Source organism: Saccopteryx bilineata, chromosome 3, assembly GCF_036850765.1.
Source record: "Saccopteryx bilineata isolate mSacBil1 chromosome 3, mSacBil1_pri_phased_curated, whole genome shotgun sequence".
Classification (NCBI taxonomy): domain Eukaryota; kingdom Metazoa; phylum Chordata; class Mammalia; order Chiroptera; family Emballonuridae; genus Saccopteryx; species Saccopteryx bilineata.
The window spans coordinates 146,599,008-146,743,186 of record NC_089492.1 but is presented as its reverse complement, the minus strand read 5'-3'; the positions used below and the strand labels follow the sequence as shown (position 1 = coordinate 146,743,186).

Genomic DNA, 144,179 nt, shown 5'->3' with positions numbered 1-144,179 from the left:
GACATCTTTAAAAAAAAACAAAAAAACTAAGCTAAATGTACTTGATCTTAGCCAAAAGTCTGAGAAGCAATGAGTTAATGCAATGATAAGAATGAAATTAGTGTTGAAGTCAGGGGAAGTGATAATTTCACTGTATTCTACAGTAATCATGATCTGGGTTCTTCAAACTAGAATGCTACAGCCTTTGTAATGAGTAAATATTCACTATGCAAAATAATATAAAAATTTTTTAAAATAGAAGTAGAATCAAAATTTTCTGAGGGGCCTGACCAGGTGGTGGCGCAGTGGATAGAGCGTCGGACTGGGATGCGGAAGGACCCAGGTTCGAGACCCCAAGGTCGCCAGCTTGAGCGCCGGCTCATCTGGCTTGAGCAAAGAGCTCACCAGCTTGGACCCAAGGTCCCTGGCTCCAGCAGGGGGTTACTCGGTCTGCTGAAGGCCCACGGTCAAGGCACATGTGAGAAAGCAATCAATGAACAACTAAGAAGTCGCAACGCGCAACGAGAAACTGATGATTGATGCTTCTCATCTCTTTCTGTTCCTGTCTGTCTGTCCCTGTCTATCTCTGCCTATGTAAAAAAAAAAAAAAAAAAAATTTCTGAGGGAAGATTTCTAGAATTTACTACCATACCTTCTAATGGTTCCTGTTGCCCACCATGTTCATAGAAGTTCAGTACATATACAAATTAGATCAAGTGCCCAACTATGTTAATTTGTAATCTTAATTTGTAAGGAATTACAAGGTACATAGACTACCTGCAAGTTATTTAAACCCAGTTTCACAGAGGAACACATGGAGGAATGGGACATAGGAAAGGGAAGGACAGGTATGAAAGATCTTGATAAAATCTGAATCATTCCAAAATCAGGTTTTTTCCTTTTTTTTAGCAAGAGAGGGACAACAAACGGGGAGAGCGATAAATATCAACTCATAATTGCGGCACCTTAGTTCATTGATTGCTTTCTCATGTGTGCCTGGGGGCAGCAGGCTGGGGGTGCTCCAGCCAAGGCAGTGTAACCCCCTAAGCAAGCCAGTGACCTTTGTACTCAAGCCAGAAACCGTGGAGTCATGTCTATGATCCCATGCTCAAGCCAACAACCTCAAGGTTTTGAACCCGAATCCTCAGCATCCCAAGCCAACACTTGACCCACTGTGCCACCACCTGGGGGGGGGCTCTTTTTTTTTTTTTTTAATACTGCTTCACTCCCCACTTCCCTCCTGGGGGATAATTACAACAGCAATAGTAACTTCTCCCCCTTCATTATTCCCTCTGACTTTACTGGGATGAAAGCCTTAGAATTATCCGTGCTTCCATAGTCTTCTAGATGCTCTCTCCACAGCTATCAGAAATTCCTTTGATTTTTTTATTCTACCTGTAAAGTATCTCTTAAACTCATCTGTTCTCACTACCACAATTCTGGTTCAGCCCAATCCCTTTTCTGCCAACACCCTCATTTTGAATCTTCCCCTATTGACTGTAGAATTCAAATGCCAAAGACTTATCATCTGGCCCCATTCTCTCTTTATACCACTGTCTTTTACCACTTTCATGAATATCTTGTTTTATCTAAAGCAGGTATGCTTTTTCTAATGTCCTTCCCTCATCCCAAATAACGCTTTCTTTACTTATTTTTTCTTTAAATTTTACCCATCTCCTAAGGATCAACTCAGGTCCATTCTCTGCAAAGCCTTTTCCCAAACTCAGCAAGAAGACATTGTACATTCCTGTCTTAAAACATTTAACACATATTTGTCCTGCATCATAATTCTTTTTGTATCATTTTTACAAAATTGTAAATTCTTTGATATAATGAATTGTCTTGTTCCCTTATTGATAAGTCCCAGTGTGTGGAACAGCAATGTATATATAATGGTAGAGCTGAGATAAACCAAGGTTTAAGATCCAGCTCTATTAACACATGTGGAAGCTATTTAAATTTCTTTGAAACCTGGTTTTTTAATCTTCAAAATGTGGGAAATTCCAGTTATCCTGCAGGTGTAAAAAAAAAGTGGAAAGAATAATCTATTTTGTTTGGCATACAGTAGTCAGTAAATATCTTTTTTTCCTCTCCTGTCCCACAGGCCAACCATGGTACCTTGAAGATAAAATTCAATAGTAATAATGTTTAATAAAGCCTAAAGGCATGGAGAACTAGAGTTTTGTGGGAATTGAAAAATGAGAGAACTGAAAAAAATATTATGAAGCTAAAATTGAAATATCAGGACTTTTTTTTTTTTAAGTTTCCTTAGAGGTAGAAAAGGTGAGCCCCTTGGGCTATGTGGGCTCAGGAAGGAAATAAGTTACAGAGGCAAAAGAAGGGGCCCTTGGGTCTTAGGAGAAAGAAAGCAAGGGTTTATATGCCTAGGGAAGGAGAGGGAATGACGGGCATGCAAGCTCCAGAGAGTTTACGTTGAGGGAAAGTAGGGGGTAGGGGAAGGCACCTAGGTGTGAGAGCCAGGGAGAGCATGGTACATTCTTGAATCAGAACTTAATAGGGGAAAATATGGCTGAGATTTTGAATTTGGGAATATGATACTTTTTAATAGAGATAAAGACAGAGTAAAGAGCTTGGTAAATGAAGACATTAAAGGTGATTACAGATTTCAGTGTCAGCTGTCGATGTAAGAACATCCAAACCTGTAGAGAACTTTTATAAGAGTTTGAGCCAAACTGAACACATGACAGGAAGCAAAAATCTCAAATGCTCCAGAAAATAAGTTTTGCAGTTTCTTTTTTTTTTTAATTTTTATTTATTTTTAAAATTTATTTATTCATTTTTAGAGAGGAGAGAGAGAGGGAGAAAGAGACAGAGAGGGAGAGAGAGAGAAGGGGGGAGGAGCTGGAAGCATCAACTCCCATATGTGCCTTGACCAGGCAAGCCCAGGGTTTTGAACCAGCGACCTCAGCATTTCCAGGTCAATGCTTTATCCACTGCGCCACCACAGGTCAGCCTGCAGTTTCTTTTTATACATTTGAAATTGAGCAGAGAACCAAGGAAGATTACATGGAGGTGGGGGGAAGTAAAGCAGAAAGTGAGGATTGAATTACAAGATAGACAAGATTATGTGCTCTCTTGAGCAGGGGTCCCCAAACTGCGGCCCCCTGAGGCCATTTATCCGGCCCCCACCGCACTTCCAGAAGGGGCACCTCTTTCATTGGTGGTCAGTGAGAGGAGCATAGTTCCCATTGAAATACTGGTCAGTTTGTTGATTTAAATTTACTCGTTCTTTATTTTAAATATTGTATTTGTTCTCATTTTGTTTTTTTTTACTTTAAGATATGTGCAATGTGCACAGGGGTTTGTTCATATTTTTTTTATAGTCTGGCCCTCCAACAGTCTGAGGAACAGTGAACTGGCCCCCTGTGTAAAAAGTTTGGGGACCCTTGCTCTTGAGGTTGGTTATTGCAAAGATGTGTTGGCTGACGGCAATTTTCAACCTTTTTCATCTTTGCGCACATAAACTTACTACTAAAATTCTGCAGCTCACCAAAACTATATTTTGTCAACCTGATAAACATATTTTTGATTGATTTACAGGAAAAAATAAAGTATTTATTGATTTTAGAGGGAGAGGAAGGGAGGGGGAGAGATAGAAACATTAGTCTGTTCCTGTATGTGCCCTGACCAGGAATCAAACCCGCAACCTCCTGCATATTGGAACAATGCTCTAACCAGTTGAGCTATCCAGGTAGGTAATTATCTACTTTTTAGTTCTAAAGTGACATTTTAAAACCAGGTGCCACTGTAGCCAGGTAGCTCAGGTAGAGCATCATCCCAATACACCAAGATTGTGGGTTTAATCCCCAGTCAGGGCACATACTAGAATCAAAAAGTAAAATTATAAATGCAACACCATCAACATTTCTCTTTCTCCTTATCGTTCTCTCTAATTTTTTTTTTTTAACAGAGAGGGATAGATAGGGACAGAGAGATGAGAAGCATCAATCATTAGTTTTTCTTTGCAAGACCTTAGTAGTTCATTGATTGCTCTCATATGTGCCTTGACTGGAGGCTAAAGCAGACCAAGTATCCCCTTGCTCAAGCCAGCGACCTTGGGTCAAAGCTGGTGAACTCTGCTCAAACCAGATGAGCCTGCGCTCAAGCTGACGACCTTGGGGTCTTGAACCTGGGTGCTCCACATCCCAGTCCGACGCTCTATCCACTGTGCCACCGCCTGGTCAGGCTAAAATCTAATTTTTTTAAATTTAATCAGTGCCTAAATGTACCTGAGATCTCTAAATGTATTTGAGATCTTGCTTAGTGCCAATGTCATCAATTTGGCTCTAATAAACTTATAAAACTTCAAAAGACAGCCTGACCAGATGTGGTGGTGCAGAGCACTGGACTGGGACGCAGAGGACCCAGGTTCAAAACCCCGAGGTCACAGGCTTGAACTTGGGCTCATCTGGTTTGAGCACAGCTCACCAGCTTGAACCCAAGGTTGCCAGCTTGAGCAAGGAGTCACTTGATCTGCTGAAGCCCCTGGGTCAAGGCACTAATGAGAAAGCAATCAATGAACAACTAAGGTGCCGCAACGAAGAATTGATGATTCTCGTTTCCCTGTCTGTCCTTCTCTCTGTCACACACACACACACACACACACACACACACACACAAAACTTCAAAAAACAAAAATCAATAAAAAAGGTGCCTATACTTGTATATAAGGATTTCTGTTACAAAGAATTAACCAATCAGATGCTATCTTCTGCGATGTGACCAAGAAGATAAAACCATTTTGACATTTACTGTTCAAGACGGCATTCACTCTGGATAGCTATTGTGTTGACTTGTCATTTTTTTTAAAGATTTTTATTTATTGTGTTTTTGGGGATAGGGACAGAGCAAGAAGTATTAACTCATAGTTGCTTCACTTTCATTGTCCATTGCTTTCTTGTTTGTTGTATGTGCCTTGACTGGGCAAGGCCAAGGTTTTGAACTGGTGACCTCAGCATTCTAGGTTAATGCTCTATCCAGTTCACCACCACAGGCCAGGTGACTTGTCATTTTTTAATTGGACAACCTAAGGGAAAAGAGGTTAGTAAATAATCTGGTATCGCATGTTTTAAAACTTCAATTTTTTTTTTTTTTCTGAAGCTGAAAACAGGGAGAGACAGACAGACTCCCGCATGCGCCCGACTGGGATCCACCCGGCACGCCCACCAGGGGCGATGCTCTGCCCACCAGGGGGTGATGCTCTGCCCCTCCGGGGCGTAGCTCTGCCGTGACCAGAGCCACTCTAGCGCCTGGGGCAGAGGCCAAGGAGCCATCCCCAGCGCCCGGGCCATCTTTGCTCCAATGGATCCTTGGCTGCGGGAGGGGAAGAGAGAGACAGAGAGGGGGGGGGGGAGAAGCAAATGGGCGCTTCTCCTATGTGCCCTGGCCGGGAATCGAACCCGGATCCCCTGCACGCCAGGCCGACGCTCTACCGCTGAGCCAACGGGCCAGGGCCAAAACTTCAAAATTTTTCATAAAAATATTCTCACAGCACACCAGTTGAAAATTGCTGACCTAGATGCATAGAAGCAATGGACAGGGCTTACTTAAAGCAAAGATAAACCATTTATTAAAAATATACTGCTCACAAAAATTAGGGGATATTTTTAAGCTCCATTTTCATTTTGAAATTTTCCCTAATTTTTGTGAGCAGTATGTATATGCCTGGGGCATGACAACCTACTATGACCTGCCTCATTAGAAAATTTATGTCATATCACCCTGTGAGATTCCTTTCCATAGAACCCCTTTTTATTCCATCAATACAGCTTAGAATGTTGACTTTCAGAAATGAACCCTGGTAGTAAGGGTTGAATGGAGAGGGAAATTATTGTTCTATTTTAAAGTATCTTTTTTAATTTATTTTTTATTGACTTTACAGAGAGGGGAAGAGAGAGACAGACAGACAAACACTGATCTGTTTCTGTATGTGCCCTGACTGGGGATCTAATCCAAAACCTTTTTGTGCCTTACCTATGGTGGTGCAGTGGATAAAGCATTCACCTGAAATGCTGAGGTCACTGGTTCAAAACCCTGGGCTTGAATGGTCAAGGGACATATGGGAGTTGATGTGTCCTGCTCCAACTCCCCTTCTCTCAAATGAATAAATCTTTTTTTTTTTTTTTTTTTTTTGTTAACCTTTTTGGTATCTAGATGATGCTCTAACCAAATGAGCTATCTGGCCAAAGCTGTTTTTGGGTACCTTTGAAACCAGAAATACCAGAGTTAGTGCTGCCTGTCACCAATTTAACCAAATAAGTAGAGACAGGGATTGAATCTTTAGGGGTGCTTTATGGCTAGCAGTCTGGGGAGATGGGGTTGCATTCCCATATCTGAACCCCCTATGCCAGCCACCCTTTTTTAAAAATTAATTTTATTCATTTTAGAGCAGAGAGATAGAAGGGGAGAGGAGCAGGAAGCATCAACTCCTATATGTGCCTTGACCAGGCAAACCCAGGGTTTTGAACTGGTGACTTCAGCATTCCAGGTCATCACTTGATCCACTGTACCACCACAGGTCAGGCCAGCCACCCTTTTTATAAGGGGAATAGTAGGTAGGGTAGGTGTTTTGAAATTTCAAGGGGGAGTTAATCAGTGCATAGTCAAAGGTATTTGGATCATAGCAGTGTTTGGTCCTTGGACTTCAAAGTTTTTGCTTGCAGTCCCCTGGCGAACAAAAGTAAAATCACTTGCAGATCTCATTAAGTCACATAGGCCTGTTCAGGTATCCTAGTTCCTGGAACAAAGTTTTTAGTTGCATTATCCATTATGCCCACTGACCATAAAGCTGCCATTATTCAAGCTAAAATTTTAACTTGAGTTTCTCCTATCATCTTGAGGTTCTAAATGATTGGTCTTCACTAAACTTTCCATCTGTAATGTTTTAGTTGTTATAATATTTACCTGGGCTTAAGATTTTTAATAGAAAAATCAGTGTCATGTAGTCATGGTCAAGTTGTATAAATTAATTCTGAATCAAAAGTTCTGAAGGCCATTTTAGTTTTTTATCTTGCCTGACTTAAAAGTCAAATGTAATTTAGATTATGTACTTTAAAACAACTAAAAAATAATTTAGAAACATACATATAATGGAGAAATAATTTAAAATATTAACTCCTTTATAAAATGTTTCTGATACACAGTTTTGAGGTTTTTGTTTGTGAAAGAGACAGAGGGACAGTTAGGGACAGACAGGAAGAGAGATGAGAAGCATCAATTCTTCATTGCGGCACCTTAGTTCACTGATTGCTTTCTCATGTGCCTTGACCTGGGGGCTCCAGCAGACCAATTGATGGTCTGGCTCAAGCCGGTGACCTTGGGTTCAAGCTGGTGAGCTGTGCTCAAGCTGGCGACCTCACTCAAACCAGATGAGGCCGTGCTCAAGTTGGCGACCTCTCCATTGCAAACAGTCCTCCATGTACCAGTCCGACGCTCAATTCACTGCGCCACCACGTGGTCAGGCTCTGATACACAGTTTTTAAACACTTCTTTTATGTGTGTGTGACAGAGCCAGAGAGAGGAACAGACAGACAAGGAAAGAGATAAGCATCAATTCTTCGTTGTGGCACCTTAGTTGTTCATTGATTGCTTTCTTATATGTACCTTGACCAGGGAGCTACAGCAGACTGAGTGATCCCTTGCTCAAGCCAGCGACCTTGGATTCAAGCTGGTGAGCTTTGCTCAAACCAGATGAGCCCGCGCTCAAGCTGGCGACCTCGGGGTTTTGAACCTGGGTCCCCCACGTCCCAGTCCGACTGCGCCACTGCCTGGTCAGGCTAAACAATATTTTTAAGCAAACCATTTAATTTAAACACTGATACTGAAAACGAAGCTTAGTTTGAAGATTTCTCTTAGAACCTTTAAATTAAACTTTTAGGAGTTTTTAATTACAAACTAATACATTCTTCACAAAATTTAAAACAATACAGACTTGTGGAGAGCAAAATGTTAAACATTCTCTACTCCTTTTCTAACTCGTTTTCCTAACCCAATTAAGTTTAGTGTTTTATTAAGATTTTTTTTTCCCCTATGGATGTTGAGATGAGACCATCAAATCAGACTCACAAAAGTCAGTAATACTACCTAGTATCAAGATTTACTAAAATCAAGGATACAAGCATTGAAGAGGCTCTAATAAAACAGATGAAAGATGGCTTCTCATATCATGTTTTCCCACATTGGTCATGCATGTCTGACCTGGAATAATTGATGAGGTTTCTATGTGAGAGTTACCTCACACAGTATTAAGTGTTTAAATTATTAATCTGGCCCTGGTCAGTTAGCTTCATTGGTTAGAACATTGTCCTGAAGCACAGAGGTTGCTTTTTGATTCCCAGTCAGGGCACATGAAGGAACAACAGATCGATGTTCTGTTTTTTCTCATTCCCTTCTCTCTAAAATCAATAAATATTTTTTTAAAAATTATGAATCTGCATTTTACATCCCAGAGAGTTGTTAGCTTATGTGACATTCTTCAGGGAATTATGCCTCAGAGATCCTGAATTTATCTACTATAAATAATTTTTAGTCAAGGACATCTTGCTAAGAGCATTTCAGGGATAAGTTTTCTTCCTCCTAACAAATGTTAGGCTCTTTACTCAAAGTCCAGAATTCACCTGCCTTCTTCTCTCTTCTTCCTCCCAGGCAAGGGAGTGAATGGATTACAGTCCAGCTCCTTTAACTACTTCCAGTCAATACATATACTGTATATATATCTTAGTTTTGATTCTGTATGTTGTTTTTATACTAAAATTGGATTTTAGTTCAATGGGTAGGTAGGTAGATACAGTTTTACATCTATAAATTAATATATCATGGGCATTTCTCTATGTTCTAACTCATTTAAATTGCATAAAAAATATGTTGATGTTCCATGATTGTCATTGTATTTATTAACTGGTAAACTTCTATAAATAATTTCAACTATTAGGAACTTTAGGTATGTAATACTGTAGACCTCGAGTATAAATGTAGTAATTTGACATAGATTATTTATTGTGGTGAGAAACACTTTTAGTAAATGTTCTAGAAGTTAATATGTGACCATGACTATAGCTTTGAGTGGCTTGTATAATCCTTGTCCAATGAGTCTTGCTTTTATGATCGTGTGTCTGCCAAATGTGATGGATGGTTGCCTACCATAGGTAATGATAGTTTGTGGTTTCTCAATGGGATTCTCAGATGACACTAGTGCTATAAGTAGAATTAGTGACTATCTTAAAATATACTACTCTTCTTTTCCTGACCAGATAACTTTTGGTTACAGCATCATCCCGAAGCACAGAGGATGCCAGTTCAGTCCCAGGTCAGGACAATTAGTAACAGATTAATGTTCCAGTCTCCCTCTCTCCCTACCACTCTCTTGCTAAAATCAATCAATAAATTAAAAAATAAATAAATGATAGTTATATCACTACAGATTCTCTACAGATATTAAAAAATAAGGGAATATTTTAAAAATAAATAGACTACATTTTTTGAGATGGTCTTCTATAAAAAACTAACAAAAAAACAAAGTTCCAAGACTGGATTTTTTAGCCCAGCCTTTCAATACCAATACTCCAAATAATTTCCATAAACTCCAGACTCCGACTGGTACCCCAAAAACTTCCTTTTCAAAATAGTATTTTCTGGACTAAGTAAAAATATATTTGATATAGACTCACAAAATGTCCTCATAATAAAATTCTAATGAGGAAAAAGCTAGTATTATGGTCTTCCAAGCACTCAGGAAATTAAGATTTGAGATAGTATATGAAATTGTTACAGGAACAAGTCAGGGTTTGAGTTGCTTATTGCTGCCAATCAATCACAGAGATGGATCTGAGTCATATAAGAGTGTCTTTTATTCAGATTGCCAGCAGCCTGAGAAGGCAGGAGATTAATGTTCAAAAGAATTGCCTTAATTTAACAGTCTTGGCTGACTGGCCAGTTTATATATCTTTCGGGAGGTTAGTAATTCATTATAGAGTGTGCAGTTAGTCATGTAGTAGTGTGCGGGAGGTGGGAGCCCAGTTTGCAGGGATGCCTTTTCAAAATGTCCTGACACTGGCACAAATCTAGCTGGCATCCTTGATGTTGCTCCGCAACAGCCAGGTCTGACAGCACCCCTGGGAATTATCCACAAGAGAGACTGCTGCAAGAGGGACTGTATTCTTTAGGAAACAAAGTAAAAATTAGGATTTGTGAACTAAGCTTCTAGTGTACTGCCTTACTCCTTACAAAAAATTCTGTAATGTAGCCCTATTGTGATTTAACCCCTAACAAAATGGTACCTAGTTGAAGATTAAAAGTTTAATATGATCTATCTTACCTTTATTTTATTCATAGATACCACATAAATGAACAAAGATAACTTTTTACAGATAGCTTTTGTAAAAGGCATATGTGGAGTATTAATAGTTTGAATCATAAAGGATTTCACATTACACAGTGGATTGAAAATAAAGGACTTTTAAATCAAGATTATTTCTACTTAAGCTAATACTTTGAAAGCAAGTAAAACTCAGTTCAGACTTAAATATGTTAAAAATTATGAAGTATAAATTTTGGATCACTTTATTCTAAAATAAAATATTCTTCCAGAGTAAAATACATGCTCAAAAATGAGCTTTACTTTCTTATCTACAGGAACCAAAATGGTGAGAAATTGAAGATGGATTTTGTGAAGTTTCAGGTGGTTGATATATGTTGATAATGTATTTCTAAACTTTGAATGATTTCATCTTTATAACAAGATTGTGGTTTTCAGGTAACTGGGAATGTTGGACAAAAATAAATTTTGTAATCTTTGTATCATGTTTTTTAGCTTCCCAGTTGTTTGCACAATCTCATTATTTCGGGGAAGTTTATGCTTGGAAACGGAAACAATTAATAGGTGAATATGATCAGACTTCAACAAGTTTTCAACCTGATAAGGGTAAGATTTCATTGACCTCTTTATTGGTTTCTGTACTATCTGTGGTCTTTTGGGATGGGTTTCTTTTACTTAGCATATCTTTAAGGTTGATACATATACCATGTATCAGTATTTCACTCCTTTTTATTGCTGAATAATATTCCATTGTATGGATATACCATATTTTATCCATTCATCAGTTGATGTACATTGAGTTGTTTCTACTTTTTAGCTGTTATGAATAATACTGCTATGAACATTTGTATACAAGTTTTTAGGTGGACATAGGTTTTCATTTCTCTTGAGTATGCAGTATACCTAAGAGTGAAATTGCCAAGTCCTATGATAACTCTATATTTAACATTTTGAGGAATACCCAAACTGTTTTCCAGAGTAGCTATAACATTTTACATTCCCACCAACAATGAATGAAGTTTCCATTCTTTTTTTTTTAAGTGAGAGGAGGGGAGATAGACAGACTTCTGCATACACCCTGACCAGGATCCACCCGGCAACCCCCGTCTGGGGCTGATGCTCTAATCCCCCAAGCTGTGCTCAGCGCCTACGGCCAACACTCAAACCAGTCGAGCCACTGGGTGTGAGAAGAGGAGAGAGAGAAAAAGGGGAGAAGGACAGGAAGAGAAATAGATGGTTGCTTCTCATATGTGCCCTGACCGAGAATTGAACCTAGGACATCTGCATGCTTAGGCCAATGTACTATCAACTTAACCAACTGGCCAGGGCCCCATTCTTACACTTAATATCATTTGTCATTTTGATGATCTGTCATTTTGATGATCTGTCATTTTGATTAGCTATCCTAGTGAGTGTGAATTAAAATTTCTTTTTCCTTTTATTATTGAATTTATTGGGGTGGCATTGGTTAATAAAATTATATAGGTTTCAGATGTACAATTTTATAATACATCATCTATACATAATAATGTGTGTAAAGTCTTTTTATTAAAATATTTCAAACACAAAAGTAGAGAAAATTAATATGAACTCTCATCTACCCATCATTCAGTTTCAACAGTTAACAGCTTTTTAATCTTGTTAGTAATTTTTTTTTAAAAAAACAGCTTTATTAAGATATAATTGATATACAGTAAACTGTACATATGTAAAGTATACAATTTGATGGTTTTTGACAGATGTATTTGCTCATAAAATTACCAACACAGTCAAAGTAGCAAACATATCTCTACCCCAAAACATGCACTTTAAAATTGCTTCCTCCCACCTCTTCCTGTCTCATCCCGAAGCAGTTAATATAACTACAGATTAATTTGCATTTTCTAGTGTTTTATGTAAATGGTATCATATATTATGTACTCTTTTGAGAGACTTCTTTCACTCAGCATAATTATTTTGAGATTCATTCATATTGTTGAGAGTATCAATAGTATTTCTTTTTATCACTGATAGTATTCCATTGTATGAATATTCTACTATTTATTTGATTTACCATTCACCTATTGACCAACATTTGGGTATTTTCCTTTCTGGGGCTATTACATATAGAATTGCTATGAACATTCATGAGTAAGTCTTTGTGTGGACATTAATTTCCTTTTCTTTTGAGTAAATATAGTTGTGGGATTCAGCTAGTTCGCACCGGTTCAGCAGAACAGATACCTAATTTTTTGTTGAGTTTGGCGAATTGGCTGTTAAAATGGCACTTGTAATCAGGGTTCTCTAAGGTGGGCACCTGGGTAGCCACCCAATGTGGAAATCACAGATTTACATTCCTTACTGTCTTATAATGTTCATCTGTGCAACAGCATATTCTCAGCGCCCGTAGTAATGTTCATTCTACCCATAGGTGAAAAAAATTGCAAGTGGGGATGCCCATCAAGAAACAATATGGAAATATCTTAAATAACAGTTTTATTGTTTTTTTGTCAGGTATTATTAAATATTTTTTCATTAATATTTTGAAACTCTTATAACAATCTCATTTTGTGTACCTCTTTTAGTGTTCTTATTTAAGTATTAAGTGCATGGAATAATAAACTACCTTTTGATATATCGGTTTTTTATCCTTAAAATGGTCTTTAGGGCAGAGAACCGATTGTTAAATTATTTGAATCCCACCACTGGGTAAATACCTAGGAGTAGAATAACCAGTCCCTGTGGTAAGTGTATGTTTAACTTCCTCAGAAACTGCCAAACTGTTTTCAACTGATTGTACTGTTTTACATCCTACCAACAATGTCTGCAAACTACAGTTGTTCTGTATACTCATCAACACTGGTATTGTCAGTCTTTTTCACTTCAGTCATTCTAATAAGTGCATGGTAGTATCTCATTATGGGTTTTTTTTTTAAACATTAGACTATTTTATTTTTTCAGAGACAGAGAGAGAGTCAGAGAGGGATAGATAGGAACAGACAGACAAGAATGGAGAGAGATGAGAAGCATCAATCATCAATTTTTCATTGCAACACTTTAGTTGTTCATTGATTGCTTTCTCATATGTGCCTTGACTGTGGGCCTTCAGCAGACTGAGTAACCTCTTGCTCGAGCCAGCGACCTTGGGTCCAAGCTGGTGAGCTTTGCTCAAACCAGATGAGCCGGCGCTCAAGCTGGTGACCTTGGGTCTCGAACCTGGGTCCTCTGCATCCCAGTCCGACGCTCTATCCACTGCGCCACCGCCTGGTCAGGCTCATTATGGTTTTATTTCAAATTGATTTGATAACTAATGATATCCTTCTTTGTGTTTATGGGCCATTTGTGTACTTTTCTGACGTGTCTGTTCAAATCTTTTGTATATATTTAACCCTTTGAATGGTGAGTTTTTTTTTAAAATATGAAATTTGGCCTGACCAGGCAGAGGCACAGTGGATAGAGCATCGGACTGGATGCAGAGGACCCAGGTTCAAAACTCCGAGGTCGCCGGCTTGAGCGTGAGCTCATCTGGTCTAAGCACAGCTCACCAGCTTGGACCCAAGGTCACTGGCTTGAGCAACGGGTTACTTGGTCTGCTGTAGTCCCCCGGTCAAGGCACATATAAGAAAGCAATCAATGAACAACTAAGGTGCCGCAACAAAGAATTGATGCTTCTAATCTCTCCCTGTCTGTCTGTCCCTATTTGTCCCTCTCTGTGTCTCTGTCACACACAAAAAAAATAAAAATCCTTAAAATAATGAAATTAGTTATAGTTACAGTTTTATTAACTTACATTATGTTTGTTTGATAATTTATGGAAACAAGAAGAATATACATTTGCCTTTTTTTAATGTTGCCTTACACATCTTTAAAATAAATCAATCATACTCTGGATGGTCAGGAGGCACAAGGACGTACATGAACATTCGTACTACACAAAGGGTTAATCAAATACTAGTTATATTATTCAGAATTTTTATACTAGTTAAGTTGAATAAGAGCTAAATTTTCTTGACTCACCAAATTAGGTTTCATGTAGACTTTCTTTTTAATCTCAAATTTCCAGATGAGATAGTTGATCATTAGTGACTGTGTTATGTTAGGGTTTTTTTTCTTTTAGAGCGAAATGTTCAATTCTGCATGGGTTATGCTACCTCCTAAATTTTGGAGATAAAAATGTATCACCAAAAATATCTAGGGCACTATCATCTCATAATAAGTACATTTTCTGCTATATTTGTACTTAATGCAGGACTTTAGGTAAGGGAAAGGAAGAGAAGCAGGAATACTGCTGCACCCCCTCCCACACACACACCCAAAAGGAATCAAACAAGCAAACAAAAACTAGTGTATGTACTCTAAATTTTTTCTGAAACTTTTTCTACATTAATTCAACTCCCCTCTCAGCTTTCACCTCCATTTCTTCCTTTAACCCTCCCACCAGTAGTTTAATATAGAATAAACCAGAAGGAATCCTAGAATGCTTTTTTCACCAATCAGTAGTAGCAGAATGAAATCCAAGCCCTATATAGAAGAGATGGAACTCTGTTCTGTCATTTTCTTTCATGCTCTATACCTAAGAGTTTCTTCCATAACTGAATTTCTAATTTCCAGCATTCCCAAACCACTTGATCATCATCCTTTTATTTTTAAGTCCTACAGTACTCTAGTCAGGTGAGCATGTGTGTTTATTTAATTTTGTTTGAACTGAAGATTTGAAGATCGAATTATTCTTTCATGGTTCTATTCTCTTAGAAAACAATATAAGAATAAAAGATATATATAAGAAATGAATTAATCAAACTTTAGAAAATATATGAACATTTAGATCAGGCTACCTGTGGGTGTGTAGTCCTTATCTATTGTACATATCTCTATAGCCCTCCAACAAAATCTTATGTGTCAGCTGCTTTCTGCCCACTTATCCCTCTTCTGAGAAGGATAAAGTTCCTTGTGATTAACCTGGTAGATATTTGACTGTCTTGATATTCCTTTTTGGCATTAATGTTATAATATTTAAATTTTATACTGAATTAGGTTTTAATTTGTTTGGGTTTCTATGCTTTGGTTTGTTCTGAAGCTCTCTTCAAGGGTAACATATATTCAGAATAAAATACTCTATTAAGAAGAATTTTCTTTTATCTTCTCTACAGAGAATCCATGGTTGTCAACCTAATGACGCATTCAGAGAAGACATATGACTCTTTTCAAGATGAACTTCAACATTATATCAAAGTGCAGAAAGCCAGGGGCTTAGAACCAAAGACTTGTTTCCGAGAGATGAGAGAAGACTATCTGGAAACCTGTAGGTACAAAGAAGAGGTTGATTTCAGACCTAGGGACAGAATGTTTGATCAAAGACTCCCATCTGAAACCATCCAGACCTACCCAAGATCATGCAGTATTTCACAAACGGTGGAAAACCAGTTATCTCCGTGGCTGCTGGCTCATAACAGCAGGCTGAAACTACATTCCCTGAGCTACTGTCAATTCAGCAGGGACTGTTTCTCAGAAAATCCAGTACCCCTGAACCTTAGTCAGCAAGAGCATAATTATAGCTCATACAGTGTACAATCTAGAGTTTACAAGCACCTCCCAGAAAGCAGTACCATTGCCCATAAAGCCAGTCATAAACAGATACAACAGAAGAGAAAAAGGCACCCAGAAGGCAGCCAAGAAAAATCAGAGGAAAAGCAGCCCAAGCATAAGAGGAAAAAAGGTTTTGAAGAAATAGATTTAGAAAAACACAAGAGAATCCAAAATAACAAATCAGATGTGGAAACAGTCAGGATCAGTACAGAAAATCATAAGAATCAAAAGGAGAAAAAAAGGCGAGATGTGTCTAAGAAGGAGGGTCGTAAGCATAGAAAAGAAAAAAAGGAAAAAGGCAAAGAAAGGACAGAAGAAGAAATGCTTTGGGACCAGTCTATCCTTGGATTTTGAAGCTCTTGAGTTGATTCTCCTAGGTCAAACTGGAAGTCACTGAGGAGCTTGGTTTCATGATGTTCATGTTCATAGCACTTTTCTCCTGTAAACATGTACTTTAACTTCTAACAAAGGCCAAGTGAACAGAAAGTATTTAGTATGCTTGATCTCCAACATGGAAATTACTTTTCCTCATTTTGTAAAAGTGGCTTTGCTTTTATTCATCAAATTGCTATGGTGATGGAAGTATTTTTCTCTTGGAAAGTCATTTATTTTAAATTGGAGGATTAATAGGCTTTGCAGAATCTATTTCTTGATTAGGTTTGTTTTAGTTTGGGGTGTGGTATTTTTATATTCATTAGTTTTTTCGAAGCAATTTTGATTTTTTCTTCTTTGTTAGATATATGTATTGTTTCTTTGAAGCTCTTTGTATTTTCTAGATAGAAAAGTGGAAAATGACATACATTAAGATAATAAGTTTAGGTTACATATATTTAAAAACTTCAGAGAATCTTGATACAAAATCAGTTTATAATAAATGTTTATAATGAAGTGTTCTAATTTCCACATTTGTTGTTTTTTATCAATGATCTGTTCCCATTCAATGACAATTTTCTTCTGGAAGAGTAATAACTGAGTAGTCTGTACTTAAGAAGCAAGCTCTTTTGGGTAGGTGTCACAATTTACAGTTATAAAAATTCCTTATCTGCCTGACCAGGCGGTGGCGCAGTGGATAGAGCATTGGACTGGGATGCAGAGGACCCAGGTTCGAGACCCCAAGGTCGCCAGCTTGAACGCGGGCACATCTGGTTTGAGCAAAGCTCACCAGCTTGGACCTAAGGTCGCTGGCTTGAGCAAGGGGTCACTTGGTCTGCTGGAGCCCCACAGTCAAAGCACATATGAGAAAGCAATCAATGAACAATGAAAGTGCCACAACGAAAAACTGATGATTGATGTTTCTCATCTCTCTCCATTCCTGTCTGTCTGTCCCTATCTATCCTTCTCTCTGACTCTCTCTCTCTGTAAAAAAACAAAACAAATAAAAAAACTGCTATACCTTGCTCATTCATATTTAAACCCACTTTCCACCCCCTCCTCTTCCCCTTAGTCCTCTTCCATGTAGCTAGTCTCTCTACTTTTGCTGGGCTCTGCCTTACTCAGCCCTGACTCCTCTCTGGGTCATCACCTTACCTAGTGTTCTACCTCACTGGGTCCCAAACCCAAATAGCAAAGAAGAAATAAAGGAAGGGGAGGAGGAAGAGAGAAGGGGTGGGTGACCCATTTCATTTTAAACTATGACCACACACCTTCAATCCATCAAGATTTCCCTGTATCTCACTCAGATGTCTTTTTTTCTTAAATTGACTTTAGAGAGAGGAAGAGAGAGAGAAACATCAATTTGTTGTTCCATTTATTTATGCTTTAATTGGTTGATTCTTCTATGTGCCCTGGCTGGAGATCGAACCTGCAAACTTGGTATATTGGGACAACACTAACCAGTGGAGCTACTAGGCCATGGTAGAGGTGTCTTTTCTATTCTCCCCTCTCTCCCCAGACCTTCCCTCCCTACTTCAACCCATATAGGCTCCCTTTCTGTCTGCTGATGACTTCATCTCTCACTTCAGTGAGAAAATAGAGAAGCCTTAATAGGGTGACTTATTGATCATTCTACCACCAGATCTATGAACTTACCTCAAGTAGTCTGTTTTCTGATTTCCCTCCTGTTACCAAGAAAGGTGTTTCTGCTCTTTTTAAAGACAAATCCCCCACTCCCCCACTGGATCCTACACCCTCCACCTTCCCCAGGATTTCTCTTGCCCCACAAATCCTCTACTGGACCATTCCATTAGTACACAAGCATGCTTCTGCTTCCCCTCTTCAAAAACCAAATGACAAGCCAAAACTCCCTTGACCCCATTCTTTTTCAGCTATCCCCTCTTTCACACCAAAGCATGACTATACTTCTCACCTCCTTCTCTCCATTACCTGTTCTAATCTGGTTTCTGTCTCTACTATTCCTCTGAGGCTGCTCTTGTCAAGGTCTCCAGTGACCTCCATATTGTCAAATCCAGTGGATAATTTTTATTTATAAATTCAGTCTTTCAGCAACTTCCATCTGGGGTTGGTCAGTCTCTCTTCCTGAAATGTTCTCAGCTTCCACAGCACCACTCTCTCCTGATTTTCCCTACCTCCATAGCACCTCTTCATGGTCTCCTTCACTGGGTCCTGCTCCACCCACCTATAAATGCATCATTTATATTGCATTGGGAGCCAGTCCTAGACCACCACTCCTATCTAACTGCACATTATAAGTGCATCCAGACTCATGGCTTTAAATTGATCAGTATGCTGTTGTGGACTGAATGTTCCTCACCTCCAAATTCATATGTTGAAATCAAACTCCCAGTGTTAGTGGGAGTTAGTAACTGAGGTGGGGTCTTTGAGATATAATTGTCATGAAGGTAGAGCCCTCATGAATGGGGTTAGTGCCATTATAAGAGGCTAGAATACTAGCTGAGCCTCCTAGTCTATAGAAATTTGTTATAGCAGCCCAAGCTAAGACAGTTGAAGACCTCTATCAATTTTTCTCTTTTTTTAATTGAGAGGCTGGGAGGCAGAAACAGACTCCCACATGCACCTGACCAGGATCCATCTGGCAAGTCCCCTACCAGGCAATGCTCTGCCTGTCTAGACCACTGCTCTGTTGCTCGGCAACTGAGCTATTTTAGTGCCTGAGGCAAGGCCATGGAGTCATCCTCAGCACCTGGGGCCAACTTGCTCAAGCCAATTGAGTCAGGCTGCAGGAGAGGAAAGAGATTAAAAAGGGAGGGGGCCCTGGCCGGTTGGCTCAGTGGTAGAGCATCGGCCTGGTGTGCAGGAGTTCTGGGTTCAATTTCCGGCCAGGGCACACAGGAGAAGCACCCATCTGCTTCTCTACCCCTCCCCCTCTCCTTCCTCTCTATCTCTCTCTTCCCCTCCCGCAGCGGAGGTTCCATTGGATCAAAGTTGGCCCCAGGCCCTGAGGATGGCTCTGTGGCCTCTGCCTCAGGCTCTAGAATGGCTCTGATTGCAACAGAGCAACGGCCCAGATGGGCAGAGCATCGCCCCCTGGTGGGCATGCCGGGTGGATCCCCTTGGGGTGCATGCGGGAGTCTGTCTGACTGCATCCCCGTTTCCAACTTCAGAAAAATACACACACAAAAAAAGGGGGTGGTGGAGGGGGGTAGAGAAGCAGATGGGCGCTTCTCCTGTGTGCCCTGACTGGAAATTGAACCCGGGACTTCTACATGCTGGGCCAATGCTCTACTGCTGAGCCAACCAGCCAGGGCCTACTCCTGTACTTTTAACTTTTAAAAATCTTCGTTTTTTCCTGTTTTATCTCAGCCTTTTAGTGTGAAAAGTTGTCAGCTTATGTCGTTGGGCTCACTTGTTTTTCTTTTATCTTAGTAATAAACTTTATTCCCAAAAAATCCATGGGTCTGAGTATGAAGGTAGCATCTCTCACACTGACATATAAGGACCCATCGTCCAGAGTTTCAATTCCTGTTTTTGAAGCTCTTGATCTGCTGACTTAAGGTACCTACCCAGAGAAGAGATAATTCCACCAGAAAACACAACAATGATTCCCCTCAATTAGAAGCAAAGATTGCTACCAGGCTATTTCAAAGTCTCATGCTACTGGGAAAATAGGTTGGTTGGTTGGTTGGTTTTTAAATATGTATCAGGTTTGGCAATGTCACAGACTTAGTCTTCCAAAAGCTGACACTGAGATGGAATTTACAGAGTATTTATAAAAGACCAATATCGGCCCTGGCCAGTTGGCTCAGCGGTAGAGCGTCGGCCTGGCGTGAGGGGGATCCGGGTTCGATTCCCGGCCAGGGCACACAGGAGAAGCGCCCATTTGCTTCTCCACCCCCCCTCCTTCCTCTCTGTCTCTCTCTTCCCCTCCCACAGCCAAGGCTCCATTGGAGCAAAGATGGCCCGGGCGCTGGGGATGGCTCCTTGGCCTCTACCCCAGGCGCTAGAGTGGCTCTGGTCGTGGCAGAGCGTCGCCCCTGGTGGGCGTGCCGGGTGGATCCCGGTCGGGCACATGCAGGAGTCTGTCTGGCTGTCTCTCCCCGTTTCCAGCTTCAGAAAAATACAAAAAAAAAAAAAAAAAGACCAATATCTGGAGGGGGTGGGAAGAGTAGGAGGAGACAGGGTTGGTCAGAGAGAGAAGCTGAACTGTTGAACTGTAGTGCAGGCCCAACGAACCTCAATCAGCCCCATGGGGAAGTCTGGAGCATATATGACCCACCAAACTTGTCCTATGTTGGGCCCAAATGTTTAGAATCAGGGAAAGACATGCCCTTGGATGAGGGGAGTCTGTAACTGAGGCTCCCTGAAGGAGTTGTCAGCTGGAGGCCATCTGCTCACAACCCTCCCAACAGCTGGAGCAATAGGTTCCTTTTTGAAGAGGAATCTGGGAAGTATAATCTTTATCTACACCACACAGGATGATTGATCCTGACAATTAAGGGAAGAGGGTTTGCTGACACACAAATGGGGTATAGTAGCTAGCTTCTAAAATGCTGCCAACTCCCAGTAATCTTTGCTTCCTGGTTATTCATGCCCTTGTGAGCTTGGCAGTATAACTCCCTCCCACTATTTGATTCTTCAGATGAAACCACAACCCCAGCCATCAGCTTGACAGCAACCTTGTGAGAGACCTTGAGTCAGCGGTGCTCAGCTGAGCCATATCTGGATTCCCGATCCACAAAAACTGGCTGACCATAAATGTTCGTTGTTAAAGCCATTCTATATTGAGGTAATTTGTTACACAGAAATATATGACTAATACAGGAACAGGGAAGATTATGACTGGAACCCAAGAATAGATGCTTGGGTATCTTCTGGTTCAAAATTTGGACATCTTCTGGAACTCTTGACAAACAGGATGGCCAATAGACTAAATATATAATTTTTTGTAGGGCAGATCTACTAGTAATGAACCTCCTTAGCTTTTGTTCATCAGGGAATATTTTAATTCTTCATTCTTGAAGGATAGGTTTGCTGTATATAAAATTTGACAGTTTTTCTTTTAGCATCTTAAATATGTCATCACACTACCTATAGCTTCTGTGTTTTCTGATGAGAAAATGGCTGTTAATCTTAAGGATATCTTGTACATGAGGAGTTGCCTCTCTTCTGCTGCTTTTCAGATTTTCACTTTGACTCTATTTTCGACAATTTAAGTATACTTGGGTTTTTTTATTTTAATATTTTTAATAAGTGAGAGGCAGGGAGGCAGAGGCTGACTTCCTGTGTGCCCTGACTGGGGATTGAACTCGGGACTTCCACATGCCAGGCTGATGCTCTACCACTAAGCCAACTGGCCAGGGCCCAATTTGACTATACTTGTATACTTGTATTCTTAATTGCCAAACTTCACACCCTGCAGTGACACCTTTTCTTTACCTAAACAGAAAAGGTTAAGAAGGTGAGTTCTTTCCACATGACAGAGCTCAGGCGATGAACCCACTTACAGCACAGTGTGTTGTTGCTCCCCTGGCCCAGAACCACTGCAGCTTTCAGTGGTACCATTATGAGTTAATCAGTAGTTCCTATTTCTTCTTCATTTACAAACCCATGTCATCATTATCAGAATATTCCATTGTTTTTAATAAAGTCACCTTCTCAAGTTGTTCTTTGTTTTGGTTTATATACTGGGAGGCGCCACACAACTGGGGAAGTGCCCTGGGCTAAAGGGGGCAGGTGTGACCACCTCTTCACTCAAGTGGCCTAGATGGAACCCTGTGATAAGGGGGAGAGCTAAGAAGACAACATAAGCCTTTGTGTTGCCTGTGGATTTCTTTGATTTTATCCTGCTCGGAATTTATTGAGTTTCTTGGACTTGTAGATTCACATCTTTCAGATATGAGAGGTTTTTCAGTCATTATATCTTTAAGTACTATTTCTGCTCCTTTCTCTCTCTTCTCCTTCTGGACCTCCCATAATGCATATATTGGTAAGCTTTATGATCTCTAATAAGTCCTTTAGGCTATATTCACTTTTCTTCATTTTTCTTTCTGCTCCTCAGCCTGGGTCATTTAAATTGTTCTACCATCAAGTTCACTAATTCTTTCTTCTGCCTACCCAAATCTGATGTTGAACTCCTCTGGTGCATTTTCCCATTTCAGTTATTGTACTTTTTAGTGCTAAATTTCTATGGTTCCTTTTAAAAATTCTCTTCATTGCTATTCTCACTTTTTTCATACATTGATTTCTTTTACCTCTTGAACATATTTAAAACAGATGGTTTAAAGTCTTAGTTTAGGGAGTACAATGTCTGGGATTCCTCAGGCATGGTTTCTGTAATTTTTTTCCTTTGAATAAACCATATTTTCTTGTTTCTTTTTGTAATTTGTGACTTTTCTTGTTGAAAGTTAGACAAATATTCCAGAATTCAGAATCTCCCCCCTCCCCAGGGTCTGCTCTTCTTAATTGTTAAAGGCCTAGCTGTGCTCAGCCAGTGTTGAGAAAATTCCTTGAATGCAAGATTTAAAAAAACAAACAATACCACCTGTCCCAGGCTTTATGTATTGACTCTGTACTGGGGCACTGTTTAACACTTAATCAGACCATTTATGATTCTACCTCATGTCTATAGACCAACTATGGTGAATGTTTAAAGACTTCTTGGGTCTTTTTAAACTATATTTCCTGTCCTGGGCATACATGTGGCTTTCCAAATTCCTTAAGTATTCACAGATGCTTTTGAATGCCTTAGTATTCCAAAGAACACTCTCCCTGGCCTTTTCTCCTAGCTTTTAAGCAATCTATTGTATGTCTTAACTATAATCTTTTGCCCCAGGTGCTTGCAAATATTTTAAAATTTCTTTAACATGTTTTCAAGTAATGACTACTATTTTCCCTCCCCAAGTTCCAAGACAGGCAAACCAAAGATGAACACCTTGTGTTAGGTGTTCAGGATACCCCCTACACAGATTAGAGCAGACAACATAGTTGGTGGATAAGGTCTGCTCTGTTCCTCTGGAACTATGAATCAGGGTCCCATGCTGCTAATGTGAGCTATTTACAAGACTACCTCCAAGCCTGGAAATGAGTGGGGCAAGAGTAAGCAAAGATGCCACAAGCTGTTTAAGCTTCTTTTTCTCAATACATTCACATGGTGTAAACCTTTAGTTTCCTAGAATTCTGACAAAGTTGGTTCTGACAGTTGCTGGTTTTTTCAATGTTTCTTCAGAGGGGTGGGAGTTTGAGGCTGTCTAGTTCACCATTTTGCTGATATCACTCTATATAAATATATATTTTTAAACTATAATTAATTATGTATAGAAATTTCTTAGCTGAAAAAAAGGTATTTTTCAGACTTGCATTTCTGAAGTGTTTCAGGAGCTATAAAAATGTTAACTGTTTTTGCAAAATAAACTGTTTTGGGCAAATTATTTTGGAGAAAGTATAGAAAAAGCTCTGAAAATTTGTAAAGAAACCTGCTTTATGTTTATTTTAACTAAATATTTCCCAAGTTCATTTCACTTAAGAGCCTTTCTATTAGTAATACATATTAGCATTTGAAAAACATCAGCCACTAGGGCAGGACAAGAAAAATGGTCCAAGATCTTCAAAGCTTTGAAAGCTTTATTTTTTAGTTGTTAATTGGGCTGGGTATCAGGGAGGGGTAAAAAGGAAGGCATGGTGCCTGACCTGTGGTGGCGCAGTGGATGAAGCCTCGACCTGGAATGCTAAGGTGGCCGGTTTGAAACACTGGGCTTGCCTGGTCAAGGCATATATGGGAATTGATGCTTCCTGCTCCTCCTCCCCTTCTGTCTCTATTCTCTCTCTAAAAAATGAATAAATAAAATCTAAAAAAAAAAAAAAAAAGGAAGGCATGACTAGTACTAACTGAGAATATGAGTCACAACCCCATCTTTCTAGGAATTCTGAGACACACCTGGGAATATGCAAGACAGGGGTCAAAGGCCATGTGAGCTGTGCATGTTCAGGAAGGAATCTTTTCACAGATGACATGGAGAGAGGGGGGTGAGAAAAGGAAAGTGAGATTATAATCTACCTGGAGTGAACTGCTAGGTGATTACCACAAGCTAATGGTTTCTTATAAGTAAGCTGTGTTTAAAAACAAAACAAATGAGTTGGTGGTGTGGAATACTATTCTGAGCACCCTTGAAATTTATGTTTTTTTCTTAGGGCACCAAATAGATTCCATCTGTAATTAATGAGGGAAGAGCAGAAGCTGGTACACCTAGTACTGGACCTGAGTCAAGGGCCTGTGTATAGAGGAGAACTTTATTAAAGTTTATACATTATTTCCCTTCCCAGACTGTGGACCCTCCCAGGGCCAGGAAAGTATCTGACTTGCCTTTGTTTTCAATGATGCCCAATAGAGAATATAAGCATAATAATGAGCCAATAATGTTTCTGCCTTCGCCTTAAAGCAGGAATGAAGAATACAGAACCTTTTTAAACAATTAAAACAAGCTTTACCACTGGTGGCGCAGTGGATCGAGCATCAACCCAGAATGATGAAGTCCCCAGCTGAAAACCCCTAGGTCGCCAGCCTGAGCACGGGATCATCGACACGATCCCCAGGTCACTGGCTTGAGTCTGAAGGTCACTGAGGCCAAGGTTGCTGGCTTGAGCAAGGGGTCACTGGCTTAGCTTGAGGCCCCTAGGAAAGGCACATACGAGAAGCAATCAATGAACAACTAAATTGAAACAACTGTGAGTTGATACTTCTCATCTCTCTTCCCTCTCTCTCCCTTCCTGTCTCTCTCTCCAAACAAACAAACAAAACAAAACAAACAAAAACTATTAAAACAAGTCCTGCATTCAGACCATTTTACTAGAATGGCTGAAACAGCTGTTGTCATTATTCTGACAGTCCATCCATCCACCTTGGTAAATTTTGATTATCTTCATAAGGACAACAATGCCCAGCCTAGCTGGGCAGCTCAGTTAGTTAGTGTTGACCTAATATGCCAAGGTTGTGGGTTCAACAGTCAGGGTACATAAAAGCATCAATCAATTAATGCATAAATAACTAGAAAAACAAATCTGTTTCTTTCTCAAATAAAAAAAATTGCCCAGGAATTATGAACATCCTTTAATTCGAATATCATGTTGTGAAGTCAGATAAATGCAATCATAAAACTATATCCTGTCAATATGTCAGTTCTTCTCAACTTGATTTATAGATTCAAGACAATCCCAATCAAAACCCCAACAAGTTAACTTGCAGATATTGAGAAATGAGAAATCAATTCTAATGTTTATATAGAGATAAAAGAATAGCTGATACAATATTGAAGAAGAAAAACAAAGCTTGGGGACTGACTCTGACTTCAGCCTTTATAGAAGAGCTACAATAATCAGCAGTGTGGAAAAAAAACCCAAAAAACAATATGGTCCTGGCAAAAAAAATAGGCAAATACATCAACAAAACAAAATAGAGAGCCCTTCACTCAGGCCACATAAATATAGTAACTCGTCTTCGACAAAGGAGCAAAGATGATACACTGCAGCCCAGATAGTCTTTTCTATAAACGGTACTAGACCAACTAGACATCCACATGCAAAAATAAAAACCCAGACAAAATTCACAAAAATTAAATCAAAATAGATCACAGACCTAAATGAAAAATATAAAACTATAAACCTCCTAGAATATAACACAGGAGAAAAGCTAGGTGACTGAGTATGGTGATGACTTTTAAGATCCAACACCAAAGGCACAATCATGAAAGAAATAATTTGTAAAGTGGACTTCATTAAAATGAAAAACTTCTGCTCTGTGAAAGACACTGTGAAGAGAATGAGAAGACAAGCCACGGATTGGGGGAAAATACTGGCAAAAGAGGCATCTGATGAAGAACTATTATCCTAAGTACACAAAGAACTCTTGAAACTCAGTAATGAGGAAACAAACAACCCAATTTAAAAAAATGGGCAAGAGACCTAAAAACTCACCTCTCCAGAGATACAGATGGCAATAAAGTACATGAAAAGATATTCAACATCATGTCATTAGGGAAGTTCAAATTAAAACAATGAAATATCACTACACACCTATTAGAATGGTGAAAATCCAAAATACCACTAAAGTGGGTAAAATGTAGAGCAGCCAGAGCTGACACATTGCAGGTAGGAATACAAAATGGTACAGCAACTTTGGAAGACAAATTTGGCAGTTTCTTATAAAACTAAACATACTCTTTCCATATGACTAGCAGTTGTGCTCCTTGGTATTTACCCAAATGAGTTTAAAGGTATATCCACACAGAAATCTGAACATGGATGTTTACAGCTTTATTCAGAATTGCTAAAAACTGAAAGCAGCCAAGATGTCTTTCAATAGGTGAATAGAAAGTGCAGTACAACCAAACAATGAAATATTACTCAGGAGTAAAAATAAATGAGTTACCAAGTCATCAAAAGACATAAAGGGAACTTATATGCATAGCAGTAATTGAAAGAAGCCAGTCTGAAAGGCTACATACTGTATGGTTTCAGCAACAAATGTAGTTCTGTGGCGTGGGGTGTCCACACACAAAGTGGGGAAGTCTGTACATGTGTTGAGGCAGGAAGTATATAGGAACTGTGTATTTTCCAGTCAGTTGTGCTATGAACCTAAAACTGCTCTAAAACATGTTTACTGCCCTGGCCAATTGGCTCAGTAGATAAGAGCGTTGGCCCAGCATGCATCTGTCCCAGATTCAATCCCCAATCGGGGCACACAAGAGAAGTAACCATCTCTTTCTCTCCCACTCTCTCTCCCCCTTCTCTCTCTCTTCACCTCTTGCAGCCAGTGACTCAATTAGTCTGAGTGTCAGCCGCAGGTGCTGAGGACAGCTTGGATGGTCCAAGCATGGGCCCCACAGATGGGGTTTCTGGGTGGATTCCAATTAGGGCACATGCAGGAGTCTTATCTCCCCTCTCACTTCAAAAAAAATATTTCCTTGAGAATACAAAGTATACTCTGAAGATAAAATGAAGAGTAATAGGATGATGGTCCCTAGATTCAAGATTTTCATTTTGCATGAGACTAGAAGGCCTCACTGCAGCAACATCTGAGACATCAGGATTCTCTAACTAGTTTACAAAGTCCACCTGTGACAGAGTGGTAGGGTTTTTTTTCCTGCCTGGTTTACCTTACACAGGACTTGGACCAGAGGGATCTGGGTTGAATCCCAGCTATGTAAGGTGAGCTGTTTTCCTTATTTGTGAAAACTGAATGAGATCATGTATGTCAAAGAGCTTTATAAATTGTCAAATATAAATTGCCACTGCTAAATTATTTATAAATGTAATTGGAAAATATTTCAGATGTGTGCGAGTTGTTTATAATGCATGGCCACCCCATGACTCACTGGTCAGCCCCTGGCTTTGAGAAAGCACTGACATATAGGCCCATATCCCACGCATCCAAGACAACCAGCTCAAAGCAGGGACAGGAAACCAGGGAAAGGGACCTAATCTCAGAGCTGTCTGCTCTGGGTGTAACTTGAAATAGGAAGAAAGGGAAGAAAAGTCCCCCTGCACTCCCCTCCACACACCCCTCAGGACAAAATACAGCCATCCAACAGGACTAAGGGACACAATTCCCAAGCAACTTTTTGGTTGAACAGATGACAAAAAGCACAGACGGGCTTCCACACTGTATCTGTGAAGCTGGGGAGAAGCCCTTTACTCAGAGCTCCAAGTCCCATGCCTCTCTTGTCCAAGGCCACATAGGAAATATTTGGAATAGCAAACATCTTGAACGTTCATTGCACATGACAACCTAACATGCGACCAAGTGTTAAAGCAGAAATTTATTGAAATCCATTTATATAGTGTTTTACAGACCACAAAAATGTACAGAATCCTCAACATTCTGGCAATGAACTCTATTCTCAGAAGTGTTTTGCGAGAAGACCAAATTCTTTGCCTTCCCTCCAAAAAGATACTTCTGTTTATACTCCGGAAAATGATGCATTTATTACACCATCTCAGGAACAATCCTGTTGAGATCCCCAAAGTTCTGCCAAGAGTAAAGAAACCCTTCTCCAGGATGCAAAGCCTCATCACAGAGGTATAGTGCAAGAGATACACGACGGAGTGCCATTGAGCGGAGTAGGCGCACAGCAGGTAGACAGGCCGTGGAAGAGCTGGAGGGCCTGGCTGGTGGCCTCTAGCTGCGGAGCGTGGCCAGCCGGGACTGCATGGCTTCCAGGGCCTCCTCCTCCTCTTCCTCCTCCTCCTCCTCTGAGGCGGCCATGGCCCCTGGAGGTTCAGGCTCTGGAAGGGCATCAGTCACTTTACTAGGTGCTTTGCCCAAGGCCCCTGAAAAGAAACAGAGTGAACAGATTAACAAAATACTGGGTTAAGAACTTGGTCCATTATCCTCCCTGCCTTTCACACCTGGACAGTCTGACCGAGAAGGGGCAATAAAATAAGCTGTTTTGTCTACCTGAATCATTACCAGCTAGAAGCAGCTGTCATTGGGACTTGGACATGAACTGCAAAGTATAGAATGGTGACAACAATTCCAGTGCCATGCGGACTTTTCCTGGTCTCCTGCTCCCTGTGACAGCTCCTAACAGACTGAACTGTGGTTGGGTTGCATTTCTCAGGGATTTGGTATGGTGATGGGGCCAACTTGGACTTGGTGAACATGTTAAGGACACTACTCTTTTATGGATTCTTGCTGTATTGGCCAAGAGTTTGCTTAAAGGCTTTTAATCACTGTAAATAAAAAATAAAATAAAATAGAAGACTGGATAAAGAAGATGGGGCACATATACACCATGGTATACTATTCAGCCAGAAGAAATGATGACATCGGATCACTTACAGCAGAATGGTGGAATCTTGATAACATTATGTGGAGTGAAATAAGCGAATCAGAAAAAAACAAGAACTGCAGGATTCCATACATTGGTGGGACATAAAAGCGAGACTAAGAGACATGGACAGGAGTGTGGTGGTTACGGGGGGAGGGGAGAGGGAAGGAGGGAGAGAGGGAAGAGGAGGGGGAGGGGTACAAAATAAAAACTGGATAGAGGGTGACGGAGGATGATCTCTCTTTTGGTGATGGGTATGCAGCAGAACTGAATGACAAGATAACCTGGAAATGTTTTCTTTGAATATATGTACCCTGATTTATTGATGTCACCCCATTAAAGTAAAAATTTATTTATAAAAAAAATAAAAATTAAAAAAAAATAAAATGGAAGGAGAAATAAAAACCTTTCCAGACAAAAAAAAACCCCAAAAAACAAAAAAAAAACAAGCTGTTTTGGTGAGCTTGTAATCAGTTTAACAAATGTGCAAACATTGCATGACCAGGCAGTGGTGCAGTGAATAAAATGTCGGACTGGGATGCTGAGGACCCAGGTTCAAGACTCCGAGGTTGCCAGCTTGAGAGTGCAGGCTCATCTGGTTTGAGCAAAGCTCACCAGCTTGGACCCAAGGTCGCTGGCTCAAGCAAGGGGTTACTCGGTCTGCTGAAGGCCCGCAGTCAAGGCACATATGAGAAAGCAATCAATGAACAACTAAGGTGTCACAACGAAAAACTAATGATTGATGCTTCTCATCTCTATTTGTTCCTGTCTGTCTGTTCCTATCTATCCTTCTCTCTGAATCTGTCTCTGTAAAAAACAAAACAAAACAAAACAAAAATGTGCAAACATCAACTTGTAATGATGCCAAAATCAAAGTAAAGATTTCGATTTTAATAATTTTGGTTCTAAAACTCTTGATCTAATTTCCTAAACACTATTGAATACATAATTTTCAAGATTCATGAATGTTTTTCTGGACTATGGAGAAATTAGTCTTCTTTCTCCCAACAAATTAAAACAAATAAACAAACAAAAATTAAATCTCATTGATTACATTTTTTTTTTTTAACCAAACTTAAAACTCAGAAAATCCAGAAGTAAAAATAAATATTAAAAACTCCACTTCAGGCCCTGGCCGGTTGGCTCAGTGGTAGAGCATCGGCCTGGCGTGCAGAAGTCCTGGGTTCGATTCCCAGCCAGGGCACACAGGAGAAGCACCCATCTGCTTCTCCATCCCTCCCCCTCTCCTTCCTCTCTGTCTCTCTCTTCCCCTCCCGCAGCCCAGGCTCCACTGGAGCAGAGATGGCCCGGGCGCTGGGGATGGCTCCTCAGCCTCTGCCCCAGGCGCTGGAGTGGCTCTGGTCGCAACAGAGCGATGCCCCCCGCTCCCTGTGGGCGTGCCGGGTGGATCCCGGTCCGGCGCATGCGGGAGTCTGTCTGACTGTGTCTCCCCGTTTCCGGCTTCAGAAAAATACAGGAAAAAAAAAACACAAAACAAAAAACTCCACTTCAATCCAGATGGCAGAGTAGATAAATGCTGTACAGGCCTCCTCCCGTGACCACATCAAAACTACACCTGAACTACGGAACTGTCACTGAGAGCCACCTAAAGACTAGCTGAACAGGATTCCTGCAGGAGGGGCAGAGATGAGAAGTGGGCAGACCTCACAACCTCAGTGTGGCGATTAGAAATGGGACGGATATTGACCCCTGAGGAGTGAGGGGTCTCAGCCCCAAACCAGGCTGGGAAGAGGAGTCCCTATATCTGGCTGTGAAAATCAGCAGGAATCGCTTCTAAGAAAAACAAAGGGCTGTCGGGGACCAAGGTGCTGATCCTAAAAGGCCCACACACAGACTCACTTGCTCACAGACATATTTGCTCCAAGCTCCAGCACAGGAGCAGGAGCTTGAAAAACATTAGGAACATACAGAAGGAACTAAATTGACTAACTTCAGGATGAAGGCTGGAGGGGCCGGGAGGTGGTAGCTCCCTCCAGGGGGCAGAAGTGCTAGAATGCCACAAAATATTCAAGGTGACGAAAGGTACAATCTATAAATACCATTACTCTACCCAGCATGGCTATCATTTAGAATCGAAGGAAGATAGTTTCCCAGACAAAAAAACGGTAAAGACATGAATCACCACTAAACCATTATTACAAGAAACATTAAAGAGACTTCTTTCAGCAGAAAAGATAAAAAATATAAAGAAGAAAATACAAGAAAGAGCCCTGGTTGGATAGATTGGTTGGTTAGAGCATTGTTCTGATACGCAAGGTTGCTGATTTAATCTCCAGTCAGGGCACATAGAGAAAGAGATCAATGTTTCTGTCTCTCTCTTTCTCTCTCTTCCTCTCTCTCTAAAATCAAGTAATAACAAAATTTTAAAAATATATAAGAAAAAAATCTCAATGAAAACAGCAAGCAGCAGGCCCTGGCCGGTTGGCTCAGTGGTAGAGCGTCGGCCTGGCGTGCAGAAGTCCGGGGTTTGATTCCCGGCCTGGGCACACAGGAGAAGCGCCCATCTGCTTCTCCACCCCTCCCCCTCTCCTTCCTCTGTCTCTCTCTTCCCTCCCGCAGCTGAGGCTCCATTGGAGCAAAGATGGCCCGGGCACTGGGGATGGCTCCTTGGCCTCTGCCCCAGGCACTAGAGTGGCTCCGGTCAAGGCAGAGCAACGCCCCAGAGGGGCAGAGCATCGCTTCCTGGTGGGCGTGCCGGGTGGATCCCGGTCGGGCGCATGCGGGAGCCTGTCTGACTGTCTCTCCCCGTTTCCAGCTTCAGAAAAATACAAAAAAAACCCCCAAAAAAACAGTAAGCAGTAAAAGAGACCAATTATAAGCCAGTACAAAGATTTAAAAACAAAAAGAGGAATATGATGTATAATTACAACAACAAACTAAGGGTAACACACACACACACACACACACACAAATGAGAGAGAAGTAAAAAATAATGACAAAAACAGAAGTGTGGAGAGGGTGAGTAAAACAATAGTGGTTTTAGAAGATGCTCAAACTTAAGCAACCATCGCCTTAAAATAGACTGCTGTAGCAATAGCCTGGTATTTATGAAGCACATGGTAACCACAAACCAAAGATCTATACGAGATGCACAAGAAATCAAGAGTCATCCAATTATAATAGTACAGAAACTCATCAAAACACAGAGAAGAGCCTGACCTGTGGTGGCGCAGTGGATAAAAGCGTCGACCTGGAATGCTGAGGTTGCCGGTTCAAAACCCTGGGCTTGCCCGGTCAAGGCACATATGGGAGTTGAAGCTTCCTGCTCCTCCCCCCTTCTCTCTCTCTCTCTTTCTCTCTCTCTCTCTCTCTCCTCTAAAATGAATACATAAAAAATAATAATTTAAAAAAAAAAAAAGAAAAATAGCTTTGTCATGCTCTTGTCTTTAAAAAAAAAAACAAAAAAACACACAGAGAAGAGAACAAGACAATAAGAAAGGACCAGAGAACAACTACAAAAACAATCAGAAAACAATAAAATGGCAATAACTACATATTATCAATAACTAATTAAATACTAATGAACTGAATTCTTCAATAAGGGCAGCAGAATGAATAAAGAAACAAGACCTATACATATGTTTCCTACAAGAGACCAACTTCAGATGGAAAGACACACATAGACTGAAAAGAGAAGAATGAAAAAAGATAATTCAAGCAAATGAAAATTTAAAAATAAAGCTGGGGCAACAATACTTGTATCAGAAAAACTAAGACTTTAAAACAGAGGCGATAACAAAAAAAAATACAAAGGACATTTCATACAATAGCCAACATATGGAAACAACTTAAGTGTCCATTGGTAATGACCAGATAAAGAAGGTGTGGTACATGTATACAACAGAATATTACTTGGCCATAGAAAGGAATGAAATCTTACCATTCATAACAACATGGATGGACCTGGAGGGTATTATGCTAAGTGAAGTTAAGTCAGACAGAGAAAGACAAATACCACATGCTTCACTTATATGTGGAATGTGAAAAACCAAGTATGTGAACAAACAAACTCATAGATACACATGGGAGGAGGGTTGGACAGATGGATGAAAAAAGGTGAAAGCCATTATGAAGTACTAATTACCAGTTATAAAAATAGTCACAGGATACTCAGTGGGACACTTGAATCCATGTAAACATAATAAATTAAAAATTAATAAAAATTTAAAATAAATAAATAAAAATAGTCACAGGAATATAAAATACAGCATAGAGTATACAGTTAATAATATATATGGATGGTGTCAGATGGGTATTAGACTTACTGGGGTAATCACATTCATAAGGCCTATAATTGTCTAATCACTATGCTGTATACCTGGAACTAATATAGTACTGTATACATCAACTGTAACTGAAAACTAAATTTAAAAACAGTAAAGAAAACCAATAACATTCATTAACCATCACTCAGAGATAACTATTATTTTTCTATAGATGTGGTTTTTACATAAAAGTGTGTATTTTCTCTTTTTCTTTTTCCATGTGAAAGGAGAGGAGATGGGGAGATAGAGAAACAGACTCCCACATGCGCCCTGACCAGGAGCCACCCAGCAACCCCTGTCTGGGGTGATGCTCTGCCCATCTGGGACCATGCTCACACCGAGCTATTTTTAGTGCCTGAGGAGAAGGCTTGATGGAGCCATCCTCAGCGTCTGAGCCCATACGAGCCATTGCTGTGGGATGGGGGGGAGGAGAAGAGAAAGAGAGAGAGAGAGAGAAGGGGAAAGGGGAAGGGGTGGAGAAGCAGATGGTTGTTTCTCCTGTGTGCCTTGACTGGGAATTGAACCAGGACATCCACATGCCGGGCCAATGCTCTACCACTGAGCCAACCAGCCAGAGCCTAAATCAATTCATTTTCTTTATCTGTGCTTTAAAAAATATGATTAGAGACATTGTGTTTCTTTTTCAAAAAATAACTTGGCATAATCTAAAATTAAAAATGTAGACGTAAGGGAGACATAACCTGAAATAAAGGCAACTAATCAGTTTAGTGAATGCAGAAAGAATGGCCATGGAAGGAGGCGAGAGAGGAGGAATGTCAGGGTCGTACCTGCTGTAATTTCAAACAGAATTTTGTCTATTTCCATTTCTGCTGCTTCTTCCATTTCTTCCTGGTCATCCATGCTTTCAAAAGTATCCTCTAACATCTCTTCTATGATCCCAGCCTAAATACAGAATAAAGCGTGTCACTTCCAACTGTTAATCTGTTCCCAAAGACACTTTTAAGGGCCAGAGCCAAGTGAATTTTTTAGTGTCTCCCAGGCCCGCCCACCCTGGTAAGGGCTACCACACAAGACTGCTGCCACTGGAAACACTGGATGCTGTCCTCTCTGCAGAAAGGCAAAGGCCAAAGGGAAATTGCTCTCTCCAATTTAGCACCAAAACAGCACCATCCAATGTCAAAAGATGGGGCAAGTGACGTCCCTGGCAGAAGAGGTAGGAAGGGGCTGAGTGGCCGTGGTGCAGGGCAGAAGGAAAGTATGGTCAGGCTTCTGGGAAGTGGACGGAAGAGAAAGGTCTGACTGCTCTTAACAAGAACTGAGCCTCTTCCTTTGTACCTTGACATCCCAATGATTCGAGAAGCAGCAGGTCACATGGCAGCGCCAGCTCTCGTTCCTTGCACTCAGCCAGGGCACAGCTCTCACTGAGCATGCTCATGGGATCAAATTTAAAGCAAGCCCTCTCTCCTGCCCAACCTTTTGCTCCACTCACATGAATTAATGACACGAAGAAGCTCGTGCCATATTGTCCACTCACAGACCCTTTCCTTCCAACAAAAATGAACAAACTCATTCACATTCAAGGTCACAAAGATGGAGTCCCCTGTAGTCATCTTAGTGCAAGAGGTTATTGTAAAAGAGGTTCAATACACATGTACTGTTTAAAACAGAGGTCGGGAACCTATGGCTCATGAGCCAGATGTGGCTCTTTTGATGGCTGCATCTGGCTCACAGACAAATCTTTAATTAAAAAAAAAAATAATATTAAAAATATAAAACATTCTCATGTATTACAATCCATTCATTTCCTACCACTCATGTTCATGGTTGTGGGTGGCTGGAGCCAATCACAGCTGTCCTCCGGGACAACACTAAATTTTTATTGGATAATATGTAACGTACATGGATCATTGTATGACTCTCACGGAATTACATTTTAAAATATGTGGTGTTCATGGCTCTCTCAGCCAAAAAGGTTCCCGACCCCTGGTTTAAAAGAACTTACTAGAATCCTGACTATAATAGCCCTTGACATCCTGGAAGTAGAAGCTGTCCTTCATTAACTCCATTAGCAACCAATGCCTGCTCTGTGCCACATGACACATCAAATGAAATGACTAAGAGCGTGTCCCTGGCCTTGATGAGCTGGACCCCCATCGGAGGTTTTGGTTTGCACCTGGGGATGCATCACTGGATGAATTCCATAAATATTATCTACCACATGCAAACCTTCTTTCAAATCCATATTCCTTCAGTATTCAGAAACCATTGTGGACAAGATGCCAGATCTAAAAAATGGATTCTGCTCAGAACCTGATGGCTACACGAGATAGAATGAACAGGCACAGTCACTCCCAATCAGGGGATGAGACACCGGCAAACCATTGTTAAAAGACAGGCCCTCCTGCTCCCTTTCCTCCTACTGGTACTATGCAAGTTCTCCTGCCAAAGCCCTGGCCTCTGGGCTTTTTATGTTGCTTCTCTTGTCATTAGTTTTCTTCTCCAGTTCCTCTCTCCTATGATTAGTTTTCTTCTCCAGTTCCTCTCTCCTATGCCCTAGAGTCCCATATATAATTCAAGTTCATGAGTGAAATTCCCTAGGAGAAAAAAAGTATTTCTTGCTTTACAAACCACATACAAGAATTTGAGGTGTACAATCTTGTCTCATAGGCCACACGTCTGAAGCATGAATCAGCCCCTGGACCAGGCACTTCCTGCCACCATTTACTCTGAGGCAGCTCTGGCAGTAAGGTCAGACATCAGTGCTCCAACCTCAGAACTGTCACTTGCTACCAATGTTACTTAGAAGTTACCTGACAACTTCAAGATTCAGTTTCTTCCTGTGTAAAATGGGGATAACAATACCTACCTCACAAGGTCGCTGTGTGGACCTGACAGGACAGGATGTGTGATGCACCACTGGCCGGCAGGGGGCTCAGTAACACACACTCCTGAGTCAGGACAGGTCCTTGCCAGGCCCCAGCGTTGGGGACGGCAGGTAGTTACTATTTTCTATTTGGTTCTTAGTCTATCCTTTTCTAGTCTACAACAGACATCAGCAAATTATACCCACGGGATCAAATGTCTACTTCCTGCTTTTGTAAATAAAGTTTTATCGGAACAGTCACTCTCATTTGTTTACATATTATCTATAGTTGCTTTTACACTACAAAGCAGTGTCAAGAAGTTAGAACAAAAATGAATGGCCTACAAAGTAGAAGTTACATTTAATATTTAGTCCTTTATAGAAAAAATTCTGCCCAGTATTGGCTGGCAAGGGAAGCAGAACGACCTTCCGTGCCAGTCTAACATTCCCCTAGAACAGACGGCGGACCCTGGGCTTTGTTCTGTCTCCTTACGTCAGAACCTGTAAACTCTAGCTTCCTGAACCCTAAACACTTCTCCTTTTATCTCCTATGTCCCCTAAGGCCATGGGTATAATTTCACTTCTTTTAAGGGGTACTCCAGCGATCTGACCCCGCCTCCACCATGCTCAGCTCAGGCACTTTCAACCAACGTGAGCAGCTGCTCCTCCGTCCTCAGTGTCTGGCAAGTGTAGTCTGTCTGTTCCCACCCGACATAGCCCCTGCCACCTGCCGAGGGTGACACTGAGTGACTTAGAATGGGATGCAGGGTTAGCCAGGGTCACGACCTTCATCATCTCTTTGGACAGCTCCCGCATGGTGGCCTGGATTTCTGGGATCTTCACAAGACTCTGCATGGCCTTCATCACTTCGGTGCTCTTCTGTAGGGAACCAGCCACTCGCAAAACCGCTGGAAGAGAAAGGGAACAGTCAGGATTGCTCAACAGATGTGATGCAAGATAGAAAAAAGCATGAGGCAAACCGTGAGCCCTTCGAATAAAAGGGAAGAGTAGTATGTGTATTCCCAAAGCTATTTATGTATCTGTGGAATACATTACTGCACTAATTGACCAAGAAACTAACTTTTCCAAACTGTGTGCTACTTTGCTAACACTGGTACAAATTTTTCTGAGCATGAACAACTGGACAATCTGGAGAGTGACCTTAAGGGTTGCAGCTGACCTTAGGGAAGAAAACTAGCCAGGAATGACTATGACACCCAGACTAAGTCACACATGAAAGGTACAGCTCTAGACCCTGCCAAGGCCACACTAGAAAACAGAAGGATTTATGCTACCCAAGTAGTGGTCTTTACAAAACCAGCCTATGGACTACAGCTGCTCTGTGTTAGTTCTCAGGAAAATGAGAGAAACCAGAATAACATACGCTGAGGATATGCGTGTGTCAGTGTAGACTGTTACAGTTCCTTGCTAGGGAAAGACTGTATTCTGAGATCATACGCGCATATACATATATATTTTTTACCCATTCATCTATTGATAAATACCTAGGATATATTTTCCTATCCTGGTTATTATAAAAAGTACTGCAATGAACATAATAGTATACACATCTTTTCAAATTAGTGTTTTTGTTTTCTTTGAATAAATACCCAGGAGTAGAATCGCTGGGTCATATGGCAGCTCTATTTTTAATTTTTTGAGGAAACTCCACACTGGTTACCATAGGGGCTGCACAAATTTACACAAGGGTTCCCTTTTCTCCACATCCACTTGTTATTTGTTGATTTTTTTGATAGTCATTCTGGCAGGTGTGAGGTGGTAGCTCGTTGATTTTTGTTTCCCTTATATCTTTTCATATGTCTGTTGACCATTTATATGTCCTCTATGCAGAAATTCAGGTCATTTGCCCATTTTTAAGTTGGACTTTTTGTTTTATGTTGTATGAGTTCCTTACAAATACTGGATATTAACCCTTCACTGGATATATCATTTGTGAATATCTTCTCACATTCAGTTGACTTTTTGTTTTGTTAATGATTTCTTTTGCTGTGCAAAAACCTTTTTAGTTTGATGTAGTTTCATCTGTTTTTTCTTTTGTTGCCCATGCCTGAGGAGAGAAAAAAGATATTGCTAAGACTGACGTCACAGATTTTACTGTCTGCGTTTTCTTCTAGGGGTTTTATAGATTCAGGTTTCACATTTTATCTATTTTGAGTTTAATATTCGTATGGTGTAAAAAATGGTCCAATTTCATATTTTGCATGTATCTAACACCGCTTATAGAACAGACTGTTTTTACTCCATTGTACATCCTTGACTCCTTTTTCATACATTAGTTGACTGTAAGCCAGGATTTCTGAGCTCTATTCAATTCCACTCATCTATACTCATCTTGTTTTTGTTTATTTTATTATTATTTTTATTGACTGATTGATTTTAGAGAGAGAGGAAGGCAAAGAGAGATGAGGCGAGAGGGAGAGACAGAGAAACACTCTTGTACGTGCCCCATCCAGGGATTAAACCCACAACCACGGCGCATGAAGATGACACTAACCAACTGAGCTACCTGGCAGGGCCTATATATCTGTTTTTATGTCAGTACCATACTGTTTTAATTACTTTGCCTTTATAAACATAGTTTGAAATCAGGGAATGTATTATCTCCTATCTTATTCTTTTTCAAAATTCTTTGGCTATCTGAGGTCTTTTGTGGGTCCATATGAATTTTAAGATTAGTTGTTCTAGTTCTGAGAAGAATGGCACTGATATTTTCATAAGGGTTGTATGGAATCCATATATTGCTTTAGGTAGTAAGGACATTTTGACAATATTAATCCTTCGAACCCAGGAGCATGGTAAATCCTCCCATTTATTTGTATACTCTTCAATGTCTTACAGTTTTCAGAGCATAGTTCTTTTACCTCTCTGATTAAATTTATCCCTAGTATTTTTGGGGGATGAAACTGTAAGTGGGACTGTTTCTAATTGTTTGTTATTGGTATATAAAAACAACCATTTCTGTATATTAATTTTGCATTCTGCAACTTTACTGAATTCATTTCTTAGTTTTAATAAGTCCTTAGAGTTTTCTAAATTTGGTATCAGGTGATCTGTAAATAGTGAACTTTACCATATTTGCCCATGTATAAGATGCACCTTTTTAAAAAAAATATGGGGCCTAAAAACTGGGTGCATTTTATACAGTGGTTGTGGCACTTCAAATGCCATAGATCAGTGGTCCCCAACCTATTATGGGCCACGAACCGGTTTAATGTCAGAAAATATTTTCACGGACCGGCCTTTAGGGTGGAACAGATAAATGCACAAAATAAAATTATGCGACCGGCATAAAAACTGTGGTATTTTTAAATATAATTGTTGAACTTACGAGACAAGTGTCAAGAGTGAGTCTTAGATGGGTGTAACAGAGAAGATCTGGTCATTAAAAAAAAATAAAACATCGTTCAGACTTAAATATAAATAAAACGGAAATAATGTAAGTTATTTATTCTTTCTCTGAGGACCGGTACCAAATGGCCCACGGACCGGTATCACTCCACGGCCCGGGGGTTGGGGACCACTGCCATAGATGGAACTAAGGACGAGGCAATATATGAAGACAGTGATTCGTCATCAGACACAGATGAGGACAAGCTAATGGATGGGAGTTTTGACAGTGACGAGGAGTTGGATGAATTTTATAATGAATAAACTTGAGTTCAATAACTTTATATAATACATATTTTTTCAAATTTCAGGCCTCAAAATTAAGGTGTGTCTTATACATGGGAGCATCTTATACATGGGGAAATACTGTAATTCTTCCTTTCTGATCTGATGCCTTTTATTTCTTTTTCTTTGACTGCTGAGGCTAGGACTTCCAGTACTAAGGTGAATGGGCATTCAGGTCTTGTTCCTGATCTTAGAGAAAAAGCTTTCAGCTTTTCACTATTACGTATAATATTAACTGTGCGTTTGTGACATAGAACCTTTATTATGTTGAAGTATGTTCCTTCTATAGCCACTTTGAGAGTTATCAAAAAAATTCTTAAATTTTATCAAGTGCTTTTTCACCATCTGTAGAAATGATCGTATGATTTTTATCACTCATTTTGTTGACTTCATGTATCACATTAATTGATTCATGAATACTTGACCCTCCTTGCATTCCTGGGAGATTCCACTTGATCTTGGTGTATAATCCTTATAATGTATTGGTGAATCCAGTTTGTTATTTTGTTGAGAACTTTTTTAAGTTTGAGGCATGAGGAAATGTCACCATTTCCACAGTATTGGGTTCATGGTTCTTGTCTTCTCAAGAGAAGGATTTCAGACGAGAGATGCAAATAGCAAAGCAGGCAGAGGTTTATTACCAAAGACAAAGTACACTTGAAAGATTTCCAAGTGGGCACCTCAGACCAATCTGTGTGCCTTGAGAATTTTTGCATCTATATTCATCAAGCATACTGGACTGTAATTTTATTTTTCTTTCTTTCTTTCTTTGTAGTGTCCTTCTCTGATTTTAGTTATCACAGTAATGCTTGCTTCATAGACAAAGTTTGAAGTATTCCTTCCTCTTAAATATTTTGAAAAACAGGTATCAATTCTTCTTTAAATATTTGGTAGAATTCACCTGTGAAAGAGTCTGGTCCTTTTATTTGTTGGAAGTTTTACGATTACTCTTTCGATTTCATTACTAGCAATCACTCTGTTCAGATTCATTTTTTCTGGTTCAGTCATGGAAGTTTATACATTTCTAGATATTTATCCATTTCTTCTAGGCTGTCAAATGTATTGCCAGTAATTGTTCATAGTATTCTCTAGTAATTCATTATGTACCATAGCATTGGTTGGAAATTCTCTTCCATTTATGATTTTATTTATTTGAGCTCTTTTGTTCTTTGAGTTTAGCTAAAGTTTTGTCAATTTTGCTTATCTTTTCAAAGAATAGGCTTTTAGCTTCATAGTTCTACTTTTAAATTTTGTTAACTTTGGCTCTGATTTTAATTATTTACTTCTTTCTACTTGCTTTGGGTTTTACTTGTTCTTCTTTTTCTAGCTCCCTTAGGTGTAACATTAGGTCATGTATTTGCGGATTTTCTTATTTCTTGCGGTAAGCCTGTATAGCTATGAACTTCCCTCTTTGATCTGCTTTTACTGTATCCCATAAATTTTTAAAAGTTGTGTTTTCATTTTCATTTGTCTCAGGCAGTTTATTTTGTCTGATTTCCACTTTGATTAATTGTTTAGTAGCATGTTGTTTAGTCTCTGTGTACCTGTGTTTTCCCCAGTTTTCTTCCTGTACTAGATTTTTAGTTTCATGCCATTATAGTCAGAAAATAGGCTTGATATGATTTCAGTCTTCCTGGATTTATTAAGGCTTGTTCTGTAGCCTAATATAGGATCTATCCTGAAGAATGTTCCACAGGCACTTGAAAAGAATGTGTATTATACAGGTTTTGGATGACATATTCTACAAATGACCACTAAAACAATCTGGTCGAATGTGATATTTAAAGTCTGGATGAGGAGTCACATCAGAGAAATGACGGCGTGAGAGATACTCCTCATCTTTCCCCTTGAAATTTCAACAAATTCTACAACTATATTCAGAGAAAAAACCCCAGATGAACCTGAAATATACACACAACAGATAGACAAAGGTATGATCGCACAAGAAGGCAGGCCAAAGCACAGAAGAAAAAATAATACCAGAGGACTGAGTCTTTCTCCTTCCTCACAGACCTGAGGGAGGGAGGCATTGTTTGCGCAGGCTTTGTCTCACACCCGTAGGAGCCGGGTAGAGAGCCTGGGGGTAAGGAGCAGAGCAAGGGGCAACGACCAAGAATGGGGAGCAGGACCAATTCCCAGCGTCAGCTGCACTCGTGATTGCAGGGCTGAGCTATTACTGGCACGGGGTACACACAAAGCCAGTGGCAAGCTCCCAAGAACTGGAGGTGAACAGCTTGTGGAGATCGGCCCACAGGACACTGGGGCGTGCTTTATCTGCCCGCCCAACTGGCACAATTTAACCCTGTGGCGCCAGACATGCTAGATCTGGGGTCTGCACACCACCAGCTCTGAAGCTTGGGCACCGGCTTGCCGAAAGGAGTTTAGCATATGTGGACGGGAAGCCCCTGATCTGAGATCTCTGCCGCAGCTGCTCCTGAAACTTGAGGATACCAGCTTGTGGCATGAACCCGTGGCCCAGCCCAGGGCTGTGCTTGGAAAGCTTAGAGTGATATCAGAGGAGGGACTGGAGTCCGTCACCCCAGCCTTCCAGTTCCTCATTGCTCTCCTTCCTGTGAAAACAGCAGTGGAGGCAGACTCCCCTCCACTAGGTCTCCAGGCTACTCTCTCCTGTGAAAGCACCCAGAAACTAGATCCCCTGCTCTGTTGAGATGTGGGGGAGGGCCCTGGAGGACTCCTCGTCAGCCAGTGCCAGTATCATAAAGTTGCAAAGCCCTAGCAATGAGCCCCTCCTACCAATGCCACAACCATGCCTTCATCATTACAAACAGATCACTCAAGAATGTCGCAGAGGTAAATCTTATAGTGCAGTGCCCCCTGCCAGAAAAAGAAATTATTATCTCTTATTGGGGTTATTAACAATATCACCCATAAATGCTATTAAGGTAAATAAACTCAAATATGGATATGCAAGACAGAGACATAGCTCAGATAGATGATGAAAACTCTCTAGAAAAAAATCTCAATTACATGGAAACCTTGGAGCTTAATGACAGAGAATTCAAAATCGAAGCTCTAAAAATACTCAATAAGACATAAGAAAACACTTAAAGGCAATTTAGTGAGCGCAAAAAAACCTTAATAAAAAGAGTACTTCACCAAGAAAACTGAAACTATAAAAAAAAACAAAACAAAGATGAAAAACTCAATACAGGAACTGAAAAATGAGGTAACAAGCTTAGCCAATAGAACAAGCCAGAAAGAGGAGAGAATCAGTGACATTGAAGACAGGCAACTAGGGATACTACAGAGAGAAGAAAAGAAAGGCTCCCAAATTTAAAAAAACAAGAAAGCCTTACAAGAATTGTCTGATTCCATCAGGAAGAGCAATATAAGAATAATGGGTATATTAGAAGAGGAAGAGAGGGGAAAAAGGAATGAAGAACATATTGAAACAAATAATCGATGAGAACTTCCCAAGCCAGTAGAAAGAGTTAAAGCCTCAAATCCAAGAAACAAACAGAACCTCGAGTTATCTCAACCCAAACAGACCTACTCCAAGGCACACTGTGATGAAATTATCACAAATCAATGACAAATAAAGAATCCTCAAGGCAGCTAGGGAGAAGGATATAATATATGAAGGAAGGCCCATTAGGCTATCATCAGATTTCTCAGCAGAAACTCTAGAAGGCAGAAGGGAGTGGACCCCAACATTTAAAGTACTGAAAGAGAGGAACTACCAACCAAGAACACTATATCCATCAAAGCTATCCTTCAAATATGAAGGGAAAATGAAAACATTTACAGACATACAGAAGCTGAGGAAATTATCACCAGAAAACCTCCACTAAAGGAGGTTATCCAACCAAATATAAAGAACAAAACAAGACAAAATTACAAGTACAGTTGGCTTGTACTTGAGATACAAACAGACCAACATACGAATTTTTTAAGATACGAGCTGCGACTCGGTCCATATTTTTGTTCAAGATATGAGCAAAATTCTGATATGAGTTGTGTCAGAAGCTGCCGCTAGTTGGCAAGTTGGTGCATGGGTCCAGTATCGGCAGTTTGATATACGAGTTGACTGACTTACAAGCTCGGTTACATAATGAGTTAAATTCGTATCTCAAGGTACCACTGTAAAAATTTTTTAACAAAACCACAATAGAAACAAGGATAATCTGTGACAACAAGATAAAAGGGGAGAGGATAAAGGTCAGCAGTAACAAAGGAGGATGGAGTGCAGAAGCACTCATGAGATAATAGACTCTAATAAATATTGTAAATGGACTGAATTCACCAATAAAGAGGCAGAGTAGCAGACTGGATCAAGGATCAAGACCAAACAATATGCTGCCTTCAAGAGACACATCTAAAGCTACAAGGATAAAAACAGATTCAAAGTGAAACGTTGGAAAACGATACTCCAAACAATTAATATCCAAAGAAAAGCAGGAGTAGCTATACTCATATCTGACAATGCTAACTACAAGACAACAAAGGTAACCATACACAAGGATGGACATTTTGCAATGATAAAGCGGACAGCATATCAAGAAGACATAACATTCCTTAATATATATGCACCAAACCAAGGAGCACCAAAATATATAAGACAACTACTAACTGATCTAAAAGTGCAAACCGAAAGAAATTATACTCATACTTGGAGACCTCAATAGATCACTGACGGCTTTAGATTGTTCATCCAAAAGAAGTATCAGCCTTCATTGTACTCAAAACAGCCTGTTACTAGCATAAGAACAGACATATAGATCAATGGAACATAACTGAGAACTGAGAACCCAAAAATAAACCCACAGTTCTATGGACAACTGATATTTGACAAAGGAGGTAAGGAAATACAATGGAGTAAAGATAGCCTCTTCAACAAATGGTGTTGGGAAAATTGGACAGCTACCTGCAAAAAAATGAAAGTAGACCACCAACTTACACCAATCACAAAAATAAACTCAAAATGGATAAAAGACTTAAATGTAAGCCGGAAAACCATAAGCATCTTAGAAGAAAACATAGGCAGTAAGCTCTCTGACATCTCTTGCAGCAATATATTAGCCGATTTATCTCCACGAGCAAGTGAAATAAAAGACAGGATAAACAAATGGGACTACATCAAACTAAAAAGACAATATGAACAGAATAAAAAGACAAACTACACAACGGGAGAATATATTTGACAATACGTCTGATAAGGGGTTTATAACCAAAATTTATAAAGAACTTGTAAAACTCAATACCAGGAAGACAAACAATCCAATCAAAAAATGGGCCAAAGAAATGAATAAACACTTCTCCAAAGAGGACATACAGATGACAAATAGGCATATGAAAAAATGCTCAACATCACTAATCATTAGAGAAATGCTAATTAAAACCACAATGAGATATCACCTCACACCAGTCAGAATGGCGCTCATCAACAAAACAACACAGAATAAGTGCTGGCGAAGATGTGGAGAAAAGGGAACCCTCCCGCAATGCTGGTGGGAATGCAGACTGGTGCATCCACTGTGGAAAACAGTATGGAGATTCCTCAAGAAATTAAAAATTGAACTGCCTTTTGACCCAGCTATACCACTTTTAGGAATATACCCTAAGAACACCCTAGCACTGTTTGAAAAGAAGAAATGCACCCCCATGTTTATGGCAGCATTGTTCACAATAGTGAAGATCTGGAAATAGCCCAAGTGTCCATCAGTGGACGAGTGGATTAAAAAGCTTTGGTACCTATATACTATGGAATACTACTCAGCCATAAAAATGATGACATTGGATCATTTACAACAACATGGATGGACCTTGATAACATTATACTGAGTGAAATAAGTAAATCAGAAAAAACTAAGAACTATATGATTCCATACATAGGTGGGACATAAAAATGAGACTCAGAGACATGGACAAGAGTGTGGGGGTTACGGGATAGGGAGGAGGAGAGGGAGAGGGTTGGGGGAGGGGAGGGGCACAAAGAAAACCAGTTAGAAGGTGATGGAAGACAATTGGACTTTGGGTGATGAGAGTGCAGCATAATCAAATGTCAAAATAACCTAGAGAGCCTGACCAGTGGTGGCGCAGTGGATAGAACATCGAACTGGGATGCGGAAGGACCCAGGTTTGAGACCCCGAGGTCGCCAGCTTGAGCGCGGGCACATCTGGTTTGAGCAAAAAGCTCACCAGCTTGGACCCAAGGTCGCTGGCTCAAGCAAGGGGTTACTCGGTCTGCCGAAGGCCCATGGTTAAGGCACATATGAGAAAGCAATCGATGAACAACTAAGGTGTCACAACAAAAAACTGATGATTGATGCTTCTCATCTCTCTCTGTTCCTGTCTGTCTGTCCCTGTCTATCCCTCTCTCTGACTCTCTCTGTCCCTGTAAAAAGAAAAAAAGAAAAAATATATAACTTAGAGATGTTTTCTCTGAACATATGTACCCTGATTTATCAATGTCACCCCATTAAAATTAATAATAAAAAAAAAAGCAACTGAGCAGTGGCCCCAGATAGGCAGAGCATCACCTTGTAGGGGGCTTGCCAGAGGGATCCCAGTAGGGGTGCATGCAGAAGTCTATCTCTTTGCCTCCTTGCCTCTCAATTAAAAAATAAAAAAGTGCTCTCCAATTCTTAATGTCAAGCCCAAATGAATGCTTAAAAAATTTTAAATATATTACTTCTATAAATAGCTATTTTTTATAAAATAAAAAAATAAACAAGGGAAAAAAAAATATTGGCCTTAAATGAAACACTAGAACAAATGGACATAGAGACATCTATAGTACATTTCATCCCCAAACATCAGAGTGTACATTTTTCTCCAGTGTACATGGAATATTCTCAAGAATAAACCATATGCTGGGCCACAAAACCAACACCAACAAATTTAGAAAGCTTGAAATTATACCAACCATATTCTCTGACCATAAGGCTTTGAAACTAGAATTCAACTGCAAAAAAGAAGTAAACACACCCACAAAAAATGTGGAAATTAAACAACATACTTCTAAACAATGAATGGGTCAAAGAAGAAATAAAAGAAGAGATCAAAAGATATATACAGACAAATGAAAATGACAACACAACATATCAGAATCTCTGGGATGCAGCAAAAGCAGTAATAAGAGGGAAGTTCATATCATTACATGCTTATATGAAAAAGCAAGAGAGAGCCCAAGTAAAGCACCTAACATCACATCTTAAGGAACTAGAAAAAGAACAAAGGCAAACAAAAACCAGGAGAAGAAAGGAAATAATAAAAATTAGAGAAGAAATAAAATAAAGAATGGAAAAACTACAGAAAAATTAATACAACAAAGAGCTGGTTCTTTGAAAAGATCAATAAAATTGACAAACCCCTGGCAAGATGCGCTAAGGAAAAAAGAGAAAAGACTCATATAAACAAAATCCAAAATGAAAGAGGAGAAATTACCACAGATATCATAGCTTTACAAGGGATTATTGCAGAATACTATGAAAAAATATATGCCACCAAATTCAACAATCTAGAAGAAATGGATAAACTCCTATAACAATACAATCTTCCTAGACTGAATCACGAAGAAGTAGAAAGCCTAAATAGACCAATAAGCAGGGAGGAAATAGAAACAACTATCAAAAACCTCCCTAAAAATAAAAGTCCAGGGCCAGATGGATATACTAGTAAATTCTACCAAACATTCAAAGAAGAATTGGTTCCTATTCTTCTCAAAGTCTTCCAAAAAAATAAAGAAGAAGCAATACTTCCAAACACATTTTATAAGGCCAACATAACCCTCATACCAAAACCTGGCAAGGACAACACAAAATAGAAAACTACAGACCAATATCTCTAATGAATACAGATGTAAAAATCCTAAACAAAATACTAGCAAATTGAATACAACAACACATCAAAAAAATAATTCACCTTGATCAAGTGAGATTCATTCCAGAAATACAAGGATGGTTCAACATATGTAAAACAGTTAACATAATACACCATATCAACAAAGCAAAGAACAAAAACCATATGATCCTATCAATAGATGCAGAAAAGGTATTTGATAAAATACAACATCCTTTCATGTTTAAAACACTCAACAAAATGGGTATAGAAGTAAAATATCTCAACATAATAAAGGCCATTTATGACAAACCATCAGCTAACATCATACTAAATGGTAAAAAACTGAAAACTTTTCCTCTAAAATCAGGAACAAGACAAGGCTGCCCATTCTGTCCACTTCTATTCAACACAGTGCTGGAATTTCTAGCCAGAGCAATCAGACAAGAGAAAAAAATAAAAGGCATCCATATAGGGAAAGAAGAAGTAAAGATTACACTTTTTGCAGATGACATGATCCTGTACATAGAAATCCCCAAAGACTCCACAGAAAAGCTATTAGAAACAATAAACCAATACTGTCAGATTGCAGGATACAAAATTAATATTGCTTTTTTATATGCCAACAATGAAACCTCAGAAAAAGAACTCAAAAAAATAATCCCTTTTACAATAGCAACAACAACAAAAATACCTAGGAATAAACATAACAGAATGTAAAGGGGCCCTGGCTGGATGGCTCAGAGGTAGAGCACTGGCCTGGCGTGCAGGAGTCCCAGGTTCGATTCCTGGCCAGGGCACACAGGAGAAACGCCCATCTGCTTCTCCACCCCTCCCCCTCTCCTTCCTCTGTCTCTCTCTTCCCCTCCCGCAGCCAAGGCTCCATTGGAGCAAAGTTGGCCTGGGTGCTGAGGATGGCTCCATGGCCTCTGCCTCAGGTGCTAGAATGGCTCTGGTTGCAACAGAGCAACGCCCCAGATGGGCAGAGCATCGCCCCCTGGTGGGCATGCTGGGTGGATCCCAATTGGGCGCATGCGGGAATCTGTCTGACTGCCTCCCCGTTTTCAACTTCAGAAAAATACAAAAGGAAAAAAAGAAGAATGTAAAGGACTTATATACTGAAAACTACACAAAGCATTATAAAAGGAAATTGAAAAAGATACAATGAAATGGAATAATATTCCTTGTTCATGAATAGGAAGAATAAATATAGTTAAAATGGACATATTACCCAAAGCAACATACAAATTTAATTCAATTCCCATCAAAATTCCAATGTCATTTTTTTTAAAGAAATGGAACAAAAAATCATCAGGTTTATATGGAACCATAAAAAACCTTGACTAACCAAAGTAATCCTAAGGGAAAAAAAAACAAACAATGAAGCTGGAGGCATTACAATACTTGACTTCAAACTATACTACAGAGCCATGATAATCAAAATAGCATGGTACTGGTAGAAAATCACACACAGACCAATGGAACAGAATAGAGAGCCCAGAAATAAAACCACATACATATGGTCAAATCATCTTTGATAAAGGAGCCAAAAACACACAATGGAGAAAAGAAAGCCTCTTCAATAAATGATGCTGGGAAAATTGGAGAGCCACATTCAAAAGAATGAAACTTGACTACAGTTTATCTCGTACAAAAATTCAAAATGAATCAAAGAGCTAAATATAAGATCTGAAACAATAAATTACATAGAAGAAAACATAGGTACTAAACTCATGGACCTTGGCCAAAAAGAACATTTTATGAATTTGACCCCAAAGGCAAGGGAAGTAAAGGCAAAGATAAATGAATGGGACTACATCAGACTAAGAAGCGTCTGCACAGCAAAAGAAACTGTCACCAAAACAAACAGGCAACCAACTAAATGGGAGATGGTATTTTCAAACAACAGCTCAGAAAAGGGCCTAATATCCAAAATATATAAAGAACTCACAAAACTCAGCAACAAACAAGCAAACAATCCAATAAAAAAAACGGGAAGAGGACATGAACAGACACTTCTCCCAAGAAGAAATACAAATGGCCAACAGATATATGAAAAATGCTCATCATCACTATTCAAGAAATGCAAATCAAAGCTACAACCAGATACCACCTCACAACTGTTAGATTAGCTATTATCAACAAGACAGGTAATAACAAATGCTGCAGAGGCTGTGGAGAAAAAGGAACCCTCATTCACTGTTGGTGGGAATGTAAATTAATGCAACTATTATGGAAGAAAGTATGCTGGTTCCTCAAAAAATTAAGAATAGAACTACCATATGACCCAGCAATCCCTCTACTGGGTATATACCTCCAAAACTCGAAAACATTGGTACATAAAGACACATGCGCCCCCCCCCCCCATTCATCACAGCATTGTTCACAGTGGCCAAGACATGGAAACAATCAAAATGCCCTTAAATAGAGAACTGAATAAAGAAGATGTGGTACATATATACTATGTAATACTACTCAGCCATAAGAAATGATGAGATAGTATCATTTACGACGACACGGATGGAACTTGATAACATTATACTGAGTGAAATAAGTAAATAAGAAAAAGCTAAGAACTATATGATTCCATTCTTAGGTGGGACACAAAATTGAGACTCATGGGCAAAGACAGGGGTGTAGTGGTCACCACGGGAAAGGAAGGGTAGAGAGGCAGGAGGATGGGGGAAAGAAAGGGGCTTAAAGAGAAACAAATATAGAGTGACAGAAGATGATTTGACTTTGAGTGATGGGTATACAACAATCGACTGTCCAAAGGATGTGGAGATGTTTTCTCTAAATCTATGTACTGTGATTGACTAATATCACCCTGTTAAATTTGTCTAAATAAAAGAAAAAAAAGCATGACCCATAAAAAAAAAAGTGGTTAACTGGATATTAACACAATGTTAAACTATCACTTCAAAGACACCATTAAATTTTAAAAATAATTTTAAAGCCACCAACTACAATAAAATATTTATATATCTTTAAAAAAAGTCTGGATGACCTATCCATTGATGAGAGTGGGGTATTAAAAGTCCATGCTATTATTGTATTATGAAATTTCTCCCTTTATGTCTATTAATATTTGTTTTATATATTTCGGTGGTCTTATGTTGGGTGTGTAGATATTTACAATTTATATCCTTTTTTTAGATTGACCACTTTATAATTGTGTAATATCCTTTTTTATATATTCTTTGATTGAAAGTCTATTTGGTCTGATATAAGTATTGTTACCCCAGCTTTCTTTTTGCTGCTATTTGCATGAAATATCTTTTTCCATCCCTTCACTTTCAGTTTGTTGTTGGTCTTGTAATTTGAAGTGAGTCTATTGTAAACAACATGTAGATGAATCATGTTTTTTAATCCACTCAGTTGCCCTATCTTCTTAATCCATTCAGTTGCCTTATCTTCTTATTGGGAGCCCTGAGTCCATTTACATTTGATGTAATCTATATAAATAAAAATGTAAATGTTCATTTGTTCAAAATTTTAAATCTCCGAAAGTTCTTCACCGATTGCTTTGAAATTTTGACACAATGTTGCATTTGAATACGCGCGTTTTTATATACCTACTATTATATAGATGTCACACCTGTGACAGGTAAAAACATGCTTTTTTTTGAAAACAGCACCATCTGTTGGACGTAAAAGCAACACACGCTATACTAAATATTTTACGATTCCATTTCAATGTTATAGGAGAAATATATAAATCGCACATGGCTGAAGATATTTTCTGTAGAATATGCAAGGAAAATTCAAATATAAACATGGATTTCACAGCAGAAATCTACAACAAAGCATTGATAATGATTGAAAATTTGTGCTTAAAAATCGTGAACAAAGTTCTCAATCAATTGGGAATGCCATCACCAAATCAATCTGCTTCTGCTTCGTTCGATGTAGAATTGTGTCATGAACAAAATTACAACATAGGTGATCTTTTGTCATATGTGCAAATATTCCTAAGCTAACACTTGAACAAAAAGGCATTTACAATGAAATAATGCAAACTGTCAATAATGGAGTTGGAGAAATCTTCTTAGATGCGCCAGGAGGAACTGGTAAAACATTCCTAATTAGATTGATTCTGGCAGCAATTAGATCCCAAAATGACATAGCCTTAGTTCTTGCATTGTCCAGAATAGCTGTGACATTGCTACCAGGTGGAAGAACTGCTCATTCCGCTTTGAAATTGCCATTGAACATGCAATTCATTGAAACTCCCACATGCAACATTTCCAAAGCATCTGGCATGGGAAAAGTATTGCAGAAATGCAAACTTATTGTTTGGGATGAATGCACAATGGTGCACAAAAAAAAAATCGCTTGAGGCTCTTGATCTATCATTGCAAGATTTGTGTGGAAACATCAGATGATTTGAAAATGCATTAATATTGTTTGCAGGAGATTTCAGGCAAACATAACTGTAATTCCTCCACTGACGCCAGAAGATGAAATAAATGCTTGCCTGAAATACTCTACTTTGTGGCGACACATAAAGACGTTAAAATTAACTACAAATATGCAAGTCTAGTTGCAAAACTAAGATATTCTCACATAAATTGCTGAAAATTGGAAACAGAAAGGTGCTGGTTGATCTGACCTCAGGACGAATTTCATTGCCTCATAACTTCTGCAATTTAGTGACGTCAAGAGAAGAATTGGTTGGAAAAGTATATCCCAATATTTAAACCAATTATAAGAATCACGATTGGCTGAGTGAACGAGCTATTCTTGTGACCAAGAACAAAGATATCTACAAACTTAACAATATTATTCAGCCTAATATTCAAAGCGAGGCAGTCAAATACAAGTTTGTCAACACTGTTGTGGAAGAAGATGAAGCAGTTAATTACCCAACAGAATTTTTGAATTCACTTGATCTGCCAGGGATGCCACCACACATACTGCAATTAAAAATTGGATGTGCCGCGTCGGCCTAGCGTGCGGAGGACCCGGGTTCGATTCCCGGCCAGGGCACACAAAAGAAGCGCCCATTTGCTTCTCCACCCCTCCGCCGCGCTTTCGTCTCTGTCTCTCTCTTCCCCTCCCGCAGCCAAGGCTCCATTGGAGCAAAGATGGCCCGGGCGCTGGGGATGGCTCTGTGGCCTCTGCCTCAGGCGCTAGAATGGCTCTGGTCGCAACATGGCGACGCCCAGGATGGGCAGAGCATCGTCCCCTGGTGGGCAGAGCGTCGCCCCTGGTGGGCGTGCCGGGTGGATCCCGGTCGGGCGCATGCGGGAGTCTCTCGGACTGTCTCTCCCTGTTTCCAGCTTCAGAAAAATGCAAAAAAAAAAAAAAAAAAAAAAAATGGATGTGCCGAGAGTAATGGCGGGATAGGAAGCGATATCGATAAATCTCCCCCATAACTCAACAAGATCTTCAACCAGAAACAGAAAAACCTATATTTGGAGCCTCCAGATGCTTCGCAATACACCCGAAGGTATGGTAGAGTGAAAAACTGGCTAAATATATAACCAAACCCCGAAGGAAATAGGGAGTAAGAAATGCTCCGCCTTCCTCACTAACCTAAACAGGGCGGCTTTCTCTGGTAACTGTGAATATAGAAACTGAGGCGGGCAAAGGGGGTGAATAGATCCAGGCCGTGGCACAAACGGCCGAACCAGGCTGTGGCACGGAGATCCAAGCCGAGGAAAAACTGATCCTGTGGCAACCCGGGTAATACAAGCTAACACTCGCGCCAAACCCAAACAAAGAAAGACAAGCGGGGCAGCCATTTTACCCGATCTCCTGGTTGGTGCGCAGTTAGTGGGCAAGAGATTTCTTCCTAAGCCCCAGGAGTGGGTGCCCGTGTTACCCCACAGAGAGGCAGAGTAAGAGGCCTTTCTGTGGGCCGAAAGCAGAATCTCTGGGCAGCCCCAGCGCCCTGGGAAAGCCGCGCACGGGAGGGAGCGAGAACTAATTCCAACGGTGAAAATTTTCCATGCTGGTGGGGGTTTCACTCAGAGGGAAACGCGGCCGGCCTCATATCCTGGTCTGCGCGCACAGATAGGGAGTGAGAGATTCCTCCGAGTTCCTCGGCAGTGATCGCCTGTGTTATCGCACAAAGGGGCAGAGTCAGGGGCCTTTGTGTGGGCCAAAGCGAAATCTCGGGCTGCCCCAGTGCCTTGCAAAAGCCGCGCACGGGGACGGAGCGAGAGCCAATTCCAACGCTGCAACTTTTCCATGCGGTTGGGGGTTTCACTCAGAGCATGAGACTGCTGGCCGGATATCCTGGTCTGCGCGCGCAGACAGTGAGTGTTTCCTCCAAGCGCCCCGGAAGTGGGCGCCCGCCTGTGTTACCGGACAGAGTGGCAGAGCCAGAGGTCTTTGAGTGGGCGGAAACCCCGCCTGATTATGCTAGCAGCTCTGACTGACTGAGCCTTACCCAGAGCCCTGTGCTGAGTGGAAATAGAGTGGGGAGTTGCCAGCTCTTTTAGCCTCTTACTATCCAGGCAGAGGCAGCAGCAACCCCATAGCTGGATTATCAGGCTACTAATTGAGGAAGGAAAGACTAGGAGAAAGGCTCCAGGAACACGGACTCTCTCACTGTCGGAACCTATAAATGCTAATGAGCCTTGACTGCCAACGAGACTAAAGCACAATACATGACATTGCCATAGAGACTTATCAACTGCAAACCTCTACCTGAGCGTGCCAAAGGGGCAGAACCCGGGGTACAGAGTCACCAACCAGGAAGGGGGACAGAAAAGAAAAAGCAAGAAGATAACCTCTCAAAATCAAGAATAATCTGCAGACTTTATAACCTATCCCATTTTATTATATTTGTTCATTTGTTTCTCTTATCTTCATTCTTGATACTTTTTTTCTTCCTCCAATTTGGCCGATTAACTCTCTGCCGGTCTTACTCTCTCCTCTCCTTGAACTACACTACCCATAAGTGTTACATCTCCCATTATCTTTTCTCTCCTCTTCCTTTCTCTCTATGAGGGTTGCACTCCAAAACGCTTAACTCTCTCTCTCTTTTTTCTTCTTTTAGTGGTTCCCTCTTTTTCTCTCTCTCTCTCTTTCTTTTCTCTTTCTATATTAGTTTCTTCCTTTCTCCTTTACATCTCTTCTCATTCAAACCTCAATAACAAACAAATTATCTTATCTGGGACTCAAACTTATGTTTGTGGCATTTTGGGGTTTTTTTACTTCACCTTTTTAATTCACTAGCAGTGCTCCCATCCCTGGCTCTCAATTTTATCTAGTTCTTGTTCCACTAAATACAATAGTAATTTTTTAATTTGTCCCCCCATTTTCCTGTTTCCCTCTTATTCCTCTCATCATAACTCTTAGAAAACCAACACCTAAAAGCAAATCATTTTATTCTTGACCCAAATTTTTTCCTTATTTGCTTTTTGTGGGTCCATACCCCCTTTTTTTCTTCTTCTTTTTTTTTTTCTTTTTTCTTTTTTTTGCCCCTTTATTACTTTTCCCCAATTCAGGCCCTCCATCACAGGCATTGTTTGTTATAATTCACAGTTCACCACAAGATTTTCTCAAGAAAGAGGGGAGAGGAGAGGAGAGGAAAAAAGGAGGAAGGGAATAATTTCCTTTATTTTAAATTTTTATTTATTTTATTTTTCTTTATTTCATTATTAATTTTTTTAAAAAAAAACTCTTTTTGATTTTTTATTTTTTTAACTTTTTATTCTTTATTAAATCTCATTAATACTATCAACAAAACCACCCTCAGATGCCATTAAGGAAGAGAAAATCAAATATCATGGATACAAAAGAAAGAGAGGTAACACAGCTAGATGAGGAAAAATCTATGGAGAAAAAATTTAATATATTGGAAACCTTGGAGCTAAATGACAGAGAATTCAAGATAGAAATCCTAAAAATACTCAGAGATATCTAAGAAAACACAGAAAGGCAATTTAGGGAGCTCAGAAAACAACTTAATGAACACAAAGAATATATGTCCAAGGAAATTGAAACTATAAAAACAAATCAAACAGAGATGAAAAACTCAATTCACGAGCTGAAAAATGAAGTAACAAGCTTAGCTAATAGAACAGGTCAGATAGAAGAGAGGATTAGTGAAATAGAAGACAAGCAACTTGAGGCACAACAGAGAGAAGAAGAAAGAGACTCAAAAATTAAAAAAAATGAGATAGCCCTACAAGAATTATCTGACTCCATCAAAAAGAATAACATAAGAATAATAGGTATATCAGAGGGAGAAGAGAGAGAAAATGGAATGGAGAACATACTCAAACAAATAATAGATGAGAACTTCCCAAGCCTATGGAAAGAACTAAAGCCTCAAGTTCAAGAAGCAAACAGAACTCCAAGTTTTCTTAACCCCAACAAACCTACTCCAAGGCATATCATAATGAAATTGGCACAAACCAACAGCAAAGAAAAAATTCTCAAGGCAGCCAGGGAAAAGAAGAATACAACATATAAAGGAAGGCCCATTAGATTATCATCAGATTTCTCAGCAGAAACTCTACAAGCTAGAAGAGAGTGGACCCCAATATTTAAAGTCCTGAAAGAGAGGAACTTTCAGCCACGAATACTATACCCATCAAAGCTATCCTTCAAATATGAAGGAGAAATAAAAACATTCACAGATACAGAAAAGATGAGGGAATTTATCATCAGAAAACCCCCACTCCAGGAATTACTAAAGGGGGTTCTCCAATCAGATACAAAGAACAAAAAAAAAACAGAGCCACAAGTAAAAGCTCCAAGAAGAACACAATAAAACCAAATTTAAACTGTGACAACAACAAAAAGAAAGGGGGGGGGAGAAGATGGAGATTAACAGTAGCAAAGGACAATGGAGTGCAAAAGTACTCACAAAATAGTTCGCTACAATGAACAGGGTAGGGACCCTTTTCATTACTTAAAGGCAACCACCATTGAAAAAACCACCACAGAAGCACATGAGATAAAAGAGATAGCAACAGAGGAAAGATGTATGGAATACAACCAAATAAAAACAAAAGATAGAAAAGCGAAACAGAAGGATCAAACAAGACACAAAACTAACAGAAAGCAAGATATAAAATGGCAATACGGAACTCACAAGTGTCAATAATTACACTAAATGTAAATGGATTAAACTCACCAATAAAAAGGTACAGAGTAGCAGAATGGATTAAAAAAGAAAATCCAACTGTATGCTGACTACAGGAAACTCATCTAAGTAACAAGGATAAAAACAAATTCAAAGTGAAAGGCTGGAAAACAATACTCCAAGCAAATAACATCCAAAAAAAAGCAGGTGTAGCAATACTCATATCGGATAATGCTGACTACAAGACAGGAAAAGTACTCAGAGACAAAAATGGCCATTTCATAATGGCTAAGGGGACACTGAATCAAGAAGACATAACAATTCTTAATATATATGCACCAAACCAAGGAGCACCAAAATATTAAGACAGCTACTTATTGATCTTAAAACAAAAACTGACAAAAATACAATCATACTTGGAGACCTCAATACACCGCTGATGGCTCTAGATCGGTCATCCAAACAGAGAATCAACAAAGACATAGTGGCCTTAAACAAAGCACTAGAGCACCTGATATGATAGACATCTACAGGACATTTCATCCCAAAGTGACTGAGTATACATTTTTCTCCAGTGTACATGGATCATTCTCAAGAATTGACCATATGTTGGGCCACAAAAACAACATCAGCAAATTCAGAAAAATTGAAGTTGTACCAAGCATATTTTCTGGTCATAAAGCCTTGAAACTAGAATTCAACTGCAAAAAAGAGGAAAAAAAATCCCACAAAAATGTGGAAACTAAACAACATACTTTTAAAAAATGAATGGGTCAAAGAAGAAATAAGTGCAGAGATCAAAAGATATATACAGACTAATGAAAATGACAATACAACATATCAGAATCTATGGGATGCAGCAAAAGCAGTGATAAGAGGGAAGTTCATATCACTTCAGGTATATATGAACAAACAAGAGAGAGCCCAAGTGAACCACTTAACTTCCCACCTTAAGGAACTAGAAAAAGAAGAACAAAGAAAACCCAAAACCAGCCGAAGAAAGGAGATAATAAAAATCAGAGCAGAAATAAATAAATTAGAGAACAGAAAAACTATAGACAAAATTAATAGAACAAGGAGCTGGTTCTTTGAAAAGATCAACAAAATTGACAAACCCTTGGCAAGACTTACCAAGGAAAAAAGAGAAAGAACTCATATAAACAAAATCCAAAATGAAAGAGGAGAAATTCACCACGGACACCTGTAGATATACAAAGAATTATTGTAGAATACTATGAAAAACTTTATGCCACTAAATTCAACAACCTAGAAGAAATGGATAAATTCCTAGAACAATACAACCTTCCTAGACTGAGTCAAGAAGAAGCAGAAAGCCTAAACAGACCTATGAGTAGAGAAGAAATAGAAAAAACCATTAAAAACCTCCCCAAAAATAAAAGTCCAGGCCCTGACGGCTATACCAGCGAATTTTATCAAACATTCAAAGAAGACTTGGTTCCTATTCTACTCAAAGTCTTCCAAAAAATTGAAGAAGAAGCAATACTTCCAAACACATTTTATGAGGCCAACATAACCCTCATACCAAAACCAGGCAAGGATGGCACAAAAAAAGAAAACTACAGACCAATATCTCTAATGAATACAGATGCTAAAATACTAAACAAAATACTAGCAAATCGAATACAACAACATATTAAAAAAATAATACATCATGATCGAGTGGGATTCATCCCAGAATCTCAAGGATGGTTCAACATACGGAAAACGGTTAACGTAATACACCATATCAACAAAACAAAGAACAAAAACCACATGATCTTATCAATAGACGCAGAAAAGGCTTTCGATAAAATACAACACAATTTTATGTTTAAGACTCTCAACAAAATGGGTATAGAAGGAAAATATCTCAACATGATAAAGGCCATATATGATAAACCATCAGCTAACATCATATTAAATGGCACTGAACTGAACGCTTTCCCCCTTAAATCAGGAACAAGACAGGGTTGTCCACTCTCTCCACTCTTATTTAATGTGGTACAAGAGGTTCTAGCCAGAGCAATCAGACAAGACAAAGAAATAAAAGGCATCCATATCGGAAAAGAAAAAGTAAAGGTATCACTTTTTGCAGATGATATGATCCTATACATCGAAAACCCCAAAGAATCCACAAAAAGACTTCTAGAAACAATAAGCCAATACAGTAAGGTCGCAGGATACAAAATTAACCTACAGAAGTCAATAGCCTTTCTATATGCCAACAATGAAACAATTGAGAACGAACTCAAAAGAATAATCCCCTTCACGATTGCAAGAAAAAAAATAAAATACTTAGGAATAAACATAACAAAGAATGTAAAGGACTTATATAATGAAAACTATAAACCATTGTTAAGGGAAATCGAAAAAGATATAATGAGATGGAAGAATATACCTTGTTCTTGGCTAGGAAGAATAAATATAATCAAGATGGCTATATTACCCAAAGCAATATACAAATTTCATGCAATTCCCATCAAACTTCCAATGACGTTTTTTAAAGAAATAGAGCAAAAAATCATCAGATTTATATGGAACTATAAAAAACCCCGAATGGCCAAAGCAATCCTAAAGAAAAAGAATGAAGCTGGGGGCATTACAATACCTGACTTCAAACTCTATTATAGGGCCACGACAATCAAAACAGCATGGTATTGGCAGAAAAATAGACACTCAGACCAATGGAACAGAATAGAAAGTCCAGAAATAAAACCACATATATATAGTCAAATAATTTTTGATAAAGGGGCCAACAACACACAATGGAGAAAAGAAAGCCTCTTCAATAAATGGTGCTGGGAAAACTGGAAAGCCACATGCAAAAGAATGAAACTGGACTACAGTCTCTCCCCCTGTACAAAAATTAACTCAAAATGGATCAAAGATCGAAACATAAGACCTGAAACAATTAAGTACATAGAAGACGACATAGGTACTCAACTCTTGGACCTGGGTTTTAAAGAGCATTTTATGAATTTGACTCCACTGGCAAGAGAAGTGAAGGCAAAAATTAATGAATGGGACTACATCAGACTAAGAAGTTTTTGCTCAGCAAGAGAAACTGATAGCAAAATAAACAGAAAGCCAACTAAATGGGAAATGATATTTTCAAACAACAGCTCAGATAAGAGCCTAATATCCAAAATATACAAAGAACTCATAAAACTCAACAACAAACAAACAAACAATCCAATAAAAAAATGGGAAGAGGATATGAACAGACACTTCTCCCAGGAAGAAATACAAATGGCCAACAGATATATGAAAAGATGCTCATCTTCTTTAGCTATTAGAGAAATGCAAATCAAAACTGCAATGAGATACCACCTCACACCTGTTCGATTGGCTATTATTAGCAAGACAGGTAATAGCAAATGTTGGAGAGGCTGTGGTGAAAAAGGAACCCTCATACACTGTTGGTGGGAATGTAAAGTAGTACAACCATTATGGAAGAAAGTATGGTGGTTCCTCAAAAAACTGAAAATAGAACTACCTTATGACCCAGCAATCCCTCTACTGGGTATATACCCCAAAAACTCAGAAACATTGATACGTAAAGACACATGCAGCCCCATGTTCATTGCAGCATTGTTCACAGTGGCCAGGACATGGAAACAACCAAAAAGCCCGTCAATAGATAACTGGATAAAGAAGATGTAGCACATATACACTATGGAATACTACTCAGCCATAAGAAATGATGACATCGGAATATTTACAGCAAAATGGTGGGATCTTGATAACATGATACGAAGCGAAATAAGTAAATTAGAAAAAACCAGGAACTGCATTATTCCATACGTAGGTGGGACATAAAAGTGAAACTAAGAGACATTGATAAGAGTGTGGTGGTTACAGGGGGTAGGGGGGAATGGGAGAGGGAAAGGGGGAGGGGGAGGGGCACAAAGAAAACAAGATAGAAGGTGACAGAGGACAATGTGACTTTGGGTGATGGGTATGCAACATAATTGAACGACAAGATAACCTGGACTTGTTATCTTTTAATATATGTATCCTGATTTATTGATGTCACCCCATTAAAAAAATAAAATTAAAAAAGGAAAAAAAAATCGGATGTGCCAATTATCATGTTGCAAAATATCAACCAGTCAAAGCTTTTTGATCAACAGCAGGCGGCTTGCAGTAAAAAAAAATTAATGAGCAACGTTGTAGAAGCAACAATCTTGATAGGACCTTTCAAAGGTGAAGATGTCCTCATTCCTTGCATTCCTATAATTCCAATGGATATGCCATTTCAATTTAAGAGACTGCAATTCCCAATTTGATAGGCGTTTGCAATCACCATCAACAAAGCTCTGGGCCTAACAAAACAAACAAAAACAAACAAACAAAAAAACAAAGCTCTGGGCCAATCTTTAGAATTGTGCAGTTTAGATCTAGACAAGGATTGCTTCTCACATGGACTATATATTGCGCGTTCTAGAGTCAGCAAACTAGACAATCTCTATATCTGCACAGACAATGGAACAACAAAAAATATTGTATACCCACAAGCATTGTGAAATTAAACATATTATAGAAACATGCACTTTCTCTTTTCTTTCTTTTCCATTTAACCAGACTGAGCCACAGCAACGCGTGGCCGAGTACAGCTAGTTATTGATAAATATATACTTATTGCCACTGTTAAATTTTTTTTGTAGTTCTTCTCTGTTCCTTTCTTTTTCTCTTGATCTTTCCCCTGTGGTATGCCGGTTTACTTTAGTGTTTTTTGTTTGTTTTGTTCCTTTCTCTTTATTCTTTTTTCCCCTCATTTTTAAATCATTTGTGTTTCTCATGCTGGTTGGGTGGCTCAGTAGATGAAGCGTCATCCCAGCACACCGAGGTCGTGGGTTCAATCCCAGCCAGGCCACATACGAGAAGCAATCAATGAGTGCATAACTGAATGGAAAAACTAAGTGGAACAATGAGTTGCTGCTTTTCTCTCTCTCTCCAAAAATGTTAAAAGTAATAATTTTTGTTTCTCAACTACAGCTGACATATATTATTTTATTAGTTTCAGAGGTACACTCCAATGACTAGACATTATATAACTTACTAACTGATCATCCTAATAAATCTTACATCCATTTGACACCATACACAGTCATTAGAATATTATTGATTATATTCTTTACATCCTCATGACTGTTCTGTAACAACCAATTTGTACTAGTTAATCCCTACTAGATGCAGAGTTAAAAATACTGGTTTAAAGATGCTCAATGAACTTAGTAAGACCTTAACAGCATAGAAAAGGACCAATGAAGGATACACTAACTGAAATGAGTAATTTACAGAAAATCAACATTAGAGAAGATGAAACTGAGAATCACATCAGTGATTTGGAATATAAAGAAGCAAAAAACACCCAATCAGAAAAGAAAAAAGAAAAAAAAAAAGGGAGCTTCTGGGACAAAGTCAAGTGTACCAACCTTTTCACCCCAGGGTGCCAGAAAGAGGAGAGCAAGAAATGGAAAACATATTTGAAAAAAATAAAGATGGAAAACTTAGGAAATTAACATACAAGTTCAAGAAGCACAGAGTCCCAAATGAAGTGACCCCAAAAAGGCCCACACCAAGACACATTATAATTAAAATGCAAAAGGTTATAGACAAAGAGAATCTTAAAAGCAGCAAGAGAAAAGCAGTTAGTTATTTACATGGAAGCTCCCATAAGACTTTCAGGCCAGAAAAGATTGGCAAGAAATATTCAAAGTGATGAGAAAAGTAAAGAACTACAACCAAAATTACTCTACCCAGCAAAGATATTATTTAGAATCTAAGGAAAGATAAAGAGCTTCCCAGATAAGAAAAAGCTAAAGGAATTAGTTCACCACCACCAAATCAGTATAACATGAAATGCTAAAAAGCCTGACCAGACAGACAGTGGTACAGTGGATTGAGCATCAAACTGGGATGCAGAGGACCCAGGTTTGAAACCCCGACGTTGCCAACTTGAGTGCGGGCTCATCTGGCCTGAGCACAGACTCACCAGCTTGAGCATGGTGTTGCTGGCTGGAGTGTGGGATCATAGACACGACCCCATGGTCACTGGCTTGAGCCCAAAGGTCACTGGCTTGAAGCCCAAGATTGCTGGCTTGAGCCCAAAGTCGCAGGTTTGAGCAAGGGGTCACTTGCTCTGCTGTAGACCCCCCTCCCATCAAGGCACATATGAGAAAGCAATCAATGAACAACTAAGGTGCTGCAACAAAGAACTGATGTTTCTCATCTCTCTCCCTTCCTGTCTTTCCCTATCTGTCTCTCTCTCTCTCTCTCTCTCTCTCTCTCACACACACACACACACATACACACACAAAATGCTAAAGAATTCTTTAAGAAGAAAAAAAATGATCAAAATTATGCAATAAAATGGTAATAAATACATATCTACCAACAGTTGAATCTACAAAACAGAGTAAATGAACAAGCAGAACAGAAACAGATTCATAGATAGAGCAACTTTAAACCAGTATTTTGAACTCTACATCTAGTAGATCGTCTCCACTTTGTTTAGTTCTTTTTCTGGAGATTTGTTTTGTTCTTTCATTTGGAAAGTTTCTCTGCCTCCTCATTTAGGCAGCCTCCCTGTGTTTGCTTGTATTAGGTAGAGCTGCTTGGTAAGGTGGCCTAATGTAAAAGGTGTTCTGTAAGGTACAGCAGCCCAGCCTCCCTGTTCACCCAAGTTGGGCACTTGAGGTGTGGCCCTTTGTGGGATGTATACATGTCTGTTGTCATTGAGCCTTAATTGCCCTTGGGCACATCAATGGGAAACATTTACCCCCAGGCTGATCAGCTGCAAGGACTGGCTTCGACCTCCAACCACCATGGCGGATCAGCTGGACAGGGGCCTACACCACAGAGCAGTACTTACTTCATTGAGGCTCTGGTGCCTGCTAAGTCTGTCCCATGAGTGTGTTGTTTGTGGAGGTGGTTAAGTAGTGATGCCTTGAAGTGGCCTGAAGCTGTCCATTGGGTGCAGTGGCCCTGGGGCCTCCTGGGAGCTACAGGTCAAGGTCAGCTACCACCTGTGTTCTAAACAGACCCACCTGGCATGAGCTACAAAACGATGTGCAGATGGTTACTACTGTGCTATTTGGAGATGCCTGGGAGAGGCCAAGCTGTGCACCAAGGCGCACCAAGGCTGGTGCCACTTAATGAGAAGTAGAGGGCATGCTGGTTGAGAGACTTCAGGGAAATCTTGATCATAAGACCTACCTGGTCATTCATACGGAAAAGCCTCAGAAATAACTTGGGTGGACCTGAAAGTTGGGTGGAGCAGGATATCAGGAAATCACCAGGGAGGGGCAAAGAGTGAGTCAAGCTAGTTAGGTCTCTGATATGATGCCTGCCTGCTAACTCTATGTGTGGGGCTCATCAAAGGAAAAATGGCCTCTGCCAACACTTCTGCTTGGGAGAAAGTTGTCCATCCATCCCTCGCTCTGATGTCGGACAATTCAGTTCTTCCCTGTATGTCCTCCTTTTACAATTTCTTGTAAAGTTGGTTTAATGGTAACAAACTTCTTTAGTTTTTGTTTGTCTGGGAACTTCATCTCTCCTTTAATTCTGAATGATAACTTTGCAGGGTAAACTATTTTAGGCTATAGGTTCCTTTTTTTTTTTTAGCACTTTAAATATATCCTGCCAATCCCTATGGCACATAATACTGTTGCTGAGAAATATGTTAATACCTGTATGGGGTTTCTATTATATGTAACTCATTTTCCTCTTACTGCCTTCAAAATTGTTTACAAATTTTGATCGACTTACGACCTACGCAACTTATGACCATTCAACTTTACAATCACAATCGCTAGCCATGACTGCTCCACGTCTGGGCACTACAACTGGGCCTACGACAGTGCAGACCAGCTTCCGGCAGCACTACCACCTCCGCATGCACCATTTCAACTGTTATCCCAGACTCAGTACAGCAATTTGTGTTTTGTGTCTTGGATATTTTTCATCAAACCCTTCCCAAGATGTCTACCAAGAGGTAACTGTCTTTGCAAATATTAAACCAGTTGTACTGGTAATGCAGTGTTTTACTTAAACCTGATGAATGTAAAAATAAGAAACAAAATAGTGTAGAGATTATACAAATGATATAAAATGAACAAAGAAAATTATGATATATAACAATAATGAAAGAAAATTATGATAAAATATGACTTAAAGATTTCTTTCTTTTTTTTTATTTTTTATTATTTTTTTTACAGAGGCAGAGATAGACAGGGACAGACAGACAGGAACGGAGAGAGATGAGAAGCATCAATCATCAGTTTCTCGTTGAGCATTGCGACTTCTTAGTTGTTCATTGATTGCTTTCTCACATGTGCCTTGACCGAGGGCCTTCAGCAGACCGAGTAACCCCCTGCTGGAGCCAGCGACCTTGGGTCCAAGCTGGTGAGCTCTTTGCTCAAGCCAGATGAGCCCGCGCTCAAGCTGGCGACCTCGGGGTCTCGAACCTGGGTCCTTCCGCATCCCAGTCCGATGCTCTATCCACTGCGCCACCACCTGGTCAGGCTTTAAAGTTTATTTTATTTTATTATTATTTTTTTTTACTTCTTTCTTTTTTTGACTTAAAGATTTTTATAACATCATTTCACAGTACTGTATATATATAGCCTACTCAACTTATGACCAAATTGCGTTACAACCAGCCTGTTGGAACCAACCGTGGTCGTAAGTCGAGCACTAGCTGTATTTACCTTCAACTTTTGCCATTTTTAATTACAATGTCTTGCTGTGGGTCTCTCTGGGTAATTTTGTTTGAAACTCTCTGTGTTTCCTGGACCTGCAATATCTGTTTCCTTTGCCAGATTAGGAAAGTTTTCAGCCATTATTACTTCAAATAAAGTTTCGTTCCTTTCTCTTTCTTTTCCTCATTGGATTCCTACAATGCAATTGTTTGTATGCATATTGTTGTTCCAAAGGTGCCTTATATTATCTCATTTTTAAAAATTCTTTTTCTTTTGGCTGTTCTGAATGGTAGATTTTTTTTTTTTTTTTTTTTTTTACAGAGGCAGAGATAGACAGGGACAGGCAGACAGGAACGGAGAGAGATGAGAAGCATCAATCATCAGTTTCTCGTTGCGACTTCTCAATCATCAGTTTCTCGTTGCGACTTCTTAGTTGTTCATTGATTGCTTTCTCACATGTGCCTTGACCCCGGGCCTTAGGCAGACTGAGTAACCCCCTGCTGGAGCCAGTGACCTTGGGTCTAAGCTGGTGAGCTCTTTGCTCAAGCCAGATGAGCCTGCACTCAAGCTGGCGACCTCGGGGTCTCGAACCTGGGTCCTTCCGCATCCCAGTCTGACGCTCTATCCACTGCGCCACCACCTGGTCAGGTCTGAATGGTTGATTTCCACTACTTGGTCTTCCACGTTGCAGATCCATTCTCTTGTATTAATCTGCTGTTGATTCCTTCTAGTATATTTTTCATCTCAGTTACCATATTATTCAGCTCTGCTTGGTGCTTTATTATACTTTTAACACTTTGTTGAAGTTCTTAAGTTACTCTATTCCACTTTCAAGATTGGTGAGCATCATTTTGACCATGACCGTTTCTTTAAATTCTCTATCAGGCACATTACTTATCTTCACTTCATTAGGGATTTTTTTTATTTCTTCATTTGAGATATATTCTTCTTCCTTTCATTTATTTTGATTTTCTTTGCTTGTTTATATGAAGTAAGACAAAATAGCTTGTTCTCCAAGTCTTGAAAAAGTGGTCTTGTGTTGAAACAACCTCTGTGTAAGCCATGTGTGCTGGGTAGTTTGGGCAGGGTGGTTGGAGCTGGGTGGGAAGGCCAGGTGCATGTAGTGACACCCTGTTTATGGCAATTGCTCCCTTTGTTCAGAGGTGAAATAGGATGCAGGCAGTGTGGCTGGCAATGTGCTGCGGCAATCTTGCAGGTAAACCACACCCAGATATAGCTCCCGCCCCACCTATCAAGGTGCAGAGATGTAAACAATGGCGCTCACCAGCATTTCCAATCCCAGAGAGTTCTTGCAGATCCTGGAGAGCTCCTGCTATTTCCCAGCCTTCTCAATTCGGTCTCTTCCTCTCGTTTGCTGTTCGGGAGCTGTACAGTCAGGACTCGGTGATCTCTCTGGAGTAAGTGATTTCTATAAGGTGTGTATTTCAGTGAGCTCCTGGGAGAGGGTGAATTCAGCATTCTCTCAGCCCCCACCATCTTGGACCTCTTCAGAAATAGATTTTTAAAAGGCCAAAATAAATGTATGTTGTACACTGCAAACTCAAACAAAAAAGGTCCATATATAGAGAAAAATAAAACACTGGACTAAAGTATTTTCTATGTTCCACAGGAAAAAAGTGGTATGTTAGATAAAAAAAACTTTTACAATAAAAGAATCACCCTTGCAATAGAATGAGAAGACAAGCCATAAGCTAAAAATATTTGCGAAAGACACATCTGAAAAGACTGTTATCAAAGATATACAAATAACTCAATTTAAAAATAAGCAAAAGCCATAAACAGACATCTCACCAAAAAAAGATAAACAGATGGCAAAAAAGCATATCAAAATATTATATGTTCAAACATCATATGTCATTAGGAAATAGCAAATTAAAACAGCAGCGAGATACACTACACACCTATTAGAATGGTCAAAATCCAAAACACTGACAATATCAAATGTTGACAAGAATGGAGCAACAGGAACTGTCATTCAACGCTCCTGGGAATGCAAAATGGTAGTCACTTTAAAAAACAGTTTGATAGTTTCTTATACAACTAGACATAATCTTATTATATATAACCCAATAGTTGTGCTCTTTGATATTTATCCAAATAAATTGAAATGTATGTCTACCCCAAATTCCACACACAGATGTTTATAGCAGTTTTATTCATAATTGCCAAAACTTGGAAGCAACCAAGGTGTACTTCAGTAGGTGAATGAATAAAGTGTGGTACATTTGGACAACAGAATGTTATTCAGCACCAAAAACCATTGAGCTATCAAGCCATGAAAAAGCATGGAAGAAACTTAAATGCATATTACTAAGTGAAGAAAGCCAATCTGAAAGAGCTATATACTGTATGATTCTAATTTATTGCTGTTCCCAAATTATTTTAAAAATGTAACATATTGAATAAGAATGTCCCAAATGTGTGAGTTGGTTATGATGCATGCCTTCCACTGGTTAACTCCTGGCTTTGAGAAAGCACTGATATATAGGCCCATATCCCATGCATCCAAGACAACCAGCTCAAAGCAGAGACAGGAAATCAAAGAGTTCTGATCTCACAGCTCTGCTATAATGTAAGTCACTGTGCAAATTTTCTATTTGCTGCTGAACATATCAATTAATACAACAAAACAGTAAAAATATCACCTACTTTATCATTTTTACAAACATTGATTCTAAAGTCTGAACAAAACCTCTAATTTTAGTTGCTTTTTAACATTCTAATGAACTTGTGTACTATTTAAAATACTAAAAGTATCCTCAAATAGGATTGTATAAACCCATTAAAACCAAAATAGATTCATACTCAATAGACATGAGTGGCTTACTACTCAGAATATTATATTCAAAAACCAATATTAAACATTACACACTAGAAAATAAGTGGTATCAGGGTAGTGACCATATCCCACTATATTAATGATGGGTTGGGCACACCGAATACTAACAATAAATTCTTGTTCAATAAATTTAAAAAGCAATGAACTACAAAGAAAGAATTATTTAGTGGCAGATAGTCACAAAAAGCAATTTAGTTTGAAATGGAAATTTCTATGTAAAATCTTCAAAAAAAGAAAGTATTCAAACTATTGCTTTATATTTAATCAAAATGTTAACTAGGAATTGTATACTTAAAAATGGATAAAATGGCCTGACCAGGCGGTGGCACAGTGGATAGAGCGTCGGACTGGGATGGATAGGATCCAGGTTCGAGACCCTGAGGTCGCCAGCTTGAGCGCGGGTTCATCTGGTTTGAACAAAAGCCCACCAGCTTGAACCCAAGGTTGCTGGCTCCAGCAAGGGGTCACTTGGTCTGCTGAAGGCCCGCGGTCAAGGCACACATGAGAAAGCAATCAATGAACAACTAAGGTGTTGCAACACGCAATGAAAAACTAATGATTGATGCTTCTCATCTCTCTCCGTTCCTGTCTGTCTGTCCCTGTCTATCCCTCTCTCTGACTCACTCTGTCTCTGTAAAAAATAAATTAATTAATTAATTAAGAAAAGGATAAAATGGAAGCTTTTATGATATATATATTTCACAATAAAAAAGAATCTCCAAAAGAAAAAAGAAAACATCAAATGAGCATTATAAAAAATAGCTTACAATTAAAATTAAAAATTGCAAGAGGGAATCATGAAATAAAATAAGCAATGCTTCATGGTTACAGCTCTTTCTACTAAGCCTCTCCCCTCTGCCCACTCCCAGACCTTTCTCCAGTGTTCCAAGCTGTCTCCAACCTCAGGGCCTCTCCACATGTTCCTCCCTCCCTCAGAGTGCAGTGCAGAACCCAACTGACAGCTCTCTACACTGGAGATTTAATGGAAAAATGTATTTTTTTAAAAAATACTGGCCCTGGCCAGTTGGCTCGGTGGTAGAGTGCTGGCCTGGCATATGGATGTCCTGGGCTTGATTCCCAGTCAAGGCACACAGGAGAAGCGACCTTGTGCTTCTCCACCCCTTCCCCTCTCCCTTTTCTCTCTCTCTTCCCTTCCCACAGCCATGGCTCAGTTGGAGCAAGTTGGCCCTGGGAGCTGAGGATGGCTCCTTGGCCTCACCTCAGTCACTAAAATACCTCAGGTGCCAAGCGACAGAGTCCCCAGATGGGCAGAGCATCACTCAGTAGGAGGCTTTCCAGGTAGATCCTGGTCAGAGTGCATGTGGGAGTTTTTCAATTTGCCTTCCCAATTCTCACTTAAGAAAAATTAAAAATAAAATTACAGTATGTCACATAAATTTGCAGGTCATCCTTTTGCAATGGTTAATCTTCTAGGTACAGTTTCAACTTTGATGTATATGCTGCTGAAGAGCACACTAGGTCTCTTTTTATTAGGAGGTAAACTTACATTTTTATTCTTCATGCCTAGCATTGAGCCTGACACAGCTAACACTCAAATTTTTGTTGAATACACCAATGAATGAATTTAGAAGACAACAGAGAAAACTATCATATTCACATTGGTGAAACAAACAAACAAACAAACAAATCAAAAAACATTAAAACTTACTATAGTCTTAACAGCAAACAATACTGAAGTAGTTTTATAGAGCCTCAAGAGCTCCTACATATAATGATATATTTAGTATATCATTATACATAGGTCAGAAATATGCTTTTACTTTTTTGTATTGACCATAAAAATTCTAGAACATTTCTCTATAGAAACAAAATAATAACCAGTTTTATATGGCAATAGGAGGGGAAGAGATTTCAACAAATAGAAACTAGTTCTCACAATATTTTCAACTGTAGACATAGAATGCATATGGGTGATAAAAAACAGACCTACTGATCTACAAAACTAAAAACCAGAAATAAAAATAAAAGAATTAATCTTTTAGCATTTTATTGTGGGAAATTTTGAACATACACAAAAGTAGAAAAGCATCATTTCACCGAAGAGGAGATATAGATGGCAAATAAGGCTCCTAATTATTAGCCATCAGAAAAATGCAGCAAATTCAAGTCACAAATGGCTTTATATACCCATCAGAATGGCTAAAATTAAAAATAGTGATACTACCAAATGTTGGTAGCTCAAAATGGTACTGCCACTCTGGACAACAGTTTGCCAGTTTCTTTTATGCAAACATAGAACCCAGTGATTGTTCTACTGGGCATTTACCCCAGAAAAATGAAGGTGTGTTTATGCAAAAAACCTGTACATTTTTATATCAGCTTTATTCATAATAACTGATAACTGAAAACTACCCAGAAGTCTTTCAACAGATTAATGGTTAAACAAATTGTGGTATAGCAAAGACCATAGAAAACTACTCAGTAATAAAAAAGGAATAAAGTATTGAGCCATACAAAAACTTAGGTTAACTTTCAGAGAATTATGCTAAGTGGAAAACCTAATCCCAAGAGGTTACATATTGTATGATTCCATTTATGTAACATTCTTGAAATGACAAAATTATAGAAATGGAGAACAAATTAGTGGTTGCCAGAGATTAAATAGGGGTAGGGATGGGAGGGAAAAAGGTGTGGTTATAAAAGAACATGAGGGATCTTTGAAGTGCAACATTTTGTAGCTTGACAGTATCAATGCCAATATACTAGCTGTGATCTTGTATTACAATTCTGCAAAATATTGAATTGAAAGAAAATGGGTAAAGGGTACACAGAATCTCTGTATTACTTCTTATAACTGTATGAACGTAAATCTATAATGATTTCAAAATAAAAACTTAATTTTAAAAATAACCTGCCCTGGCCTGATAGGTTGGTCGGTTAGACTACAGCATTGTCCTAAATGTAGAGATTGCCAGTTCAATCCTCAGTCAGGGCACAGAAAGGAACAGATTAATGTTTCTATCTCTCACTCTCCTTTTCTCTTGCTAAAATCAATAAATTTTAAAAAATAATAAAATTAAATTTCACAATCTCAGAAAAAATATAAAAACAAAGCAACATTATATCCCCATGCCTGCTAGAAATAAAAGATACACATAAATATACAACTTTTGCTATGATCATTATTATAATAATAACAATAACCAAAGATGAAAACAAAGAAACTAAATACAGACTTGGCTTTATAATTGATGCAGAAATCGAAAGAAATATGAAAAGAATCTGACAGCAATAATGAAAGCAACAAAACCACAAAGTTCTCTTTACCTATCATAGGTTCTTCTAATTAAAGAATCAGAAAAGAATATTAAAATAAATATTAAAAGTGGCATCCAACAACAAAAATGCAGCTCCTTGGTAGCAAGAGTGCAGGGGAGCAATCCACTCACGAACAAGACTGATTGGGTTTTTGTTTGTTTGTTTGTTTTTTGTTTTGTATTTTTCTGAAGTTAGAAGTGAGGAGGCAGTAAGACAGACTCTCGCGTGCACCTGACCGGGATCCACCCAGCACGCCCACCAGGGGGCGATGCTCTGCCCATCTGGGCTGTTGCTCTGTTGCGGCTGGAGCCATTCTAGCACCTGAGACGGAGGCCATGGAGCCACCCTCAGCACCCGGGCTAACTTTGCTCCAATAGAGCCTCGGCTGCAGGAGGGGAAGAGAGAGACAGAGAAGGAGGAGAGGAGGAAGGGTGGAGAAGCAGATGGGCACTTCTCCTGTGTGCCCTGCCCAGGAATCAAACCCAGGATTTCCACATGCCAGGCTGACACTCTACCGCTGAGCCAACTGGCCAGGGCTAGACTGATTGGTTTTTAAAAGCCAACTTACGGCCTGACCTGTGGTGGCACAGTGGATAAAGCATCAACCTGGAAACGCTGAGGTTGCCGGTTCAAAACCCTGGGCTTGCCTGGTCAAGGCACATATGGAAATTGATGCTTCTTGCTCCTCCCCCCTTCTCTCTCTCTCTCTCTCTCTCTCTCTCCCTCCCTCTCCCTCCCCTAAAATAAAATCTTATAAAAAATAAATAAAAGCCAACTTAAACATGGCAATTACAGCCAGAATTAATAAAATCATAAGAAAATATGGAATCCAACAATGACATTTCACAATAATGACCAGGGAAAGCTCGGAGAAGAGAAGCAGCATTAAAAATATTTGAGGCCCGCCTGACCAGGCGGTGGCGCAGTGGATAGAGCGTCGGACTGGGATGCGGAAGGACCCAGGTTCGAGACCCCCCCCCGAGGTCGCCAGCTTGAGCACGGGCTTATCTGGCTTGAGCAAAAAGCTTACCAGCTTGGACCCAAGGATGCTGGCTTCAGCAAGGAATTACTCGGTCTGCTGAAGGCCCCCGGTCAAGGCACATATGAGAGAGCAATCAATGAACTAAGGTGTCACAGCGAAAAAACTGATGATTGATGCTTCTCATCTCTCTCCACTCCTGTCTGTCTGTCCCTATCTATCCCTCTCTCTGACTCTCTAAAAAAAAAAAAAAAAAAAAATTTGAGGCCCTGGCCAATTGGCTCAGAGGTAGAGCGTGGGTATGTCCCAGGTTCGATTTCTGGTTGGGTACACAAGAGAAGGGACCATCTGCTTCTCCACCCCTCCCTCTCACTCTTCTCTCTCTCTCTCTTTCTCTCTGTATCTCTATCTCTCTCGTCCCCTCCCGAGATCATGACTCAATGGGTTTAAGTGTATCAGCCCTAGGCACTGAGGCACTAAAAATAGCTCGGTTGCAAGCATGGCCCCAGATGGGCAAAGCATCAGCCCAAGATGGGGGTTGCCAAGTGGATCCCAGTTGGGGCACAAAAGGGAGTCTGTCTCTCTATCTCCCCTCCTCTCACTTGGAAAAAGAAGAAAAATAAATAAATAAAAATAACAACATTTGAGCCCCAAAAGAAAATATCTTTGAAGAGAGTAAGATACTTCTTCCTTATAACAGAGTTTTAAAAAAAACAAAACACTTAGGCTCTGGCTGGTGACTCAGTGGATAGAGCGTCAACCCGGTATACAGAATTCCCAGGTTCGATTCCCGGTCAGGGCATACAAGAGAAGCGACCATCTTCTTCTCTCCTCCTCCTTCTCTCTTTTCTCTCTCTTCCCCTCCTGCGGCTAGTGGCTCTGTTGGTCCGAGTGTCAGTCTCAGACACTGACGATGGCTCTGTTGATTCAAGCATCTGCCCAGATGGGGGTTGTTGGGTAGATCTCAGTCCAGGCACATGCTGGAGTCTGTCTCACTATCTCCCTACCTCTTACTTGGAAAAGGAAAAGAAGAAAAAAAAAAAAGACAAACAGCTAAATAATAAATGTATACAAGGAAATATTCAACACATAATAAATAAAGAAGAAAGAGAAGAAGTAAAAAAAATACAGAATAAACATTCTGTAATATGGGGAACCCAAACTAAAGGCCATGAAAAGGAATTAGTCATGAAAAAATACTGGAACCATGCACATCTGAAAAACTTTCAAAATTTAAAGTCAAGTTTATTTCTAATTTATATGCTACAACTTGAAAGCTCAAAGGAGTGAGTTGAAGCCATGAATGCAGACCCACATTTCTCAACAATGGCATCATTGAAGGTCTGGGCTGGAAACATCTTTGTTGTAGGTAGCTGTTTATGTATTCTAGGATGTTTACCAGTATCCTTGGCTTCTACTTATGAGATGCCAATGGCAACATCTCCCCAACCCCAGTTGTCACAATCAAAAATGTCTCCAAACACAGACAAATGTCACCTGAAGGGCAAAACTGCTTTGACTTAGCCTGAAAAGAGCTGTTGAAACTGGGATTAAATTCAGCTTTGAGTATCTCAACAGCTATGGCACAAAGGTTAATAATGTCTGTGGTTATAAGATACACACTAATAGAAATATACTGTTTCACTGAGAAAGATAATTTTTTCCAGCACTAGATTCTAAAATAAATAATTTACCACAATCTTTAATGACTGCACCAGTTACTGTGTAGATAGAAGTCACAGAAATATTCTTGATATGGTTGTTTCTTATCCATTAAAAAAAGCAAAGGGCCTGACCTGTGGTGGCGCAGTGGATAAAGGATCGACCTGGAAATGCTGAGGTCTCCGGTTCGAAACCCTGGGCTTGCCTGGTCAAGGCACATATGGGAGTTGATGCTTCCAGCTCCTCCCCCCTTCTCTCTCTCCTCTCTCTCTCTCCCTCTCTCTCTCCTCTCTAAAATGAATAAATAAAATAAAAATTAAAAAAAAGGCAAAAGAATACAGTCAAAACACAGCCCAGTAAAGGTATTTTTGTGGAAAGCAAAGCTAGAGAGAGAGAGAGAGAGAGTGTGTGTGTGTGAGAAAACATAGCTTTCCGATGATCTAGCTTGCTACAAGGGTAGGACTTGAAAATTCTAGAGGAATGGTCATCTGTGTCACTTATCATTTGTGTTTTTACACTATATTTACAGCTGAGCAAAAGAAGTATTTATAAATAACAACTAAAACTAAACATGAAACAAAAAACCCCAACAACAATCTATTTGTTAGGAATTTAGATGTTTCTCACCCTTTAAAATTTTTCAATGTCATATTTTGTTTGCACAAGGGAAAATATTTCATTTGAAAAAAACAATTATGTACTATAAAAAATTTGAGTTTGTAAAACTTTTGAAGAAAAACATTTAAAACCACTGAATAAATACTACTATGGATAATAAACACAGGTATATATTTATTTTAATAGACTATTAAAATAGATTCCCATTGGGAATCACTGACCTAAGTTACAAGAGCTACTGCAACTGGAATTCAAATTACAGTAAGCCTATATAATTTTTAAGTTACAAAAAACTAAAAAATTATAAAAATGTGTTCTGATTCAATAAACTGGTTTAAATTTCACAAAAGTGATGTTTCACCTCAAAGATCCATACTTTGTAAACTCACTCTCAAGTACTCATTCACAGCACAAAATAAAACAAAGCCTAAGGCCCTGGCCGGTTGGCTCAGCGGTAGAGCTTCGGCCTGGCGTGTGGGGGACCTGGATTCGATTCCTGGCCAGGGCACATAGGAGAAGCACCCATTTGCTTCTCCACCCCCCCCTTCCTCTCTGTCTCTCTCTTCCCCTCCCGCAGCAAGGCTCCATTGGAGCAAAGATGGCCCGGGCGCTGGGGATGGCTCCTTGGCCTCTGCCCTACATGCTAGAGTGGCTCTGGTCGCAACAGAGCGACGCCTCGGATGGGTAGACATCGCCCCCTGGTGGGCAGAGCGTCGCCCCTGGTGGACGTGCTGGGTGGATCCCGGTCGGGTGCATGTGGGAGTCTGTCTGACTGTCTCTCCCCGTTTCCAGCTTCAGAAAAATACAAAAAAATAACAAAGCCTAAGAAGGAAATCACAACAGGTGCCTATGGAGAGCTGCTGCCCTGTCCTGGCCTTCCCTTTGCGTTTCTTGTTCTTCTAAACACTCTGCCCTCCCAGTCAAGGGCTCAGAGCTCCTATTTGGTCACTGCCGCCAGGACCCCACCACGGCTCAGCACCCAGGCCAGTACCACTTTTATTTTTGTGGCAAAAAAGATATATAACATAAAATTCACTCTTTCAACCAGTTTTAAATGTACAGTTCAGCCTGACCTGCAGTGGCGCAGTGGGTAAAAGCATCCACCTGAAACGCTGAGGTCACCAGTTCAAAACCCCGGGCTTGCCTGGTCAAGGCACATATGGGAGTTAATGCTTCTTGCTCCTCCCTCTGTTCTCTCTCTTTCCTCTCTCTGTCTCTTTCTGTTTCCTCTCTCTAAAACAAAAAATAAAATGTAAAAAAAAATAATGTACAGTTCAGTGGCATTAAGTACACTCACATTGCTATGCATCCATCACCACTACCTCCAGAACGTTTTTCAAACTTCCCAAACTGAAATTCTATACCAGTTTAACTCTTGACCCTCCCTCCAACTCCTGGCATCACCATTTCACTTTCTGTCTCTATGATTTGACTATATCTCATAGGAGTGGAATCATATAGTACAGTGTGTCCATAAAGTCATGATGCACTTTTGACCAGTCACAGGAAAGCAACAAAAGACATAGAAATGTGAAATCTGCACCAAATAAAAGGAAAACTCTCCCAGTTTCATACCTATTCAGTGCAGTTTGATGTGGGCTCACACACAGATTTTTTAGGGCTCCTTAGGTAGCTATCCCATATAGACTCGTCACTGACTGATGGCCTACCAGAACGGGGTTTCTCCACCAAACTGCTGGTTTCCTTCAATTGCTTATCCCACCGAGTAATGTTATTCCTATGTGGTGGCGCTTCGTTATAAACGCGCTGTTGCACTTTGGTCACAGATTCGAATTTAGCGAGCCACAGAACACACTGAACTTTCCTCTGTTCCGTCCACATCTCGACTGGCACGGCCGTGGGCTGCTCTGCTGTATACACGGTGTTACGTCATCATCTGCTCAAGCGCACATGCTGCCACATCATCCTACTGAAACTGGGAGGGTTTTCCTTTCATTTGGTGCATATTTCACTTTTCTATCATCTTTTGTTGCTTTCCTGTGACTGGTCAAAAGTGCACCATGACTTTATGGACACACTGTATTTGTCCTTGTGTCGTAAGTGTATTTCACTTAGTATAATGCCTTCAAGCTTCATCCATTTCTAATGTGTCAGAATTTTTAAAAACTTACATTGATTGATTGAGAGAGAGAGAAAGAGACTGATTTGTTGTTCTATTTATTTATGCATTCATTGGTTGATTCTTGAATGTGCCCTGACTGAATATCAAACCTGCAACCTTGGGGATTGGGGACTATGGTCTAACCAACTGAGCTATCACCCAACCAGGATTCATGTGTCAGAATCTTTTTCTTTTTTAAGACTGAATATTCATTGTGTGTATGTACTACATTTTGTTTATTCATTTATCTTTCAAGGGACACCTGGGTTGCATTTACCTTTTTCCCATTGTGAATAACTTTGTTAAGAACATGGGTGCACACAACTGAATCCCTACTTTCAATTCTTTTGAGTAAATACCCAGAAGTGGAATTGCTGCATCACATGGTAATTCTATTTCTTGTTCCACCTTTAAACCTTTCTCTTAACTTTCTCTCCTTAATTTAAGCATACTCATCTGTCTTAGTCTGTGAGAAGCTGCTGTCAGAAAGCTATCACTTGGAAAACATCTGATCATGACAATGTATGTATTAATAGCTGATAAGGCTTAACATTTACCCTTCCCAGGAACATCTACATTTTACCAGAGGAACACGATTGCATCAAATGGTGGCTTTTCAAAGCCACAACAGCCTGACCTTTATCCACAACAGCACAGTGGATAAAGCGTAGACCTGGAATGCTGATGCTACCAGTTCAAAACTCTGGGCTTGCCTGGTCAGGGCACATATGGAAGTTGATGCTTCCTGCTACTCCCCCCTCTTCTCTCTCTCTCTCTCTCTCTCTCTCTCTCTCTCACTAAAGTTAAAAAAAAAATCAAAGCTACACAGGCTGGGGAATGGGAGAGAGCCTATCTGAAGCAAGAACTCTCAGGCACTCACACTATTTCTAGTTTTCTCTTTTCTCACTCCCTAAATGTGGACTCCTCCTCTTCCCTGTTCCAGACCCCATCCTCAGTTATTTTCTCTGCTCCTGAATTTACCAACATGCAACACCATACTACAAACCCTCTCAACAACCTCCCTGGGGGTTCCGTCCATCAGGTAGTGTATCTGGTGGTGGGGAAGCCAGGTGATCCTCATCCAGTGAATATGGACAGCCTCAGATAGAATCTCCTTTCTCTCTTAGGCCTGTTCCTCTCCATACATTTCCAGTGTCTTTTAGTGGCCCTGCAGTCTTTCCATGTTAAGGGTTGGAAGCATCTCAGGCTTGTTTATACCTTCACCAAGTTCTACTTACTGTGCATCAGAACAGTTCTTCCTTTTATCCTCTCTTCCACTCCTTCCCATTAGAGTGACCTATTCAGGCTCTGCCCACTACTTCCCATGGTCCACAGCCCCCCATCTTGCTGCAATGGCAGTCTGTGCTTACAGTGGCCCAGGTCAGGCCAAGGCTCTCCACTGCCTACAAAATGAAACTACAACTCCTCAGTGTAACTCTCAAAATTGTGACTCCAAATAACTTTCCCTGCTCTACCTCCCACTGCTTCCCTAATGCATTCTTGTCAAACTGAACCAAGTACTGTTGGCAGGACACAGCCTGAAACATTTTATCTGAGCCTCTGTGTGCCCTGGTTTATTGACTCAGGTGCCTTCCCGATTCTCCTCCAAATCCTTTCCCTCTGAACTCCCACTGCACTTTATCTGCACCATCACCACAGCACATCTCAACCTGAACTCATCTCTAAGAAACCTTGCTTTTAACAACTGTGCAAACTGTGTTCTTCCCTGCTCATCCTCATTGACCGTGAACCTGAGAGTGGCGGTTCCCAAGGAAGCGTCAGTGTCTGGAGTGCACTGTTCTCTTTGGCCCCATGGCCATCACACAGCTGGTACTATAGCTGGAACATTCTCCCATCACAGATACTTAATAGCATATCCTCCTTCAGATCTCATCCAGGCTTATAAGGAGCCATCAGCATCTTACACTGCACTTCCCTTTTAATTCACTATTATAGACACACATTTATTTATTATTTTGTATTAAATTTACCGATTATTTGCTTTTTACCTCATACCTAAAGGGCAATGACTGCCCATAATGTTCACTACTTATCTCCAGTGCCCAGCAATGTATATAGCACATAATAGGGACTAAAAGAATGTATTTTTAAATGTATTAACATTTTGCTCTTTGTAGCTTAGTCTATTTGCTGAGGAGAATGGAGAAGGTTCTCATGAACCCTACACTTAATTCAGCCTCCCTCATTCTCCCCCCCACCCTTTCTTTCTTAAAAAAGAAGAGAGAGATAGGGAAGAAGGTAATGGTGGGGAAAAGAAGCTATGAGACCCAATATAAGAAACAAAAAATTTCAAAAAGAAGACTATCAATAATAAGTAACAACACTGCATTGATAAAATAAGAATAGGATATTTTTTTTAAAAGGAACTATTGGTGAACTCTTTGCTGAAAATAAAAATTAAGATAGCCAAAATAAATAAATCATGAGAATAAATGAAATATAAAGTTGAGGAAACTTCTTAGAAAGTAGAAAACAAAGACTAAATTGATGATGACAATGATGATAATATTTAGAACCTACAATATATAACAACTACCATGTGCCAGGCACTGACTTAAGCATTACAACTATCTTATGAGAAAGGTACTACCATTAATCTCAAAACAGAAAATAGGAAAGCTAATTAAAGGATCAATCTGGAAAATCTAACTGACTAAAATATTTTGCTTACATAAAAAAGAACAAAAAGCGTAACAGCAATAGCAACAACAAAAACCCAGAAAATGCAGTGAGTAGAAAGACCAAGGAACAGAAGGAATAGAACCCTTGTTTTTTAGAAATCCACATGGAAACATTTACAGTTGAAATTATATGTCTTAGATTCCTAGAGGAAAATATGGGGAGTAGGTGGGGATACAGACGAAGTAAAAAGAGCCCAGATTACTGTTGAATGAGCATACTGACTTTGATTTACCCATTAAGATATGAATGGAAATGCCAACTATACAGTTAGTGATAAAGTCGGCCTGAAGATAAAAATTCTAAACTCAACAGTATTTTAAAAGCATGGGGTTAGATGAGATTACAAGGTTAGAGTGAAATGGAAAAGAATAGAGGATATAGAACAGAGAGCCTTAAAGCACTTTAACATTTCAAGATCAAAGAACAGATTTTATTTTTCAATTGTGATAAAGTCACAAAATAACATATATATAAAATATTGTATGTTGTTACAAATGTATATTTAAAGGGTAACTGGCTCCTGACTTATGTGCAGTACATAGGAGAGCTTTTCTCATGTTTACTACATGCTGTTGGAGAAAAAATTTTTTCCACTAATTTCATTAATGATTATTTGTTAGCTATAATTGCTTGAAAAGGTTTTTTGGAATCAGTACACAGGAAGAAAATGTGAACAAAAAGGGCAATCAAGTTCACTAGTTCCCAGAGAAATGTTAAAACAACACTTTCAAAATTTAAAAAGTTCAATAATATCAAAAGGTATGGAAAAAAGAATTCTCATCTGCTGTGGGCGGAAATAAAAATTAAAACCTCTTTGGAAAGCAATTTTTCAATTCTAGAATAATTTAAATCTAGCAATTCCACTTCTGAGTCTATAACTGACCTAAAGAAGCCATTACACATGTGAAAGAATGAAAAGACATTCACGGCAGCACTACTGGTAAGAGCAAACACTGCAAACAGCCTAAATGTCCATCAGTCGGGGCAAAAAAATAAAATATGATACATCCATGTGATGGAATACCATCCACTAGTTAAAATATTTATCGTTATATTTTAAAAATACAATGGTAATTGGGAAACAAGACACAGAACAGTATGTACAGTATTAATACCAGTTATATAAATTTTTTAAGATTTATGATAACTAGTTTCCTCAGCAGAGGTTGAGAGAGAAAGGAATGGAATTGGGAAGGCATATTAAAGGAACTTTAAACTTAATAAATAAGGTTTTATTTCTTTTATAATGTAAAAACTAAGGCAAATATAATAAAATGTCAAAAAAAATTTGGCTCTGGGCAATAGGTGCATAAGTACCTACTATATTATCCTGTGTACTTTTATCTTTGCAATTAGGGGAGGAAAAAGTTGTGCATACAGTGCTTTATTTGTATAGGAAGAAAAGACAGAATAAGCAATGTTTTCTGATGTTGATTCAGTAAAGAAAATAATGAAAAATCTTAAATTAATTTTCTTATGGTCACCTCACTGGTGGTGGCGCAGTGGATATAGAATAGACCTGGGCCCTGGCCGGTTGGCTCAGTGGTAGAGCATCGGCCTGGCATGCAGAAGTCCCGGTTCGATTCCCGGCCAGGGCACACAGGAGAAGCGCCCATTTGCTTCTCCACCCCTCCCCCTCTCCTTCCTCTCTGTCTCTCTCTTCCCCTCCCGCAGCCGAGGCTCCATTGGAGCAAAGATGGCCCGGGCCCTGGGGATGGCTCCTTGGCCTCTGCCCCAGGCGCTAGAGTGGCTCTGGTCACAACAGAGCGAGGCCCTGGAGGGGCAGAGCATCGCCCCCTGGTGGGCAGAGCCTCGCCCCTGGTGGGCATGCCGGGTGGATCCCGGTTGGATCCCGGTTGGGCGCATGCGGGAGTCTGTCTGACTGTCTCTCCCCGTTTCCAGCTTCAGGAAAAAAAAAAAAAAAAAAAAAAAAAGACCTGGGATGTTGATGACCCAGGTTTGAAACCCCGAAGTCACCAGCTTGAGCATGGGATCATCAACATGATCCCAAGGTCACTGGTTTGAGCCCAAAGGTCACTGACTTGAGCCCAAGGTCACTGGCTTGAGCACGGGGTCACTGGCTCAGCTAGAGCCACCAGGTCAAGGCACACATGAGAAGCAATCAATGAACAATTAAAGTGCCACAACTTCGAGTTGATGTTTCTCATCTTTCTCCCTTCCTGTCTCTCAGTTTAAAAAAAAAAGATAAAGGTTTCTTGTGGTCAAATGAACATGCATCTTTTGAGCATGTTGCATAAAAAATAAGGAACAAACATAAAACTTTCAAAACTAGCTTCAAAAGGCAAGAGTACTTACTTGAACTTTCAAAATGACAGGATTTCTTGATGGTACTGAGTACTTGCTTGTTCAAAAGTGACAAATCTAGTATTTAAAGAGTCTAAATGCATTACTCTAGGGCTGGAATAACAGTTTTTAAAAATTAAGAAAATGTGGTATAAAGTTTTTCATATTTTTACTTTACCCAACCCATTACTTTCTTCAGTACCTGGAAAAAGAAACTGATATATTTATTATTCTGCATATTTAAAAACCACATTTTAGTGTTAAAATTGTATGTAAAGAAATACCTTCAGAACCAAATACAACAAAATAATGGATTAGGTACTAATTTGGCATCAGCCTTTAAAATGAAACATTCAGTCTTCCAACTTTTGAGTGTGATCTAGTATCTGATAGAGAACTGAAAATAACTCTTTAGTGAAAAATTTCTCCACAATTCTGGGTCCATACTCAGTCTAAATTTCTGATAGTCACTTGTTGCCATTCTCAGCAACTACAATTCTGAATTAGGACTTCTTCATTTAACAGAAATTAAGAACAGAGACCAACTGGATGTAAAATTTAACCTATGACTCACTTTCAGGTCACTTTATAACACTGATCACAAGAAGAAATACATTCTAACTTTTAAACAAAGCAGTTTTATGTGTAGATTTTTGCCATTGTTTCAACAGCACTGGCAAAAGAAAATAACAATAAAATAATGATAGTAATATTTTGCATTTTGTGTAACACCCAAACTAAGACAATGATAAAAGATAAAAATCAGAGCTGAGACTGTTCTTCCTATTCACGGAAACCAATACCAACAGTAACAGCGAGAGCACTAACATTAACTATTGATATATAATTGGCTGTAAGCAATGGCCATCTTACCCAGCTGGTTCTTCATCCCCATGAGCACAGAGTTCATGTGAGCTTTGGACGCATAGAGCTTGCTGACAGCCTTCTTTGACCTGATCATCTCCTTGGCCAGAACCACACAGACTTCTTTCTGACCCTTCTTGGCAGCATCTTTCACAGATCGTTTCACTTTTTCTTCTTCTCTTTGAATATCTAAATTTAAAGCATAATACAAACACCTAAAAATTAAGAGTAAACCAGGAGATTTATTGGTACTCAAATCTGTTCTTACTGTGATCTAAAAGTGTGTTAATTAGGAAAAGAGCCTGACCAGGTAGTGGCACAGTGGATTTAGCGTCGGACTGGGACGCAGAAGATCCAGGTTCAAAACCCTGAGGTCATTGGCTTGAGCATAGGCTCATCCAGCTTGAGCCCAAAGGCCGCTGGGTTGAGCAAGGGGTCACTCACTCTGCTAGAGCCCCCTGGTCAAGGTCAGTAAATCTGTCATCTGGCCTTCCTCAGCAACATTTTCTGTTGATATATTTTCTGTTGAATGGGCAATATTTCTTTGTATGCCTTGTGATTTTCTGTTGCTGCTGCTGAAAATGGGACAGTCAAATCATCACGATAACTGTGGAAATCAGATTCTCCCACATGTCCCAAATTTGCTGTTTTCCGTTTTTATTGTTTGTAGGGTGTATATGCTGAGAATCAGCTTTGGTTGTAAACTTAAAAGAATTATCAGATCTTTTCAGACTTTGCATCTTGCCCTGTGCATGCACAGTGACCTTCTATATTCTTCTATATATTGTAGTTGATTTGAATTTTAGTCCTTAATGTAAAATAGCCCTGGCCAGTTGGCTCAGTGATAGCGTGTCGGCCCGGCATGTGGAAGTCCCAGGTTCGATTCCCACTCAGGGCACACAGGAGAAGTAGCCATCTGCTTCTCCACCCTTCCCCCTCTCCTTCCTCTCTTTCTCTTCCCCTTCCACAGCCAAGGATCCACTGAAGCACAGTCGGCCCAGGTGCTGAGGATGGCTTCATGGCCTCCGTCTCAGGTGCTAGAATGGCTCCAGCTGCAGCGAGCACTGCCCCAGATGGGCAGAGCATTGCCCACTGGTGGGCATGCCTGGCGGATCCTGGTTGGGCGCATGCAGGAGTCTGTCTCTCTGCCTCCCCCCTACTTCTCACTTTGGAAACTACAAAAAAATTTTTTTTTAATAAATTAATTTTTCTAAAAAGTAAAATGATGCAGTTGTGTGGAAAACACTACGGTAGTTCCTCAAAATGTAAGTATAAAATTACCATGTGACCTGTAAGTTCACACTCCTGGGTATATACACAAAAGAATTTAAAGCAGAGACTCAAACAGATATTGTACAGTCATGTTTATAAAAGCATATTCAACAGCCAAAAGATAGAAACAACCCAAGTGTCCATTGATAAATGAATAAACAAAATGAAATATAGACATACCATAGTATATTATCCAGTCTTAAAAAGAAAATTCTGATATATGCTATACATGGGTGAACTGTAAAAACATTATGGTAAGTAAAATTACCCAGATGTGAAGGAAAAAGTATTATTAGATTCCACTTATATGCGGTACATAAAATAGTCAAACTATATACAAAGGGAAAGAGAGCAGAACAGTGATTACCAGGAGATGTGGGAGAGGGGGAAACGGGGAGTTACTGTTTAATGGTACAGAGCTTCAGTATGAGATGAAGGATTAGTTCTAGAGATGAATAGTGGTGATGGTTACACAGCAATGTGAATAATGTTATTGAATAGTATACTCAAAAATGATTAAAATGGTCAATTTTATGTTAGGTATATTTTACTATGAAAAAAATTTAAAATCATCAAAAATATATGATCCATTTATAAACAAGTGTTTGTATATAATTACAACTATAGACAGAAATATATCTGGAAGGATGATCACCAAAATGTTCTTTCTGGGTGGTAGGATTTCAGGATAATTTTAACTTTCTTATTTATACTTTGCTGCATCACTGTGTATATTATTACCTTTATAGTTATGGGGAGCAAGCTGTGTTCATTTGTGAGGAGTAAAATGAATGATGTAAATTTATTCCAATACTGCTAATCATGAATACTCTGAATGTGTTACATTTGAATGAAAGCTAAAAATGTGGACTACCATAAGTCCTCCATGATATAGGAACTACCTGTAGCTATACTTTGCTTTACTGAAATTACTGCTGCTTTTCTTTGAATTTTTTATTGAAGTATATCATACTTATAGAAAAGTACACAAAACTGCAGAGCTATATACATTTTCAAAAATTAAATACACCAATGTAACCAGGAACAAGATTAAGAAAGAGAACATTATCAACATGTCATCATGTCCCTTATGTCCCCCTTAATTTGCCATGTTCCCAACAAGAGAAACCAGTACCTAACTTCTAAGATCATGGTATTGTATGTACTAATTTTATGCACTAATTAATTTTTTTTAAATCCATTCACTTTGACTGCTAATATAAAACTAAACGAAAGACCCTAAAGTGTTTCTATAGTAAGTACTCATATGCAAATAGCATTTAAAGCAATCACATTACTTCAAAGTCCTTTTTTATTTTAAATCAGTATCAATGTAGTAAACTCTGTACTCTATGACAGGTACTGTCCTAAACACTTCACACACATCTGTAGATTTAATTCTCACAATGCTATGAGATTTAAGAAATTTTACTATGGATAGATGACTGATAGCAAAGAGAGTTTAAACTTGGTACTGTTAAGACTCCAAAACACATAATCTTTTTCAGATATCAGTTTAGTTAGTTAACTAATAAACTGCTATGAAATACCATGAAAAAAAAAAGGGTTTGTGGATCATTTAACAAGATAAGTGAGCTATGGATGTGCGAAGGTATAGAATGAGCAAGAATAAACAAGGCTTTTGAGACACTAACTGAATTTATAAGGTTTCTAAAATAACACAAATCAACTGAGCTATTATTGTCATAAGTTTACTTCTACATGTTATAAGCCTCACATTACTATTTCCACATTTATTTATTTTTTGTATTTTTCCGAAGCTGGAAACAGGGATAGACAGTCAGACAGACTCCCGCATGTGCCCGACTGGGATCCACCCGGCACGCCCACCAGGGGGCAACGCTCTGCCCACCAGGGGGCGACGCTCTGCCCCTCCAGAGCCTCGCTCTGTTGCGACCAGAGCCACTCTAGCGCCTGGGGCAGAGGCCAAGGAGCCATCCCCAGCGCCCGGGCCATCCTTGCTCCAATGGAGCCTCGGCTGCGGGAGGGGAAGAGAGAGACAGAGAGGAAGGAGAGGGGGAGGGGTGGAGAAGCAGATAGGTGCTTCTCTTGTGTGTCCTGGTCAGGAATCGAACCCGGGACTTCTGCATGCCAGGCCGATGCTCTACCACTGAGCCAACCGGCCAGGGCCTACTATTTCCACTTTAAACAGTCAATAATTTTTAAAAGAAATTTTAAAAAGAGAAAAAAATTATTCATATTTATTTATATACTTACTATTTCCAGTATACTTCATTGCTCTGGGTAGACTCAAATTTGTATCTGGTATTCCTTCAGCTTCCAACTTCCTTTAACCCTTTCATGTACGTAATAGTGCCTCCTGACCATCCAGAGTACATGTATATTTTTAAACTTAAATGTATGTTCTTTAAACTTAAACTAAATGTATGTTCTTCTTGTTTCCATAAATTGGTTATCAAACAAACATGATTTTAAGTTAATAAAACTGTAACTGGAACTAATTTCATTTTTTGAAAAAAGAAAAAACTCACTTCCGGGGGTCAGCAAGCATTAAAAAAACTCACTACACAAAGGGTTACAATTTATTGTACTGTAGATCTACTGGCAATAGGTTCTCTTAGCTTTTGTATGAAAACATTTTTATTTCATCTTCACCTTTGGATGCTATTTTTTTTTTTTTTTTCTTCTGTATTTTTCTGAAGCCGGAAGAGGGGAGAGACAGTCAGACAGACTCCCGCATGCGCCCCACCGGGATCCACCTGGCACGCCCACCAGGGGGCGTCGCTCTGTTGTGACCAGAGCCACTCTAGCGCCTGGGGCGGAGGCCAAGGATCCATCCCCAGCACCCGGGCCATCTTTGCTACAGTGGAGCCTCGGCTGCGGGAGGGGAAGAGAGAGACAGAGAGGAAGGAGGGGGAGGGGTGGAGAAGCAGATGGGCGCTTCTCCTGTGTGCCCTGGCCAGGAATCGAACCCGGGACTTCTGCACGCCAGGCCGACGCTCTACCACTGAGCGAACCGGCCAGGGCTGGATGCTATTTTCAATGGATATAGATTCTAGGATAATTGGAGGGGTTTTTTCATCATATTAAAGATAATTGTGGTTTGCATTGCTTCTGATAAGAAAATTTTAATTATTATTCTTTTTTTTTTTTTTTTTTTTGTATTTTTCTGAAGCTGGAAACGGGGAGAGACAGTCAGACAGACTCCCGCATGTGCCCGACCAGGATCCACCCAGCACACCCACCAGAGGTGACGCTCTGCCCACCAGGGGGCGATGCTCTGCCCCTCCGGGGCGTTGCTCTGCCGCACCAGAGCCACTCTAGCGCCTGGAGCAGAGGCCAAGGAGCCATCCCCAGCACCCGGGCCATCTTTGCTCCAATGGAGCCTTGGCTGAGGGAGGGGAAGAGAGAGACAGAGAGGAAGGGGGGGGTGGAGAAGCAAATGGGCGCTTCTCCTATGTGCCCTGGCCGGGAATCGAACCTGGGTTCCCTGCACGCCAGGCCGACGCTCTACCGCTGAGCCAACCAGCCAGGGCCTAATTATTATTCTTATTGTTTCTTATTCAGTGTCTTTTTGCTCAGTCTGTTTTCTCTACTAACCTTCAGTGATTTGTAATATAATACCTTGGTATGGTTTTATATTGATCCTGTTTGAAGAATTCCTTGTATATGTGGGTTTGCAGTTTTCATTAGGTATCATTTTATCTGATCTTTTCCTGACTCCTTGCCAGAGACTCAAATTACATGTTGGATCATTTTGTTTTTCCACTGGTCACTGATGCTCTGTTCATTTTTATAAACTTTTTTCTCTCTGTACTATAGTTTTAATAGTTTGCACTGCCACCTTCAGTTTCACTGATCATGTTTTCTGTAGTGTCTAATCTGCTTGTTAACCCATTTGGTGAAGTTTTTATTTTATTTTACTTTATTTCAGACCTTTTATCTCTGGAAGTTCCATTTTGCTCTTTCTATACCTTCTTTTTATCTCCTTATTGTGTTCATGTTTTCCTTTAAGTTCTTCAACATATAATAGTTGTGTAAAATGTATGTCTGTTTTTGATCACCTGTTTTTTCTGGATCTATTTATATACAGACTTCTAATTTTGGGTCCCACTTTCTTTACTTCCTCCCAGTAAATTTTTTGTTCTTTAAAGATCATCCAGCTTTATTTTAGAAGACAGTTAAACTGCCTAGAGATCAGCTTTGAAGACTTGATTTTAAGCTTTGGTACAGCCTTAAAGTACCCTTTAATCTAGGGCTGCTTTAACTTTAATATGAAGGCATAACCTTTCTAGGGTCTCTACTGAATGTCCCAAATGTTCCTGTGTGCGATCAGAACCCTACTATCTCTCTCAATTATTTGTTAGTGCTAGAACTGTTGGGCTTATGACCTCCTAGTAGTTGTTCTATCCTCAGTAATTGTTCTTTGCCCAACAACTTGAAATTTCTTCTAAATATTCAGAACTTAGTATTTAGTGACAGACTCTATGGGACCCCATAGACATATTTGGAGCTCTTTCTCTAGGCAATGCCCTTCTCTCTGATATCCTGCCCCACAAATTCCAGCCACTGCAGCCTCCCTGATCCTTGATCTCTGTTTACTCAAGTCAGTGAGACCATCATGATCTACTTGGAATCTCCTTCCCTTTCCCCTTCCATGTACTATGTGTGATCTAGAAAGTTTCTCAAGGCAGAAAATCAGAGACATATTATGGCTCTCTCACTTTAGCCCCTTCTCTCAGTGATCAAAATTCTGCATTGCCAGCTGTTTACAAATAGATGTTTCATAGACTCTGCCCAGTTATTCCTTTATATACAATGGGAGTGCAAGTCCGAAATCCTTACTCCATCATGGCTGGAAATGAAATTCCCCTCTCCAATTTTTTTTTTAAGGAAGTGCTACTGGAATAGCTGTATGATATTAATTTGTCTCCAATCATGTAAGTGTTAAAAAACATAAGAGGTTTTTTCTTTTTTCTTAAATGAGGGGAGAAGGAGAAACAGATTCTTACATGTGCTCAACTGAGATAGACCCAGCAACACCCATCTGGAGCCAATGCTCAAAACAACCAAGCTATTTTTAGCACCTGAGGCTGATGCTCACACCAACTGAGCCACTGACTGTGAGAGGGGAAGAAAGAAAGAAGAAGGAGAAGGGGAAGCAAAGCAGACAGTCGATTCTCATTTGCACCCTGACCAGGGATCAAACCCGGGAGTTCCATTTGCTGGACTAATACTCTATCTACTGAGACAACTGGCCAGGGCTAAAAATCATAAAAGTTTAAACATTATTATTTCTTTGCAAGGTACCTTAATTTTAAGTGGTACTTAACAATTAACTTTACTTAAAAATATATCTTCCTCATTCTACAGTCAAGCTAAAATAGAATAGTGGAAATCGAATTATATTTCTTATTATATAGTTTATATAATTTGAATTCCATAACACAGGGGTTGAGAACCTTTTTGGCTGAGAGAACCATGAACGCCACATATTTTAAAACGTAATTCCGTGAGAGCCATCCAATATGTTTAACACTAAATATTGGGTTGGGGAATAAGTTCATAGCATTTTTACCGAAGACTTTTATTTAAACAAAAAACAATAATTATATCAATAAGTTAATTATATATTCGACTTTGCTGTTTACAACCTCTTCCCACCTCTTGACCAATTTGTTGATGCCGTTCTGCCAAAAATCGCCTGATCTGGTGTCAAAGAAGTTGTTGAGCCACTTTTTAAGGACCTCTTTGTTATCGAAGGTAACGCCCTTCATATGGTTTGACAGGGAGCGGAAAAGATGGTAATCGGTCGGTGCAAGGTCCGGAGAATACAGCAGATGCTGAAGGACCTCCCATTCGAGCTCTTGGAATGCGGCTTTGACGACTTGTGCAACATGGGGCCTGGCGTTGTCGTGAAGGAGTATGGTTTGACCATGTCGATCAGGTCTTTTCAGTCAAATAGCCTCATTCACGCGGTGTAGCTGGGCAATGTAGAGCTCCTTGTTGACCGTGGCATTCTTTTCAAGCATTTCCCAGTTCTTCGTCGAATTCAGAAGGCCTTCCGCTGCGGCATGTGTCATCGACGTCAAAGTCGCCATTTTTGAACTTTGCAAACCATTTCCGTGCTGTAGACTCGCCTATGACACCTTCTCCATACACGTCGCAAATGTCCCAGGCTGCTTCGGCAGCTTTTTGACCTCGATGAAAAGCAAAGAAGAGCAGGTGTCGAAAATGTTGATTTTTGCCTCCTGGGTATTCCATTTCTAAGCCTCAAAACTAATAAAAAATTAAATAACTCAAAAATACAATTAACATAGTTTTGTAGAGCAGAAAGAGTTTTATCGAATGAATACCCTTTGCCAAACAGCAAACAAATCGTTGTAAAATAAAAGAAAATATAAAAACACTACGAACTTATTCCCCAACCCAATACAAGTAAATGTGTGCATTTTATGTAAGACCAACACTTTTAAAGTACAATAAGTCTCTGAACTCTTTTTAATAACATTATGCTGTTGCTAACCAATGATGAATAAAGTACTTCTCATCATTAATGCGACTTCTGGTGCTGCATGATTTTGCTGATGGCTTTGTAGTCTGGTTGATACGTGGTGAGTGAGGTTAAGCTTCATGAAGGCGTTGAGACTTCCATCCATTAAACATGATCGTAGGTTGGTCTTAATGTTCTTTAGATGTGAAAAAGACTGCTCACATGCATATGTAGAGCCAAACATTGTCATTACAGCAATACTCACACGCTGCAGTGTGTGGTATGTGACAGGAAACGCGTTCCAAGTTTTGACAATCAGCTGGTCTGCAGTTTGAAGTTTTTTCATTTCTCCCCACTTGTGTTTGCTCGCCAACTGTGCTTGCTGTCATGCAAGTCTTTCCAAATCTTCATTCAGTGACCTGAACTTATTCACCCACATGTCTGAGGCCTTCAGGTCAGCAGCTTGTAGCTCAAAATCTCTGATGGAGACATCGGGGATGTAACTCAGGTCAGCGCTGTCCTCTGCACATTTGTGTGGATGGGTGATGAACTTAAAAAAACGAGTGTGCTCATGAAATTCTCCAAAGCGCGATTTGAATGACTGCAGGAGATTAGATGTAAAGCCCGCTAGCTGCTGGAGATCAAGATGTTGAGCAGAGTCACTTGCTGTGCATGCATCTTTAAACTCTCCCAGTTTTTCAAAGTGTAGTAAAAGACCTGTTTCAATGTCAGCAATGAAGAGTTCTAGCTTGTTTTCAACTGCAAACACTGCTTGTTGAAGGGATAAGACTGTATTTCCAACACCTTGCATTTGCACATTGACCTGGTTCAGATGTTCAGTCATGTCCACAAGATAGCAGAACTTCAGGAGCCACTCAGTGTTACCTAACTCAGGATGTTCGATGTTTTTCACTTCAAGAAAAGCCTGGATTTCACGTAGACAAGCCGCGAAATGGCTATGGCTGAGCACCTTCCCTCTTGACAACCAATGCACATTGCTGTGCAGAAGCAGACCAGGATAATTATTCCCAACTTCATACAGCAGTGTTTTAAACTGGCGATCATTTAAAGCTCGGGCAACAGTAAAGACCACCAGAATGACCAGCGACATCACCTCACCAAGCTGCTCGCCACACATCTGAGCACAAAGCGCCTCCTGATGTAGGATGCAGTGAAAACTTAGGATGGGTCTCTTTTCATGTTCACAAAGAAGCGCTACAAATCCTGTTTTTCCCCACCATGCACAGAGCACCATCAGTACACACTGAAATAAGTTTATCCATCAGTACATTTTTTTCTTTAGCGAATTCAGTGAAAGACTTGAATAAATCCTCCCCTCTTGTTGTCTCTTTCATAGGCAAAACAGAAAGACTTTCCTCAAGTAGTGTGTCACCGACAGCATACCTTGCAATCACACTGAACAGGGATAAATGGCTTACGTCTGTTGACTCATCCAAAGCGAGAGAAAAGAATGGTGCTGCATTTATGTCCTTCACTTGTGTTGCCTCAATTTGATATGCCATCATGATGGTACGATTGTGAAAAGTTCTTGACGACAGAGGCATGTCTTTTATTCATTTGATTATCTTGCCTTTATCTGAAAAGTCGTCAAAAAGTTCATTGGCAACATCAAGCATGAATGTTTTGGCATACTCCCCATCTGTGAATGGCTTTCCGTTTCTCACAATTGCTAAAGCACCAGCAAAGCTAGCCAAATTCCAGTCACCTTGTTGGGTCCAAACACAGAGTTGCTGCTGACTAACTTGCATTCTGCACAGTAGCTCTTGACATGCTTTCTTCCTGCTGTTCCCTGCTGGATATTTCGATGCAAATGTAGTATGGCGTGTGCTGAAGTGCTGCTTTATAGTTGACTGTTTCATCGATATAATTTTATCATTGCATATTAGACACACTGCAGAACCTGCTCTCTCCACAAGGGCGAATTCCTCTGTCCATTCCTGCTGAAAAGTACGATACTCCTCATCTTTTTTTCTTTTAGCCATCTTCTTCATCAAAAGGGTTTCTGCAATTAGCTAGCTGATTACTTGATTCAAAAAAGGGAAGTTTACTTCCTGACCTCACAATGACCTGTGTACGATACGCATTATCCAATAAAAATTTGGTGTTGTCCCGGAGGACAGCTGTTACTGGTTCCAGCCACCCGCAACCATGAACATGAGTGGTAGAAAATGGATTGTAGTACATGAGAATGTTTATATATATATATATATATATATATATATATATATATATATTTTTTTTTTTTTTTTTTTTTTTTTTTTTTTTGTATTTTTCTGAAGTTGGAAACGGGGAAGCAGTCAGACAGACTCCCGCATGAGCCCCATCGGGATCCAACCGGAATGCCCACCAGGAGGCGATGCTCTGCCCATCTGGGGCATTGCTCTGTTGCAACCAGAGCCATTCTAGCGCCTGAGGCAGAGGCCATAGAGCCATCTTCAGCACCCGGGCCAACTTTGCTCCAATGGAGCCTTGGCTGTGGGAGGGAAAGAGAGAGGCAGAGAGGAAGGAGAGGGGGAGTAGTGGAGAAGCAGATGGGTGCTTCTCCTGTGTGCCGTGGCTGGGAATTGAACCCAGGACTCCTGCACACCAGGCCAAAGCTCTACCACTGAACCAACCGGCCAGGGCCTTATATTTTAATGTTATTATTTTTTTATTAAAGATTTGTCTGCAAGCCAGATGCAGCCATCAAAAGAGCCACATCTGGCTTGCGAGCCATAGGTTCCCGACCCCTGCTATAACATCATTTCTTTATAAATAGGAGGTTTCTTTAGGTCTTTATTTTTAATGGCTTGAAACAACACATTTATTCTTTTACAATTCTAATGGTCAGAAGTCTAAAACTCAATGTGTTGGAAGGACTTTCTTTTGGAGGCTTCAGAAGCAAATCCACTTGCCTGTCTTTGTATGTGTGTGTGTGTGTGACAGAGAAAGAGAAAGGGACAGATAGGGACAGACAGACAGACAGGAAGAGAGAGATATGAGAAGCATGAATTCTTCATTATGGCACCTTCATTGTTAATTGACTGCTTTCTCATATGTGCTTGGATGGGGGGAGCTACAGCAGACTGAGTCACCCCTTGCTCAAGCCAGCAACTTTGGGTTCAAGCTGGTGAACTGTGCTCAAACCAGATGAGCCTGCGCTTAAGCTGGAAGCCAATATAAAATTAGGAAGTCTCTGATACAAAGCCACTTATCTGAGCCATAAACGGGATTCCTCATAAGAGTGTACCACCCCCCATCAAGCAAAAGTCAAGGGTGTGGGGAAAAGCTTAGTGTTGAAAAGATAATAGTATTAAAAGGGTGGGAGAGGCTTAGTCTTAAAACTAAGTCTTGCCTGACCAGGCAGTAGCGCAGTGGATAGAGCGTTGGACTGGGATGCGGAGGACCCAGGTTTGAGACCCAGGTTCGAGACCCCGAAGTCTCCAGCTTGAGCGCGGGCTCATCTGGTTTGAGCAAAGCTTACCAGCTTGGACCCATGGTCACTGGCTTGAGCAAGGTGCTACTCGGTCTGCTGTAGCCCCACAGTCAAGGTATATATGAGAAAGCAATCAATGAACAACTAAGGTGTCACAATGAAAAACTGATGATTGATGCTTTTCATCTCTCTCTGTCCGTATCTATCCCTCTCTCTGACTGTCTCTGTAAAAAAAAAAAACAACAACACAAAAACAAACAAACAAAAAAACTAAGCCTTAGGCTATAAGGACTTTGCCAGCTTACAGCCTGTCTCACACACCCAATGCAAACTATAAGCGAGCAGGCATATCTTCAATACATCATCTTACAAACTTATGTATAGACCAACAGCGGGCGACCTCGGGGTTTCAAACCTAGGTCCTCTGCGTCCCAGTCTGAGACTCTATCCACTGTGCTACCACCTGGTCAGGCTCCCTCTCTTTTTTAGCTTCTAGAGCAGTGGTGGTCAACCTGGTCTGTACCACCCACTAGTGGGCGTTCCAGCTTTCATGGTGGGCAGTAGCAGAGCAACCAAAGTATAAATAAAAAGATAGATTTAACTACAGTAAGTTGTTTTATAAAGACATATTCTGCCAAACTTAGCGAAAATCCGACATAAAGTACTTGGTAAGTAATTATTATTATATGCTTTAATTTGCTATAAATCTGCTTTATAAATTTTATAAAGTAAAGTTACTTCCCTACTTTATAAATCATCATTACTGTGGAACTGGTGGGCAGTTAGAAAATTTTACTACTAACAGAGATACAAAAGGGGCGGTAGGTATAAAAAGGTTGACTACCCCTGTTCTAGAAGTAAACTGTATATTTTGGTACATGGCCTCTACCCCTATGTTCAAAGCACATTATTTCACCATTTGATACTGTGATCACACTTCCTTTTCTCTCACTTTTCCTCAACATATGCCTCCCTCTTATAAGGACCTTTGTGATTACGTTTGCCCACCCATTAACCAGGGTTATCTCCTCACCTCATAATCCAGGGGTCCCCAAACTTTTTACACAGGGAGCCAGTTCACTGTCCCTCAGACCGTTGGAGGGCCGGACTATAAAAAAAAACTATGAACAAATCCCTATGCACACTGCACATATCTTATTTTAAAGTAAAAAAAACAAAACGGGAACAAATACAATATTTAAAATAAAGAACAAGGCCCTGGCTGGTTGGCTCAGCGGTAGAGCGTCGGCCTGGCGTGTGGGGGACCTGGGTTCAATTCCCGGCCAGGGCACATAGGAGAAGCGCCCATTTGCTTCTCCACCCCACCCCCCTCTTTCCTCTCTGTCTCTCTCTTCCCCTCCCGCAGCCAAGGCTCCATTGGAGCAAAGATGGCCCGGGTGCTGGAGATGGCTCCTTGGCCTCTGCCCCAGGCGCTAGAGTGGCTCTGGTAGCGGCAGAGCGACCCCCCAGAAGGGGCAGAGCATCGCCCCCTGGTGGGCAGAGCGTTGCCCCTGGTGGGCGTGCCGGGTGGATCCCGGTCGGGCGCATGCGGGAGTCTATCTCTCCCCGTTTCCAGCTTCAGAAAAATACAAAAAAAAAAAAAAAAAAAAAAAAAAGAACAAGTAAATTTAAATCAACAAACTGACCAGTATTTCAATGAGAACTATGCTCTTCTCACTGACCACCAATGAAAGAGGTGCCCCTTCTGGAAGTGCGGTAGGGGCCGGATAAATGGCCTCAGGGGGCCGCATGCGGCCCGCAGGCTGTAGTTTGAGGACCCCTGTCATAATCCTTAGTCTAATCAAGTCTGCCCAGTCCCTTTGCCATGTGTTGGGCAGATTAAAATATATTATGCTCACTTTGTTAAAGATGGTGCTGCCCACGTGGAAGCTCGTCACCCAGGTGATGGTATTAGTTGCCCTTCTTGCTTGGGATGGGCGTGATTATATTAATGTGTGTTGGGGGGCGGGCTGTGGGCTGGCAGGATCCTTGAGGCTGGGGCTTGGTTTTGGGACTACGCCTTTCCCACCCTTTTTGATGTGGGGTGGTGCACTCCCATGAGGAATCCCATTATGCCTCAGATAAGTGACTTTGTATCAGAGACTTCCTTGTTTGTATACTGGATTAAAGGTTTTGGTTCTTACACTACAAAGTGGGGCAGACCAGGAGCTTGCTCTCTCTCGGTTCCTGAGATTAGTATTAGAGGAAAGAGCAGAGAAAGGCCATGTGGAGGAGTCCAGGAGAAGCCAGTTTGTGCAGAGAGAAGATGGAGAACAGAGGTGAATAAGGCTAGTGAGCTAAAAACCTTTGATTCTAGGAAACTCGGATAAGTCAGTAGCTTTGTGAGCACTGAATGAGTGGGTTTTGGAGCCCCGTGTGTGTTTTTACTTGCCTGCCGGGTGCAAGCTAGGATTAAAGGTAATGGCCCTCCAGCTTTTGGCTCCGTTGTTTCATTACCATCTGTCTGAATCTAATGCGAACCTGCACAGGCCGGGCAGCTGTGATGGTGGCTGTGGCTACTGGCTTTACACCATGTAAAATAGCATATTCACAGATTCTAGGGATTAGGATGTGGACACCTTTAGGAGGCCATTATTCTGCCTACCACAGTAGGTGAACACCTGATTGTTTCCAAAACTAATCTGGGCTCTAGAAAATCAGAAATGACTCTTCCTTTTGAACAGCTCAACTGTAGGCCACAGAAAGATTTAGTTCTAACAAAAGATCAAGTTTCTTTGAGTTGTTTTTCTCACAATGATTAGAAAGCAAAATAATTAAGACAGTTATACATAAAAATCAACTACGTCTGTAGAAGCAGTTTATTTTCATGAACTAATGCAAAATATACTGAGAGTGAGAACAGGAGACATAAAATGATAGTTTACCTCTTATTTGCCTGTCAACAACTCTTATTTCCTTTCTTATCTTCAATGACCACTCATTGACCTGGGAAAAATTTTAGAAAAGGAATTATAAGAGAAGCCAAACTCCTAATTCACCAAATTTTAAAGAATTTTATATTAATTCTACATTTATTCCAGGCACAAAATATAATAAATAAAGCCATTTTCAAAAAAAGCGTTATGGTCAAATGCCATTTTTTAAAATCTATTTAGTCACTGTAGAAGTGTAAAGCTATTCAAAGATTTTATCTGGAGGTAGGCAGTATTTTATACAAGTTCTGAGAGAGAGTTCACTACCCTGCAGGTACATAAAGATTCTTCAAGAGGTGCATGGGTATACATAAGATTTAAGGGTATCAGAAGATTTTCATCTCCTATAGATAATTATTTCAAAAAATGCTCTGCCTGTAACACAAGAGTTTGTAGGGAATCAGCCATCTAACCTTGAACCTTCTTTGACTTGGGTTGGGGAACTTTAGTTAAAAGCCCTAAGTGAGTGTCTCTTGGATGCAAACACTAAGAAGCTGTGTGAGTGAGTGACCTTTGTGCAGACACAAAGGAATGCATGTGAAGAGGCTTTACAAAATTAGCCTAGAGCTTCTAGATTGCCCCTTCCTTTGTGCTTGTTAATTAGCAAAAAAGAATGTACTGATCTAATTAATTGGCCTTTTCTCCCTGTCAGTAAAACGGCCATTAATCATGCTTTTCCCTTATCACCTGGCCTCCGTCTTGTGTAATCCTGTTAACACCTTTGTTCTGCTTCGGATCAATAAAAGCTAAGGAAGAAGGAAATTCAGGTCTTCTTTGCCTCCCTTGGCAAGCCTCCCCCTCTTGCTCTCTGCCTCCCTTGGCAGGCCTTCCCCTCTTCCTCTTGACATGAGTTAGTGTCTTGAGTAGATTTTTCCATGCAACACTGGTAGTTTCCAGCGGCTGGAGTACTACAAGTGGTGACCCCCAACATGATGTGTGGAATCCATGCCTAAAGAGTAGTTTAGCGGCCACATCTTACTGGGAATTCTAGTAAGGAATAGTCCCTACTCGCCTTGAAGAATGGACCAACACACATAGGGTCAGAGAGAGGTTTCCTCATGAGTCAGGAGCTCACCAATTAGTAGTGCATTTACATTAGAAATTTACAACACTTGCTCCACAATCCTCAGTATATTGTAGAACCTAAAACATTACACCAACTCTTACTTGCTGTACAAGAGCATTGTCCATGGTTCCCCGATGAGGAAACCTTTAGATGTCAAATTATGGGAGCAAGTAGGTAAAGTTTTTCTTGAAAAGGCAGTTTGAACAAGGATTAAAGGTTTATGTTCCTCTTCTCAAAACATGGCAGAAAGTAAAAGAGGAATCTCAGCATAGTCAACCTGAACCGCCAGTTACAGCAACAATGAAATCTGAGGAGGCCTATTAGAAGGACAAAATACCTCTTCCTCCTCCCTTTCCTCCCAAGGAGCCTTTGCTCCCCCATCCTCTTCCACCTCTTCCCCTCAGGACCTGGGAAGAGTCATACTCCTTCCTTAATGGAAAATTGTCTCTGAGAAGGATTAATGCTAGGAGACCAAGATACTATTAAAGCTACAGCTTTCCCTGTTATTGTACAATCCTGAATTTTTCTGATTTTGTTTAATGTTTTAGCTAAATCCTCTGAACTATCATTTTGTTTCTTCCCTATTCTTTGCTTTGAAATTAGTCCCAGACTAGGGGACCCTGGATCTGACTACAGTACTTCCCAAGCAGCTGCTGAGTGTGTATTTACTCAGGGAGGTTCTGCTAGTTCCATCCTCCAGTGCACCTGTCACAAAACACCCTGACGGAGGCTGGGCAGGCATCTTTCTGGTCTGGTTGCAGGCTGAAATCCCAGGTTCCTTTCTGGTTTGTTTGATTCTGGTTTCTGTTTAGTTTTTGTCTGATATTGTAACAGAATGGATAACACCCTGTTCATTCCTAAGGATAAACCCCCTAAAGTGAATTCTGACTAAATGATCGACCTATGCTTAAAAATTTATAAAATAATATCAACTGAAAACAGCCAAAATGTGGCTCTTTTGAGGCCTGAATTAAGTTCTTGCATGCAAAAATTGGAAATGCCAGCTCTAATACTGAATTAAAATAGTTTCATTCCTGCATTGTTTTTTTTAAATTGAAATATGTAAGGAGCACTCATTTAAATTTAAATAGAATGAAAGTTTGGGTCCTAAACTTGTTTCTTTGGATAGTACTCTGTGAGGTCTTGCTATGCTGATTGCTGTATTCTGTGTTGTCTTCAGAGTTGGGGGCAAAGTAGGAACTCCAATATTAGGATTAATCAGATTTATTTGTGTGTCATGCTTGTATCTCTGTACTTTTAATTGTCGTTTGTGTGTAAAACTGTACTCAGGTCTGTGAAAGGTTTTTCATTTTGGCTTTTTTCCATTGAAACTACTTAACTATGAGTCTGAACAAAGAAAATATTTGCTGAATAAATGCGAGCCTGAACTTGTTCAGCTCCAAAGATAAGGTGCACCTCCTCTCTCCTGCCAAAATCTTGGGTATTCTTAGGTGACTAAGAATCTCTGTGGAGGTGTCGAGAGGGAATCTCTCACGACGTATCGGTCACCCCATAGACACTTCTAAATTCAACTATAATTAAAATATTGAGAGAGGGAAAATGGCAACAGACTAAGTGGATGTTACAACTGCTACCTCCCAGAAGCAAAATGGATTACAACTTAACTTAGGAACAATCATCTTGAAAAACCAACTTTGGACTAAACTAAGAGGAATCTATAACCAAGCATCACCGAAGGAACCACACTGAGCTGATAGGAAAGGCGAAGATATGAAAAGGGCTACCCCGCTCCCAGGAGCAAGAGGCGGCCCAGAAAGACTCTCACGGTGGGGTGGGTTTCCCAGAGAGTTGTGGGTCCTCAGCCACAGGACCAGAACCCCAGCCTGGAGCCCCAGAGACTAGAGGAGGCATACAAACAGTATTTAGCTGAGAAAAGAGTTGGGATACAGTTTGCAAGAAAGAGAGAATTCTCAGACCCAAGCTCCGTCTTAACAAGACTGTTCAGAAAATATCGTTCACGGCCACTTACCCAGAGATCCGGGAGTGGGGAGCTCCAAGAGGAGTGGAGTTGCAAGAGGAGATTATAGTATCAGGGGCACTGGGAGAGACTGTGGGGGACAGCCACCTGACCCCTGTACTGGATCATTCCCCAAACCTAAAGTTGACATTTGTCCTGGGAGGACCAAGCAAACAAAGGAAAGCAATTACCCCACACACCAGAAGTTCTCCTGCCCCAGTCAGTGCGGAGAGACACTTAGGGCGGAGGCAGGTGGGCCGCCCTGCGGAGAGTGGTAAAGCCGAAGAGGCATCCCTCATGCACGCAGGGGCAGAGGCTAGACGGCAGCCTTAGCATCTGCAGGGGGGCAGAGCCCAGCCAGGAAGGAGTTGCCCCAGCCACGGAGCAGCCCCAGCTGCGGCCGCAAGCCTGCACTGGTGCCAGAGCGCCTGAGGAGGCGGAGGCGGAGGGGAGCCGGCGGAAATTTCACTTTAGTAATAGAAAGGCAACATACACTGGCCAAGAGTGGATAAAAGCCAGCCTAGGAGTGCAGCTAATAGTTACAATGGCATGAGGGCCGAGCAGAGGCAGCCACAAATTCTGGAACACATGTAGCTCCAAGAAGGTTGCTAAGGGCCAGTCAAAAGCAGCAACCACCAATAGTCTGTGCCAGGTTCCAGCCAGGTAGGTCCAGGGCTAGTACATCTAGATACAGAGAGCATCAGCTCAAGACCTAATAACCATAGTTAGAGTGGTATCTTAAGGAAAGGCTCCTCACACCTGACCCAGCTCAGGCCTAGAAAACGCTGTCACAAACAGCAAAAAGAGCAATAGCAGCAGACAAGTAGCCCACAGCAGATTAAAAACAGCTGAAGCCATCCCAAGAAGATTTAGAAACAACACAACTGAAAGCTGGAAGCAGACACCACCAACCCTACACTCAGCTAGCTACACAAACAACTCATCCAAAGGAGCAATCTACAGAGACAAAATGGTAAGACAGAGAAATGCAATTCAAATGAATCAACAAGAGAAATCCTAAGAAAAAGAACTGAATTAGATGGAAATAACCAAGACACCAATGCAGAGTTTAGAATGATTGTTAGGATGCTAAAGGATCTTAGAGCAACAATAAATAGACATAATGAGCACCTAAAAGGGATAACAAGCAACAAACAAGACACTGAAATCATAAAAAAGTACCAGACAGAAATGACAAACATAATATCAAAAATGAAGAGTACACTAAAAGAATTAAAAGCAGGCTGGATAAGGCAAAGAATAGAATCAGTGATTTAGAGGACAAGATAAGCGAAAGCAAGGAAGCAGAACAGCAAAATAAAAGGGAATCAAAAAGTCTGAGGAAACTCTGAGAGCTCTGAGACAACATAAAGAAAAACAATATCCTCATAATCGGGTTCCTGAAGGAGAAGAGAAAGAACAAGAGATAAAGAACCTGATTGAAGAAATCATAGCTGAAAACGTCCCTAAACTGATGAAGGAAAAATTCACACAAATTCAAGCAGCACAAAGAATCCCATTAAAGAGGAACAGAAAGAGACCTACACCAAGAAACATCATAATTAAAATACCAAAGATACGATATAAAGAAAGAATACTGCCTGACCTGTCGTGGCACAGTGGATAAAGCGTTGACCTGGAAATGCTGAGGTCACCGGTTCGAAACCCTGGGCTTGCCTGGTCAAGGCACATATGGGAGTTGATGCTTCCAGCTCCCCTCCTTCTCTCTCTCTGTCTCTCCCTCTCCTCTCTAAAATGAATAAATTAAAAAAATAAATAAAGAACAGCTGATTAAAAAAGAAAGAATACTAAGAGTTGCAAGAGAAAAGGAGGGAATCACCTACAAAGGAGCCCCCATAAGGATGACATCTGACTTTTCAACAGAAACACTTGAGGCCAGAACGGAATAGCAAGTAATATTCAAAATTATGCAAAACAAAAGCCTACAAACAAGACTTCTTTATCCAGCAAGGCTATTGTTAAAAATTGAAGGAGAAATAAAAAATTTCCCAGACCAAAAACAAAAAAACTCAAGTAATTCATTACAACCAAACCAATGCTGCAAGAAATGTTAAGGGGCCTGTTGTAAACAGACCAAAGTGGAGAAAATCTAGTAGAAGAGGTATGTAGATTTAAAAAATAAAATGGCAATAAGCAACTACATATCAGTAATAACCTTAAATGTAAATGAACTAAATGCTCCAATCAAAAGACATATGGTAGCTGTGTGAATAAGAAAACAGGACCCATACATAAGCTGTCTACAAGAGAACCACCTCAAAACAAAAGACACACATAGACTGAGAGTAAAGGGGTGAAAAAAAATGTTTCATGCAAATAGAAATAAATAAAATGCTGGTAGCAATACTTATATCTGACAAAACAGATTTTAAAACAAAGGCTATAGTAAGGAATAAATAAGGTCACTACATAATGATAAAGGGAGCAATCCAACTGGTAGATACAACCATTATAAAAATCTATCCGTCTAGGCCCTGGCCGGTTGGCTCAGCGGTAGAGCGTCTGCCTGGCACACAGGGGACCCGGGTTCGATTTCCGGCCAGGGCACATAGGAGAAGCGCCCATTTGCTTCTCCACCCCTCCCCTCCTTCTTCTCTGTTTCTCTCTTCCCCTCCTGCAGCCAAGGCTCCATTGGAGCAAAGATGACCCGGGTGCTGGGGATGGCTCCTTGGCCTCTGCCCCAGGCGCTAGAGTGGCTCTGGTCGCAACAGAGCGACGCCCCGGAGGGGCAGAGCATCGCCCCCTGGTGGGCAGAGCGTCGATCCTGGTGGGCGTGCCGGGTGGATCCTGGTCGGGCGCATGCGGGAGTCTGTCTGACTGTCTCTCCCCGTTTCCAGCTTCAGAAAAAAAAAAAATCTATCCGTCTAATATAGGAGCACCTAAATATATAAAGCAGATTTTGATCAACATAAAGGGCGAGATCAACAGCAATACTATAATAGTAGTGAATTTCAATACCCCACTAACATTACTCGATATATCCTCAAGAAAGAAAATTAACAAAGAAAGAGCAGCTTTAAAGGACACACTAGATCAACTAGATTAAACAGATATCTTCAGAATCTTAAACCCTAAAGCAGCAGAATATACATTCTTTTCAAGTGCTCATGATACATTTTCTAGGATAGACAGGACACAAAACAAATCTCAATAAATTTAGGAATATTGAAGTTATATCAAGCATTTTCTTGGATCACAATGGCATGAAACAGGAAATCAACTATAATCGAAAAACTGAAAACCATTCAAATACTGCGAAACTAAACAGCATGTTATTAAATAACAAATGGGTTAACAATGAGATCAAGAAAGAATAAAAAAATTCCTTGAAACAAATAAAAATGAATTTACAACAACTCAAAATTTATGGGACACAGCAAAAGCAGTACTGAGAGGGAAGTTCATAGCATTTACAAGCATACCTTAAGAAGCAAGAAAAAGTTAAAATAAACAACGTAACCCTACATCTTAAAGAACTAGAAAAAGAACAGCAATTAAATCCCAGAGGAAGTAGAAGGAAGGAAATAATAAAGATCAGAGCAGAAATAAATGACATAGAGGTTAAATAAACAATACAGAGGATCAATGAAACCAACAGCTGGTTCTTTGAAACAGTTAACAAGATTGATGAACTTTTAACCAGACTCACCAAGAAAAAAAGAGGATTCGAATAAATAATATTAGAAATGAGACTGGAGAAATAACAACTGACACAGCAGAAATACAAAGGATTGTAAGAAAATACTTTGAAGAACAGTATGCCAAAAAATTAGACAACCTAGGTGAAATGGACAAGTTCCTTGAAACATATAATCTTTCAAAAATCAGTTTGGAAGAATCAGAAAACCTAAACAGACCAATTACAACAAATGAGATTTGAAACAGTTATCAAAAAACTCCCAAAAAACAAAAGCCCTGGGCCAAATGGCCTCACAGGCGAATTCTATGAAACATTCAAAGAAGAACTAACTCCTATGCTTCTCAAGCTATTTCAAAAAAGTCAAGAGGAGGGAAGACTTCCAAACTTCTTTACGAGGTAAGCACAATTCTCATTCAAAAACCAGGTAAAGACAATACAAAGAAAGAAAACTATAGGCCAATATCCCTGATGAATTTAAATGCTAAAATTCTCAATAAAATATTAGCAAAATAGCCTGACCTGTGGTGGCACAGTGGATAAAGCGTCAACCTGGAAATGCTGAGGTTGCCGGTTCAAAACCCTGGGCTTGCCTGGTCAAGGTATATATGGGAGTTGATGCTTCTAGCTCCTCCCCCCTTCTCTCTCTCTGTCTCTCTCTTCTCTCTCTCCCTCTCTGTTTCCTCTCTCCCTCTCTCTCTCCTTTCTAAAAATGAATAAATAAATTAAAAAATATATATTAGCAAATTGGATTCAGCAAAACATGAAAAAAATCATACATCATGATCAAGTGGGATTTATTCTGAGGAGTCAAGGCTGGTACAATATTCGCAAATCAATCAATGTGATTCATCACATAAACAAAATGAAGGAGAAAAACCACATGATAATTTAAATAGATGTAGAAAAAGCATTTGATAAAATCGAGCACCCATTTATGATCAAAATTCTCAGCAAAGTGAGACTACAGGAAACTTACCTCAATATGATAAAGGCCATCTATGACAAACCCACAGCCAACATCATACTCAATGGGCAAAAATTAAAATCTCCTTAAGATCAGGAACAAGGCAGGGGTACCCCCTTTAACCACTATTATTCTGCATAGTTCTGGAAGTCCTAGCCACAGCAAACAGACAAGAAGAAGAAATACAACGCATCCAAATTGGAAAAGAAGAAGTAAAACTATCAACTATTTGCTGATGATATGATACTGGACATAGAAAATCCTAAAGTCTCAGTCCAAAAACTACTGGATCTGATAAATGAATTCAGCAAGGTGGCAGGATATAAAATTAATATTCAGGCATCAGAGGAATTTTTATACACCAACAATGAACTGTCTGAAAGAGAAATTAAGAATATAATGACCTTCACTACTGCAACAAAAAATAATAAAGTACCTAGGAGTAAATTTAACCAAGGGGGTTAAAGACTTGTACTTGGAAAATTATGAAACATTGATAAAAGAAATCAAGGAAGATACAAACAAGTGGAGGCATATACCGTGTTCCTGGTTAGGAAGAATAAACGTCATTAAAATGTCTATATTACCCAAAGCAATTTATAAATTCAATGCAATACCGATTAAAATATCAATGACTTACTTCAAAGATATAGAACACATATTCCAAAAATTTATATGGAACCAAAAAGGAACACAAATAGCCTCAGCAATCTTGAAAAGAAAGAATAAAGTGGGTGGTAACACACTTCCTGATATCAAGTTGTACTACAAGGCCATTGTACTTAGAACAGCTTGGTACTGGTAAAAGAACAGGCATATAGATGAATGAAACAGAACAGAGAACCCAGAAATAAACCCACACCTTTATGGACAACTGATATTTGACAAAGAGGTAAGAGCATACAATGAAGTAAAGATAGTCTCTTCAACAAATAGTGTTGGGAAAATTGGACAGTTACCTGCAAAAAAATGAAACTAGACCACCAACTTTCACCATTCACAAAAATAAACTCAAAATTGTTAAAAGACTTAAATGTAAGTCATGAAACCATAAGCATCCTAGAGGAAAACATAAGCAATAAGCTCTGAACATCACTCGCAGCAATATGTTTGCTGATTTATGTCCATGCACAAGGAAAATAAAGGATAGGATAAACAAATATATCAAACTAAAAAGCTTTTGCACAGCTAAAGACAATATGAACAAAATAAAAAGGCAAACCACACAATGGGAGAATATATTCGACAATACGTCTGATAAGGGGTTAATAACCAAATTTTATAAAGAACTTGTAAAAATCAACACCAGGAAAATAAACCGTCCAAACAAAAAATGGGCAAAGAAATGAATAGACACTTCTCCAAAGACCTAGAGATGGCCAATAGGCATATGAAAAGATGCTTAACATCACTAATCATTAGAAAAATGCAAATTAAAACCACAATGAATTACCACCTCACACCAGTCAGAATGGCGCTCATCAACAAAACAACACAGAATAAGCGCTGGCGAGGATGTGAAGAAAAGGGGGCCCTCCTGTATTGCTGGTGGGAATGCAGACTGGTGCAGCCACTGTGGAAAACAGTATGGAGATTCCTCAAAGTATTAAAAATGGAACTGCCTTTTCATCCAGCCATCCCACTTTTAGGAATATATCCTAGGAATACCAAATCACTGATTCAATAAAAGAAATGCATGTTCATGTTTACTGCAGCATTGTTTACAATAGTGAAGATCTGGAAACAGCCCAAGTGTCCGTCAGTGGATGAGTGGATTAAAAAGCTGTGACACACACATACACACACACACACACACACTGGAATACTATAGGGCCATGAAAAGGGAAATCTTACCTTTTCAGACAACATGGATTGACCTGGAAACTATTATGTTAAGTGAAATAAGCCAGGCAAAGAAAGAAAAATATATGATCTCACTCATTTGAGGTATCCAATGAACAATGTGAACTGAGGAACAGAATAGAGGCACAGGCGAGATCAAAGGGACCAGAGGGAAAGCGAAGAGAGAGGGAAAGGGGATCAGAGGACGGGATCAGAGACGGGAAAGAGATTGGTGAAATTATATATACATAATACAGCGTATAGAGAGCAGAAAAGCCAATCAGAGGGAAGAGGGGAATACGTTGGGGGAAGGGGGCAAGGAGTATGTTGAGGGAAACATGGGGATGGGGGGGATGTATTTGGTAGGACACTTGAATCTATGTAAACACAATTGATTTAAATCAATAAAAATAAAATTAAAAATTGACTTGTCCCAGGACACGCATAGAAAGGTGGGTTACCTAGTGCTTCAAGTCCTCACAGCTGTATTAGGCAGCCGGGGAGAGAAACTGAGACAAGTAAGAAGGTTTGAGATGATGTGGTAGGTAAAATTTCCTTGGAGGTCAACCCACAAGCAGCACACTCAAATCCACTACACCAGTGGTCCCCAATCTTTTTTGGGCCACAGACCGGTTTAATGTCAGAAAATATTTTCACAGACTGGCTTTTAGGGTGGGACGGATAAATGTATCACGTGACCGAGGCAAGCACCAAGAATGAGTCTTAGACCAGTGGTTTTCAACCTGTGGGTCTGATGGCTTTAGGCGACCCCTGTGTTTTGGTCGTTCGACCCCCGCCAGGGTCGCGACCCACAGGTTCAAAACCGCTGGTCTTAGAAGGATGTAACAGAGGAAATCTGATCATTTTTAAAAAATAAAACATCGGCCTGACCTGTGGTGGCACAGTGGATAAAGCGTCAACCTGGAAATGCTGAGGTCACCAGTTTGAAACCCTGGGCTTGCCTGGTCAAGGCACATATAGGAGTTGATGCTTCCAGCTCCTCCCCCTTCTCTCTTTCTATCTCTCCTCCCCCTTCTCTCTCTGTCTCTCCTCTCTCTCTCTGTCTCTCCCTCTCCTCTCTAAAATGAATAAATAAAAAAAAATAAAAATAAAAAATAAAACATCGTTCAGACTTAAGTATAAATATAACGGAAATAATGTAAGTTATTTATTCTTTCTTTGCAGACCGGTACCAAATGACCCATGGACCGGTACCGGTCCGCGGCCCGGGGGTTGGGGACCACTGCATTACACAATATCCCTAGAAATTTGTTCAGACTCTCCAGATATACAAAGAAAAATAACATTAACATGGGAAACAGTACCTTTAAGGCCTATAATCCCCAAGGACACCAGCCCTCCATTAATAACCCTGCAGGTTAATTTGCAAGTATCTATTGAGATGGAAAAATTTCAGCTTGAAGTGTCCAAAAGTGGGGACCTTGTGGTCTTTCCTAAGGGATTTTTTTTCTGCTCACTCAATTAAAAAATGCCAACTCTAAAATTAATATTAAATGAACGGAAAGCAAACATTGATTGAAAATAGAAGCTTCTGGGAAAAGCACAGAAATTCTTTGGGAAAAAAAAATTTAAGAGATTGTCTCTAAAATAATGAAGGCCTTTGAAGTTAATGAATACTAACTCCCCATTCCTCTCCTTCTACAGCTTCTCCACTATATTTGCTATCTGAGCTTCCCTGTACAGACTCCACCTCCCCTTCTTCTTCCTTTCTCTTCTATCTCTGCCACCTCTACTACCACTCACTACTGACCTAGGGGAAAATAAAATAGGAATTCAGACAAGAATAATCCAGGAATTCTAGTAGCTCCCTTTGAAGAAAAGCTGGTTTCAGGTAGAGAGGAATCAGGAATTGTATATGTTCCTTAGACTAGAAGAGAATTAACTTACATGAAAGATTTCTCTAATTTTATCTGGGACCCTGATGGGTTCCAAAGAAATTTAAAATTTAACTGTTGGAATACTTGATCCTGGCTATTCTGATCTATTCCAAATAATACATTTACTGGTTTCTAGGAGCCAAACAACAGAATTTACATAGCTCAAACGTTTGCAGTAATGATGAACGGGTCAGAGAAGGCAAGATGGCACTGAGTAGGCGGACGTACCAACATCCACCTCCCAGAACCAAAGTGGATTACAAACTAATTTTAAGAACTATCATCTGGAAAAACCAACTTTGGACTAAACTAAGAGGACTCTTCAACCAAGGAACACTGAAGAAGCCACACCGAAACTGCTTAGTGTATCCCAAGGTTCTCTTTACCAAGCCACAGTCGCAGAGCTCCAGGGAAAAGCAACCTGGTCTCATCTCTCCAGGCAGAGGAGAACAGAAGCTCCATATCCACACATGCTGCAGATGGCTTTTCCAGTCTACCTGAATCATTACCAGCTAGAAGCAGCGGTCATTGGGACTTGGATGTGAGCTGCAAAGTATAGAATTGTGACAACAATTCCAGTGCCATGAGAACTTTTCCTGGATGTAAACTTTTCCTGGATTCCTGCTCCTTGGGACAGCTCCTAACAGACTGAACTGGGGTTGGGTTTCATTTTTCAGGGATTTGGCATGGTGTTGGGGCCAACTTGGATTTGGTGAACATGTTAAGGACACTACTCTTCTATGGATTCTTGCTGTATTGGCCAAGAGTTTGCATAAAGGCTTTAATCACTGTAAAAAAAAAAATAGAAGAGTGGATAAAGAAGATGTGGCACATATACACCATGGTATACTATTCAGCCATAAGAAATGATGACATCGGATCACTTACAACAAAATGGTGGGATCTTGATAACATTATACGGAGTGAAATAAGTAAATCAGAAAAAAACAAGAACTGCGGGATTCCATACATTGGTGGGACCTAAAAACGAGATTAAGAGACATGGACAAGAGTGTGGTGGTTGCCTGACCTGTGGTGGCGCAGTGGATAAAGCGTTGACCTGGAAATGCTGAGGTCACCGGTTCGAAACCCTGGGCTTGCCTGGTTAAGGCACATATGGGAGTTGATACTTACAGCTCCTCCCCCCTTCTCTCTCTCTCTCTCTCCCTCTGTCTCTCCCTCTCCTCTCTAAAATGAATAAATTTTAAAAAAAATTAAAAAAAAAAAGAACTCGTTAAGAGTGTGGTGGTTATGGGGGGGGAGGGAAGGAGGGAGAGAGGGAGAGGGTGGGGGAGGGGCACAAAGGGAACTAGATAGAAGGTGAAGGAGGACAATCTGACTTTGGGTGATGGGTATGCAACAGAATTGAATGACAAGATAACCTGGACATGTTTTCTTAGAATATATGTACCCTGATTTATTGATGTCACCCCATTAAAATAAAAATTTATTTATTAAAAAAAATGATGAACGGGTCATCCTGTTTTAACTGTGGCAAGCTTGGATATATGACTAAGGATTGTAGAGCTTTTTTTTTTCTTTTTACTAACAATTTAGGAGAAATTAAAATTACCATTACAAAGGAAAATTGCTAAGGCCCTTGTAAATACTGGGGACTGCTTTATCTGTTCTTAACCCTACCCTACTAAGTTACACCCTACTTCAGAGTAAAGCTTATGTACAAATGGTAGGTGTTGGTCTAATAAGTTTTTAAATATGATGTATATGTTTGCTTGCTTATAGTTTGCATTGAGTATGGAATAGGCTGTAAGCAGGCAGGGTCATTATGTTGTAAGGTACCAAAAAGCTACAAAATTAATATTGATATTCTGGGAGGAAAAGGTCAGGTTTTCCTGTCCTTTCTTTGGAAAATGGAGAAAAAGGAATGTAGAGGTCTCCTGACTTAAAAGGACAACTAGGGTCATTTGGTTTTAAGTTCTCTGAAAATATTAAGGTTATTTGAGGAACTCCCTTTCGCTTACAATAAGAGACAAAATTTACATACCACCCTACACTGATCTTAGCTCTCCTTTCCTTCCTGGAATCTGAGATTAATGTGTACCTCTAGGCCAGGGGTCCCCAAACTTTTTACACAGGGGGCCAGTTCACTGTCCCTCAGACCGTTGGAGGGCCGGACTATAAAAAAAACTATGAACAAATCCCTATGCACACTGCACATATCTTATTTTAAAGTAAAAAAACAAAATGGGAACAAATGCAATATTGAAAATAAAGAATAAGTAAATTTAAATCAACAAACTGACCAGTATTTCAATGGGAACTATGCTCCTCTCACTGACCACCAATGAAAGAGGTGCCTCTTCTGGAAGTGCGGCGGGGGCCATAGTTTGGGGACCCCTGCTCTAGGCAAAGGAGGAGAGATAGATATTAAAAGGATTTGTGAATCTCTTTGATTGTATTACCTTGAAAGTTTGAACATTCTTTGAAAATCCCCTAGACAAATGTTAATCTTGTCAATGTAATGTAAATCTTGTTAAATGTTAATCTTGTTAATGATTGTGTCATGCCCCCCCCCCAACCTGTATGTAGTCAAAGGGTATATAACCAGCCTCTGAAATGTACTCGGGGTGCAAGATTTGGGTCTGCTATGCCCCATGTCGGCCATATGTAGCCGGCACATTTAACAAATCTCCTCCTTCAGTAAAACTCTTCAAAATTCATCTGGACTGGGTGTCTCTATGTAAACCTGAAGGAGTGAGGTACAGTGCCTTTCAGAATCTGGGGTATGGTACTTTATAACAGTTATAGCCTAAGGCTTAGTTTTAAGACTAAGCTTTCCCCCACACCCTTGACAGTTGCATGATGTAGGGTGGTGCACTCTCATGAGGAATCCCATTATGCTTCAGATAAGTGACTTTGATTCAGAGACTTCCTTGTTTGTATATTCTACACTAAAATTGCGGAGAGGAGCCCATCCTGGAAGAGAGCAGAGAAAGGTCACATGGAGGAGAGGAGAGGCAACCAAGATGGTGGAGTGCTAAAGGAGAAGCCAGTTTGTGCAGAGAGGAGATGAGGAACAGAGGCGAGTAAGGCTGGTGAGGTAGAAACCTTTGAAATTCGGATAAGTCAGTGGCTTTGGAAGCCCTGAATGGAAAGGGGAGTGTTTTCCTATTGGGTGTATTTCTTGCCTGCCGGGGGCAAGCTAGGATTAAAAGTAATGGCCCACCAGTTCTTGGCTCCGTTGTTTCATTTCCATCTGTCCGAAGGCTGTGGTGGTGTCCATGGCTACTGGCTTTACAGTTGGAATATATCAACCAATGATTGTTAAATCAAAATCTGTCTCTTTCCAATGAGGGAATATTAAGGGGCAATATATATTTTGTTAATCAAGTTTCCCAGTAACAAGCTGTTGGGCAAATAAAATGTATTATGCTCACTTTGTTAAAGAGGCCGTTGCCCAGGTGACATTAATGTGTGTTGAGAATCCTTGTAGCCTGGGGCTTGGTTTTGGGATTAAGCCTTTCCCACCCTTTTTTGATGTGGGGTGGTACAATCCAATCATGCCTCAGAGAAGTGACTTTGTATTAGAGACTTCCCTATTTTGTATATTGGATTAAGGGTTTGGATTTCTACACTATAAAATGGGGATGGAGCGGGAGCTTGTGCTCTTGGTTCCTGAGATTATCTTCAGAGGAGAGAGCAGAGCAGAGAGCAGAAGGAGGCCACGTGGAGGAGGCCAGGAGAAGCAGCCAAGATGGCAGCGTGCTGAGTGAGATGCCAGTTTGTGTAGTTTGTATCTGGGATAAGGAAAGAGATGGGGAACTGTGGAGAATAAGGCTGGTGAGCTAGAAACCTTTGATTCTAGGAAACTCGGATAAATCAGTAGCTTTGTGAGCACTGAATGTGAGTGGGTTTTGGAGCCCAGTGTGTGTTTTTACTTGCCCGCCAGGTGCAAGCTAGGATTAAAGATGAAGGCCCATCAGTTCTTGGCTCCATTGTTTCTTTACCGACTGTCCAAATCCAATGCGAACCTGCATAGGCCAGGCTGCTGTGATGGTGGCCCTGGCCGTGCCTGCAGGCTTTACACAAGCTAAAAAATTTTTTAAACCAATGATTGTCTACATATCTTCCAGAAGGGTAAAATGTATTTAAAAGTAAATCAAATATTGCACCAATAGGAAAAATAATAATTTTAAATAAATTTCCATGAAAGGAAAATAATCTTGAGACTAAAGATTTCTTACAGGACATTCCAATGCAACTTTGGGCCTTTTTTAGTACAGATATTGGCCAGATTTGCCAATATCCTTTAAGATCTGATGCACTAGTAGCTGGAATTAAGATCTCATACTAGATTACTTAAAAAGGCATTTACAATTCTATGTACAAGCCCTTGTAATTCTAGTTTTCCAGTAAAATAGATTTATACAGAATCTCAAAACTATAAATAAGATAGTTATTCCCAGACATCCTGTGGTTCCAAATCCACATAACTTATTAGCTATTCCTGTGGACTTACCAATTTTCAATGATAATAAAGTCATGTAATGCCTGTTTGAGCATGTCTGTAAAATAAAAGGACAGAAATTCCTCTTTGCTTTAACCTGGGAAGGTTACAAGTTTAGTTACACAGTAATGCCCTAGGGATATATGGAGAGTCCCACCTATTGTCTTAGATACTAAAAGCTGATTTGAATAGTGCTGAATTTTTCAGAGTTCTGATTCTCTACCTTTAGTAAAATACTTGGGAGATATCACATTTAAAAATTAGTTACTGCCCAACCTGTGGTGGTGCAGTAGATAAGAGTGTCAGCGTGGAATTCTTAGGTTGCAGATTCAAAACCCGGGGCTTGCTCAGTCAAGATACATACAAGTAATCAATGAACAACTAAAGTGAAGCGACTCTGAGTTGATACTTCTCATCCCCAACCCTTTCTCCTCTTGGTAAAATCAATAAATAAAATCTAAAAAAAAAAAACCTGGTTACTAATTAACCCTGAAAGCTCAGAGGAATCCCATCTTTCAAAAACAAAGCAGCTTGCCTGACCAGGCAGTGGCACAGTGGATGGAGCATATGACTGGGATGCGGAGGACTTAGGCTCAAGACCCAGAGGTCGCCAGCTTGAGCCTGGGCTCATCTGGCTTGAGCAAAGCTCACCAGCTTGGACCCAAGGTTACTGGCTTGAGCAAGGGGTTACTCAGTCTGCTGTAGCCCCACGGTCAAGGCACATATGAGAAAGCAATCAATGAACGACGAAGGAGTCTGTTGGGCAGATAAAATGCTCACTTTGTTAAAAATAGGCACTGCCCACATGAGGCCATTGCCCAGGTGATATTAATGTGTGTTGAGAATTGTTGTAGCCTGAGGCTTGGTTTTGGGATTAAGCCTGTCCCACCCTTTTTGGTGTGAGGTGGTACAATCCTATCATGCCTCAGAGAAGTGACTTTGTATTAGAGACTTCCCTATTATGTATATTGGATTAAGGGTTTGGATTTCTACACTATAAAAGGGAGGCAGAACAGGACTTGGCCCTTGGTTCCTGAGGTTAGCATGAGAGAGCAGAGAGAATAGAGCCAGCAGCAGGAGGAGGCCACGTGGAGAAGGCCAGGAGAAGCAGCCAAGATGGCGGAGTGCTGAGTGAGATGCCAGTTTGTGTAGAGTTTGTATTTGGGATAAGGAAGGAGATGGGGAACTGAGGAGAATAAGGCTGGTGAGCTAGAAACCTTTGATTCTAGGAAACTCGGATAAATCAGTAGCTTTGTGAGCACTGAATGTGAGTGGGTTTTGGAGCCCAGTGTGTGTTTTTACTTGCCCGCCGGGTGCAAGCTAGATTAAAGACTATGGCCCACCAGTTTTTGGCTCCATGGTTTCTTTACCGACTGTCCGAATCCAATGCGAACCTGCATGGGCTGGGCTGCTTTGATAGTGGTGGCCCTGGCCGTGCCTGCTGGCTTTACAGAGTCGCAACAAAAAACTAATGATTGATGCTTCTCATCTCTCTCCATTCCTGTCTGTCTGTCCCTGTCTATCTCTCTCTCTCTCTGTCTTTGTAGATTAAAAAAAAAACAAAACAAAAAACAAAAAACAAAGCAGCTTAAACGATTTCTAGGTTTAATTGGATAGTCTCAACTAGGTTCCAATTTTTTACTACTAAAATCAAGTTTATATAAAGAACATGGGAGATCATCATAGACTTACAAAATGTTATAGTCAGCAACTTGATTTCACTAGCAAAAGGGCTCCCTCCCTGGATAAGAGCTATCTCTACTTGAGCCATGTAATGTAAACAAGGAGAAGAAATAGTTATGGACTCTATTGTATAGAATCCCATTCAGGCATGATCCACTCTATTCCTGTGTAAAGCCAGAAGCCAGGGCCAGGGCCACTATCACAGCAGCCTTCTGGCCTATGCAGGTTCGCATTGGATTCGGACAGTCGGTAAAGAAACAGCGGAGCAAAAAACTGATGGGCCATAGTCTTTAATTCTAGCTTGCACCCGGCGGGCAAGTAAAAATACACACTGGGCTCCAAAACCCAGTCACATTCAATGCTCACAAAGCACTGACTTATCCGAGTTTCCTAGAATCAAAGGTTTCTAGCTCACCAGACTTATTCACCTCTGTTCATCTCCTTCCTTATCCCAGATACAAACTCTACACAAACTGGCATCTCACTCAGCACTGCACCATCTTGGCTGCTTCTCCTGGCCTCCTCCACGTGGCCTTTCTCTGCTCTCCTCTGCTCTCTCTTGCTAATCTCAGGAACCCAGCGCCAAGTCCCGTTCTGCCCCCATTTTATAGTGTAGCTTCACAACCTTTAATCCAATATACAAAATAGGGTAGTCTCTAATACAAAGTCACTTCTCTGAGGCATGATTGGATTGTACCACCCTACATCAAAAAGGGTAGGAAAGGCTTAATCCCAAAACCAAGCCCAAGGCTACAAGGATTCTGCCTGCCTTTAGCCCACCCCAACACACATTAATATCACCTGGGCGACGGCCTCCTCATGTTATCTTTAACAAAGTGAGCATACTACATTTTATCTGCCCAACATCCTGCTACCAGGGAAGCAGTACATCATGCTATTTCTCACCTCTTAAAAGTCCCTCTCCATTCCTGGATGCACTGAAGTAATTAAAACAGATAATTGCCCTTACTATACTTCTAATGTTATAAAGTACCGCACCCCAGATTCTGAAAGGCACTGTACCTCATTTCATCGAGTTCACGTAGAGAGACACCAGTCCAGATGAATTTTGAAGAGTTTTATTAGAGGAGGAGACTTATTAATATGCCGGCGCATATGGCTAACACGGGGCAACTGCAGGCCCAAATCGTGCAGTCCCAAAAATAGTTCAGGGACTGCTTATATACCCTTGCTCACACACAGGCAGGGGAGAGCATGACATCAGGGTAGGAGCTAGCAGCATTTGTAGGGGATACACAGAATCATTAAGACTCTCAAGGTAACACAAATCTTTCAGGGTTCCTCTTCCCTCACTAGCCTAGAGGTATGTTACTTTCAAGATTCCAGGAAGGGGGAGGAACTACAATCAATGCAAGGTGGTATGTAAATTCTGCCTCCTATTGAAAGAGAAGAAGTTTCTAGGTTAAACTTTATTTTATTTAAAACTGAATAACCCATTGTTCTTGCAAGCCAGACACTTCTACATTCTTCTCCCTTCCCTCCCTAAAGGAGGGACTGAACTGAAAAGCCTGATAGGAAAGCCCTCCCAGAATATCAATGTTCAGCTTTTGGTACCTTATAACACTAAGACATTCCAAATAGCTTTACAAAACTGTAATATTAAAAATGTTACAGGTATCCCTTATAATCCAACAGGAGAGGCCTATTGAACATGCTCACCACACCTTAAAAACCTATCTTAAACAAAAATGGGGGAGTCAGAAGGAAGAGACTCAACCCAATAGAACAATAGTATAAGGCTTTTTTTACTCTTAATGTTTGAACATTTCCTCCTCTGGATTTACTGCAACCTAGAGGCATTTTATACAAGCCAAGCAACAGCCTAAGCCTCTCATGTTGTACCAGGATATGAGCTGGCCCAAAGTGGCAGGATCCAATCAAATTATTAACTTGGGGGCGAGGGTATATTACAATTTTGTCATCAACAGGTCCTCTTGAAATACTAGTGAGGAAAGAGAAATGAGAAGCCTCATCCTGAATTGGCATTAGTGTGACATTCGAATAAAAGCTATAAAATATATTAATAGGCTTTAGAAATAACTTCAAAGGAACTAGTCCAGTAAACAGGTGAGCCCAGACTCCCAGGATGGCTAGGAGCTGAAGAGTCCTTGAGATAGAGAAGTCGTTAGACTCCTAGGATGGTTAGGAGCTAAGGAGTCCTTGAGATAAGGAAGTCACAAGAACTCCTAAGACAGTAAATGTAACCACATCCTAGGGGATAGATAGGGATATTTCCAGCTGGGGCTTTCAACTGTATGACTGGTTACTAAGGCACGTGACTAGAATTTAATTTGGGGGAGCCAATTGCTAAATGCCAAATTTGCTTCTGTATGAACTGCTTGCTTGCTACGCTATAAAAACCCCTAGACTGTAGGCGCTCGGTGTGGCTCTTGTTACTACCACTAGAGTCCACCCCTGCGCAGGTTTATTTTCCTTTGTTTTGTTCTCTAATTCTTTTGGCCATAAAGATTTGTCTTAAACTCTCCAAGCGTCTCCAGTGTCTGTTTTACCCGGCGAGTGCTACATTTTATGGGGGCTCGCCCAGGATTGCCCATTACGGGTATCTTGACTGGAGACAGGCGGAACAGCTGTTTAAGCTGGTGAGTATTTTGTTGTAGAATTTCTTGGTTTTGTATTCTGGCTCCGGAGCTCTTACAGTCTGTGGTGGCAGACAGGACGCTGTCAGTGACCCGCCCAGACACTCGGGCCAAAGGGCAGGACGCTGCCGGCCGAGGTTTCTGTTTCTGTCTGAAATCGATCGATCGTTTCAAAGTAGTGAGCTCACTCGCGCTGCGCCACGCTGCTGTCTGGTTGTCTGTTTAGCCTGAATGACTGTGTGGGAAATTTTGTGTATTGCCCTCCTGGGATTTGCTGCATTGTTGTGTTTAGTGTTAATTTGTTTGCCAGTACAGTGTGATCAGCGCTCATCTATTTGGATTACCCTGCTTATAGGGTGGGGAATCCTGTGTGTTGTCTTTGTAGGACTAGAAGCATACCTGGCTGAGAAGAACAAGCACCGCGAGATGGGACAGCAAGAATCTACTCTTAAGTCCCCTCTTGATTGCATTTTAAGTAACTTCTCTGATTTTCAGAAGAGAGCTCAGGGTTATGGGGGACCTCCACCCGATCGAGAAACTCTCCGGACCTTAAGCCAAGTAGAGTGGCCATCTCTTAAGGTTGGATGGCCATCTGAAGGAACTTTTGATCTGCCCATAGTTTTTGCAGTAAGAGCTATTATATATCAGGTACCTCACCCAGACCAATATGTGTATATAGATGTTTGGATAGATATAGCTACAGATAAACCTGGGTACATTAAGAGGTGCATAAAAGCAAATCAAAAGGTTAAGAGAGCTATTTGTGTGAGCGCTGCGGACATTAAGCCTCGCCCTCCCTCCGCTCCACCTGCACCTGAAAAAGAGCATCCCAAATCGTATCCGGTCCTTTCTGATGTTACTGAGGATATAGCAGACCCTGTAAATTATCCTCCTCCTTATCAGAAGCCCAGGGAGCCAGATTCAACTGTGCCCGAGAATGTCCAGAGTCCTCCCCACACCCGGGGGGGAACTCCTTATGCTCAACCTTCCTTTGCCGGAGGTGCCCCAATGTTACCTCTTAGGGAGGTGTTGCCCCCACTAGATGAAGGATCACATGCACCGTCCCGAATGATTTATATTCCTTTTTCTACTAGTGACATTTATAATTGGAAACATCAGACCCCGCCATTTTCAGAGAAACCTCAGGGGTTAATTTCTTTGCTTGAGACTGTTTTCAGGACCCATCAACCAACTTGGGATGATTGTCAGCAGCTTTTGCACACTTTGTTCACAATGGAAGAAAGAACCCGCATCAGCCAAGAAGCTGAAAAAGTATTTAGGGAAGAAGGGGGCACTGAAAGGGACCTAGAGAGGATTCTCCCCAGGAGCCCCCCCAGTTGGGATCCAAACAATGACAGGGATAGGGAATCGCTTACCCAATATCGCCAGGCTCTATTAAGGGGAATAAGGGCAGCTGCTAAGAAACCAACCAACTTTAGTAAGGTAGGTGAGGTAACTCAGGGGAGGGATGAGTCCCCTGCTGCATATTTAGAGCGGCTAATGGAGGCCTACCGGGTTTATACCCCTATTGATCCTGAGGCAGAGGAAAATCGCAAGCTAATAAACATAACCTTTGTCACTCAGGCAGCCCCAGACATTAGAAAGAAGCTCCAGAAAATGGAAGAATTTGAGGGAAAGAATAGGAGTGAATTATTAGAAATAGCACAGAGAGTCTTTGTCAATCGCGATGACCCTGAGTTAGGGAGAGCAGCTGTAAAACTACTCTTGGCACAGCAATCAAAAGGAAAGAAAGGGAAACAGCAGCCCTTTAAGGGAAAGAAGGAAACTTTCCCGCAGAAGCAATTAGATAGAGACCAGTGTGCTTATTGCAAAGAGAAGGGTCATTGGAAGAAGGATTGCCCTAAGCTACAGGCGGTAAATCAGGAACAAGGCTCACAAATTTTGCTCCAATTAGATTGACGGGGCCAAGGCTCCATTTCCGTTGGCCCCCAGGAGCCTATGGTCACACTGTCAATTGAAGGGAAACCAACTACCTTTCTAGTTGACACGGGGGCCACTTATTCCGTCCTAAAGAGACCACTTGGGACATTACAAAAGGAATCCACAAAGGTAATAGGGGTCACTGGCAAAGCTGTCACATATCCTCGAGCCACTGCACGGATTACGGACCTGGCGCGAGGGACTATTACTCATTCCTTCCTGATTATTCCAGACTGCCCTTACCCACTGTTGGGACGAGATCTGTTGCAAAAATTTCAAGCAACAATAACCTTCAACCAGGAGAAGGATGCAGAAGGCAAGGTATTAGTGACTGTGCCAATATCAGAAGAATACCTGATTGCCTCCCTCCCGGAAGGTAAGAGCGGGTTTAAGGGCGTCCCCGAGGAAGTAAAGCAGCAGGTTCCTGGAGTTTGGGCAGAGAACAATCCTCCGGGATTGGCAATACATCAGCCGCCTGTAGTAGTGCTGTTGCGGAGCGATGCTAGCCCAGTACGCATCAGACAGTATCCTGTACCTGCTCGGGCTAAACAGGGTATAGCGCAGCACTTGAGGCGCTTATTGGAAGCCGGGATTCTCCGGGAATGCCAATCTGCCTGGAACACTCCTTTGCTACCAGTACAAAAGCCTGGAACTCAAGACTATCGCCCAGTGCAGGACCTGCGTGAAGTGAATGCTCGGGTAGAGACCATACATCCTACTGTGCCAAACCCCTATACCCTATTAAGTTCATTGCCACCGACTCATGTTTTCTATTCAGTATTGGATTTGAAAGATGCCTTCTTTTGCATTCCATTAGCAAAGCAAAGTCAGGAAATGTTTGCCTTTGAGTGGAATGATCCCGAGAATGGACTTTCAGGCCAATACACTTGGACCAGGCTCCCTCAGGGTTTTAAGAACTCCCCAACCATATTTAATGAGGCTTTATGCAAAGACTTACAGGAGTTTCGAGCCGGCCACTCTTCAACTGTACTGCTGCAGTATGTGGACGATCTCCTTATCGCGGCCCCAAACCAGGAGAGTTGCCAGGAAGCTACGTTAGAACTACTCCAAGAATTGCAACGGATGGGCTATCGAGTATCTGCTAAGAAGGCCCAAATTGTCACCCAAACCGTGAGTTACTTGGGGTATGACTTGAGGGGAGGACAACGTAGTTTGTCTAGCCAAAGAATTCAGACCATATTACAGATTCCTGAGCCTGTCAGTAAAAGACAAGTGCGAGAATTTTTAGGTGCTGTGGGATATTGCAGACTTTGGATACTGGGATTTGCAGAACTGGCCAAACCTTTGCATGAGTTAACACGGGGAAAAGAGGAACAATTTGTATAGACAGAGGAGGCACGAGAGTCTTTTCAAAAACTTAAGGAGGCCCTAGTTGCAGCCCCGGCATTAACCCTGCCAGACTTGTCTAAGTCCTTTCAACTATTTGTGACTGAGAAAAAGGGCATTGCTCTAGGGGTCCTCTGTCAAGAACTGGGACCTTGGAAGAGACCAATAGCCTATCTGTCCAGAAGACTAGATCCCGTGTCATCAGGATGGCCCAATTGTTTGAGAGCACTTGCTGCTACCTCCATCCTTGTTAAGGAGGCCAGTAAACTGACTCTGGGTCAAGACATTCAGGTCATTGGAGAGCACTATTTAGAACAAGTGCTGCGGGCTCCACCGGATAGGTGGATCTCGAACGCCCAACTAACACAGTATCAGGCACAGTTGCTGAACCCCCCCGCAATACAATTTTTGAAAACAACGGCTTTGAATCCTGCTACATTGCTCCCGTTGCCAGACTCATCGGTGATCCATGACTGTAGACAAGTATTAGATACCATTACAGGAGCCAGACCAGATCTACGGGATCAGGCCTATGAGAAGGTATAACCCTGTTCACAGATGGAAGTAGCTATGTTCGGGATGGGCAAAGGTATGCTGGAACCGCAGTGACCACTCAAGATACTGTGTTATGGAAAAAGGCACTGCCTAAAGGCACATCTGCACAACGGGCTGAGCTTATCGGACTCACACAGGCCCTTAGAATTGCTGAAGGGAAAAGTGCCAACATCTATACAGACAGTAGATATGCCTTTGCCACTGCCCATGTACATGGCGCCATCTACCAGGAGCGTAGGTTGTTGACTACTGCAGGAAAAGAAATTAAAAATAAGAATGAAATTGTGGCTTTATTAGAAGCCATTTGGTTGCCTAAAAAGGTGGCAATAATACATTGCAAAGGACATCAAAAGGGGGATTCCCCTATAGTAGAAGGAAACCACTTTGCTGATCGAGCGGCACGGAATGCAGCAGAAGAGGAGGAACACGTTAACCAACTGCTACTCATCCCACCCCCTACTTTGCAAACAGAACCGAGGTATGAGCCTAAAGAAGAAGAGAAAGGTGAGCAACTAGGGGGTAAGAAAAGTAAACAGGGATGGATAGAATTACCAGACAACAGAATATACCTACCACAAGGAGTGTTAAGACAAATAATTCAAGAAATACATAGCAGCTCCCACTTAGGACAACAAAAACTAGAACATCTAGTAAGAAAATATTATGAGGGAGCAGAAATCAGAGATATCATACACTCTGTTGTGTCTAGGTGTCAAGCCTGTGCCAAAGTAAATGCTGTCAATAAGAAATTACCTCCTCTCATCAGGCACCGAGGAAAAGCTCCTGGAGAGCTGTGGGAAGTAGACTTTACCGAAATGACTCCAGGGAAATTAGGCTACAAATATTTGCTTGTTCTAATAGACACCTTTACTGGATGGACTGAGGCTTTTCCTACAAAAGGAGAGACTGCTTCAACAGTTTGTAAAATACTTTTAAGAGAAATCATTCCACGATATGGCATTCCCATTGCTGTAGGGTCAGATAATGGACCTGCTTTTGTGTCCAAAGTATCACAAGAATTGGCAAAAAGATTAGGGATCAATTGGAAATTACACTGCATTTATCGGCCTCAAAGTTCAGGGCAAGTCGAGAGGATGAATAGGACCCTTAAAGAGACTATAATTAAGTTAAGAGAGGAGACTGGCGAAAACTGGGTAGAGCTACTCCCTTTTGCATTATATAGGGTTCGAAACACACCTTATACAGGAAAATAGACTCCTTATGAGTTAATGTATGGGCAACCAACTCCTTTGGTTCCACAAATAACAAGGGAAGAAATTGAGGGTTCTAATCAAAGTTTTCTAAAGTCCTTACAGGCATTACAACTGATACGTGCAGAAGTACGGGCGCTTAGAGACCAGCAGAAGGACCAACTCAAAGGACTTCCACTGCCAACTCCACCGGAGCCAGGACAATGGGTATGGATTCTTAACCACCGTCGCGGGAACCTTGACGCTCGGTGGCAAGGACCGTTCCAGGTACTGTTCAGCACGCCCACGGCTGTGAGAATAGCTGAAAAACCTTACTGGATTCATCTATCACATGTAAAGTTAGCTCAAGAACCGAGCTTGAAGGAAGCAAAATAGAGAGTCGAAGCGGATCCCCACAATCCCTTAAAAGTGCGGTTCTTACCCGAATTGTAGCAATAGTTTTCTTTTGTATGTTGTTCAGTATTAAACCAGTACCTGCTTTCCAGGAAACCCTGAATCATCCAGAGAATTTATGGGTGGCTTTAGCACGCACCCTAAATGTCTCATCATTTTGCCTTGAACAGGATAGTTAAGGATTTAACTAGGACAAAGAAGAGGAGGAAATGTGACATTCGAATAAAAGCTTTAAAATATATTAATAGGCTTTAGAAATAACTTCAAAGGAACTAGTCCAGTAAACAGGTGAGCCCAGACTCCCAGGATGGCTAGGAGCTGAAGAGTCCTTGAGATAGAGAAGTCGTTAGACTCCCAGGATGGTTAGGAGCTAAGGAGTCCTTGAGATAAGGAAGTCACAAGAACTCCTAAGACAGTAAATGTAACCACATCCTAGGGGATAGATAGGGATATTTCCAGCTGGGGCTTTCAACTGTATGACTGGTTACTAAGGCACGTGACTAGAATTTAATTTGGGGGAGCCAATTGCTAAATGCCAAATTTGCTTCTGTATGAACTGCTTGCTTGCTACGCTATAAAACCCCTAGACTGTAGGCGCTCGGTGTGGCTCTTGTTACTACCACTAGAGTCCACCCCTGCGCAGGTTTATTTTCCTTTGTTTTGTTCTCTAATTCTTTTGGCCATAAAGATTTGTCTTAAACTCTCCAAGCGTCTCCAGTGTCTGTTTTACCCGGCGAGTGCTACAATTAGCCCCTAGAAAGCAACCTGGTTCCAGAGATCCAGAAGGTAATAATGAATCCATCTCCGGAAATGAACCCAGAAAACAAAGACACCTAACTCGCTCCCAAGCACTGAGGGAGCACCCGACATCACCTGGGATACTTTAAAACATCTAAGCAGGCGTGCTAAACAATTTTTACAAAAGACAGAAGTGCCTGTAAACCCCTAAAAACCTGTTTCTCTCTATGCTTGCTCTTTACATTCCACTACAACCACCTAACCATCTTCCTCTGTTCATCTTTACTAAAACAAAAAAGGAGGAGTTCAGGGAATCACTGACCTAACCATGAACCCTCTATGACTTGGATTGGGGAACTTTAGTTAAAAACCCTGAGTGAATGTCTCTTGGATGCAAACACCAAGAAGTTGTGTGAGTGAGTGACCTTTGTGCAGACACAAAGGATTGCATGTGAAGGGGCTTTACAAAATTAGCCTAGAGCTTCTATTGTAGATGCCCCTTCCTTTGTGCTTGGTAATTAGCAAAAGAAAAAAAGCCTGACCAGGCAGTGGCTCAGTAGATAGAGCATCGGACTGGGATGCAGAGGACCCAGGTTCAATACCCCAAGGTTGCCAGCTTGAGCACCAGCTCATCTGGTTTGTGCAAAGCTCACCAGCTTGGACCCAAGGTCGCTTGCTTGAGCAAGGGATTACTTGGTCTGCTGTAGCCCCATAGTCAAGGCACATATGAGAAAGCAATCAATGAACAACTAAAGCCGGGGTCCCCAAACTTTTTACACAGGGGGCCAGTTCACTGTCTCTCAGACCGTTGGAGGGCCGGACTACAAAAAAAACTATGAACAAATTCCTATGCACACTGCACATATCTTATTTTAAAGTAAAAAAACAAAACGGGGGGCCCTGGCCAGTTGGCTTAGTGGTAGAGCGTCGGCCTGGCGTGCGGGGGACCCGGGTTCAATTCCCGGCCAGGGCACACAGGAGAAGTGCCCATTTGCTTCTCCACCCCGCCCGAATAAAGAATAATAATAATAAATAAAAAAACCGGGAACAAATACAATATTTAAAATAAAGAACAAGTAAATTTAAATCAACAAACTGACCAATATTTCAATGGGAACTATGCTCTTCTCACTGACCACCAATGAAAGAAGTACCCTTCCAGAAGTGCAGCGGGGGCCGGATAAATTGCCTCAGGGGGCCGCATGTGGCCCGCGGGCCGTAGTTTGGGGATCCCTGAACTAAGGTGTTGCAATGAAAAACTAATGATTGATGCTTCTCATCTCTCTCTGTCCCTATCTATCCCTCTCTCTGACTCTCTCTCTGTCCCTGTAAAAATAAATAAATAAAAATTTTAAAAAATGAATTTTTTTTAAAAAGAGAAGGAATGTTCTGACCAAATTAGCCCTTTCTGCATGTCAGCAAAACGGCCATTAATCATTCTTTCCCCTTATCATTTGGCCTCCCTCCCTAATAATCCTGTTACCTCTGTTCTGCTTTGGATCAATAAAAGCTAAGGGAGAAGGAAATTCAGGAGGTCTTCTTTGCCTCCCTTCGCAAGCCTCCCCCTCTTCCTCTTGACATCAGTTTGTGTCTTGAGTAAGTTTTTTCCATGCAACACTGGTAGTTCCCAGCAGGCTGAAGTACTAAAAGAGTTCACCTTTTCTTTCTCCCCTTTAACAATGCTTTTCATTTCACAAAAGAAAAACAGTCCTCAACTATGTTATGTCTCTTATTACCTTGATACATTTCCTGAGAGGTAAAATCTCTAAAGCACAACTGGACATATAGGAAATAGGGACAACTGGAAATACAGGTATAGGTGTTGAGAAAGTTCGAATAACTATATCTAATGCTTATAAAATTCTTATGAAAGTATCAAGAGTTTTCCAATACTTGTTTCAAAAATATTGAAGAAAAACCTGAGTCATCAACTGGTAAATCATTAAAACTAAATTTTACAGTAAAACACTATGCTTGGCCCTGGCCGGTTGACTTGGTGGTAAGCATCTGCCTGATATGTGAGTGTCTTAGGTTTAATTTTCCCGGTAAGGGCACACAGAAGTACCCATCAGCTCTTCCACCACTCTCCCTCTCGCTTCTCTTTATCTCTCTCTCATTCTCTTCCCCTCCTACCGCCATGGTTCGATTGGAGCAAGTTGGCCCTGAGTGCTGAGGATGGCTACGTAGCCTCAGCCTGAAGCACTAAGATCTCGGTCGGTTGCTAAGCAACAGAGCAAGGGCTTCAGATGGGCAGAGCATCACCCCCTAGTAGGCTTGCCAGGTGGATCTCCTCAGTTGGGGTGTAAGTGGGAATCTGTCTCTGCTTCACCTCCTCTCACTGAATGAATGAATGAATGAATGAATGAACAAACACTATGCTTTTCGGCAAATGACACAGAAATTCAAAGAACTGAGTGACAGTGACATAACAAAATGTACATTACAATTTCCTTATTTATATTAATGTTTCTCAGCCCCTTAGTTTAATAAAACATAAAAGAACTTTTTTCTGGTGGCAGCACCTCACAATGAGGATATCTTTTTGTACACCTGCAGGCATGAATAAGGGTCCTCTGCAGCTGTGAATAAGGTACCTAGTCTATGGTATTTTGTTATAGCAGGGGACTAAGATAGTACATAGTGGAAATTAAATTCCTCTTCCCACTTTTGACCCTCCATCGTCTAGCTCCCCTCCCTACAGATAATTTCTGTAAATTAGGATCTTGTGTGTCCTTCAAGATTTAAAAATATGCAAAACTAGAAATTAGCGCAAAGCAAAAGCAATAAATACAAGTGGCCTATTCTGATCTCTTGGGTGAATACAGAGAAGATAGTCAACCTGGCTATATTTCAAATATGTAAGTACTTTCTCTCACTATCTCTACCTCTACTCATCAAGCCAGTATTTGATAGGCACTTTACTCTTTTAAGATAGTTCAACACTATGCTGGCCCAGTCTATAATAAAGAAAAACATGACCCTTTCTTTCAAGAAGCTCACACTTTCGCTGAGAAGACAAAGTAGAAAAGAAATATATATTCCCAGGATACCCCATTTTCTAGTGTCTTTGTGATCTCCTGAACTCTAAAACTGAGCTCTGTGGCTCCTTCCCCTCCAACATCAGCATCTCATCAAACCTGCTCTTTTCCTGAATTCCCTCAATTTCAGTTCATGGTAGTAATACTCAGGGGGCGTTGTTAAACAGAAACCTAATAGTCATCTTTGCATTCTCATCCCACATCCAGTAGTTGAACAAATTCTGGCCATATATCCCAAATACTATATTTCTTTTTCTCTTTTCTTTTTTTTTAAGTGAGAGGAGGGCAGTTATACAGACTCCCTCACGTGCCCTGACCAGGATCCACCTGGCAACCCCCATCTGGGGCTGATGTTCGAATCAACTGAGCTATTCTCAGTGCCTGAGGCCAATGCTCAAACCAACTGAGCCACTGGCTGCAAGAGAAGGGGAAAGGAAGGAAAAGCAAAGCAGATGGTCACTTCTCATGTGTGCCCTGGCCAGGGATCAAACCCGGGACATTCTTACATGGGACTGATGCTCTATCCACTGAGCAAAATGGCCAGGGCCTCAAATATTTCTAAAACTCATCCTTATCCCTATTTCCACTTAATGATAGAGCTGCATCATCTCTTACCTGAGTCACTGACTAGCCTCCATGCCTAAGTCTCTTCCCTCTTACTCCAAACCACTCTTCTGAATGTTCATCTTTAGTAGGCATGGCACACAGTTCTTCACTAACCTGTCGTCTACCTATCTCTCCGTCATTCCTGCACCCCACTCAGATATAACAGTACTTCTTCTTCGAAACACTCTGAACTTTTTTTTCTGGTAACTCCAACCTATGTTCCACAATTCCACACCTTGTACAAGTAGTTTCCTCTGCTTGGAATGCCTCCCCTTTCCTAACCCTATACCAACCCATCCACCTGGCTAATAACCTCTTGTGATAAGACCGAATACCTGTTAATCGCTCCCTCTACTGTGACATCACAGATCTTGTATACATATTATTTACCATAAAATATAAGTATCTGCTCATGTCAGTCTCTGCCAGTAAACTTGGTATTCTTTGAAATTGTCATCCAATTTTATGAACCTGGTGTTCAACCCAATGCACAACAAAATAAAAACAAAATAAATGTTTGAAAGACTTTATTCATTTTAGAGGAAAGAGAGAGAGAGAAAGGGAGAGGAGCAGAAAGCATCAACTCCCATATATGCCTTGACCAGGCAAGCCTAGAGTTTCAAACTGGCAACCTTAGCGTTCCAGTTGATGCTTTATCTGCTATGCCACCACAGGTCAGGAAAATAAATGTTTAAAAAAAGAGATAAACAAAAAAACCCCAAAATAAATAATGTGTATAAACTAAGAGAATGAAACTTTATCATCTTCTCTATTTTCCCTTCTCATTTTCTTCCCTGTTTTGATAGCACCCCATAACCATGAATCATGGCCCAGTCTAAGTTATATATATATATATATATATATATATATATATATATATAGTTATATATATATAGTTACATATATATATATATGATTTCAGAATTCTGACATCATTGAAAGTGACTACTCTTCCCAAAGGTTAAATCAGTGAAGTCCCTACATAAGAAGAGCAATTTTCCAACAGAGGAATCTCTTTCCTTTTTCTTTTTACAGAGACAGAGAAAGAGTCAGAGAGAGGGATAGATAGGGACAGACAGACAGGAACGGAGAGAGATGAGAAGCATCAATCATTAGTTTTTCATTGTGACACCTTAGTTGTTCATTGATTGCTTTCTCATATGGGCCTTGACCATGGGGCTACAGCAGACCTAGTAACCCCTTGCTCAAGCAAGGGACCTTGGGTCCAAGCTGGTGAGCTTTGCTCAAACCAGATGAGCCCACGCTCAAGCTGGCAACCTCGGGGTCTTGAACCTGGGTCCTCTGCATCCCAGTCCGATGCCCTGGTCAGGCGAGAGGAATCTCTTTTCAAACAATCTCATGTCCTCCCCAGGAGAGTCACAGGTTTCTAAATGAATTACAAGATTCCCTCAGCCTCAATAGGCCCGATCTAGTCTTTGCTTGAACACTTTTTTGTTTCCAATAGAGTAAGTTTCACCACTAAAATGTCTTCATGAAAGCATCTGAGATGCTTGAGGGCAAAGACTTTAAACTGTAAGGCTTTTTTTTTAAAATATCAATTGATTAATTTTTAGAGAAGAGGTAGAAAAATAGAGAAACGTCGATTTGTTGTTCCACCTATCCATGCATCCACTGGATGAATCCCACATGTGCCCGACCCAGAATCGAACCCACAGCCCCAGCATGTCTGGACGACACTTCAATCAAAAGAGTCACCTGCCAGGGCTATAAGGCTTCTTATATAGCTAATGTCTCCCTAAGTGGCCCTAGAAACACTATGTACTCATTTTAGGACTGTCTGACTTTAAACCTGACTTAATCTTACTCTGATACTCATTCATTGCTCAGTATTTATAATATTTAGCACCTACTCTGGCGCTGCACAATATATCAGAGCTCTGGGAACACCACCCACACTTTATCTTACTTGCCTGACCTGATTTGTTACCTGACTTAACGGCCTAAATGACAACCATGATAGTGTATCATGGTTGTACCTAGCCTCTGTTTATCCTCCTGTGCTGGAACCAAGACCCACATGCCCTCATCTTCTAGCCCCCAGTGGAAAGTATTTATTATAAATTTACCCTAACTCATGAGTTTTACAGCTGAGACAATAGCCTCTAGTCAATTCTCTTTTTTCTCTAATTTGTCTTCTTTCTCTGCCAACATTAATTCATTTTTTTAAATGTTTTACTTAGCTTTGAACATATTTTTTCTTGTTCTCCCTCTAAAAAAAAATTAGCTAAAACTGAAACATCAGACATTACTTCTTATTCAGCTATGACTCTCAATGCCGTGTCTGTCAGCAGCTCTACAGAGAAAAAAGTATTTGTCATCTTAGAAAGTGCTTTACTGGCACTTTCTGTAGTTACAAATGCTATGCTAAATACTGTAATTATAGCAGGTGACAAAACACTTTCCTTGGTCATAAATCGCAAGGTATAAAGAGAGTTTGATTGAAGCTGACACAGACACTATTCTGACAAATTTGAACAAGATATAATCAGAACTGTAAAGGAAGACTGGAGTACTGTGAAGGGGATCTTGAAGAAAATCTTGGGAAGGGTATCTCCAGCACCAATTAAAGTAAATAATCTAATATAAATAGTCAAGAACCAATTCACAGGCAAGAAGGTGTGTGGGAAACATGACAGTGGAGGACCAAATCATTTCTGATTACCTAAGTTTGAGGGTGATCATTGAAACTCCTGAATTTCTATAACTATATATGTGGTACCCAGTCCAAACTTGTACTTGTAATACTTGCTTGATAAGTTCCTTAGCTATTTTATCTTTATAATCACCCTCTGGCAGGCATAATGTATTTTAAAAAACCAATATCATGCATCAAATTGGAGATTCTCTGGTGTTATTTTCCCAGGTATGTTACCTCACTGGAACAGTAAATTGACATCATATTCTTAGCAATTATATTTATAATCTAAAAATAGTCTGTTATATAAATAATCTGTATAGTAGAGATCAGTGTAAATGATAATGAGACCATTTTCCCAGAACTGTCTCTCTTTCTATAAATGGCAAAGCTAAGGCCAAATAGTGAAGGTAATAATCTCTCCCCAACATCAAAATTACACTTCTAAAATAACAAGCTGTAAAGCCAGTAACCAGGGCCACCACTACAGCAGCCTGGCCCATGCAGGTTCGCACTGGACTCGGACAGTCGGTAAAGAAACAACGGAGACAAAAACTGATGGGCTGTCATCTTTAATTCTAGTTTGCACCCGGCGGGCAAGTAAAAACACACACTGGGCTCAAAACCCACTCACATTCAGTGCTCACAAAGCTACTGACTTATCCGAGTTTCCTAGAATCAAAGGTTTCTAGCTCACCAGCCTTATTCTCCTCAGTTCCCCATCTCCTTCCTTATCCCAGATACAAACTCTGCACAAATTGGCATCTCACTCAGCACTCCGCCATCTTGGCTGCTTCTCCTGGCCATGTAAAGCCAGAAGCCACCATCATGGCCATTCATATGCAGGTTAGCATTGGATTCGGACAGTCGGCAAAGAAACAACGGAGCCACAAACTGGTGGGCCATAGTCTTTAATTCTAGCTTGCACCCGGCGGGCAAGTAAAAAATACACACTGGGCTCCAAAACCCACTCACATTCAGTGCTCACAAAGCCACTGACTTATCCGAGTTTCCTAGAATCAAAGGTTTCTAGCTCACCAGCCTTATTCTCCTCAGTTCCCCATCTCCTTCCTTATCCCAGATACAAACTCTACACAAACTGGCATCTCACTCAGCACTCCGCCATCTTGGCTGCTTCTCCTGGCCTCCTCCACGTGGCCTCCTTCTGCTCTCTGCTCTGCTCTCTCCTCTAATGATAATTTCAGGAACCAAGAGCCAAACTCCCGTTCTGCCCCCACTTTATACTGTAGCTTCACAACCTCTAATCCAATATACAAAGTAGGGACGTCCCTAATACAAAGTCACTTCTCTGAGGCATGATGGGATTGTACTACCCCACATCAAAAAGGGTGGGAAAGGTTTAATCCCAAAACCAAGCCCCAGGGTACAACGATCCTGCCTGCCCACAGAGAGACACATTAATATCACCTGGGCAACAGCCATCACCTGGGCAACAGCCTCCACGTGGGCAGCTGTGCCATCTTTAACAAAGTGAGCATAATACATTTTATCTGCCCAACACAAGCATCTTATAATACATACATGCCACAAAATGTGTATCTATATAATGCTCTACATTTGAAAAGTAATGTAACACTCTTTCCTCATTTAAGCTCCGCAATTTTTATTTTACCCGGGAGTAAAGTGAGTAAGTTGCCTGAGGGAACTATTTATTGAGTACCTACTGTTCTAGAATCCATGATGAACAAATATAATCAAAGTTAGCACATTATATGCAAGCAACTTCATGATGCATGAAATTGGTTTTAAAAATATTCCTGCCAGAGATGAACAGGTAAGATTATTTATTAAATAAAGTATTTTAGGGGTCTTGTCAGAATTTATATTATTCATCAGATCTTCAGTAGGACGCAAGAATTTTCTAACAAGCTCCTAGGTGACGCTGACGCTGGTCTGTACTTGGATAGCAAGGTTGTAAAATCTACAAAGAATTAACCCTAGCTAGCACTGCTAAGACTTCACATAATATTATCATTAGTCTTTGACAGACAAGACTAAGGCACAGTGAAATTAACTTTTAACAGGTCACAAGATTGATAAGTGGGAAACCAGAATTCACACTTGGGTAGACTGACTCCACAGAGCACTCTTAACCACTGCCCTTTATATCTCATACAACAGGCAGATCAGAATTCAAAGCCAGGGTCAGTTATCTGCCGTACCATTCCTCCGAGTCGGGTCTTTCTCTAATCAATATGTCTGGTCAGTAAAACGCCGAACGACAGCAGAACTAGAAAACAACTTCCCCTTCACTTGAGCAGAAGGGGACCGTAGGTAGCTGCCTTGCAACCGTCCGCGAGACCTGAACCCACGCTCTGAACAGCGGCGGGCCGGCCTCACAGGGTGGCGTCAGGGGGCGGGGACTGCGCCAGGGAAAGGTTCCGGGGAGGACGTACCAAGGCGCGCAGTGCGGGGGTTTTTAGGGATAGGACTAGGATGCGGCCTCCAAGGCCGAGGCCGAGAAACTCTTAGTCCAGCCCTCGGCGCCCTTGAAGAGGGAGCGCTAAGATACTGGGGTTCTCTTTCGCCACAGCTTTCTCCTTAGAAACTCTTCCTCTGGCCCCTCAGTCGAGTGGGAAGCCCCGGAAATGGCGGCCGAGCGTTACCTGGCCTGACGGGGTGGAAGTGTCCAGTCGCTTTACCAACTCCACTACACCCCACGCAAATCCTCCCACTCTTTTACTGCCACCGTAGCCCTTACCAGCTCTTTGGGCGGCTTCTCCTGGGTTTTCCCAAACAGGCCCATAGCTTACTGAACTCGTCTTGCCCCTTCCGGTTTTCGTTCCCTGCGCCCGGCAGGTCACGGGCAGCCGCCTGGGCGGGGCGGCGACAGGGAAGGAGCCCAGGCGCCCAAAGAAGGGAGCGGCCGCAGTTTGGGTAGCACGCATGCGCAGAATTCTATCGTACCGAGTTTTGTCAGAAAGATTGACGCAATTGCGCATGTTCTGGGAGGGGAATTCTAAAAAGAGATGGTGAGTTAGGTGTGTTTTTGTGAGTTGAAGAAGTGATTTTTCTGGAGGAGAGGTATTTATTGACTACACCTAGTGATAGAGCTGCTCCAGGAACTTCACCTACCCCTTTATGTTGCTGAGGCAGAAGTCTGTACGGCCACTGTTAGAGGTGAAATTAAGCAAGACTCCTGGAGATAAAATACGTCAGCAACTTCGGCAAGGCAACTTAAATAATTTCTAGAGAAGGGCCTGCTGCCGCTATTTAAAGCCAGTCAGCAAGCGCGCGGGCAGAGGGCAAATTCTATTTTTATCCCTAACACAGGCCCTGATGCTGGGTCTTGCTTCATTTACTTGAGTGTTGACCCTATAGTCTTATTTATCCCGATTAGCTAGTTTAAATGGCCGCACCAAGGTGGAAGGGAGAGATGGAGATATCATTAACTAGGTAAGGAGGTTGAGGAATGGTTGAATATGACGGGATGAAGGGGGCTAGGGAATTGGTAAACAAGTTAGCTATTTCTCATTCTGTTCCCCATTTGGTCAGTCAGAGGGATCCGATTGAAGGGGTGTTGTAATAAAAGGTTATAGTAATTAAATATATAGAAATATAAAAATATGGAAGATATATAAAAGTAATTAAAAGGATATTAAAAATAATTATTAAAATTAAGTAAAGTTATGCCAATTGGATAGGAATTAATATAGTGGCTTAGTGCCATAACTCTGTAATGTGATAAACAGACTCTGACTTACAAGCAGAGCCCAGTTAGTATAATATGTGTGTGAAGTTATACATAGATAAGAAGTGGCTTGTGCCTGACCTGTGGTGGCGCAGTGGATAAAGTGTCGACCTGGAAATGCTGAGGTCGCCGGTTCGAAACCCTGGGCTTGCCTGGTCAAGGCACATATGGGAGTTGATGCTTCCTGCTCTTCCCCCCTTCTCTCTCTCTCTCTCCCTCTCTCTCTCCTTTCTAAAATGAATAAATAAAATTAAAAAAAAAAAAAGAAGTGGCTTGATGTTATTTACATTAACTTTGTAAATTAATAAAAATAAGAACATCTTAAAAAGTGGTTTAATGTAAACATTTCAGTAGATTGACATAAAGGGGGTTCCCTGCAAGGAACTCCCAAAAAGGTGGTTTGAGGTGATAATCCTGTAGATTGACATCTGTTAGAAGGCATTGGCCAGAAAGGGTACTAAAGCTGAGGGCCCTGTGCTGCAGTAGTCGCCCAGACTCCAACGTTGATGTGGACTGTCTCCACGTAGCTCTGAGCTCTGACCAAAGCCAGCCGAGAGAAGCACGCCGATGGGGCCCCCTTAAGCTATACCCAGGCACGCCAAAAGGATTTGTGAGTAATCAATTGCCTGTGTGATTATTGCAACTAATTTGTGTGTCGGTTGTGCCTTTCCTCCGCTGGCGTTTAACAGTAGCATCCTCATAGCCGCCTCAAGAGTAGTCTTGAAGAGGCTGCCAGCCCTGCTAATAAGCAGGAGTGACCCACTGCACCAGGAAGTCGAATCAGGAACGCACGATCGACATAGAGCTTGGGCTCTACTGGGACGAGGGGGTTGAGAAATTAGTTGAAAAGAACCTGAGTTAAACATTTTCTTCATCCACCCAGATAAGATACAATTGCAACCACTTTCCAAACAGCTTCACCTTGTGTCGGGTAGCCAACTCACAGGTAGAAGCCAACAAAGCTGCTCCTGCCCTCTGTTGTCACCACCATCACCTAGTCTGTAAAACCTGAGCATCATCTTCTTCCCTCCTTACCAGGTCCCAATAATTATAACCCCTCAGTATGATTGAATTCCAGCACTTTGCTTTCCATCCCAAGTGTCACAGCTTTTATCCAGGCCACAGCCACTTCAAACATGGGTGATGTGTGTGTGTGTGTCTTCTCGTAGATTCCAAATGGACCATGACCTTAATCAGATTCCCAGTAGAATCCGTGACTAAAAAGGACTAGACACCTTTTAACTGGTCAATCTCTGATTAAACTACACCAGTGAACTGATGGTTGCTGTCATTACCTTGACTCATGATGATGAAGATACCACTCATTTAGTGCCTCAACCCATATTCCAATCTCTGGCAGGAATGAAATATGGTACAACCACTTGAAAACATTTTGGCAACTTCTTGAAATGCTCAACATACACCTATATTATGGAATTCCACTGCTAGCTATTTAACAGAGAGGAGAAAAAGCATATGGCCTCACAAAGACTTGTACACCAGTGTTAATAGCATTTTTATTTGTAATAGACAAGAATTAAAATAACTCAAATGTCCTCTACAGGTGAATGGATAAACCAATTGTGATAGAGCCATACAATGGAATACTACTCAGCAATAAAAAGACCAAGCCATTGATATATATGCTTGGTCGGATGAACCTCAGAATAATTACTCTGAGTGAAAGAAGACAGAAAAAAAGTACATAATGTATGATTTCATTTATGTAGTATTCTTATTTTAAAGATTTTTATTTATTGATTTTTAAAGAGGGAGAGAGGTGGGAAGCATCACCTCCTAGTAGTTGCTTCTCATATGTGCCTTGACCCAGCAAGCCTGGGGTCTCAAGCCGGTGACTTCTGCATTCCAGTTGAAGTCCTAGCCACTGTACTACCACAGGTCAGGATCATTTATATAGTGTTCTAAAAAATGGAAACTAATCTATAGTGACAAAATGTAGATCAGTGGTTGCTAGGGACAGGGGTTGGCTCAGAAAAGAAGGAGGAATTGCAGTGAGACAAAAAAAAGCTTTTAGGGGTAACCAAAATTATCTTGTGATGGTTTCACATATGTATACAGTGTCAAAAAAAAACTGGACACTAAATATGTATAATTTATGTCAATCATACTTCAAAAAGTTCTTTTAAAAATAGCAGTACAGCCCTGGCCGGTTGGCTCAGTGGTAGAGCGTCGCCTGGCGTGGGGGGGGACCCGGGTTTGATTCCCGGCCAGGGCACATAGGAGAAGCGCCCATTTGCTTCTCCACCCCCTCCCCTCCTTCCTCTCTGTCTCTCTCTTCCCCTCCTGCAGCCAAGGCTCCATTGGAGCAAAGATGGCCCGGGCGCTGGGGATGGCTCCTTGGCCTCTGCCCTAGGCACTAGAGTGGCTCTGGTCGCGGCAGAGCGATGCCCCGGAGGGGCAGAACATCGCCCCCTGGTGGGCAGAGCATCGCCCCCTGGTGGGCGTGCCGGGTGGATCCTGGTCGGGCGCATGCGGGAGTCTGTCTGACTGTCTCTCCCCGTTTCCAGCTTCAGAAAAATACAAAAAAAAAAAAAAATAGCAGTACAGCCTGACCAGGCAGTGGCGCAGTGGATAGAGCATCAGACTGGGATGCAGAGGACTCAGGTTTGAAACTCCGAGGCTTTAGCATGTACTCATCGGCTTGAGCACAGCTTCAGCAGCTTGAGCTTGGGGTTGCTAGCTTGAGCCTGGGATCATAGACATGACCCCATGGTCGCTGGCTTGAACCCAAGGTCACTGGCTTGAGCAAGAGGTCACTCACTCTGCTGTAGGCCCCCCACCCCGTCAAGGCACATATGAGAAAGCCATCAATGAACTAAGGTGCCACAACGAAAGATTGATGATTCTCATCTCTCTCCTTCCTGTCTTCTATCTGTCCACTATCTGTCCCTCTCTCTGTCTTTCTCTCTCTCTCTCCTTGTCACACACACACACACACACACAAATAGCAGTACATTTTTATTGCAAAAAGTAAAACCTCCCAATTATACTTCCTCATGGGTAAAGATCTTAAAGGATTCACACCAACTAGTTCGTGTCAGTAACACAAACTAGTTGGTGTGAATCCTTTGAGACCTTTCTCTTTGGAGAATATGCTTTTACTTAATTGGGATATTATATATATTATCATGCAATCTCCTTGTAAAGAAATTGTATGTATATTTTTCATTGACATTAATATCTATAGCTAAGGGATTCCACAGCAGGAATGTACTAAAGTTTATTTAAGTTTCTCTACTGTATAATGTTAAGTGGTGGTTTATAATTTTTCCCTATTAAATAATGAACATAGTTAAAATTTTTTTTAAATTTATTGATATTTAGAGAGAGAGAGGAAGGGAGAGAGAGACAGATACAGAGAGAGAAACACTGACCTGTTGTTCCACTTATTCATGTTGTCATTGATTGTTTCTTGTATGTTCCCTGACCGGAAATCTAACCCACAGCCTTGGTATATCAAGACAACACTCTAACCAACTGAAAATCCATCCAGGGCTGACTTTTAACCATCGTATACATGCCTTTTTTGTACAGGTTCACAGTTTTGAACTACCAACAGTGTATGAGAGCACCTTATTCCCTAAATCCTTGCTAACAATGATTATCAAAATTTTACATTTTTGCCACTCTGGACAATAGTTTAAAATATTATTTTTAATTTTTATTTCTATGATTGCCAATCTAAATGAGCATCATTTGTATGTCTGTTGGCTATTTGAACTACTTCTGTGAATTGCCTCTTTGTATCATCCTTTTCCCATTTTCCACTGAACTGTCTTCCTACCTCCCAGCCTCCCTCCTTCCTTTCTTCCTCCCTCCTTCCCTCCCTCCCTTCCTTCCTTCCTTCCTTCCTTCCTTCCTTCCTTCCTTCCTTCTTTTTAATGGAAAAGAGATCTTTGAAAATGGGAGTTCTGTGGGATTTTAAAAAGCCTTCAACATATCCCTCTTTTATTTTCATTTTTTTGAGAATGAATTATAAGGCAGCAATTTTTCAGGTAGAAGGACACTGAAATTCCAAACAGTCAGCGATATTTATCAAATATATTATGTGTCAGGCATTATACAGACTCTGGGAGAAGTACTGTGAACAAAAATGGACCTCATATAATCTGGTGAGAAGGACAGTGGTGATAAAAACAATGGTAATAAACAAAATTGAGTAAATGTGCAAAACTCTGACTATTAAAAACATGGTGATCAGTGAATGTTTCCTGAGCAGGTGATATATAAGCTGGCACCTGAGGGCTGATTTAGCAGAGGGAGAAGGAGTGTCCAGTGCAAAAGAAAGCATGTGCCAGAAAGCATTCCCAGTTTCCCAGTGAGGGTTTTGGACCACAGGCAGTTCAGGTCCTAAAGGTGAACCTGCTCTAAAGTTGGTTGTCAAGGGCAGAGGCCAGATTGTGGAGGAAGGTTTGATTTGGCATGTGGCATCTCACTGAAATATAGAGCCCTGTAAACACACGAATGTAGTTTCTCCTCAGCATCTAGAAGGATACGGTATATTTTCCACACATTTTCTGGGCTCAGAGGAACATATACTCTCTACTCATGTCCTGATTTTGTCTTGGTATTGGACAAAGCTTAAGCTGTGGATATAATGTTTCCTGACTACATGGACCTCATGAAGCATGCACCAGATCCTCCCACCTGCTAAAACTCACATCTGAGGGGGTGGGAAGAACTAAGTGAGCAGGCATTCTAGCTGTTTGCTCCTCCTGCTAAGCACAGCAGTCTTTAACAGGATCACAATCCCCTGTCATATGTTCGTTCAATAGATGTTTATTCACATACATTTTAAAAGGCTTTATGTGCATTCTTCCTGATCGATGAAAAATATTATAAATGCATGCATATCCTTTACTTAAGAAACCCTGCAATATCTAATGTTTTAAATCTTTCACTGATTTTAAAATGAAAACTAGAAAGCACTGTTTTTTCTCCATTCTTCAGTGTGTCTTGCTCGTTTCAGTAAGATTTCCAACCTTAGGGAGCTTCCTGGCTTACAACTGTACTCCATTCACCAGATAGATTGTTAAATGAAATGCTTTGGGCAAAGAAAGTCACAACCCAATTCCAGGACTTTTGGCCTAATATGATCAATACTCATTTTATTTTATATAACAGATAGAGTCTTAAAATGTTAGCTATAACGTGACCTTTGGAAAATTGAATTCCTTCTCATAACTTATATAATAATTTTGGAGTGGATTTATCTTCATTTCTGACTAACCTTCATGTCCCATGGACTCCTAACCAGTTTATTACTTGAGATAAGGCAAAGGAAGACCTTGTGTCTCCTGCCCATTACTGATTTTCCTCCATCAACCTTACAATAACCCTTATATTAGTTTCCTAGGGTGCTGTAACAAAGTATGACAAGCTAGGTGGTTTAAAACAACAGAAATTTATGCTCTGGAGTTCTGGAGGCTAGAAGTCCAAAATAAGGTGTCAGCAGGGCAGACTCTGGGTAGAATCCATCCTTGTCTTTTCCTAACTTCTGGTGGTGGCCATTGTAAGGCCAGGAGCCATGGCTGTCACTGTCAAAGCAGCCGCCTGTCCCATGCAGGTTCCCATTGGATTCAGGCAGATGGTAAAGAAACGGCGGAGTCAGAGGATGGTGGGCCATCCTATTTATTGGTGTCTCACCAAGATAGGCAAACCACAAAAGAAGACAAGGGAAAAGCAGAAAACCAGCTCTTCCCATGAAGGGCAAGGGATCAGGGAAGCCCCTGCAATCGTGATAGCAGGAACTGAGTGAGCAAGCTCCTGGTCTGTCCCACTTTATAGAGTAGAAAACCCAAAACCCTTAATCCAATATACAAACAAGGAAGTCTCTGATACAAAGTCACTTATCCGAGGCATAATTGGATTCCTCATGAGAGTGCACCACCCAGATCATACAATCAGTCAAGGGTGTGGGGAAAAGCCCAGTCCTAAAACCAAACCTTAGGCTACAACGACCCGACCTGCCTACAGCCTGTCCCCCACACCCAATATAAATCACAAGCGAGCAAACATATATATCATATTTACAAACTTATTTGACCAACAACCATCAACCATGGCATTCCTCAGCTTACAGATGCATCACTCCATTCTCTGCCTCTGTCATTATGTGGTGTTTGTATTAGTCAGCTTGGGTTGCCATAACAAAAAATACCATAGACTGAGTGGCTTAAACAATAGAAATTTAATTCCTCATAACTCTTGAAGCTGGATGTTTGAGATCATGATGAGATGTGGTGAGAGCTCTCTTCCTTGTTTAACAGTCTCACTGTGTCCTCACATGATGGAGAGAGAGCACTTGGTGTCTTTCTCTTGAGGGCACAAATCCCATCATGAGGGTTCCACCCTCATGGCCTCATCTAAACCTAATTATCTCTCATGGGCCCTATCTCCAAATACCATCATATTGGGGGATTAGGACTTTAACACATGAATTTTGGGAGGACATAATTCAGTCAACAGCAGTGTTCCCCCCCTGTGTCTCTCCTCTTCTTATAAGCTCATCAGTCATAATTAGGGCCCACCCTAAATCCAGTATGACTTCATCTAATTATATCTGCAATGACCCTATTTCCAAATAAGGTCACCTTCTGGGATACAGGGGTTGGGAATTCAACATATCTTTTGAAAAGATAAAATTCAACCTATTACAACCCTCATATATATCTGTGGGTCGCCTGACCTGTGGTGGCACAGTGGATAAAGCGTCGATCTGGAAATGCTGAGGTTGCCGGTTCGAAACCCTGGGCTTGCCTGGTCAAGGCACATATGGGAGTTGATGCTTCCAGTTCCTCCCCCCTTCTCTCTCTGTCTCTCTCTCCTCTCTCTCTCTTCTCTAAAATGAATAAATAAAATAAAATAAAATAAAAAGAAACAGGTCAGTAACTAGAACTGAACCGAGTTAATTTCTAAAAAAAAAAAAAATATATATATATATATATATATATATATATATATCTGTGGGTCGCCCCATTTTATTTTTTATTTATTTATTTATTTATTTATTTTTTTACAGAGACAGAGAGGGAGTCAGAGTGAGGGATAGACAGAGACAGACAGACAGGAACGGAGAGATGAGAAGCATCAATCATTAGTTTTTCATTGCGCATTGCGACACCTTAGTTGTTCATTGATTGCTTTCTCATACGTGCCTTGACCGCAGGCCTTCAGCAGACTGAGTAACCCCTTGCTGTAGCCAGCGACCTTGGGTCCAAGCTGGTGAGCTTTGCTCAAACCAGATGAGCTCACGCTCAAGCTGGCGACCTCCGGGTCTCGAACCTGGGTCTTCCGCATCCCAGTCCAACGCTCTATCCACTGCGCCACCGCCTGATCAGGCGGTCGCCCCATTTTAGAGAAGAAAGTGATAGAGGGTAAAGGGAGACTGGTTACTTGAATCCTTAGAAAATAAACAGACCTCTATCTCCATGAGTGGCTACAAAGTAGAGTTTCTTGGGAGGGTTAAGAAGATATCTGATAAGGAGTGAGCGATTCCTCCGAGTGCCTCGGCAGTGCGCGCCCGTGTTATCGCACAGAGGGGCAGAGTCAGGGGCCTTTGTGTGGGCCAAAGCGGAATCTCGGGTCGCCCCAGCGCCTTGCAAAAGCCGCACACGGGGACGGAGCGAGACTCAATTCCAACGCTGCAACTTTTCCCTGCGGTTGGGGGTTTCACTCAGAGCATGAGACTGCTGGCCGGATATCCTGGTTGCAGACAGTGAGTGAGAGTTTCCTCCAAGCGCCCCGGAAGTGGGCGCCCGCTTGTGTTACCGGATAGAGTGGCAGAGCCAGAGGTCTTCGAGTGGGCGGAAAGCCCGCCTGATTATGCTAGCAGCTCTGACTGACTGAGCCTTACCCAGAGCCCTGTGCTGAGTGGAAATAGAGTGGGGAGTTGCCAGCAATTTGAGCCTCTTACTATCCAGGCAGAGGCAGCAGCAACCCCATACCTGGACTATCAGGCTACTAATTGAGGAAGGAAAGACTAGGAGAAAGGCTCCAGGAACACGGACTCTCTCACTGTCGGAGCCTATAAATGCTAATGAGCCTCGACTCCCAACGAGAATAAAGCACAATACATGACATTGCCATAGAGACTTATCAACTGCAAACCTCTACCTGAGCGTGCCAAAGGGGCAGAACCCGGGGTACAGAGTCACCGACCAGGAAGAGGGAGAGAAAAGAAAAAGCAAGAAGATAACCTCTCAAAATCAAGAATAATCTGCAGACTTTATAACCTATCCCATTTTATTATATTTGTTCGTTTGTTTCTCTTATCTTCATTCTTGAGACTTTTTTTTCCTCCTCCAATTTGGCCGATTAACTCTCTACCGGTCTTACTCTCTCCTCTCCTTGAACTACACTACCCATAAGTGTTACATCTCCCATTATCATTTCTCTTCTCTTCCTTTCTCTCTATGAGGGTTGCACTCCAAAACCCTTAACTCTCTCTCTCTCTCTCCTTTCTTTTTTCTTCTTTTAGTAGTTCCCTCTTTTTTTTCTCTCTCTCTTTCTTTTCTCCCTCTATATTAGTTTCTTCCTTTCTCCTTTACATCTCCTCTCATTCAAACCTCAATAACAAACAAATTATCTTATCTGGGACTCAAACCTATGTTTGTGGCATTTTGGGGGGTTTTTACTTCACCTTTTTAACTCACTAGCAGTGCTCCCATCCCTGGCTCTCCATATTATCTAGTTCTTGTTCCACTAAATACAATAGTAAGTTTTTAATTTGTCCCCCCATTTTTCCATTTTCCTCTTATTCCTCTCATCATAACTCTTAGAAAACCAACACCTAAAAGCAAATCATTTTATTCTTGACCCAAATTTTTTCCTTATTTGCTTTTTGTGGGTCCATACGCTGTTTTTTTTTTTCTTTTTTCTTTTTTTTTTTTTTTTTTTTTTCTTTCTCTCTTTTTTGCCCCTTTATTACTTTTCCCCAATTCAGGCCCTCCATCACAGGCATTGTTTGTTATAACTCACAGTCCACCACAAGATTTTCTCAAGAAAGAGGGGAGAGGAGAGGAGAGGAAAAAAAGAGGGGGGGAATAATTTCCTTTTTTAAAAAATTTTTATTTTATTTTATTTTTCTTTATTTCATTATTAATTTTTTTTTAAAAAAAAACAACTCTTTTCGATTTGTTATTTTTTTATTTTTTTTAACTTTTTATTCTTTATTAAATCTCATTAATACTATCAACAAAACCTCCCTCAGATGCCATTAAGGAAGAGAAAATCGTATATCATGGATACAAAAGAAAGAGAGGTAACACAGCTAGATGAGGAAAAATCTATGGAGAAAAAATTTAATATATTGGAAACCTTGGAGCTAAATGACAGAGAATTCAAGATAGAAATCCTAAAAATCCTCCGAGATATACAAGAAAACACAGAAAGGCAATATAGGGAGCTCAGAAAACAACTCCATGAACACAAAGAATATATGTCCAAGGAAATTGAAACTATAAAAACAAATCAAACAGAGATGAAAAACTCAATTCACGACCTGAAAAACGAAGTAACAAGCTTAGCTAATAGAACAGGTCAGATAGAAGAGAGGATTAGTGAAATAGAAGACAAGCAACTTGAGGCACAACAGAGAGAAGAAGAAAGAGACTCAAAAATTAAAAAAAATGAGATAGCCCTACAAGAATTATCTGACTCCATCAAAAAGAATAACATAAGAATAATAGGTATATCAGAGGGAGAAGAGAGAGAAAATGGAATGGAGAACATACTTAAACAAATAATTGATGAGAACTTCCCAAGCCTGTGGAAAGAACTAAAGCCTCAAGTTCAAGAAGCAAACAGAACTCCGAGTTTTCTTAACCCCAACAAACCTACTCCAAGGCATATCATAAGGAAATTGACACAAACCAACAGCAAAGAAAAAATTCTCAAGGCAGCCAGGGAAAAGAAGAATACAACATATAAAGGAAGGCCCATTAGATTATCATCAGATTTCTCAGCAGAAACTCTACAAACTAGAAGAGAGTGGACCCCAATATTTAAAGTCCTGAAAGAGAGGAACTTTCAGCCACGAATACTATACCCATCAAAGCTATCCTTCAAATACGAAGGAGAAATAAAAACATTCACAGATACAGAAAAGATGAGGGAATTTATCATCAAAAAACCCCCACTCCAGGAATTACTAAAGGGGGTTCTCCAATCAGATACAAAGAACAAAAAAAAACAGAGCCACAAGTAAAAGCTCCAAGAAGAACACAATAAAACCAAATTTAAACTGTGACAACAACAAAAAGAAAGAGGGGGAGAAGACGGAGATTAACAGTAGCAAAGGACGATGGAGTGCAAAAGTACTCACAAAATAGTTTGCTACAATGAACAGGGTAGGGACCCTTTTCATTATTCAAAGGTAACCACCATTGAAAAAACCACCACAGAAGCACATGAGATAAAAAAGATAGCAACAGAGGAAAGATGTATGGAATACAACCAAATAAAAACAAAAGATAGAAAAATGAAAGAGAAGGATCAAACAAGACACAAAACTAACAGAAAGCAAGATATAAAATGGCAATAGGGAACTCACAAGTATCAATAATTACACTAAATGTAAATGGATTAAACTCACCAATAAAAAGGCACAGAGTAGCAGAATGGATTAAAAAAGAAAATCCAACTGTATGCTGCCTACAGGAAACTCATCTAAGTAACAAGGATAAAAACAAATTCAAAGTGAAAGGCTGGAAAACAATACTCCAAGCAAATAACATCCAAAAAAAAGCAGGTGTAGCAATACTCATATCGGATAATGCTGACTACAAGACAGGAAAAGTACTTAGAGACAAAAATGGCCATTTCATAATGGCTAAGGGGACACTGAATCAAGAAGACATAACAATTC

At 40.6% G+C, this 144,179-nt stretch overlaps 2 protein-coding genes and 1 pseudogene across 7 annotated transcripts in view; 1 reads left to right on the top strand and 2 right to left on the bottom strand.

The window, feature by feature from the left end:
* The window catches only part of KRCC1 (lysine rich coiled-coil 1), a 21,478-nt gene extending 3,395 nt beyond the window's left edge, over positions 1-18,083 (top strand). For 2 of the 3 annotated variants that reach the window (XM_066267652.1, XM_066267654.1), the window contains exons 2-3: positions 10,808-10,918; positions 15,442-18,083. In XM_066267652.1, the coding sequence (XP_066123749.1) occupies positions 15,449-16,231 (783 nt within the window). In that variant the 5' untranslated portion in view covers positions 10,808-10,918; positions 15,442-15,448 and the 3' untranslated portion in view covers positions 16,232-18,083. Of the gene's footprint in view, positions 1-9,265; positions 9,305-10,807; positions 10,919-15,441 lie in introns of all 3 variants that reach the window. The other variant, XM_066267653.1, reaches the window with a different exon arrangement.
* Positions 18,084-28,026: 9,943 nt separating this feature from the next.
* On the bottom strand, positions 28,027-132,457 carry CHMP3 (charged multivesicular body protein 3). 4 transcript variants are annotated; one of them, XM_066267661.1, is made up of 6 exons: positions 132,302-132,457; positions 96,869-96,929; positions 82,810-82,989; positions 36,952-37,073; positions 34,130-34,244; positions 28,027-28,555 (listed from the first exon to the last, which is right to left on the bottom strand). In XM_066267661.1, exons 1-6 carry the CDS (start codon positions 132,344-132,346, stop codon positions 28,404-28,406), a joined length of 675 nt encoding a protein of 224 aa, XP_066123758.1. In that variant the 5' UTR covers positions 132,347-132,457; the 3' UTR covers positions 28,027-28,403. The 4 variants fall into 4 exon arrangements, with proteins under 4 accessions (XP_066123758.1, XP_066123759.1, XP_066123757.1 ...); XM_066267662.1 differs by lacking the exon at positions 132,302-132,457 and adding an exon at positions 131,763-131,783; XM_066267660.1 differs by lacking the exon at positions 132,302-132,457 and adding an exon at positions 110,590-110,650.
* LOC136332770 (U6 spliceosomal RNA) lies at positions 69,644-69,743 on the bottom strand (annotated as a pseudogene).
* Positions 132,458-144,179: the final 11,722 nt, after the last annotated feature.

What these genes read in the sequence shown, in the direction of transcription:
- CHMP3 (XM_066267661.1), bottom strand. Translation starts at nt 132,346, where the DNA reads ATGGGCCTGTTTGGGAAAACCCAGGAGAAGCCGCCCAAAGAGCTG. An exon ending in AGAAGCCGCCCAAAGAGCTG is followed by an intron (nt 96,930 to 132,301) that starts GTAAGGGCTACG and finishes AATTTTTCCCAG; the next exon opens with GTCAATGAGTGGTCATTGAA. An exon ending in TCTGTTTGAAATTACAGCAG is followed by an intron (nt 28,556 to 34,129) that starts GTACGACCCTGA and finishes GTTTCTTTTCAG; the next exon opens with GGGCCTTGGGCAAAGCACCT.